Genomic DNA, 121,896 nt, shown 5'->3' on the forward strand with positions numbered 1-121,896 from the left:
GGCTTTTCGATAGGTTTGAATGGAATGCACCCTGTTAACTTGTCCGATAAAGCTTAGTTTCCTTGTGAACTACCATTCCCTTAAGCATAGGTTTGGATTTGTGTATTTTTATTAACTTTTGGTACAGTTCTGTTTCATGAGCATGGATGGTCTGTTTGGAAAATGTCATAGTTTTGGTCAACTTCAGTTACTTTCAGCTATTGTCAAACCTGCTTAATCCAGTGCAGTCTAAGGCGGCTGGATCTTATCCTAGCAGCATGAGGTGCAAGGCAGGAACCAATCATTAAATGGGTACCTAACATTGCAGAGTGTGTAGTCTCACATTAGGCCATTTTAGGGTCAATAATTAACCTAATGTGTGTTTTGCTATAAGTGGAGGAGATCCAGATTACTCGAAGAAACATCTGCATAGACACAGGATTTGCAAGACAGTGACTGGGATTTAAACCCAGCCTCCCTCTCTAATGAAACTACTTGCATCCATCCATTTATCTTTCTTATGTTGTTCAGGGTTGTGAGGGGGCTGGAGCCCAATCTGGCATTATAAGGCACAAGGGAGGAAATAACATACAGGGTACAATGCCAGTCTGGGGTTTCCCATTCACTTAACACACACATCGTTGGGATGTGGAAAATAAAACCAGAGCAGACAGAGAGGAAATGTGTTGCTTCTACCTTGGCACCAATGCTAATCAGTGCACCACCATGTCACCATCATTAATTAACATAACATAAGCTGTACATGTGACAATGATGACATTATATGCAGGACCCTAGCCCCTCAGCATCAGGTGTAAAGTAAAAACCATTCCTGGATGGAGCACCAAGCCACCACTGGGCACACCTACCGTCAGAACGTGAGCCCAGGCCTTCTCTCTCATTCTCTCGGCTCCATTGCTCTCCATAATAATGTGCGGGGGCAATTCAAGAAGTCTGGGGGTTGCCAGATTCGGTCATGAGCTGCACTTAATAGTTTTCATTCCAATCCATCTGTCGGGTCTTAATTAAAATGACATCTATTCGCTGATTTCTTTCTTCTGGTCTTGACCTCTAGGGACAAGTAAATTTGTGAATGTCTCTAACTTTTATAGGAACCTTAGGCAGTGCTCACTGCTTTTCTCCACTCCCTTGCCTCATTTTCAGTCTCTTTGCTAAGAATCCATCCCGTTATCCATTTTAAAATATTTTTTAAAAGTGGAAGGAAAATATGGGCAATGGTACAAATGACAACATATTTGGAGCCCCCACATGGAACTGATCAGTGAGTGGCAACCTAAAGAACAACATCTCAAAAACAAACTTCAAATAAATACTTTTATAAAATGGAATAAATGCAACTAGCAGTCTCTGGATTGACACAATAAATGGAAAAATAGGAGAACAAAATGTTTAGAGAGGTGGCCTGTTAAAGGGCAGAACTGGCCTGCAATTAACACCCTAGTTAAGATCAAAAGTAACAGCCATTGTATCCTTGAAGACCAAATGTGGGGGTCTCATTATTAGAGTTAACCCTTTGTGCCCTTGTGCTGCCACCTCTTCTGTGTCAATCACCATCACTTTTGCCCCACATCATTTTCCAAGACTGAATGATAACTCCTGCTGTTTGTTTTTAAGTTCTAGTTACTTCATTAGCAGTGGGCCTTGTGTCTCAAAATAACGTCCTGCCAAATATCTATGTCAACAAAATGGAAAAAATCACAACATTCACAAACTAATTCAGCCGAGGGTTGTATTAGCAGGAGGTAGCCTTGGTCAGAGGACCCCCCAGTCACATCCAAAATGAAGGACACATATTTATAAATAACATCTGCATATGGAAGGAGCTGCTGTTCATTGGGCCACTAAGGCTTTTAAGTAATGACTTGAGGTATTAATAAAATGAGCTGTCAATTTACAGTATTATTAGGCAGCAGTTTGTTTTTTTTTTCTTCCTTTTCATATCTTTTATATGAAATTGACTGTACTTCTCTCACTACTGGATACTTTCTGATGTCCTTTTACTTTTAAATGAATTGTGACTCCATCAAATTAGCAAGATCTGCCTGATAAATGAAGGCTGCTTTTAATGCAGGCCAAGCTAAGATTCTCTGCTCTTTACTGGAGTCAAAGGTTCCCAAGATGCATTAAGGAAAGTAAGAGAATGAAATGCAAAGCAGTCCTTAATTGAGCCGTTTTAAATCACTGCAGCTCTCTTAGAAATGCGATAAACTAAAACACAAAGCTTGTGTCAGCAGCTGGTGCAGTGCTGTTTAGAGTGCCCTCTAGTGGTAGTCAGCGGGCAGTTCAACCTGCTCAGCAATTTGAACAGAGCACAAACTAATACTGGGTAATAAAGGTTTAAAAACTGACTACAAATGCTTTAAAATGCTGTCCAAAAATGTTTCAAGTTTGATTTAAACTGAACTTGACACATGCCCTCATAATACTGATGTGAAAATAAAAAAGAAATAAAAACACCACACGTGCTGTTGCATGAAGCAATGACTTTAGTTTCTTTAGAATCTTTACAGCATCAAAATTCTCAAAAGTGGCTCTATTCAGTTTAGTGTAGGAGTGGAGCTGGAGCTATTCCTGTCCTCAGTGGGCACAAGGCGAGATATTACTCTGGACTGGCAGCAGGGTTCACTCACATGGGCGCAATCTGGAATCAGAAGTTAACCTAACATGCACATCTTTGAGACGTGACAGGAGACTTGTGGAGAATGGACAGACTTCACATAGACAGCAGCCAAACACAGGTTTCAAACTGAAGACTCTGAATGTGTGAAACAGGAGCACTAATCAGCAATCCATCCTGCACTAACCAGAAAAACAGAACCCACAAGCACTAGTGCTGTTGTTGGCCGTGTGACCTTTACATGTTGTCAGGTGAAGGTCCCATTATGTTGAATAGGAAGGCTCTCATGGATTACTTTAAAATAAATGTTTCAGAGATACACTGCAAAGTGTTTGATATATGAATCTGTAATGGATCCAATAGATCTATTACAGTAGAGATTGGCAAGTGAACTGTCTATTCTACTTTCACCACTCTGACTGAACAAACAGACTCTAGGTTCCTAGGCTTATACAGATAGATAAGAAAGACAGTTAAAAAGAAGCATAAACTTAAAGTACACAGTTTTTAACTTGGCCAAACCTACAGCGTGCTTTAGGTAAGGTTAAAGAAATCCTTTGTTCTATATATACACATATATATATATATATATATATATATATATATATATATATATATATATATATATATATATATTATATAAATAAATGTGACGGGGTGGGGAATGTCGGTTCTGGAAGGTCGAGGCAGCTGCAGATTTTCGTTCCAACCCAATTGCTTCATTAGAAACCAATCCTTGCCAATCTCAGACCTTATATTAATTTTATGGCTTGTTAGTCTGCAATGTGAAGTTCTTACATCGTTGTGACAGTCAGCAGGGTCTTTGCCTGGCTGGGAGGCTGATACATTGGAAGGAGCGGGGGAGCAGATGTGCACAGGACACTGCCTCCCCTGGAGTGCTAGATGGCTGCCCCCCGGGTTACAGCAGCACCTCAGATTCCTGCAGGGCTCCGTAGGTTTTGCAGTTTGGCACAGTCCTATTGGGTTCCATGGGGGCCGCCAGGGGGAGCTGCACACACCTGGGAGTACTTCCAGTTAATGCTGATGACCACCTGAAGTGCTCCCAGGTAAAGCATTAAAGGAGTCGCCTCTCTTCACCTGGGGAGTCAGAGTTTGGAGGAGTACAGGCAGAAAGAAGGGTTGTGTATTGGTGCTTGGACTGTTATTGAACTATGCTTATGTGGAGAGTGAGGCAAAAGTGCTTTCCCACTTCAATAAACGTGTGTTGCAGAGATTTGTGATTGGAGTCTGTCTGTGTCGGTGTTTGGGCAGCTGGAGCGCCCACATGTGGTCACATCGTATAACGGATAATTGTCAGTCTGTCACATTTTTCTGTTAAGTGTTTTATTACACCAAATAGTGCATTCTGAATATACACAGATGCAAATGGAAACAAGTTAGATGGAGAAATGCTGGCTCCTTTGCCACTTGTATCATATTTGTAATAAGGAGCCATTAAAAACAGTGAATGCAGCTGTTTAAGATTGAAATAAACAATTAAGGGTGGGGAACCTCAACAAGTGAGACCCCAAAAATAAAGCAGCAAAATGTCACTTGAGCAATAAGTGCTTCATCAGCAATAATTGACTTCTCATTAAAAATCTGGGTTGAAACAAAAACCTGCAGTCACTGCGGCCCTCCAGGACCAACATTGCCCACACCCGATATATAAAATGTATACATGAAAGATATAGTAAGAATATACCTGAGAAATTATATACTGTTTTATATATATATAGTAAGAAAGGCGCTATATTGCGCCTGACCCTACACAGATTAGACACGGGAGGCATGTATAAAAATAAATAAACTTTTATTTTCTTCAGTTGGAGGGCACGTCTTCCCCGTAATCGCCCCAGCCACAACACAGTCCCAAGCACAAATCATCACACGAAAACACTTCTCTCTTCTCACCACCACTCCTCCCAGGCAACCTTGTCCTCCTCCACCCGACTCTGGCCGCTGAGTGGTGGTCACTGGCTCCTTTTATTGGGCACCCAAAAGTGCTCCAAGTGCTTGATTGCCGACATCCAGCTGCACTTCGGGTGTGGCGAAACCAGTGCCCAAAAGGGGCCAGCAGTTCCTGCTGCAGCACCTCCTGGCAGCGCCTGCGGAACCCAACAGAGCTGCACCAAACTCCAACCCCCATGAGGCCCTGCGGGAGTCCGAGGCACCGCTGCAACCAAGGGAGGCTGCCATCTAGCGTCCAGGGGAAGATACTGGGTTTCCCATCCCCCTGGTATATATGTTGCAGGGGCGTCCCGGCCAGGCATGGGCCACGGCCATCTGTCACAATATACACACACACATTATATATATATATATATTTATACACAGAGAGAGAGAGATACATGGTATATATAGATAGAAAGATATAAAACATATATAAAAAAAAACAAAAAAATGATTTCCTCCATAAGGCTCACTCACATTCATGAGACAAGTGGCTTTTTTTACTTCTGCCTGCGAGTCCATGACATTCACTCTTTGTAGAAATTACCAGACTTTAAATTATTTTCGCCAGAACGTAAAGGGTTTTTGGTTTTGAGAAATGTCTCCTTCAGGGTTGTTTCTTTTAATTGCTACACTTGGTTGCATGCACTGTGTGCAGCAATTTTAAAGTTCCTTAAACTTCCAACTATATTTTGTTTTTACCGTACCATAGAATGTATTGATTAAGAATATATTAGAATGAGAAGTAAATGACAATATAGCAAATATCAGAGATTCATGAATAATACTAAGAACATTACAAGCTCATTGGTGGCCCATACATTTGAAACATTGTCTCTTTAAAGCAAATTTTCAAATCATTGTCTTTAATCCAGGAGCATGTTGCTACAAGAAGGGTTGCACCCTTTTACAGACAATTGTCTAATATATTAAAAAAAAAAAAAAAAAGGTTCTCTCTCTCCTTCTTGTTCTGACAGATGTTTGGGGCTGGGGGTGTGCTGTCATTATCTGTGGAGTTCTGACGCGGAGCCCATTTGATGTCTCATGCACTTTAAAGATGAGGTTGAAATTAAAGGATTGGGTACAGCACAAGAGTCAAAACTAAAGACATAAACTTCAAATTGTTTCCCAGTGTGTTTTAAATTTGCATCCGTTTTCAGACGAGTGTTGTTTGGACTTTGTTTATAACAGCTCTGTAATTAGGGGGGCTCCTAGCCAACTGAGGACCACACAAAGACCTGCAGTCAGGCTGATTAAAAGTAAAGCGTTTATTAGCTAGTGCCTGCCACAATAAGTCTGAGACTCCCCATTATTATTATTATTATTACTACTACTATTTGTCTGCCTTGCATTAAACTATAATTACGCCCTCATTAAAATATCAAAGGTGAGAAAGATGATCAAATTATTTTCTTGTACATTTTGTCGTTTTACTATTTAATGCCAAACTTCAACAGCAGTGTAGTTCATTTAATTTTTATGACACCATGCAATTATTAATTTAGGGAGGGACAGTTTTTATAAGCAAATTACGCCGTGCTTTAAACAGAAATGTTCTTTTATTCTTTTCTTATAAAACACAGACGTTATTAGACTTGAATGTTCAGTTTTCTTTTTTCTGTGTAGTCCACACAGCACACCTCCACTAATGCACATTTGTTGAATTTATATCTGGAATGATGCATCCATTACAACTGTTTACATGCATATTTAATAAATAACATATACTTTTTTGTACTTTAGTGCTATCGTAATCATGTACGTGTTCAGAGTGTTTACTCAGTAAAGGTCATTATATAAAGTACATTTATTATAATAAAATAATAAGGCAAAACGTGAGCAAACCCTCACAAGTGTGTGCTGCACATTCAAATGTATTTGCACGGGTTCTGTGTAGAATTTTCAACTGAAGCCTAAGTACTTTGTGAAAGGCATTCTATATGATGAAGTTTGAATGTGTTCATCTTTTCTTTTCAGCTATACATAACAATATCTCCTGAGCTCTTTTTTCCACCACTTGTGAGTTTATGTAAACTCGTACACAACACAAAGACCAGCTGAGCACTTAGTGGTTATTCTAATATGGTGTCTTGTCTAAATCTTTAGCTATTGTGTATGTAATAAGTGTGTGTAGTAAATGTGAACTTCTTTATTTGACACATATGCAACTGCCACTTAAATGAAACTACTGCATTATACTTGCAGGAACAGCTTCTAAAATAAGAGCAAGGAGACGAGTTTCCGAGCTGGGGAAGGATTTGCTAAGTGATCCTTTTCTTGGATTTGTTTCCAAGGCAGATACTACAAGTGTTTCAGTCATGCATCGCCTTACCTGCGTCCCTGCCCACCTTTCCCAGCCCCCTTCACTTCACTAGTAGAGCGTCACATCATTACTCAGGGTGTAGAGTTAAAGCAAACTTTCTCAGAAATCAGGCTCTCATTCAGACGCAGAACTGAGAGATAAGCCACCTCATTACACCGCTAATTAAAGGACCAGCTCTTCAAATGGACTGAAGCTCCCAGACAGCACACCATCACAGTGAGTACTCAGAAGAAAGTTCTCCATTTCCTAATTTATCCTTTAATTTGCTCTTACTGGAGCTTTATTGTGCTTTTTTTTCCAGTGGGCCCATCACTTGAATCTCCTATAAACTGAATTTGCTAACAAAAATACAGCAAGCTATTTAAATAGACAAGAGAGGACCACTTCATTAATTCTGAAATGGTCAGATCTGAGGAGTGAGTATCAGGGGGTTCCTGTAGACATTAACAGTACTGGGGGTCAGAATCATTTTTATATCTGGATGGTAAGAGGTAAGAGAGAAAGTCAGAGATAAGAAGAGCACTACCTGACAGGTAGAGAGATGTGCACCATATATGAGAGAGGGAGATGAAAAATGTTTTATATAAAAGATGGATAGACTGTATTTGAAAATGATGAGATTTGATTTCAAAGGGAAAGCCACTTGTTTAGTTGTTTTAGTGTGATGTGATGGGCTGCTAAAATCTCAAACTTTGAACGGAAATCACTCTTACATTTTCCCTGCGCACAAAGGCTTCCCCCACATGGATTTGATATTCTGGACATTGTGTTAATCACAAAGGGAGAGAAGGACATTTGATACAATGTGATTCTGAAGCTTGATACATGTACTTTTATTTTAGAACATTTAGCAACTGACACTAAAGATATCTTCAAGCAGGCACTGTTCAAATATATAACTTCCTAATGTATTGTTACATCAGTGCTCTGCAAATATACCGGCCACATCCATTAGAAGTGAAGTGCCCAGAAAAGATTTGAGGCATTTGTTTCAAAAAAATCCCCAGATGAAACGTTGCGCTACACCATTTGTGAAACCTGCACACACGTACACACATGTGGACTTGTTAACTCCGTCATTTCTCAGAAGACTTCTTCCCTGAATTTCAGTTATAATATTACTTGCAAAGAAGCCTCTCTTTATTTCTCTTCACAGGAAAGTAATTTAATGAATGAATGAGTGAGATTGTTTCAGTTTCCTATTACTGAGATTGGAGCCAGAACAGCCTGGCCCTTTATTTAAAATGATTACCCTACCAAGATGCATTGGCTAAAGTAGATGAGAGAACAAAAAAAAACTATAAAACTATAAAAAGAAATACTTTGCTAGTTCATTACACTCTGCTGCATGGTAAAGAAATCATAACTCTGTCCCTCCGTTTCCAATTTTAAAAGCCATGTGCTGTATGTGAGGCAGGCTGGAGATCAGACACAATCTGGTCGAGGGAAATGCTGAGAAATCAACTGCAAGGTAGAACAATATTTATTTCACGCACTTTTAAATCTTAGTCAATTATAATTGTCCTGCACAAACGGTCTCTGCACATAGCTATAAGAATTTTACATAACAAAAAACGGGTATGATTGACTAAAAGATTTACTAAAAAATACAAAAAACAAATCATGCTACATGGTGAAAGAACTCCCCTAAAGATACACTTCATTCAATCCTGACTCTCTTTAACTCCGTGGCCGTTTATGACAGACTCTGCTCATTTTATTAACTTATGGTTGCTCCAACACACTTCCTATATTTTTTTTTTTGCTAATGTTGAACCGGGAATGAAGCTTGAACAGAACATTACAACTAGACACCACTCAAGCACACTTTGCACAGCTGTACTGCCTGCCTGTCTCTCTTCAACTCTATTAATTCTAACTTTTTGCTAAGGCAATGCTTGAATGTCCTACTTGGTTTGTTTCCAGATGCCATTGAGATCGACTTGCTGTACGGTGTTACGGATCGTTGGCACAACTGTTTTCGCCTTAGCCGTCTTATTGTCTATCCTCTCCGCCTATATCACTGGGTACCAGTTCATTCACACTGAGAAGCATTACCTCTCTTTTGGACTGTATGGAGCCCTTCTTTTCCTTCACCTTTTCTGCCAAAGTTTGTTTGCCTACCTGGAACATCGACGGATGAGGAAGGAACCCAAGCCAGAGACTTACAACAAAAGAGTGGCCCTCTGCATTGCTGCCTATCAGGAGGACCCGGATTACCTAAAAAAATGCCTGCAGTCCATCAAGAGAATTTCCTTCCCTAATCTCAAGGTGGTCATGGTAGTAGATGGCAATAAACAAGATGATGAGTACATGATGGAGATTTTTAATGAGATCATGGGCTTTGAACAGACTGGCACCTTCATCTGGAGTGGCAACTATCATACGCTTACAGAAAAGAGCAGAAAGCAGACCTTGACGGAGGAGTGCAGTCTGGTGAGAGACATTATCAGGAACTGCAACTACTCATGCATCATGCAGGAATGGGGAGGCAAGCGTGAAGTCATGTACACTGCCTTCAAAGCCCTGGGGGACACTGTGGATTACATCCAGGTAAGTAAACACCTCATCCCCCAAATCCTCTTAACATAGCAAAGGGCATCCATAAGGCCTGCCTTTGAATAGCTGAACACTCCTCTGATCTAAGACTGGAAGGAGCAGCAAATCAAAACTGGCTAGCTGGGCAGTCCACTGCATCCATCCATTTCCAGAACCCACTTAGTGCAGAAAGCTGTAGAATTTGGAGAAATGTAGGAGACGGCCCTGGAGAGGGTGCTAGTCCTTCCATCACTTAATCACAGACAGTCAACAAATGAGCTGATTTTTGAGGTATGACAGAAAGTCACAGTATGTGAATAACACAAGGAGAACATGTGAAATCCACACCAACAGGGATTAGAGTTCAGTCTCCTAGAGAGTGAAGTACTAACCAGTGCACCACCATGCCATTTTACTTTCCCAGAAATTTAATGATTTGAAATTGACTTCAGTCTCACCTAGAGCCTGAATCATGAAAACAGTGGGAACTACAGCCCATAGTTTTATCAAATCATGATTATATTTCTGCATACAAGCATGTCTGTCTGTCTCTACCACTGATAGCTCTGGTACCTGACAATACCGGACAAGCCACTTCAGATCTGTTTTGGTCAGGTGGTCTCTTATGTTCACATAGAAGCCAGATGAGCACTGACAGTTACTTCCTTTCCTTTAGCTGCCATAGGAGTTGACTGGAGTTGGAAGCAAAAATGTACGTTTTCTATCCATTTGTAGTAAAACACACGTAACAGACAAGAACGACTTGTTGGTAAGGAACGTAAAAGATGGTAAAAGTGCTACCATTATGCAAAAGATGTCTTTTTTTTTTCGTCTCCACCATTAAAAAATAATTCACAGTTGCATATATTTCCATTCTGTGACTTTTAAGTCTGTTAGAAGGAAATCTTTTTCTGCTTCAGACTGAATTAAACAGGGCAGTCTGGTGAAATTTTATTTGAGTTGTAGGAGCAGCGATCACTTTATTTAGCCCTGTTGTGCACAAACGTCAGCACTAGCATTTTCATCAATACATTTAGAAATAAAATCAACTAGCTCCTTTAGCTGCTTGACTCTGGATACCTCTTATAAGGTTAAGACATAAATAAAGCTGTACAACCGGTGATGTGGAATAGCTTTTAAAAATACGCAGCATCATGAAGGTTAAAAAGGTTAAAAATAAATAGCAAGTTTGCCTTTCATTCATTACTCCCCGAGTAAAGTGACAGGGCTCTGATTTACTGATCGGGTGGAGAGTCAAGTGGCGCATTCAATTGTTATTTAGCATACACAAAACCACAGGATTGATTTATCTCACATTCATATTTGTATGTTTCTTATGAATCATTTAATAATAAACACCAACAGCATATTTACACTCACAGCAGTGGTGAGCAACACATTAACACAGCCACATCCCTCATATTGAATGTGTTAACAGCAGCACAAGTTATCTAAAAAGTGTTAAACAGCACAGAATAGGAGTTGTGGTGTAGGGGCTACAGTTCCTACCTCTCAGCTGCCAGTCCAGTCTGAAGGCTGCATGTCTCTAAGAGAGGGTGCCCTGCAAGTACAGGATCGCTTCCAAATTTGTTCACGATGCCACTGGATTCGACTAAGTGACTCTGGGAATGTTCAATAAGACAAAAGATGGAGCACTGGGTTAGCAGCTCAGGTTACTCGCCTGGAGCACACAAGGGTCTTGTAGCCAGAAATGATTTCAAGAAACAAAGACAAGGTAGGTTCAAAGACAATCATAGACATAAAGAAGTTTAAGATTCAGTAGAGCAGTGATTTCTGAAATATAACAAATCCTCTTACAAGCAGTGGCAATGTTTTACAATATTCAAAGAACCTTAAATATGATTGCAAGTTTTTTTGCTTCATTTACTTTTATGGTGTATCCCAGGAATATCATGGAAAGATCACATGCAAACTAAAGTCGGGGTTATGATTCTGGTAATTTCCCAAGTAAAGGCCTACATCTCTGTATGATTCCCAGTTATCTATTATTTCTGTTTATGCATAAGCAAAATAATAAAATGACCGTGTTATGCATGCAAGACATCATAAGAGCCTTACACAGGTCACTTTGCTTAACAAATTCTAAGAGAGTAATAAAGATAAATAATTACATTTCCCTAGTGCTTTTCTAACCTACTTAAAGATATTGGAGAAACACTTCATCCACAACAAATGTGCAGCAGTCACCTGAATGAAAAGACGGCAGCTATTTTTGCACCAGTATGCTCACCACACATTGCCTGTTAGATGGTGAAGGGGTGAGAGAGTGACAGCTAAACAATAGCAGACAGGGGATTACCAGGGGGGGTTGAATGGCCAGGTCATGGTGGGTAATTTAGCCAGGACATTAGGATATATTGTACTCTTTTTCAAAGGATGCCCAGGGATCATTTATGACCACAGAGAGTCAGAAGCACAGTTTTATGTCTGAAGAATGGCTCCATTTTTACATCACAGTGTCCCTGTCACTGCACTGCGGCATTGGGATCCCCACACAGACCACAGGTTAAACACCCCCTGATGGCCTCACCATAACCTGTTTCAGCAGCAACCCAAGTTTTTCCTAGATGGTGTCCCATCCAACATAATAAAAGTTCCAATCAATTTTTTGAGCAGAAATAACGACCCGTTATGCGTCTTTCCACTTGCAATTACTACAATCATCATTTTTGTGTCTTACCTGTAGAATTATAATTTACATTATTCTATGCACCATATTTTTTGAGCTTCTTTAATCAATCAGCTGGAGGAAGACGGGACTGATCTCAGTAAAAATTCTGTCTGTTTGAAGTTTTCATATTCTCCCCATTTCAATGTTATTTTTTTTCCTCTGTTCCATATTTATTTTGAGATTGAAAAACATATGTACTAGATGGATCGGTGACACTAAATTTGCCCAATATTTGTGCGTGGGCCCTGTGACAGACTGCCCACCCCGTCCTAGGTTTCCGAATTGCATATGATGCTCCCCAAATAGGCATCATGGCGCTCTAATTAGTGTGGCTGCCGGAAGGAATTGCAGGTCCACAAGGTGAAATGTTATTCCCGTTAAAAAGAAGCCAGTCATCAAACAAAATGTGTGCTTGATGGCACCAAATAAACAAAAAATGCTTCAGGAACCTTTCTTGGTTGATAAAGCCTCTCAGTTGTAGTGGGAAGTGATGTCTGTCTCGGTGAACTGCAGGATATGTAGCAGCGGGACCAGAGTCAATTGCCCTTGCTGGGTGTCTTCTTTGCACTATGAAGAGAACAAAAGATGATAAGGTTAGCTCCAGCACCCCCTCTCGACCAGGGGTGGAAATACATACATCAGGTGAATGTGTGACATAAGATTAAGCAGATTATGACCATGACTATGACCATGTAGCTTGTTAACAGTATGAGATTTCCCACTTACATGAAGAGGCTTCATGGTGAGCACTGCCTCCTCACAGCTCCAGAATCTTAATGTCAAATTCCAGTCTGGTCACTGTGTCAATGTAGTGTTTAAATGTTCTCATCTTGTGGGTTTTCTTATGTTACTCTGCTCCCAACTCCCAACCCCCCTTTCCCAATTATGTTTGGCTGACTAGTGACTCTATGTTGGCTTGGTATGAGATGAGTGAAAGTTGTTGGTTGCTAGTGTGCCCTATGATGGTCAGATATGCACTAACCGGGGACAGTAATAGCATTGCATGTGACACTGCTGGGATAGGCTGTGACCCACCACAACCATGGACTCTAGTAAGCTGTTTCAGAAAATGAATGACCTTTTTTATGATCTTTATACCAAAGTCAAAACCAGTCTTGGTCTTCATGACAGCTTATGCTTGGTGAGGGATTTCTACAACTTCTTTGTCCTTCTGTGGTTGTTTGCTTCAAAAATATTTGTCCATATCAGCACTTGGCTGGAATGCAGCAGTTCTTCTCTGCAGTTAGTGGTTTACCAAATGGTCATGCATTCCCAGTGCCACGTGACCAAACCAGTCCTAATGGTGCTGCATTGGGAGCCCTCTTATCTTTTACTAGCTTGCTTTACTGTCATCTTTTTGGGTTTGGCATGATGTCAGTTATGGCAGCAGGGATAGTGTGTTGATCATCAGAGCAGAACATGGTACTTTTAGATTTGTTTTTTTTATACTGTATGTTACATCATTTTTTCTATATTTGTCCTGTTGCTCTAGCATCATTCTAAATGACTTCAGCAAGTGATGCCCCTTCCAGGTTGTTTAACTTTGTTGGTTTTATTTCCAGCAGCTTATCACTATGCTACTCTACAGTAACCAACTTACTTACAAATAATCATGGTAGCACAGTGGTTATTCCTGCTGCCTCACAACCTCAGATGTTGTGTTAAATCCCAATCCCATCACTGCCTCTTTTGAATTTACACATTCTCCAAAACTGAATGGACACAGACAGCTGGAGACGTAATTGTGGACAGAGCAGGTGAACTCCTGTTTATAATATAATAGTGTGAGTGCGGCACTGTGCTGATGCACGTCATTAGAACATTAAAAAATATTTGTTGAGAACAGGCCATTCAGACCAACAAAGCTAACTAATCCTATCCACTTAATTCCTCCATTCCTTCATTTTATTTAAAATAGCCTTTCAAGGTACCCAGTACCTCTGTGCAACTATACACATAATATCAAACAGTCCAATATATAAACAAAATTAATGAGAACAACACAAGGCAATATTAAAAAGGTAGATTTTAAGTCTAGTTTTAAAAACAGAAAATGAGGTACAGATTTACTGCACAGAGCTCCAAAGGCAGGGCATTCCATAGCCATGGCCCTGATACACAAAATGCCCTGTCGCCCATTGTGCACAATCTGCACAGTGGATGGTTAATAGTAACGAGTCAGAAGACTAAAATGTATGTGATGGAGTATATGGATAGAATAAATAAGACAATTAAGGTGGGGCTAGACATTGAAGAGTCTTAAAAACTAAAAGGAGTTTATATTGAATATGAAAGGAAACCAATGTAATTTTAGAAGTGTAGTAGTTATATGCTCCCAGGGTTTTAAGTGGGTAGCCATTCTTGCCACTGAGTGTTGTACATATTGTACAGCAGGGATACCAAACAACACTGCATTGTAATAGTCCAGTTGTGAGGTTTAATTCTGAAGGTCATTAAAGTTATACTGTCTACCGTAGTACTTGGTAACTTACCCCATGAGTCTATGATTCTTTGTGTGAAGACAAACTTCCTAATGTTTGTGTGAAATTTACCCTTAACAAGTTTCCAACTGTGTCCCTGTGATCATGTTGATCTCTTTAAAATCTTGAATCCACTGTACTAATTCCTTTAACAATTTTGAACACTTCAGTCATGTTACCTCTTAATCTGCTTTTGCTTAAACTGAAAAGGCTCAGCTCTTTTAATCTTTCCTCATAATTCATCCCATGTAGTCCTAGGATCAGCCTACTTGTTCTTCATTGGACTTTTTCTAGCACTTCTATGTCTTTTTTGATTCCCGAAGACCAAAACTGCATACAAGAACTCCAGATGAGGCCTCACCAGTGCGTTATAAAGCTTAAGCATAAACTCCTTGGACTTGTACTCTACACATTGTGCTATATAACGTAACATTCTGTTTGCTTTCTTAATGGCTTCTGAACACTGTCTGGCAGTTGACAGCGTTGAGTCCACTATGACTCCTAAATCCTTCTCATAAGGTGTACTTTCAAGATTCAGACCACTCATTGTGTAATCAAACTTGAAGTATTACACATTGGAAGTAAAAATGTTATTACTAACTTATTTAATTTTATCTGCCACAAATCTTCCCAAACCTGTATGTTGTCCATGTCCCTCTGTAATGATTCAAAGGATTCTAGATTATCTGCCAATCCACCTATCTTGGTATCATCTGCACGTTTAACCATCTTACTTACTTCAACCAATTCTGACGGGGTTCCTCACACCACAACCCTCTGCTTCCTGTTTTTAGCCAATTCTGTGGCCAACTGCACAATACACCCTGAATTCCCACTTTCTTTTAGTATGTTGCCCAAGCTCTCATGTGGCACCTTATCAAATGCTTTCTGAAAGTTCAGATAAATAATATCATATGCACCACTCTGATTGCATCCTTTTGTTGCTTCCTCATAGAATTCCAGCATGTTAGTTAAACATGACCTCCCTCTTTCTGAACCCATGTTGACTGTTCAATAAAACTCTTTTTAATGAGAAGTGTTGCTCAACCTCATCCTTAATAATGTCTTGATGCACATTAAGCTTACTGGCCTACAGTTGCTTGGTTCTGCCTGATCACCCTCTTTTATAACAAGATATTTGCCATTTTTTATTCCCTCAGAACTTCCCCTGTGCGGAGTGAGTTCCTAAAAATGTGTGTCAAGGGTTTATATACAGTATGTACTTGCTAACCTTGAGGACAAATATTATCTGGTCCTGGTGATTTGTTTGATTTTAGCCTATTTAATCTAAGCAGTACTTCTCTTATTGCAATTTCCAAATCACTCAGAACCTCCTGAGTAGTCCTTGTTACTGCTGAGAGGATATCTACTTCCTCACATGGGAAAACCTCAGAAAAATGCGAGTTTAGAGCATCTGCTACTTCACTGTCTATACTTTTTAATTCCCCTTTATTATTACTGATGCACTTCACCTCCTACTTGACTTTTCTTTTACTACTAAAATACTAAAAGAATCTCCTTGGGTCGTCTTTCGCCTAATCTGCAATACAGTATTCCTCTCTAACTGCTTTTTAGCCTTCCAAATACCTTTCTTAATGTTTGCCCTTATGTTCTCAAACACCCTCCGATTCTCACTGGAGTTATTAATCTTATACACCATATACAGCTGTTTTTTTTTCCTTTGCAGCTTCTTTTCCAACTTATTATTAACCCACTGTAGAGTTTTTAAAATTTTCATACTAATTCCAAGTTTAGGTATGTACGTGTCCTGCATTACATGTGAAACATTTTTGAACTTGTTCCACTGCTCCTCAACTGTCTCCACAACTAAAAGCTTCCTCCTCAGACTTTACAGCATCTGTTCAAAATTTGCCCTACCAAAGTTAAACTTAACAGTTTTAGTGTTGTATCCACACTCTTCCAAAATACTGAGAATTGTATTATATTATGGTCTCTGAACCCTAGTGGTTCAATCACCTCTACATCTTCAATTTGATCGCGATTGTTCAAAAATACTAAATCCAGACCGACTTTCCCCTCTATTGCTGCTTTAACACAATGTGTTAAAAATAGTCTCTCAGTACATTTAAAAACTCCTTCTCTTATACTCTATTTGCAAAGTTAGCCCAGTTAATATTAGTCCCTCATGAATATAATATTCCCCTGGAAACTTGTGTTTTTAATATTATTTAAAAGATTCACATTGAAGTTTCTGTTTGCAATGGGCAGTCTATAACACACTCCTAAAATAAGGCCTCTATCTCTATCTAATGTTTCCAGCCAAAACCAGACTTCCTCACTAAGATGTGGCTCATCATCCACCTGAAGAAGTCATGCATTTAAATTCTGTTTAACATAAACACCGTCCCCCCCACCAACCTTTTCTGTTCTGTCTATCCTTTCTAAAAAATGTTTAGCCCTCTATGTTATACTCACTCCCATCTTTGTTATTGCTATAATATAATTATGCTTAGCTACAGACAACTCCAACTCACTTGTTTTATTTTTGAGACTCCTACCGTTCAGGCGAGATATTTTTAAAGGGTTAAATATTTTACTTTGAACTAGAATTCAAATTACTTTGCATATTTGTTTTTACACCACTGTTTGTCTCCTCATGTACAGTTCTAAATCTGGCCTGACCTAAACTTCCTGCCCTCCTGTTCCCTAGCTTAAATAATCTTTGACTAACCTAATCATATTCTTCCCCAACACTTGGTGTCTTTCTTGTTCCAAAAAAAAAAAAAAAGTAAAAAACACCTATAATGGTGGAAAAGGTCACACATAAACCTATACCCTTCTATCCTAAAACCAAGATATGAGCAACGCATTAAGTTTTGTAATCTTCTCAGTCTTATCTGGACTGGTGCATGGCACAGGCAAAACTTCAGAGAAGACTAACTTGTCAGTTCTGCTCCTTAGCTTAGCACCTAACTCTTTAAATTAGGATTTCAGAACTGACAGTCTCCCCTTATGCATGCCATTCTTTCAACTTGGATAACGAAAACTTGATGTAACAAAGCTCCAATCAAGGACCTATCAACCCTACCCAGAGTCTTCAGAGTAATGGTCTTACTCCACAAGGCTGTGAAAACTGTTTGACACTTCCAATTCTGGGGTTGATGCCCCCGGACAGTTTGCCTTGCCCCTACGTCTGACTGTAAATACCCCCCATAAATCTCTGTGTAGTTTGGAGTTTCCTCATGCGGCACCTTAGGGGATGCACTCCATTTCCATAAAAGACACCTGGGCCAGGTCCCTCAATTCTCTGCTACAAAGGGCCAGTCAATTACTTCTCCAGGTCAGCAACTCTGAGCTTGAGGTGCTGAATCAGCTGGCATATCCTGCAGACATAGCCTTCAAGGAAGACTGACTCATCCAAGTTATTCTACCAAAAGTCCAACATCAAACAGGACTTTCAATTTTACTTGCCTCATTTTAAAAATTTGGATCATTAAACTGCTCAACCTGTTTATGTTAAATTTATTTAATTTACGAATAATATCAGATTAAAGAACTACTGCAGTTATTTAACACCTGCTGGAACCTTAAGCTCCTGTAATCTTCTTCTTCTTTCCCGCTGCTCCCGTTAGTTGTTGCCACAGCAGATCATCTTTTTCCACATCTTCCTATCCTCTGCATCTTGCTCTGTTACTCTCCCCCAAATCGTTCCACGTACGCACACTACCTTTCTCTTTGAACACGTCCATGTAAAGGATGCCTGTCTATTGTAGGATATGCTCACTCACGTGTATCCACATTATGTAAGGTTTGTGGTTTTGGACAGTGGAAGGGAACTGGAAAATTACTAAAAAGGCCATTCAGACATGGCATTAACTTCACATGAATTTTCTGGAAACTGAATTCAAACCCCAGGACCTGTAAAACAGTATACCTAACCCACATCAGTGAACGTGGGGAGAAGATGAACTCAGAGGTATAAGACAGAACACCTAACACCCTGCAATACTGTGCTACCCAGCACTGAACACAGACACTGATCAACTGAGACAAAAAATAAAAACTAAAGAAAATAATCAGATCTCTACTTATTTTCTCCATAAATCCCCAGAGTAAAAAAACAAGTTTCTTAAAATTGGCAATTGTGGGGATGGACCAACTTGAAGTCTCAGAATGATATAACTGGCTATAGTACAAGTGCGACAAGAATAGCATGACTGAAAATATCATACCAACAAAAGGTTCCACAATAAATTAAGAATCAAAAAGGAAATATAAATTGTAAACAGAGCACATATGGCTTCCAGGTGAAAGCTGAGAAGACAGACAGCAGAAAAAAATGGCAGCCTAAGGCAAAGAAAATGTCATTTGAAGCTTACATCCTTTTTTTAGAAAAAATCCTACTGTTGTTTTGCCTGAAAGCAGATATTGATATTTTTATAAACGTGGAACAGGAACAGTTTATGTATAAGTTGTCATATTTCAATGGATGAAATTTACCACTTTACTGCTAGTGTTACAATATACTGAATAATAACACAGTAATGTTCTGATATTCCTTTAGCTGTCCAGTCTCTACACGTTTTATTATTTAACACTGATTTTACACAGGGACAACATTTTTTATCTGTCTAACCATTTTCTGAACTGGTTAGTTAAATAAAGGGCAGCAGAGTCCTAAGCACCATTCCATCACAGAGCACAATTGCTTACGCGCCAGGCCAGCTTTGAGTCAACCAACACATCTAACCCACAAGTGCTTACTGTAAATGGGGAATGCTGAGCTAGCTCAAGAAAAGCAAAGTACAAACTCCACATAGGCGGTGTTGAGGAAGAGATAATTACCAAGACACCAGTAATAACCAAATTGAATTTTTGAAAGTTTAGTCTTTTGCCTTGCTTCCAGAGATCTGTAAATACTACATTTTCCTTTTCCTCTGAGACTCATTATGTGTCTCTCGATCTGGTGTAGCTGTAACAACAGCTGAGCCCATGAGAAGAGTGCCTTCATTGTAAAGCTCCTTTTGCTTGAATGCTAAATCCATTTTACATTCATAATAGTCCCTCAAAATCAGACAAGTAAGCAATAAAGCATTTGGCACCAAAAATCCACAGTGTTTGCTGGCTTTACAGATACATTGAATGCCAATAAATTCTGAATTCATTCGGCTTTTGGCAAAAAGAATGGGAAGCTCGAATAAAATGCCACATTCAGATGTTCCCTTTGGCCACAACAGAGTACCAGTACAGTAAATCCGAAGACATTTCATTTTATTTAGTCCTTTCATTTGGGTGGCACAGTTTTTAGTTCTATAAGAAACAAACATCTGAATTCTCTAAACTTCTTCTCATAACCTCAAAAACATGCTGGTTACGTTAACCAGTGATTACAAATTGGTCCAGTGTCAGTGCAGGTATAGGTGTGTGAGTAGGAGCTATGATGGGCTGATGATGTTTCCTTCTTCATGTCCAAAGCTGCCGAGATAGACTCCATCCACCCTTGACATTGAATTAGATTAAGGGGTTTAAGCATGTTACATTATATTAGTGCCCCCCCATCAGTCTTCTAAATGCTATGAACTAGGAGTCCCAAACAGTTCAAAAAATTCCCACTAGGGGGGAATTTACTGTCAAACCCCAGCTAGATGAATGGCAAACCATTTCTTTATAAAATAAAAAGTTTAATTTCCCAGAAATGCACTGATGCACAAAAGAAAGCTCCTTGGAACACAAAAGTCAAAAGGAATTGCCTGTAACAATAAAGTCAATCTAATGTGAACAAAGTACTAATGTAAAATCCAAGGTGAAATCAAAAAACAGAGAAAAATGGTCAGAAATCCAGAAAATCAAACTAGAACAAGAAAATTCACAAAAAGCACCAGAACTCATCAATTCCTAGCACATCTGATATAAGCTGCCAGGAACTGTAGGAAACCCTTGCCTTTACAGAGCCGAAGGCTGTTCCTGGCAGTGATGGGCAGGTGTTCCACCCACAAAACACAAGGCACATAATACTGTATAGGCATGGCTACTGTGGTCTAGAGAGCAAAAACAAACCTAAAGTGATAAATCTTGGGGCGCCAACCCAGTTGCCCAGGTTTAATCGTGGTAAGCAGAAAACAAAACAAATGCTCTGTGGCATGGAAATTAAATCAAAGCATGCAAAAATAGGGAGCCAGTTAAGGGCTTATGGAATTGATTTCTTTGGTGAAGGCCACAGATAAGAGCTCTGTCCTGAGTTGTGCTCTGATCACAGAGTGACGCCTCTTTCTGGCAACCCCGTGATTTATAGGTGAGATTGGGAGATGTGGAGTCAGCTGCCCTCATTGGGCATCTTCTTGGCACTGTGAAGGGAATGGAAAAGGACTTGATTAGTGCCAGCGTCCTCTCTTATCCCAGAGTGGTATTATATTACCTCAGATGAGCCCAGAGAACGATCCCCTGACACTCACACGTGACAATGCATAGACAAAATCAAATGCAACGACCAATTTAAATAAACAAAAGAAGCAAAAATGAACGAATGAACAAATGAACAAGACAGAAAACAAAGATTTGAACCCCAGCCTATAGAGGAGCCCTGACATAACTTCATTTAAATTAGTTTAGTGTTATGTTTTAAGGGTCATAGGAGCCTGGAACCTATTCTGGCAGCAGCAGACACAAAGCAGCAACCAACCCCAGACAAGATGTAAGCCCAATATAACACACACACACAGCTAATTTAGTCACCCCATGCCAGGTTGTTGCCCATTTAGAGCTTCTCTACATATCTGCATGCGTTTTCTCCCCACATTCACAAAGATGTGGAGGTCACATTAACTGAGGTGGGCGTCTGTGTGAATGTGCTCTATGATGGCCTGTACCCTGTCCCTTGCTGTTTCCTACATTTTGCCCACTGCTGCTAGGATAGGGTCTTGCCTCCCACAACCTAAATTGGATTACGTGGGTTTGAAAATGTCTATGTGCAATGCAAAGACCCCAAAGGTACCCTTCTATTTTAATACTAGTTTTATCTATACAAATGTACCAGTGTTTTGTGTGTGATTATAAATCTACCTTAAAATTACATCATTTGAAAGTCCCCCCTTGTGTGCAGGACACCTTGTAAGAAAAACTGCAATGGATGCCTTCTATAAATGATTTCATAGCACCTAGATTTTAATCGCTGCTCTGCTTGATGTGCGCAGAACCATAATTTTAAAAAGTTATTTTCCCACGATAAACAAATCTCTTGAAATCAAGAACTCGCATCATCCTACACATAAATCTTTGATGACATATCAACAGTTGCAAGCATCTACAAGCACCAAGACTGTCCTGTAGGACTTAACATAATAAAGGTTGTATGTTTAACAAACTTATCAAAGCACACTGCCAACGTTTGCAGCAATGAGTTAAAACAGACTTGGCAAATTATTAATTTCTTTGCTGAACCCTCCTTCTCCTATTCAGTCGATGCAGAGAGCTGAAAAATATCTTGGAGCCAATGCAGAAGCAAATCCGTGGGCTCGGTAAGCCAGTCCACCTTAGAGCAATTTGACACACACACACACACACACAGGTCCAATTCAGAACTGTCACTTAACTTGAAATAAAACATCTGTTGGAATGTGGGAGAAAAGCAGAATAACCAAAGAAAGCTCACGCCTATATGAGCAGGACATGTGGCTACACACAGTGCATGAACCAAGATTTGGATCATAGACAGTGGAGATGAGATGTTAGGAATCAACCCATTGTATTACTTCATAATAATGTAATGATTTGTAACTTAATTAACACTAAAATATGACAATTAAAATAAGTCATTCCCATGCTAGTCAAACAGAACTAAATGCTTTAGAAAAAAAGGTGAAGAATATTCTAGCCCTTCACTCCATCTGATTTCTTAGGTTTAAAGTTGACTCAAAATAGCCTCATCATGCATGGCTGCACCCTGCACTGGATTTGAAGATGGATGCATTAACTTAATTGCACAGAAATATAAATCAGATGTAAAAATGAAAAGCAAAGTGCAACAACCTGCAGAGTGAAAGGTGCGTGATCTGCATTTAAGAGGTTAAATCAAGGAAACCTGCTGCCTCCAGTGCCTACCATCGAATGCTGTTCAGGAACTTGCTATCATCTCTTTGCAACAGTTGTACTTGCTTTTTTTCTTTGTCACATTCTATCACCACTTTTCCAATACCAATCATCACTGGCAGGAACTCTAAAAAGAAAAAAAATCAAAAGGTGTTACTTGTTCACTTATTACATCAAAATGTATGCAACCAGATATTTCTAGACTTGCACACATCACACATGAAAGATATGGAAGAAGTGGCTGCTCTTTTTGGCACTCTTAATCATTCTCAATTTTTTAATTGGCAAGACATTGCACTTCCTTCCCACTTTTTTGATATTTGCAAATAAGCAACTGAAGTCATCTCTTCCTTGAGTGTTCGCACTCCGTCTGCACTCTAATGTCATTGTAGCTGATGGAAACCTAACCACGTGTTTAAAAATGGCACCAGAGAGAAACACCTGCTTAATGGCAGTCTGAGAGAGTGTGTCTGTGCGTCAGTCCTAATACTGGGGCCTGCTGATGGGTTCCAGCCCAAGCACCTTTAACCTGACATAAAGCATTAATGTTTTCCTTGTAATAAAAATGTCTCAGTGGAGTCCCAATTGAAAAGTGGTTTAAGCTGGCTTCATGGACAGATTCAGGTATAGATGTCTGTAGCTTCATACTAAATACTTTTCCTTCTCATAGTAATAACTGAGTCATTTTCTGAATGACCATTGCTATCATGAGCTGGGAAAAATTTACAGGTGTGGCGGGAATTAAAACCGAGTAGAAATAATTGTTATACTTGTCAGGAACAAGAATGGATGATGGATTAGGCGAGGTTGTGATACGAGCAGGCTACAACTGGCAAGACTTCAGGGTGAAGGCCTGGCTGAAAAGTATAGCCTAACCGGCTGCTGTTAATTACTTTTCAAAACTCAAGGGCTTATGCCAGATTGTTTTCAAAAGGATCTAAAGCTTGCCAAGTAATTTCAATTAGTCACCACTGTATTGTAACAAAATCTACTTTTTTCTTATTTTATAGTATACTAGCAAAATACCCGCGCTTCGCAGCGGAGAAGTAGTGTGTTAAAGAGGTTATGAAAAAAAAAGGAAACATTTTAAAAATAACGTAACATGATTGTCAATGTAATTGTGTTGTCATTGTTATGAGTGTTGCTGTGTTTTATATATATAAAATACACACACACACACACACACATATAAACATATATATACATATACACATATATATACATATCTACATATATATATATATATATATATATACATATACACATCCACATATCAACATATATATATACACATATATACACACACACACGCTTTGTGGGTGATGATTGTTTTAGTCTTTTTATCTTTATTTTATTTTATTGTAGAATCAACTCCTATCTGCGCACAGCAGGGCAGCCGTGGGCGGATGCGTATGGTGTATTCACTCCATGTTATCGTGCATTGCGCTGTCAGTGTTATTTTGATAAAAGAATTTGAACAACATATAAGAAGCGTATAAATTATTAAACAGTAAAACATTAACATTTAAGAAGTAAAGTTACATTAAGTACTACTGCAGTGCCTTCGGGTATACCTCATTTTTTGTTTGCCCATTACATGCTTAAATGTATACATTTTTTGGTGCACCTACCCGAGAACACGCGACATATAACCGAGCGTGGGAGAAGCATGGATTTTAAACACGCGTTGAGTTCATCTGCTGGTCTCCCTCGTGGAATAACTGGTAATGTTTGACTAAAATCTACAGCGAGTAAAACGACATTACCTCCTATTTTTTTTTTACGATCTCTGAGATCTTGCTTTTTTCGGTTCAAGGCTTCATAAGCTCTTTTATGTTGTATGGTGTACTTATCCCAAACCATCATGTTTGAATGTTGCAAGACTTTCGCCTTGTATGTAGATCGGGGTAATTACATTCATTGCATTCCTAGTCTGAATCACAATCTGATTGTATGGGTGGTTACCTGGCACTGTAGGGTTGCCACCCGTCCTTTAAAATACGGAATCGTGCCGCGTTTGAGAATGAAATTGCGCGTCCCGTTTTGAATCAATACTGGACGGGATTTATCCCGTATTTTTTTTATCATTTTTTTTTTAAAGCAGCGTCTCATGCAAATCATCCCACACGCATTTTATGAAGATGCCTCCTTTCCTACTTTTGATTGGGTAATACTTAGATAGATAGATAGATAGATAGATAGATAGATAGATAGATAGATAGATAGATAGATAGATAGATAGATAGATAGATAGATAGATAGATAGATAGATAGATAGATAGATAGATAGATAGATAGATAGATACTTGATGTCATCGTTAGTTTGATTGGTGTTTTTAACTGTCCAGTGAGGAGGGCGTGTCTTTTAAGTAGAGTGTGCAAAGTGTTGGCACTGAGATGTGGCGTCAGCGCCATAGTTGAAGCCCCTAACGTTGCGGTCAGCAAGTTGGCTAACATCCGCCATGTGCCGTCTTTCAGTTGCGAGAAGCAGATCATAGAATGGTTGAAACTGTTGCCCCTAACGTTGCGCCACGGCGTGTGGTTCGTTTATACCTTGTGTCTTCTCATTAAACTTTTATCTCGCGAATATGTTATTGCAATCCGCAGCGGGAGCGTTTCTATAAACTTAATTTAAACTTACGTTTTACACCGTGCTTTGTTTCCCTTATGAACATGCTTGTATGCTTAACTCTTCCCCTACTTCGTTCTTTTATCTCGCGAATATGTTATTGCAATCCTTAACGGGAGCGTTTCAATAAACTGATTGAAAATAGTTTTGCATTTACCTTTTTAGTAAAAGGCGAGCTTTTAAGCCTGAGAAATCACCCCGTAAATGCACACGTTTAATTGGACATGTGTTAATATGTATGGTTACACAGTATTAAAAGACAGTGAACAACGTCAGTTACCTTTGTTCCCGCGTTTGATAAAAGGTGAGCTTTTAAGCCTGAGAAATCACCCCGTAAATGCACACGTTTAATTGCACATGTGTTAATATGTATGCTTACACAGTATTAAAAGACAGTCAAAAATTAACGTCATTTACCTTCGTTCCCGCGTGTGACTCGTGCTGTAAATCTCTTCCTTGTTTTTAGTTCACGTGATTACGTAGGAGGCGTGATGACGCGATACGTGACTCCGCCTCCTCCATTACAGTGTATGGACAAAAAATATGTTCCAGTTATGACCATTACGCTTTGAATTTCGAAATGAAACCTGCCTAACTTTTGTAAGTAAGCTGTAAGGAATGAGCCTGCCAAATTTCAGCCTTCCACCTACACGGGAAGTTGGAGAATTAGTGATGAGTGAGTCAGTCAGTCAGTGAGTGAGTGAGTGAGTCAGTCAGTCAGTGAGGGCTTTGCCTTTTATTATTATAGATTCCATGTTTGCTGATGGCGTTCAGAAACAACCACATTTAACATACTAATCAGACACAAAACACAAGTAATTCCAAAACAGAGAACACACTGCTGAATATTTTTTGATAGAAAGGAGGTTAACAATGCTGTCTAAACTTTAGAGACCTGGGGTTTAAACACTGGCTTATGACTGCTTGTGTGAAGCCTGTTCATTGTCTTTATGTCGGCGTGCTTTTCCTTCAAGGTACTCGGGTTTAGTCTTATAGCCCACACACAAGTATGTTAGATTCATGTGCCACTGTAAAATGATCCACTGTGTGTGTGTACCCTATGATTGACTAAAATCACATGAAGGGTGGGCTACTTCTGCTAGGAATGTTTGTAATGATTTGGGGGTGGGGGGGTTGTTATTGATTTTGCACATTATGGCATCTATACTAACATTTTTCATGTTATTTTATGTTTACTTTATTATTGTTTTAGTTTCCCATCACCATTTTGTTACGCGCAACCGCCTCCATTGTGTTTTCATTTAGTTTACAGCGGCTATGTTGTAGTTTACAATGCATCTCCATTGAGACCACGCGATTCCCAGTGATCGAGCATCGTGACATCAGCATCCCATGGGTATATAAGATGGTGGCACACTTCTCTTGAAGTCTAAAGTTTTAGATTACAAATAAAACTTACATGGTACTAGTGAGTGTGTCTTAAGAGGGCAAAGACTCAACAATGATTTTGGTTTATTGGTTTTTCAGGCTTTTGACCGCTGCCTTTTAAAAGGTTTCTAAAGCCCAGTTCCTACCAAGTAAAATGGACGGTCTTTCTCCACTACAGCAGCATAAGATATTAAAGCGTAGGGAATAAATGAATGAAAAAATTAGGTCAGGTGACCAGAAGTGTATTTTTTTTTCTCTTTTTAGCAATGTGTTGAAAGAAACAGCATTGGGAATAACAGTGAAGAAAGCATCCACCATTTCTGAACACCTGTTGGCGGTTGATCCATTCTCCTCTCACTACTTTTTCACCTCATATCAAAACAACTTCATCGTAATTGTCAACTTTGGCCCATACTGGTTTGCCATTTTTAGAATGGGCTAATCTGGTATTTAGTTTCAGCTAAAGCCTTTAGATATGTCCTGCATTTACATGTCACGTAATTTCATTCTGTATGAAACTGTGTGTTTTAACCACTCAGTTATCGTAGTTCATGTGTCTTTTGACCAGGTGTGTGATTCAGATACGGTCCTCGATCCAGCCTGCACCATGGAAATGATTAGAATCCTGGAGACGGACCCCAAAGTAGGTGGAGTTGGTGGAGATGTTCAGGTGAGTGACAGCTGGTATAACCTACACATAGAATACTCAGCTGGTATTTAGGCATATCAGAATCAGACATCACTTTGTTGGCCAAGTACACTAACAAATATCTTGATAATATTATTGCAACGTACAAGGACAACACAGAGTACAAAGAGATAAATATAAAATGATAAAATATCATAGGGCAATACAAAAAACGAAGAGACAAAGTACGATTAAAATGTCCAGGTAGTCTGGTGTGAAGGTATACACAGATACTGAGTAGAAGCTCAGACCTGATTAGTCAGAATAACTGCATAAGGGAAAAGAAAAACGTTTGGGTGATGTGTTGTTTTAACTTTTACTGCACAAAGGCAGTCTTTTGAATATGTGATGCCCTGTGCGAGTCAGATCAGCAATGATCTTTGCAGCCCACTTCCTTACCCTGGACTCATAAAGGACTCATAAAGGACTCATAAAGGAGTGTGAGGTAAGTTACAAGCTACGATCTTTTCACGGGCTCTGATGATGGCATTGCAGATTGATCTTTGCCTGAACAGAGGCAGCACCAAACCATACAGTTATAGGTCAGAATGAAATTGACGGCTGTGCAGAACTTGACCAATATTGCTTGAGGGAGATTGAATTTCCTCAGCTTACGCAAAGAAAAAAACATTCTCCAATGGACTTTCTTAATAAAACATGTGATGGTATTGCCCACTTAAGGTTCTGTGACAGCACAGTGCCCAGAAACTCAAAAGACCCTGTAATCTCAATGACTGAGCCATTTATAGTGATAGATGAGCAAGTAAAATCTATAATCATCTCTTGAGTTTTCTGAAAGTTAAGGTCAAAATTATTCTGGCTGCACCACAATGATGTCTGTATATGGACTTATTGCTTGAAATGAGGCCTAATAGTGTTATGTCATCTGCAAATGTAAGAAGTTTGACAGATGAATCGCCTGAAGGAACACTCGTATGTATAAAGTGAGAAGAGTAGTGGGGAAAGGACACATTCCTGCAGTGCACCATGACTAAGTGCTGATGGGTCAGACGTGTGTGCCCAACCTCACATTCTGTTTCCTATTTGTAAGATACTGTAGTTTGCAATCCAATGGCAGATTGAACTGGCCAAGTTGATCTGGATGAGTTTCTTACCTAGGAGTTCTTGGATAGTTGTATTGAATGCACAGCTAAACTCCACAAACAAGATCCTCATAAATGCTCCTAACTTATCAAGGTGTTGGTAAATAAAGCTCAGATCTAATTTTATTGTATCATCCACAGACTGGTTGGCTTTGTATGCAAACTGAAATGGGTCCAGGGCGTCTTTTGTGGCATTTTTGAGGTAGCTCAAAATAACCACAGAATTACCGCAGAGGTTAAAGCGACTGGTCTGTAGTTGTTTTGGCCTGTGACCTTTTTTTTTTTTTTGCTAGTGTGAAAAGATGGTGGAGGTCTTGAGGCAGGCAGGAATAGTGCAAAAAACCAGAGATTGGTTGAAAATGTGTGCAAATGCTGTAGGTAACTGGTCTGCACTATGCCTGAGTGTGAAAGGGGAAATAAGGTTTGGGCCTGCAGACTTGTTAATGTTTTTTTGGTTTGAATAAGCTGCACACATCTTTTGCAGTGATGACAGGAGGGGGAAGCAGAGAAGAGGAATGTAGAATAGCAACAATTACACCATCAGGTAGATTTATGTCGCATTGTCTTTCAAAGCAACCATAAAACTGATGTTACTGATTAAAAAGACAGACACAAGATGGAGCACCAAATTACCATGTCTGTCATCCTGGGTGCCAGCATCAAAAGCATATGGCTACTTTGAGATTAGAACTATCAAAAATGATAGGGCAGTTTTAAAAATAAGAGTACAGATGTTCAAAAAACAGAAAGTTATGCTGTGCAATACGTTATAATCGCTACAGCAAGCATTGCAGGTGTAAATATAATGGAGAGTTGTCAAGTGAGGCTGGGATTCCCTTGAGACACCTACACCCACCTGGGACAAGGCCACATGGACCCTGAGAGCTAAGTAATAGGAATTAACTGAATGATAGCCTTACCTTTGAGACGTTATGGCTTGGAAAATTGATCTGACTATTGTAGCTCCTCTTTATTGAAGGATCATAGAAAAAAATATATTTTGTTCACTTTACTGCCTCGAAGTGACTTCAATGTTCAGCTTTACTTAATACAGAAAACAGATTAAATTCAGGTCAGTTATTTTGAAGTTGTACAAAAGGATCATTTGTTAAGAAACTAGTTTAACAAAAATAATTTTATTTACAACAGCTTTTGTATTAAGTTTCTAAGCAGTAATTAAAGCAGTATTCAATTTTTGCTGTTGCCATGTCATATAGAAGCAGTTGTTCAGAAAACACTAGTTTTTCTAGCAAGGTTTTATTTCCTGACATAATACATTTTTAAGTTTTTATTTCATATTCTCAGTATATCCTATTTTTTCAAAACAATGACACATTTATTCATCATTTTTTAAACTTGCTTAGTTCAATACAAGGCCACAGGGAGCCAAAGCCCATCTCCACACTAATAGGCACAAGACAGGATCCAGTCCTGGATAAAGCACCAGTTAGCCTGATATATGATGCCTAAAACAATGAGGCACAATTAAAATTATTCAGTATACCTTAAAAACACACATATGATAGATAGATAGATAGATAGATAGATAGATAGATAGATAGATAGATAGATAGATAGATAGATAGATAGATAGATAGATAGATAGATAGATAGATAGATAGATAGATAGATAAAGTTGACTGGACTGGCTAATCCCATTTAGTTTAGGATGGTACAGTTAGGGCAGTAGGCATCTACTCAAAAAGAACATTTCGAGATATCAATATTTAGTTATAAAACCCCTCACTACAACAGAAAAACTAATTAGAAACATTAACATTAACAATAACATTATAGAAAAAAAAATGAAGTCGAACAGTGTTTTTTATTTGTCAATATTTAATATTAAGCTAACTTACATGCTATGCGCACATTTATATTTACATGTGTGTCATGCTTTCAGGGAAGCCCCATTCCACACAGCAGTGAAACTGTTTCCATCAGTTCTTGAAGTGGGCCTGTACTTCTCAATTTTTTCCTTTTAATTACTGGCACTCTTAGATGCATACCAGCATTTTTTCTTGGTGTTCTGGCTTTCATCATGGTTATCCATTCTGCTGCATCCACCTCCAGCCTCCAGGCGCAGCGCTGGTAACTTAAAAGTGGAACCCACAGGGCGTAAATCACTGCAATATTGTACTTCAGGAAAAGACAAACATATGAAAACTGTAAACATCTAATAATAATAACAATAATATATACTCAAAAATTTCTTATTTTTCTGATTGCCCATTTTAATTCAAAGAAATGCAATTTCCTGCAAACTTACATTTACCTTAATGGGAATGAAGGGGTTAGAGAGAGAGTGAAAAGGGGCAATTTCGCCAGAATATTGGGATACACCCTACTCTTTTCAAAGGATGCCCAGGGATCTTTAATGACCATAGATAGTCAGGACTTCGATTTTACGTCTGAAGGAATTTATGATTCTTACGACACAGTGTGCCCGTTACTACACTGTGGCTTTGGGATCTACACACCACAGGGTAAACACCCCCGATGGCCTCACAAGCACCTCTTCGAACATTAACCAAAGCTTTTCGAAAATGGTCTTCCATCCAAGTACTGGCCGGGCCCATACATACTTAGCTTCAGGTGGATAACCTTTTCTGAAGTGCAGGTGATATGTTTGCTGGAAAGGTGAAGTAACGCCAGGGGTGTAGAATTCTGCGACTAGCTCAAGAGTATCCACAAGCTGGTACAAACCTTTTTTGCTAGTTTTACAAAGCCAGACAAAGTATGGACCAAGGAGGTACCTGTTGTTCATTGTTCAGAAAATGAAAAAGACATGGCCATGTACAACCAAATAATAAAATTCCTGAATTCACATCATGTAGTACATCATTGAGAGAGATAATGCACCACTATTATGTTATTACAGTCGGTTGTTCAATTTTGTCATACTTTTTTGGAGGGAAAACATTAACTTTGGATTTTATTTTGTGAAAAATACAAAGATATCCATTATTTGCTTTGGTATTATTTTGGTGTAAAAGCTGGTATCGATACTGAAGTCAAAATTTTAGTATCAGTATAATACTATATTAGATGGTAAGGTAAATTGTTAATTTGTGCAAAATAACTGAGTGGTAAACATTTAAAGACTAACAGGTTTTGTTTTTCTTTATTCTAGATTTTAAACAAGTATGATTCCTGGATTTCTTTCTTAAGCAGTGTGCGTTACTGGATGGCTTTTAACATTGAGCGAGCCTGCCAGTCTTACTTTGGCTGTGTTCAGTGCATCAGTGGACCCTTAGGGATGTACCGTAACTCACTCCTCCAGCAGTTCCTCGAAAAATGGTACAATCAGACATTCCTCGGAAGTAAATGCAGCTTTGGAGATGACCGTCATCTCACAAACAGAATCCTCAGTTTGGGCTACAAGACCAAATTCACAGCCAGGTCCAAGTGTCAGACAGAGACACCTACCAAATATCTGAGGTGGCTAAACCAACAGACTCGATGGAGTAAGTCCTACTTCCGCGAATGGCTTTACAATGCCTTGTGGTTTCATAAGCACAACCTGTGGATGACCTACGAGTCTGTGGTTATTGGTTTTTTCCCATTTTTCCTGATTTTCACTGTGATCAGTTTATTCTACAGTGGTCGCATTTGGAATATTTTGCTTTTCTTGCTCACTGTGCAGATTGTTGGCATGATCAAGGCCACATATGCTTGCTTTCTTCGTGGAAATATCATAATGATTTTTATGTCTCTTTATTCACTCCTTTACATGACCAGCCTTCTCCCAGCTAAAATTTTTGCTCTTGTTACCATCAACAAAGCCAGCTGGGGCACATCTGGTCGCAGAAAAATTGTGGTCAACTTCATTGGACTCATCCCGGTCTCTATTTGGGCTGCTATCTTACTAGGGGGACTGGCCTACACCATTTATTGGGAAACTCAAGATCCATTCAGTGAAACTGAACAAATTTTCCTTATAGCAGGAGCCATCCTGTATGCCTGCTACTGGATTATGCTTTTAATCCTCTACTTTGCAATTGTAGCAAAACATTGCAATAAGAAAGAAGAGCAGTACAACCTGCCATATGCTGAAACGTAAATAATTGGTGCTATTTGTGACAAGATCTCAATCTTTTTTGGACAATGCAATAAACTCTTCTCAGTCTAAAGCACATACTGTATTAAGGAAGGGAGAAACAACTTGGCCTTAATTCATAAACAGAGGGTACTGCTGCAAAATACATGTGAGCAATTTCAAGAGTATAGTGCACAGCACACATGAAGTCCTATGAATTGTAATTAAGAATTAATATAATATTCTCAGCTGATTCTAGCAGAACTGAGAACAAGACACGAACCAACCCTAGGCAGGGCACCCATCTGTGGCAGTAGAAATGTAACATTCAATATTTGAACTTCTTGACGGTGCCTAATTAGTCCTTTCAGAGGCAGTAAACTATAATGATAATTACACTTTTCTCTGAACTGTGTGTTCATCAATGACATCAGATTGCCCTTTTATGAAACAGATAGGAAATCACTTCAGAGCGCTTAAACATATTTGATTAACAAATTACTATAGAACGGAAGAGTCATCTTCTGGCACCAAACATTGGTTTTTAAATTCTAAAAACAGCATGCATCTTTCAGTCTTTCCAGACATTTTTATCAACTATTCATAAAATGCTGAATGACACCTGACCTCTATAGTTTCACTAACTGCTTGAAACTTCAGCTGATTAACTGTCCACGCCATTCAGATGTTTGCAAATTCTCCATTCATCCACAAAAGTCATCCTAGATCAAATACCAATTTAACACAATACATATAAAAAACAAAGTTTGAAGTGGAACACCAATTACTAGTAAATCACTGGACTACACACGGGGGTCAATTCTCAACTCCTCCTTTTCGTGTACAGTTTCACAGGGATTCTAGCATATCCTAGATGCATCAGGCACAACTAACAATGAACATGATACCAAACCATCTTAGGGAATGAACTTAAAAAGCTCATCTCCTTCAAGTCAATTTATCCATCCATTTTCTTGGTTATAAGGAACCAAAGCATGTCCTGGACGTTTTTGGCATAAGGAGAAGCAGCCAAAATTTTTAAACCAAAATTAACTGACAATACACATCTCTGGAAGATTTTTGCCTGTGTTTGGGTGGGTGATGCTTCCTCCATGAAAATATACAAACTGCAATAGTGGTTTACCAGTGCAGTGCCACTGTGTTGCTTGAGTTCATGATTAATTCAGTTAAGTGAACTACAGCATTACAGGCCCAATACAAACTTAATTCATTAATTTTCTGATGCTTCTTTGTCCGTTGTGTTGCCATGGTGGGCCAGTTTTTGCTGGTAGCATTGAGAGCAAGACATATTTGAGCCCTGGATTGGATGCCAGTGCATTGTAGGACTCACAAAATAACCAGAATGGTAAATGAGCCAAGAACTGTGAGGAAGTGGTACTAACCACTGTGTCGCCTCAAGAAAAAGAGAGAATATTTTAAAATACAACCATTTGCATACAATTGTACAAGCCATGACTATTTTGTATTATACTAAGTTTTAGTGAAATTACATCAGTTTTCAGAAGAACAGAAGTTCTGAGTCTAAGGCGTGCAATATCTCTTGCAATTTCCCAGTGGAGAAGTGCAGTATAATTGATTGAAATCTGAATGGTGCCCTTTCTTTTTCCAGTAATGCCCCAAGTGTAACTGCATCAGCCCATTAAGTGACAGAAACTGTTGAACTCTTTTAACATTATTATACATATTTTACTTATTTCATAAGTGTTTGTTAATAACTATGTTGCATTTTTGTATTTTCTATGCTGATATTTTGTATTTATTTTTTTGATGAAACCATCTTGAGAATTATCTTGCTAATTGAGCCTTTACTATTTAGCTACACGGACCACACTTGTAGTCATTTTACCAGGCTTTGGAACATCGTAGCCACAACGGTATCTCAGGACTCAATCAGGATTTTAAAACAGTAACCTCATCACAAGTGATCTTTGCCTTTATATTACTTTTTGAATACTGTATTATATAGCCAGTGTAAAGTCAGTAAATAGTCAGTGTGACATTTTAGAAAAGAAAAAAAAAACAGATTTTTAAGATACCCAACCTAAATGCTGACCTGTTGCTAAATGCTAACCAGAAGAATGTGGCACATTCGACTGGTTACATGCAAACTGGTGACAAATTTCTAAATGTATTGTCTGATTGTGTATAAATAACATTGGTAAAGTGTGTTAGAAACTAGCATCAAACTGTTTAAGACAAATACTTGAGGACAAAACTTCAGCCAGCTAAAATAAAAAAATGTATAATGTGAAAAAAGTAAAAAATTACATGAATGCATGCAAATTAAAGGGAACCCATTTAACACAGCCTTCTGGGAAGTTAAACGAACTATTGAAAAGCCAAAGTTTCAATTGTTTTAATTTCTGTGCACTGGGGCTACAGCAACATCAAGCACTAAACAAGGATCTAAGAGAAAATGCTGCTAATTAGGAGTCACTATGGTGAGAACAGTGTTTATATTTCTGACTGTGTTATTCTGGGTCAGCAAGTGAGGCTGCGTGTGTGAGAATGTATGAGTTTGTGTGTAAACATGCATTTCTTTCTTTTAGATTAATGGACATGCATGTTTTGTATTTTACTTAGAAGTATCTTAACACGTACAAAAGGGATAAAACAGGTCGCAAGCACTGTACATTGTCCTTTTGTCTAATGTATACCATGTCAGATGACTAATTTGCATGGTCAGTGGGAGCAGTATGTTTTTAACAATGTCTAAATATGTTTGCTAATATGCCTTGTACCATTCTTTTCTGACTAAAGTGAATGGTGCTATAAAATTATGGAAGCCAGCAACGTTTCTATTTACAAAATAAATATTTTTTACTAAACATGTTTTTTTCTTCTTCTTATTTCACATTTCATGAAAGAGGTATTCCTACCAATTTTTCTGAACCCACTTTTTCCATTACATGGCCATGAGGAACAGAAAAGTAACCTTACAGCACAATACAAGGACAAACCCAGGCCATTGCAGGGTGCAGCAATGCTCACATGCTTTTACTATGCCAATATTCATCCTTACATGCACGTCGTCTTGGATGCAGAAGGACACTGAAAAAAAAAAAATAAAAATCAACATAGATAATGCTTGAGTTGAATATCAAACCTGGTGAACTGTAGCCATCTGGCAGCCACACTGTCGACACTGCACCATCAAGTGAAGTCAAGTTGGGGAGCATGCACCGGTACAGTGCATTGCCATACCCACTACACAACGAAACAACTCGGGATTCCGGTTTGCAACCCCCCCAGGCAGACACGCGGTCCAGTCCCACCCTCCGGAAATTACCCTCTATCTGCCGCAGCCAGGTGTTACGTGGGCGACCTCTTGGTCTGGTCCAGCCACTCGGGTCCTCAACAATGAGGATCTTACGAGCTGGATCACCCTTGGGGAAACGCGCCACATGGCCACAGTGCCACTGACGCTCTCTCACAATGCAGGGAATGTGCCTCATTCGGGACTCCATGAGCAACCACTCATTCGACACAAAGTCAAACCAACAGTACCCAAGGATTTTCCGGAGAGACACAGTACCAAAGGAGTCCAGTCTTCGTCTCTGGTTACTGGACAGCGTCCATGTCTAGCAACCACATAGCAAGACAGGAAGCACCAGGACTCGAATGACTTGGGCCTTCGTCCTTTTGCATAGATATCCGGAGCACCAAACACCCCTTTCCAGCGACCTCATGACCCCCCATGCCCTCCCAATCCGTCTACTGACTTCATAGGAAGAGTCACCAGAGACTTGAATGTCACTGCCAAGGTAAGTAAACCTCTCAACAAGCTCAACACTCTCTCCACAAACAGACACACTGCTGATGGCTGTGCCCAAGAGGTCACTAAAGGTCTGGATCTTGGTTTTTATCCAGGACACTCACAAGCCCAGACACTCAGACTCCTCGCTCAGTCTCTCAAGTGCCCCGATCAGAGCCTCGATTGACTCCGCGAAGATCACAGCATCGTCAGCAAAGTCAAGATCTGTGAATCTTTCTTCACCAACAGATGTCCCACAGCCTCTAGACCCCACGCCCTTGCCCAACACCCAGTCCATACAAGCATTGAACAGAGTAGGAGCAAGAACACACCCCTGACGAACCCCAGAATCAACTCCAGTCGCTGGCAGGTGAGCAAAGTGATCACAGATCCTATTGAGGATGACCCTAGCAAGGACCTTACCCGGCACTGAGAGCAGTGTTATCACTCTTCCCTTTCCAGATAGGGACGACAAATCCCGTTTTCCAGTTAGTTGGGATGATGCCAGTCTCCCAAATGGAAGCAAAGATTGCTTGCAATGCCAGGAAGACAGCCTTACCACCAGCCTGGAGAAGTTCACCCAGGATACCACAGATCCCTGCAGCCTTTCCCCCCCTCAGCTGGTTCACCACCTGTGCAATCTCAGTGAGATTGGGTGGCTCACAGCTAATTGGAGGATCAGCCTCAAGAACCGTGGACCCAGAGATATCCAACGTCCTAGCCGGAGAATCAGCTTCGAACAACTGCTCAAAGTAGCCAGCCCAGCAGGTCACAACTGCAGTGTCATCTGTAAGGACCGTTCCATCAGCTGCCCTGACTTTGACTCTCCGAGGAACAGATTCAGATGTACGTAACATGACTCCTCTCGATGATATCCAGGGTGCCCTGCGAGATGAAACACCTCCTTCTGGGAACACCGGTAACACCAGCACCATGTATTCTACTCAACCATCTACAACTTTTCTGTTCTTGCTTGTGCAGTTTTAGAGACATAGGGACTTACCTTGGAGTTCTGGGTCTAAAGCAAGAACAAACCCTGGATGGGGTGGGCTCTCTGTTGCACATCACACTCATTCTTTAACGGGCCAATCTGGAAATGTCAAATAATCTAACACTGTGAATCTTGAAGATCAGGAGGAAACTGGAGTACCCGGAAAAAAGCTAAAAAAGTATAATCTTCACAGAGACAGAAAGCAAGCCAGGTCTGTACAACATTATTCACTGTGCCACCATGCCCATACTTTATTTTAATTACTTGCTATGACAAACAAATGACACCATTTAACTGATTTAACATATACCAGAAATTAAAAATTGTCACCCAAGGTAGTGAATGCTGAAAAGTATTAAAAAAATGGTGCTTGTATTCTCAGAGTAGTAAACTTTAGACATGGTCAAGAATATAGGTTTGAGGGAATGGGTTCGAGTTCCAGTATTTCAATATCAAGAAAGGACTTCATAACTTAGTAAAATCTAATAGTTTTTTTTTTTTTTTTTTTTTTTAGTTTACAGGTCACTTTCGCAATGATTTTCAAAACTAATGGTATCACTTCCTATCTTGACTCGTCTTCCATGATGCACCGTCATTCTGGCCCAGACAACCAACCAGAAAGGTTCTCCTCCTGAAAGGAGGTCTTATTTAAAAGGCTCTGAAAAGAGTATACGTCACTAGTGCATCTTATGATTGTTTTCTACTTTTCTTCATTTTTCTAACCAGACATTAATTGGGATCACCTTTGGTGCCCCAACCCTTTATCTGCTTCTTTGTTTCATTTCACAATACAGTCACACACATTAACTTACTGTATATATTTATTATGTACACAAATAAATGTAGAGTAAAATGAACAGGACATTGAACCAAGTGAACAATTTAAAGAACATTTAATTTGAAACTAAACACATTGGGTCAAATGAAGATAGAAAAGCTGTATAGATAGACTGGTACAGTGGCTTAATGCCTCTGTCCACATTGACCTTTACAAATCTATTGCAGTTATAAGCACCACTAATTCATATTTATTGGTGGTGCGCATTACACAGACACACGTCCATAACATATCCTACATTAGTGTGACATCCATATACATCGAGCCTACCATGTTCTTTCTCCCTGATTTTTAAACCTTATTGCAATAAAAAGCACTTTTCTGAGCTTACTCTTTACTTGGATAATTTTTGCCTGAATGTATGCTTTCTGCAGTACCATTTGGATCTATCTGAATTGGCCCGATTAAAATAAAATTTAGCCTCATGACAGACTTATTCACATTATCATCCTTTTTGACCTGCTATTGTTAGACCTCAGCGTTAATGCAATGCATGTGCCTCTTTTATATGCCATTTGGTATAGTCATCGTAAAAGTAGTGTTAATATTTGTAATGTACGGAAGATTAGTCATGCCAAATTGAAATGCCATATGAATGTGTTAACTATGATGAAATGAAATGAAAGTGGGACATTTAAATTTGGTACATTTTTATTGTGTCACAATTAAAAGCATATCAATCAAATGACTTATTGTTTTTCACTGTGGCATGTAAATTTCACGTCACTTTAAATTGCTATACAAAAGTGTATTGAATTTTAATTAATGTCCATTGATTGCTTGTCATAACTAAAAGCAAAGCAGGCATATTGCATTTGGAATCTAGACCATGTTTTAATTGTGTCAAAACGAAAAGTAATCAAATAACCAATCAACGTCAAAGGGTGGAGCAAGGGGCGTCAACAGTTGGGGAAAGAGGTGTTCCATTCAGGAGTGCATTGTACTTGGAAAGAAATCAAGCAGAGAGTTGATAAGGCAGGGAATCCTAGGTGGAAGCTGGTGATCTAAATGACAATTTTATTCTCTTGTGTATTGACTGAAGAGAAAACTATATAATATCTGTTTATCACAGACCCTATGAATAAAAAGTATGAAAAAATTATGCTCAGTGACACTAACAAAAGTTTCACTTTGTTCAGTATTTAGTTAAAATCACTAACAACTCACACCTTGAAAATTTAACTGCACTGCTTAATTTAACATATATAAAAAGAAAACAACTTTAGACAACTTAACATAAGAGAAAACCTTTTAGTGAGACCTAAAACATACTTTTCAACGTTTCAATTAACCACACTACATTCAATATTAACTAAACTTATGCTCGCCATCAGATCAAAAATGCGTTTAAAAGTAGAATGCCTCTTTCCCCAACTGTTGAAGCCACTTTTAACACTGAATGGTGATTTGGTTACATTTAGTCTTGGCACGATTAGAGAGTGGTCTCAAATCAAAATGCAATACACACGGTGCTACTGCGTCTACTTTGCTTTTAGTTATGACACATGATCTAAAAACATGAATTAAAAAGGTTTTGTATTGCATTTTAAAGTGACAATAAAATCGTCTGCCATAATGAAAAGCAATCGATGGTTTGGTTAATGTTTTTTTTTTAAATTATAACACAATAAAACCATGCCAAAATGAAATGTTCCACTTGAATAGGTATTGCATTACAACATAGTTAATATGTTGGATTGCATTTAATCTTGGCACAAATAATTTTCCATAAGTGATGTGCCATCTATTGGAATGACAAATACAACAGTATTCCCTGATGGCAATGGCCTCTTTCAGCAGGATAATGTGCTCTGCCAAACTGCAAAAATGTTTCAGGAATGGATTGAGGAAGATGATACAAATTTCAAGGATTTGACTTGGCATCCAAATTCCCTGGATCACAAACCGATTGAGCATCTGTGGGATGTGCTGGAAAAACAAGTCTGATCCATGGATGCCCCTTTTCAAAACTTACAGGAATTGAAGGATCTGCTGCTAATGTTTTGGTTCCAGATACCAGAGTAAACCTTCAGAGGGTCTTGCGGAGTCTATGCCTCAAAGGGTTAGAGCAGTTTTGGTGGCACAACAGGGTCCTAAACAATATTAGGTAGGTGGTTTAAATGTGTACCTTCAGTAGAAATTTTAGTAAACAGTCTTTTTGCACAGGTCTTCACCAGCTTGACACTATTAAGACATTGCAATTGATGCATATTCTTTCTTGCCAAATTTTTCAGGCTCCCTCTTGGATTTGAAGCAAATCTTCACAGACTGTGAGGCAAAGGGGCTAACTAAAACACCACCAAGATTCCCAGTACCCCAAAAATTCTTTCTTGGGTCAGAGCAGTTGAAGATCGTGTTACCACAAGCAACACATTTAAAGTTGAGTATTATCAGATACAGCTGGTTAACAAACTTTATGAATCTATCTCCATGTAATAGGATGAGGGTTATGAAATATTATGCTCTTTGCTTCAGCATTAGAATGGAAACAGATTTAGCACCAAAAATTTTATCACTGTTACACTTCAAAAAGGGTATCATTTACCTTACCCAAGAATAATGTCCCACAGACATACCTAATAATCATTACATAAACTATACATGTATATGTATACAAAACCATAAACAATGTGTTACTTTCAATTTCAAAACATAAATACTGTAACAGCCTCTTAGTTCTCTATACTATTTAAACATTTTAAAGCTAGTTAGCAACTCTAATTGAAAACCTGAGTCATTGCATTATAGAGAAAACCACCACAATAAATGTCCTCTTTCTTACTGGTAAATATAACCATCTTGTGGAACTTCACTCATGGGTTTAGATAACAAACTTGTTTGCCATCACCACTGCATCAACTATAACTTACTCTGTCGCATGCAAATGCAACTCTTTGGTTTCATCAAGAAAAGATCTTATTGGATTTATATGTCAGTCTGCAAAGAAGAGTGAATATACAGTGCACACAACTTTCGCTAGCTGCTTTCTCTCCTTGGTAAATAATTGTGATGCATACGGTCAAATGAAGCACTGCATGATTAGATTTGAATTTAAGGTTCTTACGATATACTCAAACACCTTCTTAGAGATTTTAATTGCCTTAAGTATTACAATGCTGCCTGCGGTGGGTTGGCAGCCTGCCGGGATTGGTTCCCTGCCTTGTGCCCTGTGTTGGCTGGGATTGGCTCCAGCAGACCCCCGTGACCCTGTGTTCGGATTCAGCGGGTTGGAAAATGGATGGATGGATGAATTACAATGCTGCATTCAACATAAAACTAAATCCTGCATAGCTGCTTACATGAATTATTATCTTCCATCTTGTATTTAACACTATCATCCCTTATCCTGCTCATAGTATTTAAGTCACATTTTCCAAATGTTCACACAATTTCAAAATTTGTCCAGATTTTTATAAATTACTATTGATACCTATTTGGTATTTGTTTTCCCTACAATTTTGGTGTAATCTGCAAATTTTACAAATTTTCTCACTATGTCAGTTTCTACAGTATGTTAATATAAATTAAATGGTACTGGGAAATAGTCCCAACAGAAAATATTAATGACATCACCTCAATTGCAATTATTTTTAAAAGGGAACATGCATAAACTGCTAGTTTGGTTTACTTTTATGCTGCATTTTTTTTACTTACCTGCCATATATGACACAATAAAACCCTCTAAGCTCATCATCCAGCTCAAGGACCTATGTCTGAATACTTCACTATGCAGCTGAGATTTTACCTTTGACAGGCAGACTCCAGGTTGTTTAAGTGAGCGGACACACTTCATCAATCCCTCACACTCACATCAGGGCTCCACAGGGCTATCCGAGTCCTCTGCTATACTCCTTCTATACATATGACTTCAACGCCATTGTCAGGTTTGATGATACAGCTGTGGTAAGCCTGATGTCTAACAACAATGAGCAGGCTTACCTGGATGAAGTGGAAAGTATGTCACACTAGCACAGTACAACAGTATTCTCCTGAATGTAAGCAAGACAAAGGAGCTGATTGTAGACTTTTGGAGAGAACAACTGAGGCACTACAACCCCTCCAGTACAGAGGGTGGACAGTTTCAGATACCTCAGTGACCATGTCAAAAAAAAAGACCTGACTTGGTCCAAACATGAGACCCTGGTGAAGAACAGGCAAGTGTGTTCAGAAGTATATCTTCAAAAGCTCAAATTTGCTTAAATACGCTTCACTTTCATTCACTGCTCTTGTTTTCAAGAAGTATGCCATTAAAACTCTTTTAGAAGTTGGTATTTGACAGTGTAAGAGCCAGTCTTAGAAAGTTAATACTTAAAGTTAAATTCATATAGTGTTTGCTTGACACCTATAGAAGAATAGCTATTAGAATATGGCATAGTCTTTTGCCCCCTGAAAGATAATATGAGATAGAAGTTTCTTGCTATATCTGCAATACAGTGCATTAATTGAGCCAGTTGTTTAGAATAGGTCCCAGTGCTAGCAGGGACTGACAGACCCATTTAAATGGGATAAGCATACAGTTTTCTGACCGTTTAGAAATGGTTCAACTGTAAGAAAACTTAAAGAATGAAACAAGATGTATAAGCTTTAAACAGAACATTTCTTAAATAAGAACTTTTGATTTCCTTGCTTTATCAATTTTTTCTCTATTTTTGTGTGAACTGTTTTATTTTGAAATGTTTACTAAAATTTTTAAAACAAAGATATTTTGTCTATGGAATCATTTCAGTGCATCAAGCTTTTGCCAGAATCTCATGAAGCATACTGAAGCTGCAGAACTATGGTAATTTTGGGTAAATGCAACCACAGACAGGATAACTGGGATGTAGATGATGTAACATGAGTAAATTGAGATTTTCTTCATGGCCATTTTAAAACAGTACTGTTTGCTGTTGTTAGGCATTTGCCCATTTGAAGTCCAATATATTAGACACTTTGCTGTCTCCATTCAAAATTAAAAAACATGAGATTAAACATTTTTCTTGGCCATTGCTGCAAATAACATAGAAGAAGGAACATAAAAATATTTCTTATTTTTGGGTAAAGTATCCCTTTAAGTGCAGAGGAATGTACATGCACATTTTACTTAGAATTAAACATTTTATCCTATTTTTGATACTATGTTCAAATTCATTTAAGTACTTTCAGGTGTATTAAAGTGATACTGATATTGATCAGAGTCGTCGTCTTCTTCTTCCATATCTTCCTGTCCTCTACATCTTGCTCAGTCACACCCATTACCTGCATGTCTTCTCTGACCACATCCATAAACCTTCTCTCAGGCCTTCCTTTTTTCCTCTTTCCTGGCAGCTCTATCCTTAGCATACTTTTCCCAATATACCCAGCATCTCTCCTCTGCATATGTCCAAACTAACGCAATCTCGCCTCTCTAACTTTGTCTCCCAACCATCCAACCTGAGCCGACCCTCTAATGTACCCATTTCTCACCCTGTCCATCCTTGTCACACCCAATGCAAATCTTAGCATCTTTAACTCTGCCACCTCCAGCTCTGTCTCCTGAATTCTGGTCAGGGCCATCGTCTCCAACCCATATAACAAAGCTGGTCTCACTACCATCCTGTAGACCTTCCTTTTCACTCTGGCTGATAACAGTCTGTCACAAATTACTCCTGTCACTCTTCTCCACCCATTCCACCCCGCCTGTACTCTCTTTATCACCTCTCTTCCACAATCCCCATTACTCTGCACTGTAGATCGCAAATATTTAAACTCATCCACCTTTGCCATCTCTACTCCCTGCATCCTCACCATTCCACTGACCTCCCTCTCATTTACACACATGTATTCTGTCTTGTTCCTACTGACCTTCATTCCTCTCCTCTCTAGAGCAGGGGTCCTCAATCACAGTCCTGGAGGGCCGCAGTGGCTGCAGGTTTTTGTTCTAACCTGGTTGCTTAATTAGAAAGCAATTCTTGCAATAATTTAATTTCATGGCTTGTCAGTGCTTTAACTCTGCTATGTCAGATAATTCTTATATCCTGGATTTCCTTTCCCTTTCTAAGGATATCATCCAAATGATTTGAAGGCTAAAATGGATGAGTAATTCTCAGTCCTTCACTTTTTCCTCTTCAATTTCCTTCCAAGTATTTAATTTAACCCAACAATGCATGATTACACACAGGTGTAAATGGTAACAAGCTAAATGGAGAAATCCTGGTTTCTTTTGTCATTTGCATGTTATTGCTAATTAGGAGCAATTAAAAACCAAGAATACGGCTGTTTAAGACTAAAATAAGCAATAAGGGTTCAAAATCTTAACGAGCGAGACAACTAAAGTGAAACAGAAGTGTCACTTGAGCAATAAGTGCTTCTTATTAAGCAATTGGGTTGGAGCAAAAACCTGCAGCCACTGCAGCCCTCCAGGACTGTGATTGAGGACCCCTGCTCTAGAGCAGGGGTCCCCAACCCCCGGTCCGCGGCCCACTACCGGTCCGCAGCCGTCTGACAGCCGAGCCACGAGAGAATTGCCGGCAACGGCGACTCACTCAGACTTTTCAGAACGCTTGGCGGGCAGGGCTTTGCAGCGGTGCAGAGAGACCGAGGTGAGAGACTATTACAACAAAGTATTTTTATGGTCCCGACAGTTTCCCCATATGACACGAGTCTATAGAAATCGCGTTACTACGAAGTACATTCAACAGATGCTTTCATTACAGCGAAGTGACCTTGAAATGCTTGAACGAATCATCCACAGAGCAGTTAGATCTGTGGTCGCAGCTCAGTTGTGCACGTTTGCACAACGATCCCCAAACAGAAACATTGTAAAAAAATCTATTTCTTCGAACTTTCCTCGTACTGTTTTTTTTTTTGCTGTTTTTGTTTTCTGTGGTTTTTATTGATTCCTTTTGCTTATTGCTTGTCAACATTTCAAAAACATCCATTGGAATTTAACTCATTGTCACCCTCCTATAGAAACGGCAGACACGAAAAAAAGATAGCAGTGTTAATGTTTGTGATGTGCAATCTGTTGGATTGGCAAATGCAAAGCATATGTCTTTGTTATATGCAAAAAAAGAAGAAAAATGTCAGATTGCAAATGTATGCGAACTGCTTAATAACTTTAATAATAATAGAAATGTTATGTAAATTGTGTATAAAACTGCCCCCCCCCCAACCGGTCCGTGGAAAAATTTGCATCTAATAAAGAGGTCCTTGCTGTCAAAAAGGTTGGGGACCACTGCTCTAGAGCAGGGGTAGGCAACGTCGGTCCTGGAGTGCCACAGTATGTGCAGGCTTTTGTTCCAACCCAGTTCCTTAACGAGAACTCAATTATTGCTGATGAAGCACATATTGCTTAAGTGACATTTTAATGCTTCATTTTAGTGGTCTCGCTTGTTAAGGTTCTCCAACCTTAATTGCTTATTTCAATCTTAAACTGCTGCATTCAGTGTTTTAATTGCTCCTTATTAGCAATAAGATGTAAAAGACAAAGCAGCCAGCAGTTCTCCAGCTGGTTTTTTTCCAATTACATCTGTGTGTGTTCATCATGCACGGTTTGATTTAATAAAACACTTAATAGAAAAATGTGACAGACTGAAAATGATCTGTTTTAGGCTTCAAATCATTTGGATGATATCCTTGGAAAGGAAAAAAATCTATGATATAAAAGCCTTACATTGCACAGACTAACAAGCCATAAAATTAAATAAGGTCTGAGATTGGCAATGATTGGTTTCTAATTAAGCAATTGGGTTGAATGAAAACCTGTAGCCACTGCGGCTCACCAGGACCGACATTGCCTACCCCTGTTTTACATCTTATTTGTAAATGGCCAAACGAAAAATTTCCGACTTTTTCTCAATGCCCACTCATCCAAATCCTGCCTTGTCTACTTCTGAACGAACCGAAGATAATTCAGTCAGTGGGTTATCTGAGGTACAGCCATCAGCGTCCGGAAATGTACAGTTATTAAGGGATGACAACTCCGTCCCGTTAGCAAAGTCTTCTGCGCCAGCGGCTCTGACGCCTGGAAGACAGGAGTGAGAGGGCTGCAAGTAGCCACACAGTCATAACCTTCCAAAATGTTAAATTGAAAGGCTCCCAAAATCAGGCCACATTCAGAAGTGATCTAAAGGCCGCAATTGAAAAAACAGTTGACATTACTGTTAAAGAATTGGAGATCAGGTTTGCAAACATGATGTCAAGTGTTACACAGCACGGACATTCAAAGGGATCAGAAATCATCAAGTCATTTTCAGTGTTTTGTCATGATGCATGGCCAGAGGACATTGATAGCTATGGCAAGTGTGAGATAGACACACTTGTTAAATGGTACAGGGAGCTCTTATCAAACAATGACTGCGATGTCACAGCTGTGCAGAAGGAATGGCTAATGTTGAAAATATTAGTGAAGGGTCAGTTTATGGATAAGACTTACAGTGACCTATGGACAGTGATGCTGAGCAAGGAGCCGTTCTGTACAGATTTTAAAAATCTGCTTCACTTAGTTGAAATAATGCTGGTGCTTCCGATATCTGCAGCTCAGTGCGAGTGAGGATTTTCAGCACAAAACAGAATAAAATCAAAAGTGCGGAACTCCCTAAGTGTAGAAACACTAGAAGACTTGGTAAGGATTAGTACAGAGGGCCCTACACTTGAACTTTTTGACCCAGAGCCCAGTGTAAAGCGCTGGTTGTCAGCCAGCAAAAAAAAGCACAGACCAAAGTATACTGGCTGGCCTAATGATGCTGACATTGTAATGGTTAGTAACAGTGAACTTGAAGAGTAATTAATTTCTTTATATTTGTACACTCATTGCGAAATGATTATTTCAGAAATTATTGTTTATAATGTTTGTTATTGTGTTAATTCTTGTGTTATTATGTGTAAGACATTTTCAGTGTTTGTATTTGTAGTATTCCTTACACATGTTGTGTATAAGACTCTGGACTTGAAGTATTGCTTATTAGTAGACATTTGCACTGTTCACATTTATGTGTCATTTATTCTTCTGTTATTATTATTATCTATAAGACCTTGCAGAGGACACTAGTAGGCAGGTCAAATAGCTCAGATAGGAGAAAGGAAAGGCAGTGTGAGGTAGACCGAAGAAACAAATAACCAATACAAGTAAATATTATTTGTTTATTTCACATTTGGCATGCGGTAGTGATTATGGCTCCCAAAAAGAGCATTTGGCTCCTAAATATTTTGGGTTTAGGAGCCAATGGCTCCCAAATTTTTTTTTCTGTCTGCAGCCCTGTATCGCTACAGATCACAATGTCATCAGCAAACATCATAGTCCACGAGGACTCCTGTTTAATCTCATCTGTCAATCTGTCCCTCACCATTGAAAATAAGAAAGGGCTCAGAGCCGATCCCTGATGTAATCCCACCTCCACATTGAATGCATCCATCACTCCTACCACAGACCTCACCACTGTCACACTTCCCTCATACATATCCCATAAAACTCTTACATACTTCTCTGCCACTCCCGACTTCCTCATACAATACCACAACTCCTCTCAAGGCACCCTGTGATATGCTTTCTCTAGGTCCACAAAGACACAATGCAACTCCTTCTAATGGATAGTATTAACATTTTGTATAATTGACAGGTGTGAAGTCCAAACATGTTCTCAGGTTCTGCCTTACAGTGATTTACAACCAAAAACTGCTTTATAGAGAAACAGCAAGGCAAGTAAGAATAACTACCTAAGCTCTAGGGAAAGTTTCTTTTTTTAGTAAGCAAGAGACAATTTAAGACATGCAAGCAGCTAAACATGACAGACAAATGAACAGGTAAGGAAAACTATTGCAGATAAATACTGAGTCAAAATCTCAAAATACTACTTAAAGATTAATAATTTGATATTTTTGCATTATTTTAGTTAATTACATACTACATTAAGTGTAAAAAATATGACAGAAATTATACCTCATCACAATTTTATTCACTTATTCTTACACAAGTGCCTGTAAAAAGTCACAGTTAAAAAAGTGAATACTGTTTAAATACAAAGTAAGAAACTGTTTCTTGAGTTGCTTCTAAAACAGAACACACAATTTTAAATAATTGTGCAAAAATGCATATTTTACATTGTGAACTAAGTTACCTAAACAATGAAAAATTACTAGTATTAGTCATCATTCAACTCTGTCATTGAAATTTAATGTACAAAATAATGATTAATGTTACTGCTATACTTTCTTTGGCACATTAGTGATGATTGGCTTGGGACGCGTTTTAAATATTATCTTTTTCTTAATGAATGCAGTAACATGGTAAAATGTGGAATGTTTTTCTTCATCAGTTTCCATGGCATTTTCATTAATTTTCTGTTGCTGTGATTGCTTGACAAGCACAGCAAAAGGTTTCTCCAGTTTGACAACTTTTCCATACAGTATATGATGGCCTATGATTAAGACAGGAACACCCTAAAATGAAAGAGAAAAGCATGAGGTAGTATCACCATATTTTTTTGTAAAACGTATAAACTGAAAATGATCAATATATAAATTGTGTTATGAAATACTTTCTCTACTAAATATTTGGCATGAGACAAAATTTAATTGTACTGAATGTTGCAATACAAAATACTATGTATCAGTGGTGGGCAGTATACTGCTATGACTGTGAATACAGGTGTGACATTGTGCTATGATTTGAATTTTACAGTATTGCAGGTAACTGGATAAGGCTAGAAATGTGAACTACAAATTACCTTTTCAAATCAAAAAGTTGAACTTACAGAAATCCTCTAAATGCAACAAATATATATCTCACATCACACAACACTCACTCCACTCTTGCTGGTGTAGAACTGCACAAGATCCATAAGCAAAAAGAGAGTGAGTTTGGTGATTGCATGACGCATGAACACCAATAATACACTGAAAGATTGGAGAGCAAAATTGTATTGACAAAAGATGAATACAAAATACATAACCGAAGTGCCTCGGTAAAAGTAAATAATTTTACAAACTTCTGTACAGCAGCTGTCCCTCCTCCCAAACCCAAACACTCATAACTCAATGAGCTAATTATAAATATATTATGTCTTTAAAAAAACTACCTCTATATCATATCCTTTCCTTTTCATAGATTCAAACTGTTTAAAATGGTTGGGAAGCAAACCCGTTAATAAATATACAAAAGCATTCTGTATATATTAGTGAGAAAAGCACTATATAAAAAACTATTATTAACAGTGTCCACTGGGGTGTCTTCTTTGGTAACGCTGTTACGACTTTAACATTTTCTGTCATCATTTTCTCTTTTTTTCCCGCTCCTACTCCTGACATACTGGTGTGCACAGCTGCAGTAGCCCCAGCCCTACTTGTATATACCAATCAATATTCAATATACTGTATCTTATGTTAATACTTAAGATTTTATTTTAACAAAATAAAAAACTAACAAAATCTTACATTAAAACTTGTTTATTTGTACACAGCTTTGAATTTATTTTGCAGTGTTTTGATTTAACAATGCCTACTAATATGTAAGACAAAATTTTCAGTACATTCTTTTATGAAATTTCATATTGTGAGAATATTGTAACATGAAGACTGAACTGCAATATGAATTGTATTATGAGTTAAGCGTATTGTCTCATACCTACTAAATATATGTGTATATACAGGTACAATATATACAGTATCTATACACAAACATGACTTCATAGTTTATATCTCCTATGTTAAACCTTAAATAATAGATGTACCTCTTTTGTAAAATGCAGATCACCGATTACACTTCCTCCAAGACTAGTATTATGACGAGATTCAATCTCACCCTGAAGCTCCATCAACATCCAATCCCCAGGTTTCTCATTTTCTGGGCTAAAAAAAATAGATTGAAATTTTGTCCATGGGCTTTCACAACACACATAGCCACAAATATTAAATGAGTTTTAGGCAGCCATAAACTCTGCTTTATAATAAAAATCATACAAAGAAAAAATTTACTTCATCCTTATAATGTGTAATCACCATGCATGCTTTGATTTTTGTTCAGAGTGTTAGAAATTGTATTTCACAAAACCACAGCAGACTTTTGAAAGTGTGTAATGATGGATATGTATTGGGAGAATATTTGTTAGGTTCTGTTAACAGTATATCTTTAACTTAACGCTGCATAGGTAATCCTGAACTCTGTCTTCATTCAGTTAAAAAGAGAGAAAAAATAAACATTTTCACTGTTAATAAATACAATATTTTCCTTAAAATAAGCTTTTAGATAAATCAATGTACATGATAGCAGATAACAATGAACATTTATTTTCAAATGTCTCACCACTGGATGGATTTAATTTGTAATTCTTTAGTCATAATGGTGTCCCACAGAGCAATTTTATAGTATGTATGCAAGGACCTTATCATCAAGAATACACGTTTAACCATTTAAAATAACCAACTCTAGAGAACTTTTAAAAGTGAATGGATGTACTTATGAAAATATATTTTATACAACTTTCCAATGTTTTGAACTATCTTTATAAAATATCACATAAAGACTTAAGTTCAAATTTACATAACTTATTTAATTGCTGCTCCCACTGTGACAAAAGAAGATGCTCTCAAAATGTAAGCAGTGATATTACAGAATTGCATTGAATAAAATACGGTATGGTAGTAATGTCAGTAAAATAATACTGATCTGCACATGGAATAATGCAATATACTGTTTGTATTTCCACAATATTAATTTACTTTCTAGACGTCAGTATTCCAGAATTATCAAAATTAAAATGGTGGGGCCAAAAACTGGTCCAATGTACATTAAAAATTTTTTGAATTATTTCATGTGATTTTTATATGCTGTTAGGCACCAACTTAAGAAATTAACCATTTTTTCCATCACATAATATTTTTTCATAAAATATACAGTAGCTGTCACAGTTTTTGTTATAATTAAAAGTTGATATTTTACTTAAAAAAAACAAACTTATTTAATTTCCTCCCACAAAGACAAACAAAAAAAGTTTTACTTTACCGGTGATCATTTAGCAATGATAGTACATGAAGACTACTTGAAATGCGCCATGTAATTACATGAAGAGGTAAACAGTTGTAGCAATATGGGTCTGTTTTAAAGAATTTATATGATACATCATTTAACGTAACTCTTTATTAAAATGAAGACGTATTTAAGAAAAAAAATTTGTCTACTTTTGCTTACCTTGAAATGAGTATTTGAACCATTTTAAGGATTCCAACATGTAAGTTCGGACGAAGCTAAAAGAGTGTTAAATTCAAAATAAAAAATGATAACTTTATTCCTGTTTAAAATATTATAACACCGTGATAAAGTGGCCAACAGCATAGCAATTTCCTTTAATCAGTAAAAACATAACACATCATACTCTGCTTCCTGCACATTCACGTTTGCAGGGAGAATAACGTGTTCTGGCAGTATTGGGTTCAAGAAACGAACCCACGTTTCCCCCTTCGTTATAAATATTTAGTGACAAACAAATCTCACAGATCTGAAATTGTAGTAAAAATGGCAATGTAATTGAAAAATACTTATACTGAGCAACTCTCTAATAAAGACATTGTGCTGTTGTAATTAAAACTTTGTATCAACAAAATGCGCAGCTTTTGTCACGAATTTACGCATTTTCAAGTGGAAAATAAATCTCAATTATATATAATTAGACAGCGAAATAATGTAACTATTCATAATTTACAACAAAAGAAATTCTCTAATTAAGGCTCGGACGGACTGCTGTATTGCTAAAATAACCTGACATTACACCAAGAAAATAAATATTGATACTTTTCAATAACCAGACCTGTCTATGACTCTTTATTACCAGTTACAAAACCTGTACAAACAACAAACGTCACCTTTACTTCAGCTGTTTAAACAGCAGAAATAAGGCTTAGAAACTGCACTTATAGCGTACCTCAAAAATATTAAAACTGCTCCTTACCAAATTCAATTAATGAAAGAATAAAACATATTACGGTCATACGCAAAAATTACCACGGCTGACAGCACATTACTAGTTACTAACACAAACTTCCCGCGCGTGTTCCACCTACTTCCGTTGACGTCAGTGCTGTGCTCGTTTTCACGTCCGGTTCGGAGGGCTTCAACGTGGTTCTTTAGAGTGTGTGGGATCTTTCTGTTCAATGTGAGACTTTTTGTAAAAATTTGATTTGACTAGGCTGGTAAGTGGTGTAAATTCTCTTATTATTGTATGTGCAAAAGGGTTATGTAGAATACGTTTATGATGTTGTACCTCCATCATGTTTTTGCGCGAATTTCTTTTTTTGTGACACCCGCATGGTCGCGTGTAATATGATTTAGGTCAGATTTCTTGGGTGATGGTCGCGAAATACGAATTTATATTATTGAAAAAACGTAAACAGTGCAGTATGAAAAGAACTGTGTCTATATCGGCCAGCGTTCCATTTGAAAACGCGTGTACGTACCGTATTTACATTTATTTGATGAGGTGGTGCTTTTTTCCAAATCCAGTTAAAGGATCTCAACAAGACGAAGGCAAAGTACAAAGACGACCAAACCACTTCTAACTTTTAATGAAACAAGTGTGTCTTAACATAAGCTACAGAGGCATTAAGTGAAATGCAAAGTTTAAACTCGCAAAGTGAGTGACTATTGTAGGAGTTTGTTGGAACGAATATCTTACAAGTACAGTACTTGATTAAATTGACAGGAATACAGTAGTCACAATGACTATAATAGAGGTGTAAATAAAGTGAAAACTGGATGTAGGTTTTATCCATCTGCTTATGCTTGGTAAGTTGTTCAACGACAGTAGCTCAAGTTCTGAGAAGCAGTTTTTCAATATGCTGCTTCGTATCAGCAGCGACACTAACAGATGTATTATAAAGGCGGAGTAAAAAGCCTAAGTTATAGGTATTTTTTGGACAAGCATTAAGAATTTTATATCTGATATTTATGATCTGATTAAATTGGTTACATTGTTCCAAGTTTTGAACATGTGAAATAGTCTGCACTGTCTTCACCGTTTTGCACTTTCATGTGCGACCAATATCTATCTGTCGATCGATCGCCTCATACTTTATGTTTGCGGCATAAATTAATTGGTTGAATTACGTCTTTTTCAGTGGTAGTTGTATGGAAACTTATGGCCAGTCAATTTTTATTTTTGGATGGAGCTTCTGGTATTCACGTGTTTAGTCCTCAAACTGATGACACTAGTGAGTTAGTAACTCCTTTAAATGTAGAATCGGATGAATTGTTAACAGAGAGAATAGGATAATGCACAGGCTTATACAGATTTGTGACAGTTGATTTTTAGTTATAAGGTAAAACAAGTTGGATGAAAAAAATAGGTTTGAATGCGCAGTGGGATGGTAGAAACTTGAAAGTACACCTCAAGAGAAGGAAACTGGAGTCAGTGGACTCATCACTATCAACTTTCAGACAGTGTACAGAAGTGTGCTAAAGTACTGTATATATCAGGCTGTGTAGAGTAAATGGAAAGTAGGCTATGCCTAATCTGTAAAACTCACTAATGAAACATTCCCTGGACTACTACTGTGTACTGCAGGGCTATTCAATTACAAATTCAGTTGGGCTAGACATTTTCAATGGCCAGTAAGCACCGGGTAATGACAAATTGTAAACCAATACAAATTAATATTTTGAAAAACAAGTAGTGTTTATTCATTGTTCCCTTGTAAATTTAGTCACATCTGACACAGGCACATCAACAGCACATAAAACAATTAAAAAGAGCTATAAACTGAACAGAATCAGTTAGTAGCAATACGTTTTTTCCACCTTTTGTTCATATCTGACCTAGGCACATCTGAAAGTGCATAAAAACAAAATAGTGCCAGTATTAACAATACCATTTGTTTCCCTTTTGAAATAAAATAAATATTTTGGTCATATGACCCAGGCACATCACAAAGTGCATTTAACAGGTTCATTTTAAATCACCACATGTGTGATTAGTAGTACCTTTTTTTTTTTTTTGTGAACAAAAAGGTGGCAGTATACATACGTTGCATTTGGATCAAGTTTGAGGTACTGTGAAAGTATATAGAGGCTGAGAGTCCTAGCGTTACATGTTTTGTTAATTTGGTACAAAAATCGTAACGTTTAAAATTTGAAATTGACAAATAGTCAAGTATAATAATAGTAATTCTTTACATTTATATATTGCTTTACCCACTGCTCAAAGAATTTCACAAACTCCATGCAGGGAGGACCCAGACACAAATCCATGATCTCCTTCTTGTGAGGCAGCTGCTCCATTATTGTGTCGGCATACCATACTACAAAATATTGTGTTTGATAGTTTAAAATTACAAACACATAATTTTAGAAATTGAAGAATACTGACCACAGATTAATAATGAGCTGTACATTCTACAAAAAAGTTATGTAGTCCCACAAAGCAATCAATATTTAAATTCATTTAGTTGTAAATAAAATTACAAACTTTTTTCATGGTTTTCATCAAATGCAGTTTTCCTAATTCATTCTTTGCTTTGAGTGTCAATGGCTTGATCATTGTCCTTGTAACAGTCATGAATCCGCAGGATTGAAGTGTGTGAGTGAAGGGACAAGCAATCCTATGAAGAGAAGTGTGGAGTCACTGCTTGTCAGTAACAAGGCTGCCATTGGAGTAAAAATTAGATTCATTTGCAAAAACCCATTTTCTCACTCGATGAAATTACAATACAGCCAAGACTCCACACACATTGATTATGGAATTACCAGTAATGGCACACTGCATGATAATGTGCAGTGAATACACTTGACTTGGGCATTCATAGTTTTCATATTCTTTCTCTGTACGTTTAGTTTTCATTTGCTCGGAGGTTGATATGCTTGCTTCTTCCTGAGCAGCTGCTCTTTTCTGCACCCTAGTGGCCCGCTTCTCTTCTTTCGTTGGCATCTTTTTGCATTAAAACTGATTAAGTCAGTGTTTGTTTTGCAATTACTTGGAATGTTTTCCATAATTTTTCACTTAAGCTGGAACTGAAGTCTTCAATCTGCTTCAAGAATGATTTAAGATATGAAGTGGTGGGGAAGTGACGGCAAAGGTGTTAGGGAATGAAAATGGCGCCCGTATGCATGCGCCACACGGCTGCCCTGCTGGCCGCTGCTGAGAATTGATTCTACAAAAAAATAAAAAGAGCGTATAGTAGATGTCACGTAGTATGTGTACCAAATTTCAGGTCAGTAGTTCAAACGGTTTGCAAGCTACAGGTGATTTTAAAATCCTGGACAGATAGACGGACTGCCATGGTAGTGTATTTATATAAGAAGATTTAATATGTAGTCAGTGCCACAACCAGAGATGTGGCCGAGGTGCAGGTACAACGTACCGGTGAATAACATCATTTAAAAAAAAAAAAAATATATCACTATCATAGACTACTACCACCACTTCCAGATACACAACAAAGTGCTGCATTGTGGGTTCAGTTGAATGTTGCTATGCTATTCACAGTGTTGTATTCATGGTCTGTACTACTGTGGGGATTAACGCAGGAATTTCTGAAGGCTTGCAAAATGTTTCTTTTTTTTTCTCATGAGTGATTTGGTTGTCATTATAATAAATACCACAATGGTCTTAGTATTAAAATCAAGCTGCTAGATTTTTTTAGACTTGGTGAACTTGCATTTTAGTGATTATGCCAGTACCATGGACGATCCATGTACAATACTGATCCATCATTGATGTTTGTCTCATGCTGAATTGCTAAAGTATGTAAGGAAATGCTGCAACACTAGTTGCTTAAGCACAGAAAAAATGTATGTAGACTGTTTATCCCCCTTTTCTCTGATGTGAGAGCTGCTGTTCTTTACAGTGTATTTCTAATATTTCTTTTAATTATTAATATTTAGTGCTTCAAAAATGTAATCATATACTGTAAATTGTATGTGTATAATCTTTTTTTACTTTCTCATATAGGGAAAGTATTGTAATCGTCTAAAGATTTGAAGTCAAGATTTTGATGAATCTCGACATCTTAGACCTCCCTGACTCTGAAAATACCATTTTTGGATTTATGTATGTGTGCATGTAAACACGATAATTTGAGTACGCTTTCACTTAAGTGAACCAAATATTGAATACAAGTATTAGGTACAAAACATAGATTTCTGTCAACTTTTGGGCTATTTCCATTATTTGGAAATGGTACTTAACCTCTATTTATGAAGCTGCAGAGTCTAATTTATTCAACTTTACTTTTATAACAGTTGTTCAAAATATTATTCATTTGATTTGATTTGTAGTTGATGGGTTTTTTACTGTACATAATATAAAAATATAATCATTGTCTTGTGGTTTACTCCTCAAATATCCATCCCTATATCTGAGTATATGAGAAAAGTCTAGGGGAGACCACTCCAGATTTTTTTGCAAATTTCAATGTAAATATTGCTTGCATTTTTATACTAAACTATACTAAATTACTATCCTCTGTGAAGCATGATAAGCTTGTAAATGGATGTAGAACAAATAAAAATTAATCAAATCATGTGTTTGCAACATTTCAGGGTTGGTAATTCAGTCTTTTTTTCCTGCTACAAGTCCATTTGTTCTGGTATAGTAGAGTCTTCAATTATCTAAGTCCCTCCTCACTCTTGATGTACTGATTCAGTTTATTCCTTTCCAAACTATATTTGAGTACATACATATATAATATTAATATATAAGTATAAAGTTTTTATTGTTTGTAAGATCAAGGATTAGAGGGAAGAAAAATTCAAGCTGATGGATCCTCAGACTTACTATTGAAAGTCAAAGTATAACAGACCAATGTTGGCTTCCTTAAACATTTCTATGTAATGTTGCACATTATGAGAATGTCATAAACAAAAATGAATGTGAATATCTTACTCAACACAAAACACAAAATATTTTTCATGAAGATCTGTTCTCCTGACTATCCATGAATAGTAGATGGTATGAGATGTTTACAGTTTTAATGCAGGCTTAATCTTCACAATATTTCGATTTTTGAAAATCCGTTTTTATATTTACTAGTGCGTCAGAAGCAATTTAAAGTGGTGGGATAATCTGTTTTTCTATTCAGAATGCCTAATTTTAGAATTCTAATGTTTTTATTACATCTTTTATTTTTAGGTGAAGAATGGGAGAGTTCAAAGTACATAGAGTCAAATTTTTTAATTACATGCCTTCTGGAATTCGATGTATGGCCTATAACAGCAGCACGGATAAACTGGCTCTGGCACGTTTGGATGGGTCTATAGAAATATTTAACATTTCAAACAACTACTTCCAGGAAAAGGTAATTCAGCAAGTTGCTATGCTACTCAGTATAATCCAGATTGTGAAACCATCTGTTGTATAGCCATTGTTATACAAATAAAGAAAAACTTTGTTGTCAGTGAGTATTAAGATGGCGTTGTATATTAATTTTCCATTTTAAACTTAGTTGATACGTGAAATATCTATGCACTTGCATAATTCAACTTAAAGAGCTTCATCCTAGACTATGCTTAATTTGCTTTTTTACATTTTAGATTGTTCTGTTTTTCCTCTAAAAATACCAATCAAATATAAATGTCATTCTGAAATGTTTAGCAGTAAAAATCTAAACAACTAATCACATGAAATTATCTCAGTTTAACTTTGAACGTAAACTGTATAGTTTTGGAGACCCAAGAATGTTTGCTTGTTTCAATATCTAAGTATTATCTTGCAACGCTTCAAGCCAAATGGTAAATTCCTATTTACTTTATAATGCAATTTTCAGAAGAAGCATATTTTTGGCAGAAGTTTTCTGATAAACCTTGCAGTATAGATTTTCTCATCATTCTGATCTTGTTGAGTTTTATTCTGTCTTCTTCCAAATAAGTCAAAAACAAAGGTGAATGCTGTTCTTGTTAGTGAGCTATATTTAAAATAAAACTAGACCACACTGTGAAATGTATTTAGAATATTTTAATTACTTATGAGAAGGAAAAATGTCTTAGATGAGATTTAGAAATTCTTGGTAACGTTCATCATGGTATAGTTGAAGTGGGCAAAGGGATTTAGGGAGAGCATCACTTTTAATGTTGATTTTTGTTTGTGATTCACTGTTTATTAAATTATGCTAGTGTCACTAACTTATTCACAGTCCACAAAAGGATAAAATTCAATATTAAATTCACATAGCTTTCAGTTATTTTTGCTATCTTGCATTCAAGCTTTTTTTGATGCAGGTATTTGATGCCACTCTTTTTTTTTCCAAAGGTTATCCCAGGCAATGATTCAAGATCAATCGAGGCTATTTGTTGGGTTGGGCATGATCGTCTTTTCACTGCCAGCCTCAGTGGAGAAATTATGGAAGTTGATCTTCAAAAACTTTGCCCCAAGTACAAACTGCATGCTTTTGGAGGACCAATCTGGTCCATGTCCTGTAATGCTGAAGAGTCTCACTTGGCGGTACGTCCATTTGTATTAGGACAGTGTTATGGTGAAAACATAGCTCATGAGAAGAACCCGCTGTGAGATGCCACTATATGTCCTTATCATTTTCTAGAAAAGGACTGTGGGCAAGTTTTAGGGTTGATTGAGGTGGACATAACCTTGGTAACCGCAACTAAAATTCATGCCTTGAAACTTTTTTTTTTTTTTTTTTTTTTTTTTTAAAATTAAACTGGTAGGGAAAAAGGTTGTGCTGTTGCATTAGCTAAGAGGTCTATCATCCTCTTATTGAAGAGGGGCTCTGGGCAAGTATTTATGCTAAAAAGATCCTGTCTGAATACTGTGATCTAATAGAACTAAACATTTCCTGTTTTTGTGTATACGTGTACTAACTATTTAGGGAGACCTTCACAAAGATGCAGTGCCCTCCATAATGTTTGGGACAAAGACGTATTTCTTCTTGATTTACCCCTCTGTTCCACAGTTTAAAATTACAAATCAAGCAATTCAGACATGATTAAATGACACGTTTCAGACTTTAATTTAAGTACATTTGCATACATTTCAGTCACACCATGTAGAAATGGCAGCACTTTTTGAACATGGTCCTCCATTTCTTGAGCAGTTCCTTTTTATCTCAAGACTTTGCTCTTGCCATCACACTGATACAGGTTAGTCTTTGTGATGTCTGTCCTCCAGACCTTTTTTCCTGAATTCTACAAAGTACTTTTTCACAAATTGTAATCTGGCCATCCGGTTGATGTGGCTAACTTGTGGTTTACATGTTGCAGTTTGGCCTCTGTATTTCTGTTCATGAAGTGTTCTGCAGATAGTAGTATCTGTTACATACAGTACACATCTGCCTCCTGAACACTGCTTCTGAGCTGTCAGATAGGTTTTTGGGGCTTTTTCTTTACCATAGTGAGGATTCTTGTGTCATAGGCAGTGGAGGTCTTCCTTTGCCTACCAGTCCCTTTGTGATTACTGAGGTCAACAGTACGATCCTTCTTCTTAATGATATTCCAGAGAGTTGTTTTAGGTAATCAATAGGTTTTACTGATGTCTCTAATGGATTTATTTTTGGTTTGCAGCCTCATGATGGCATCTTTGCCTTCCAGTGGCACAGCTCTTGTCCTGTGTTGAACAATGGCAACTACAGATTCTGTATGTAGTTAGTAGGTAGAATCAAGTCTAGGTTTCTTATGCCTGCACTAACAAAGCAATGAAACACACCTGTGATGCCAACTGTCCCAAACATAATGATGTCCTGAAATGGAGTGACCATTTATACAGTGTTTTAATTTCTACATGCTGTGACCTAAATGTATGCAAATTCCCTTAAAATCTGCAGTGTGCACTTTAATCACGTCTGAATTGTATGTTTTGTAATTTTAAACAGAGGAGTAGAAAGTAAATCAAGGGAAAATGTGTCTTTATCCCTAACATTATAGAGTCAGTTGTTGTGTTAATTGTGGTCTTACTGGTAGCAGAGCACTATGTGGAAATTTAATCTGATTTGATGTTTTTTGCTCTGGACAGACTCTGAAGGAAGCAAAATGATGAATTAGGTTGCTGAAGCATACATTTGAGAGACTCTGGAGACCTAAACAAGTCCTGAAGTGTGTTAGCAGATGATTCTATTCAGGATGAGTTGCTCTAAGATTTTTTTTCCTTCATTCTTCAACTAGGGAGAGGCACATGAAATATGAATTTACCATATTAAACATTCCATTAATGTTGGTAGCTGCTAAGATGCAGTGAAATAAAGGTGGTAAGTTCAGTGTGTCTCACTCTGGAGAGCTGCCAAGTTAAAACATTTCAGTGCAGTGTATATGTTATAATGAAGATCTTGAGATATAACTAAGCGGTACATGCAGGCTTTCATTTAGAACAGTTCTTTCAAGCAGTTTGAAAATTTACAAGGAAACATTGGCATGTAATGTTGTGTAGAATTACCTTATCTTGGTATGCTCTCTGGGAAAACCCATTAAATTGATGAAAAAATAACTTATCAGAAGGAGCAGTGCTGAAAGCATTTAGTGACATTAGCCCAATTACTGTAGCTAAGGTCACTGGGGTTTTTGAGGAACATGGGCATGACTATAAATGGGTCTAATCTGAATGCTGAAAGCAGTGGCAATTTGATCATCACTAAAATGTGAATTCTTTAATTTTTTGCTATTAATATGCAGTCAGCTTGGAAGTTGTGAATTCCTTGTTAATGTTTATACAGCTTCATATGCTGTGGGAGTTTCTTTTGGTTTGTTCTTTTTAAATTATTGATCCCCTGTTGCTCCAGATTTTTATTCTGGTTTCACTTTCAGTGCTCATTCTTAATTTTGGTTGGTAGCATTGGTTTACCATTGTTTAGTGAAGTCTTTTTATTCTCTTAAGAAATTCTAAAATATTGCAAAAGCTTAATGTTTAAATCTCCTTTGCTATTTTGTGTTTCAGTTCACACTTTTTTTTTTACTGAGTTTTTCCTGTTAATTGTATCAAAATTATGACAATGCTGAATCCCAGAGGGGACCAGTTTTTCTTCAGTGTCATAATAATTGTTCTGGTCATTTGTAAGAAATGTTTCTTAGTGAGAAGACAAATGAAAATGTCAGTGAAGCGGTTGCTCTGTTGTGCATTCATTGTTGTTGTTTGCACCTGTGACTTCATCAATCTTTGCTAATCATTAGCATTTCTATGTTCTATTTCTTATGTTTTATTATTATCAGGTTGGTTGCGAAGATGGGTCTGTAAAAGTGTTTGAACTTCTTCCAGGGAAAATACAGTTTGAACGGAATCTAGATAGACAGAAAGGTAATTTACAGTCTGTATTTTAACTTTGAATTTTGGTAGTTTTAACAATCTAACACAGATGCTTTTTTTAGGTCGCATCCTTTCTATTTCCTGGCATAAATCTGGAGCATTGATTGCTGCAGGAACAATAGATATGATTCGGATTTTTGATGTGAAATCAGGTAAGTGTAATATTTTAGAAGTAAATCTTATCAGTAATCTAGTATGGGATTCCACACCTCGCATTGCCCCCAATTAAAGGTAATTTTCAGCTAATAAGATAAAGTTAGAGTGAGACGTTTGTGTTTGAGCTGTTTGGTTTCCTGTATAGTTCATTATCATCTTTTTTGTTCTTTATTTATTATACAATATTATACAATTTCTTATATTAGGAATTTGTTAGTTTTCGCATACCCCTTGGTGTCATAGCGCACGGTCAGCCCTGGAGCAATTAAAGGTTAAGGGCCATGCTCAAGGACCCAGCAGAGTAGGATCTCTTTTGGCAGTGATGGGGATTCGAACTGGCAACCTTCGGGATACCAGCGCAGATCCTTAGCCTCAGAGCCACCACTCCGCATCTTATTGCAGACTATGATATTTGCCAGTTTTCCTGGCTATTTTCTAAATATCCTTCAGTATGCTCGTGAGAATGTGACATTGAGTGTTGTCTTTTGGTTAATTTTACCTGAATATTGTTTTCTGGAGTACTCCCTGAATTTGCCCAATTAACTTGGCGCATTAGCTAGTATAATTTCCATTCTGGCATATTTTGAGACGGATGGAGTAGTTTTAGGTTGACAGAATACTTTTTTTTTTTTTTTTTTTTGCCTGGAGTTATTGAGAGTGAAAACTGTCTTGTACCTCATACTCATTTTTAGCGAAAGGCATTGTAATGCGGTGCTTATTGCTCCTGTTTCATGGATCCATCACCCTGGATTCAAATGTAATTGCTGTCCTTATGGAATTTGTATATTCACCATTTGTGTGTCTTTTTTTAAATTACAATACATTTTATCTTGTTTAAAGTGCTTTTTGGATTTGGTGTGCTTGAATCATAGTGTACAGTGTTTTTGTTGATCTGCCTTGGCATTGATTCGTAGTTCACTCGCAGTATTCACATTGAAATGTCAGATATTTGACAGAACATATCGTTTTCACTTTGTAAATCATTGCTTTATTTACTATAGGTTATTCTGAATATTATCTTTATTTAATTTATCTAAAATTTCTCCAGTTTTGTGGGCTCTCTCTGTGTAGTGCATTGTAAATTTGAAATTGTAAACTTTAAAATATAATTTGAGAGACTATAGTATTTTTAAGTATTAGTTTGATCAGCTACTTAACTTCAGGATCACCTAAGAACCGTGAAAGGGAAAGTGGTAGATGCAAATAATAAGACCACCCTAATTTGACAAATATAAATTTAACCAGTTTATAGTAGCCCCATGTGTCTGAGCCTGTGTTCCTGGTGGGGTAATGGAGCTTGATGAGCAGCAAAAATCATGCAAGACATCCAGTAACAAGCAAAAGGGAAGTCAAACACAAATTGCAGATTAGCTAAATGATTTAAAACTAATATCAGAGTACAGGCAGTCCCCAGGTTACGTACGAGATAGGGACTGTAGGTTTGTTCTTAAGTTGAATTTGTATGTAAGTCGGAACAGGTACATTATTTTAATAAATGCTGTTGTTGACCGACTGTAACCAAGTGCTCTGCCAATGAATGATGGAGTTTCACCTCTTTCTGAACTTTTTATTATTTCTACTTTATTTTCCATGGTGATGGTTTTTCTCTTATTTATTGTATCACCAGCACTTGCATCAGGTTTGTGTTTCAGAGACATTGCTGAAGGGTGAAGACAAAAGGTTAAGATGAGCTCTTCTGCACAGCACTGTACACGCTATCACAGCAGGAAGGCACCCCTCGTCAGCACATGTGGTGTACTGACGAGAGACAACTTCCTGCTGTGTACGTAATGGTACAAGCAGGCTTGCTATTATGAATGAATGGGAGCGGCGAGGGGCGATTCACCATTTGCCCACCACATAGTCACCTCCACTTGCATACAGTATGCTGCCTGCAGCGTCTGCCCACCAAGAACGAACAGGGTATGGCCAAAGGCGGGTAGTGAATCACCCACCACCGCCCCCATTCCACAGGCAGCCACCCGAGGCACACTGCAATGCTGCCCCCTGCCGCCCCATTCACCCTCTGTGACCTCTGTTCAGCCACAACAGGGTCACTGCTTGTAGCATCACCAGCTGCCCACTGAGAACAAACGGGGCACTGCAAGGCTGTGTGGTGGGCAAGCAGTGAAACTCTCCCCTCTGCCCCATCCAGCCTCCGTCCAGTCAGGATCAGTAGCTGCAGCAGCATGGTGGGCGGGCGACGAACCGCCCCATCAAGCCTCCATCCTGCACACAAGTGGTAGCTGTGGCCCCGGCAACTATGGACCCCATGTCACCACTTGCCGCGCACCCAGCCGCCTACTGAGAATGAACATCAGCCGGACCGCCAGAGGGACACTAAACTGTGCAAGCAGCAAAATTGCCCTCTCCCGCCACCGCTTGCAGCGTCCCCAGGCCGAAGATGACGGAGCGGCAGTTACTGAGGAGCCTGTGTCGCGTCCCCCAGACAGATGAAGGAGAAGCTGTGGCCCCGTTCTTAAGTCGTATGTTGGATGTCCATAACTTGGGGACTACCTGTACTGTGAAATGCCAGGCTGAAAGCACTCCTATCAATCTTTAAAACTAATGACATATCATTTGTAACGCACCTGTTATTTCTGAAATAATTTGAAATTAGGGTTTTGAAAATTGGTGATTATTCCGCAAAGTTTACTTAACAGTGAGGAGAGACTAATTTCACTTTTAAAACGTGGATTGTAGAATTTTATTAATATTGTGTGCTGTACATGAAAACAATAAGGGTTTTAAATTTAATGAATATGGGTTTTCTCCATTTCACAAACAACTGTTTTATGAAAATTTACCATGTGAAAACAGAGACTTTCAATAATCTATGGTATCTTACAAACTACAACAGTGCTGAAATTTTTCCAACATGCAACATGATAGCTAACAACTCTTCACAGTTGCTCCAAGCACACTTTGCTGCATTCTGATGACTTAGGCAGAGCTAGATCTGTAGATTACTCTCTCTAAAATCCTTTACAAGTCTTGGTGCCTCTTTATAAAAACTATGTCCCTGCTGCTCACCCCTGCAGGTTTTCCCACTCTACAGAGATGTCCATTGACAAGTGCAGTCAATTTTCACATAGGCTTACACTCCAGCCACCTCGGCTGGTCAAAACTGTGATATCCTAAGCCCAACTCATGTCCCTTGCTGCCAGCTCTTCGTATCTGCAGGGACTCCATAAGCCCTGCACCAATTCCTACTGCTGCCATCCATCACGTGGCTTCCAGCAGGAGCATACTTGGATTGGTTGGTCACTCCTGCTCCCTAACTGCTCAGAAGGAGAAACCCTGCACCTCCAGTGCCACCTGCACTTGGGACTACTCCATCATTACTTGCCTGGACGGTCTTGCACCAGCTTTTCCCAGTCCTCACTCTCCTTTAATTTTTCTTTCCATTAACCTCTGTTTCTCTTTCTCAATGGCTGCCACACATATCCGCAAGTAGCTGAATGGCCAACCAATTTCACCATCATCACTCCAGAGCCACCTATGTGTTTTATTGTGTTTTTTATTTAATAAAAATTGCGTATCACCACAGACCTTTTTTTTTTTTTTTTTTCTTCTCCATACAATAGTTGGAAAAGCCCAAGTAAGATGAAAAGAATATTCCTTTGAATGTGAAAGTTGAAGTGATAAAGTGTAGGTAGACAACTTTTATTAAAGTTTTTAATGAATGGCAGTACAGTAAAACCTTGATCATCTGTCACTCGATTAAGTGTCAGGGCACCTACCTATTACTGTGCTACTATTGCCATGCGGTACGCTGCAAGTTATGCACATTGGAACAACTCTGCCTTGTGCTAGCACGTAGTGTTCTTCCCCAGCACCAAGTGATATGCCGCATTTTGAAATCGCAGTGTCTGTTATGTACCTTTGGTTTTAATAGTGTTTCATGGCTTTTCTCTTTTGTTATAATTAAACTACTATACATTGTTATGGCCAATAAACGTACTGTATGTGTTTGGAATTGTCACAAAAAATGTAATTATTAAACATCTACAAAATGGCAGAAGTACAGCAGTAAATTATGTAAAGCGTGATGCTGACAAAATTGAAAAAAACATGTTGAAAATAGAAACCAGTGATGGTACAGTAATGTTATTCTGTATTAATGTTAATGTTCTTTTTTTATTGTAATTTTCTTTTAAATTCTGTTATGTTAATAAATTGTGACATGCAGGCAGATTGTGATGTGCTGTGCAGGAGCAGAAAGAGTGTAATGAGTGCTGTAAGTGATGGGACTGGGTGAAGAGCTTCTGTTCTGTAAGGGTTGGACATGTCTTCTTAGCATATGAGTAACAGGAGAAGTTAGGAGAAAAAGGATGGTGTGGCGGAAGGAAGTTTTTGAGTAGGGAGTCAAGAGACAATAAGCAGGAGTGTTTGTGGTATAGAGAAAAAGAGAACCTGAGTGACAGAAGATAAACTGATTGGTAGGGAAAGTTTATTACTTTGGAGGTATGCTCTGTAACCCAGATAACGGAGTATAAGACAGGGCACTGTTTGTTATGGATCGAAGACTCCCAAATAAAACGGAAAACTCCAGTGCCTCTGAGTTGTATTTGCTTATTACACAAGTTGTTACAATCTTATATGAATTAATTAATCGTGTTAATACTATGTTTTGTTAATTTAGTTTTGTAACTAAGCTTAGCAAATTGTCAAATTTATCTACTGTATATCATTTTTAAAGCAGCTGTTCTCTCTTATCCGTCATGGCCCTCTGTCCCGACCCCTAGTTTTACTGTTTTTTTTTTTTTTTCTTTTTTCTTTTCCCCCTCATGACTAATGTTATTCCTAAACTAATGCTTTCAATTTGTTTGTATTTTGGTGTTATTTCAGCAAAAATGTACGCTAGTTTTGAGGCGGAGAACTTTTAAAATGTTTTTATTTAAATGAGTGGCAATTAGGTGTTCATAATACAAAAATTCACTTTACGAAAGGAATTTTGAGATGTAGATTAGCTTCATAAAGCATGTAAAGTCTGTTTTTCCCTTTTAGATTATTTCTTTATTGTTGTGATACCAAAAAACCAGTACAGTGGAACCTCGGTTCACGAGCGTCTCGGTACACGTACAACTTGGTTTACGACCAAAAAGTTTGCCAAACTTTTGCCTCGGTTCATGACCACACGCTCGGTATACGAACAAGCCAGTTTTGCTTTCGGTTTGTGCGCGCCGATGATTTCTGCATGTGTTGCATTGTTCTTGGTCAGACGTGCGTGCTTTCGCTGTGAACTGTTTGTGATCTATTTCATTTCCCTTCCGGTTCGTACGCGCCGATTACTGTATTTAAGCACATGTTCAGCCTCTCCCTGTTCATTGTTCTCAGTTAGACGTGCGTGCTTTACCTGTTAACTCTTTGTGCTCTACAGTATTTCGTGTGCTTTTGCAGTTAACCATGGCTTCTAAGCAAGTGAAAAGTGGTGAGAAGAAAGTGTTGCAACGTTACTTTTCTCTTTTTTCAAATGTTCCTTTTTCCCTGTGCTTAAAACTCATTTAAAAAAACTGTTTATACAGCGATCGAGTTGTAAAGCTATAGCGCAAACTGCAATGTTACAGAGAGAGAGGGGGCTCGCATGCTGCTGCTGGGAGAGAGAGAGAGAGAGATATCACGTGCAGCTGAGCAGGGAGCCTGGGTGTCAGTGTTGTTCAATGTTTTTACATTAGTTTACTATTACACTGTGCATTGTATGGTGTAATTAACTATATTTGTGCTTAAAAATCTTTAAAAAATATATTTACAGTGCATCTGGAAAGTATTCACAGTGCATCACTTTTTCCACATTTTGTTATGTTACAGCCTTATTCCAAAATGGATTAAATTCATTTTTTTCCTCAGAATTCTACACACAACACCCCATAATGACAACGTGAAAAAAGTTTACTTGAGGTTTTTGCAAATTTATTAAAAATAAAAAAATTGAGAAAGCACATGTACATAAGTACTCACAGCCTTTGCAATGAAGCTCAAAATTGAGCTCAGGTGCATCCTGTTTCCCCTGATCATCCTTGAGATGTTTCTGCAGCTTAATTGGAGTCCACCTGTGGTAAATTCAGTTGATTGGACATGATTTGGAAAGGCACACACCTGTCTATATAAGGTCCCACAGTTGACAGTTCATGTCAGAGCACAAACCAAGCATGAAGTCAAAGGAATTGTCTGTAGACCTCCGAGACAGGATTGTCTAGAGGCACAAATCTGGGGAAGGTTACAGAAAAATTTCTGCTACTTTGAAGATTCCAGTGAGCACAGTGACCTCCATCATCCGTAAGTGGAAGAAGTTCGAAACCACCAGGACTCTTTCTAGAGCTGGCCGGCCATCTAAACTGAGTGATTGGGGGAGAAGGGCATAAGTCAGGGAGGTGACCAAGAACCCGATGGTCACTCTGTCAGAGCTCCAGAGGTCCTCTGTGGAGAGAGGAGAACCTTCCAGAAGGACAACAATCTCTGCAGCAATCCACCAATCACAGAGAGAGTTAAAGAGTTACAATCAGGCCTGTATGGTAGAGTGGCCAGACGGAAGCCACTCCTTAGTAAAAGGCACATGGCAGCCTGCCTGGAGTTTGCCAAAAGGCACCTGAAGGACTTCCAGACTATGAGAGAGAAAATTCTCTGGTCTGATGAGTGAACTCTTTGGTGTGAATGCCAGGGGTCACGTTTGGAGGAAACCAGGCACCGCTCATCACCAGGTCAATACCATCCCTACTGTGAAGCATGGTTGTGGCAGCATCATGCTGTGGGGATGTTTTTCAGTGGCAGGGACTGGGAGACTAGTCAGGATAAAGGGAAAGATGACTGCAACAATGTACAGAGACATCCTGGATGAAAACCTGCTCCAGAGTGATCTTGACCTCAGATTGGGGCGACGGTTCATCTTTCAGCAGGACAACGACCCTAAGCATGCAGCCAAGATATCAAAAGAGTGGCTTCAGGACAACTCTGTGAATGTCCTTGAGTGGCCCAACCAGAGCCCAGACTTGAATCCGATTGAACATCTCTAGAGAGATCTTAAAATGGAGCAAAGGCTGTGAATACTTATGTACATGAGATTTCTCAGTTTTTTTATTTTTAATAAATTTGCAAAAACCTCAAGTAAACTTTTTTCACGTTGTCATTATGGGGTGTTGTGTGTAGAATTCTGAGGAAAAAAATGAATTTAATCCATTTTGGAATAAGGCTGTAACATAACAAAAGGTGGAAAGAGTGATGCACTGTGAATACTTTCCGGATGCACTGTACATACAGTTCGTGCGGTCTGGAATGGATTAATTGTATTTACATACAATCCTATTGGGGAAATTGCTTCGGTTCACGACCAAATCGGTTTACGACCAGAGGTTTGGAACGAATTATGGTCGTTAACCGAGGTTCCACTGTACTGACAAAGTTCGGTTACTCATTCAGACAAAATGTTTTACGTAATTGCAGAAGTTGGCTGTGGTAATTCTGGGTATTCTTATGCAAAGCTAGACATTTGTTAAGATAAAAGCAACTTGACTCATTGTGATGCTTACCTGTCTACTGTAGATAGGGACCATTGGAGTAATCATGATTTAAAGATATATGGGTTTCAGTTTAGGAGTTGCTTTGCTTTTCCACCTCTACTGTTTGCTTGGTATTATTTAACATTTATAAGCCTAAACATTAGCTTATCCTTATAAATTAATGTGATTTGCATATTTAGGAATAGAAAAACATTTCAAAGTGTGACATTTTGTCTGAATGTTCTTCCCCCACCCTTTACAGGGCATGCAGTTCAGAGGATTTTGGTAGACCGTGGAGCAGCTGCTTGCCGTAATTGGGAGTGTGTTGTTTGGAGTATTGCTTATTTATCAGATGACATGGTGGTTAGTGCAGACTCCGCAGGCAAGGTTCAATTTTGGGATACAGAAAAAGGAACTTTAATTAAATCCTATTTAATATCCAAATGTGATGTATTGTCACTCTCTGTATCTGAGGTAAGTCGTGTTGAAATTATTTTTATTTTGTTGTTTAAAATAATACTTGAGAATGTTTTAAGTTTTTTCCGTAATCCATCTGTCTCTCTCTCAACAGTACAGATTAAAAAGCTTGTACAAGAGAAAAAATAAAATGAATAACATTATTCCAATTACTCAAAGCAATATCATATCCTAAGAGTTTTGTTTATTTAGTAATTAGAAATTATTTTATATTTAAATCTTCACAGGAAGAGGACAGCATTCTTGCTGGAACATCTGAGGGAACAGTTGTTCAGTTTCAGTTGCTGCCTACAACAATTGAAAGTGGAGATTACCAGTGGGTTAGAACAAGAACATTTAAACACCATACGCATGATGTCAGAGCTGTAGTTGAAACAAGGACTGCTTTAATATCAGGTGGTAAGTAATAATTGCTGCCAATTTTTGGTTTATTGTAAATTGAGCATAATACTTTTTAACAATACTAAGCATACAATTAAATTACAAGAACTCATAGTATTTCTTCCTTATACTAAAGTATACTTAATATAAACTACTATGTAAGTAAGAAAATAACATTCTTTTATCATGCTTAGTCCTGAAGTTTTTATTACTGGAAGAAAGTTTTCTTAACAGAATGATGTTAAGGTTACTAGTTAAAGAGCCATGTTCTGTAGAGGTTCCTGCAGAAATTAAGAAAGTCTATTTGGTTATTCTAAAGTACAATTTTTTTGTCTCTGTGTTCACTGTGGATGCCAATAGAACTCTAGTTTTCTCCAGAGAACATCTCTCAGTCAGCATAACAGGCAGAAATGAAGGAACTATGCCACACTGTGGACTGGTGAATTCTTCATGTAGAAATGAGTTCAAAATGAGCTAAACAGTTAAGCTCCACATTCCCTTTTTGCATTTTTTAAATACAAGATATTGTATATGCAGTTTTGGGATTTAAATCATTTACAAAATTTATTTTCCACCATGTCTAAGACTAACAGGATAATTCTCAGAAAATATATCTTATCATTTCCCACATTAAATCCCATAAATTATTTCAATAGTTACATAGATTAGTAGAAATTATATTGAAGCACATCTATTATGTCCTCTCAACGTTTACTCTTAAAAGCTAAACGGTTTCTTTATACATATCCCAGCTATTTTTCTTTAAGCTAATATTTTACTAATTAAACTGACACACGTATTTCTTCCTATGGCTTCACAATTTTAACAAAGTGTCTGGAATGTTTCATATTATAGGGAATAAAGCTAAACCTTCTAACATTCTTTTTCACATTTAAAAAATTCAAATTACTTATGAACAAGGAGTGATGGAAAAAGAAATCAACATCTCACATTATCAAATGCCTTATCATTTAAAATCTATTTGTATTTTAAATGTTTTCAGGATAGTTAGTGCATCACACCATTGCATACAGTACTTTAAAGAAAATATTCTAATATATAAAACTGAACTTTGCTTAATAATATAAATTTCTTTTACCCTGAACTTCCTGTTAAGACTAGTTGTTCATGCACAGTTTTTCGTTAATTATCCTCTGAGATGTATAATGCTTGTTTTCCAGAGTGTTAATTCTGTAGTGAAAATTGCAGTCTACCATTTTTGTTAGTTAACCTTCATTTTGTACAGCATATTTTAGTATGGAACACTACCTACCCCTGAGCCAATGCTCGTCACCAGCTTCTTTGCTGTCTTAGATAACAAAAAGAACTTTCTTCCATTTGAGTATGGCCAGTACTCAAAAGAAAAGAGCACACACATTTATACTAAATGTGGAAACATTCTATTGAACCTATTCATATTCATAAGTTTAAATTCAAAACATACAGTATAAATTTATGTGCATCTTTATTCAATTGTTTCATCATTTCAAACAACATCATATATTTTCGCACATTGTCTTTAACAAAACATAATCCCAAACTCTCTTAAATTCCTTGAAATGCTCTTCAGTCACAGAGATCACTTTCACATACTGCACAACATGCTAAAAATTATTATTTAGCACCTGCTATTTAAAGCATTTAAACACACTCTACTCTTGCTTACATTTATTTCACTCTACACATAGAACTTAAAAGACTGAACCTTTACTTCCTGTTCCCAGGCAGCAGAGCGAACCACTGCGTCACCATATTGCACTTCTTTAATAATAGTTTTTCGACTTACCCATGTTCATTACACATGCACATCCTCACACTCACACACATACCAATAGCAATGTTATTCTTGAAATAAATTGTCTCCTCACATCTTATTATCAAAAGAACATTTTTCCCTGAAACTTGATCACAGTCTGAAGGAAAGATGTTTTACTCATTTCTAAACATTGTTATAAGCAAAGTGGAGATGTAATAAATATTACACGTATAGTATTCAAGTCTCATTTTAACATAGGTTTATACAGAGCTGTGGGATATTTGTCAGATTTTTCAAAATTTGTGTACATAATATATTATCAAACACTTCGAAAATTCAGTTTAATGCTAGAACCTTTAGGACAATAGTCCCATTCACACGTCATTTCTTAGTCACAGAACAACATTTTGAAACATATGGAGCATTCTTTCAAGATGGTCTAATCACTTGTAACATGTTTCCCCCAACATGTCACCTTATAATAAAGCGTCATTTTTCACCTTTCATGCATCCTCTTGATCTCTCTTACAACCCCCAGTCACTCGCTTGCTCTATTTCCTCACTTGTGCAACTTAACAGTAAATCTGGTTCTTTTTATTTTAGCCAATCCCCTCATTATAGTGTGTTAATAATATCTTGAATCTTGCCATAGTTCCTACTTCACTATCACTTAAACTGTTGCTATTGATAATACCACAACATCTTTGCTTCCTGGACCTTCTTTCAGCCACCGGATATTACTGTGATTATACCACTTAAATGCATTCCTTCCCAAATTTAAGATCTGTCTTCTGCTCTGCACATTTCTTACACTTTTTACAGACCTGCAACCTCAATTTACACATGTAATTTCTCAGTCATAATAGTCACACATTTATTTTCTTTTAATTTTCTGCATGTTTGAAATCTATGTACTTACCGGTACACACTATGCTTGACACAAAAGAAAACAAACAAAAAAAAAAAGCTCCAGAGAAGAGTAAGTTAACTTCCTTTATTTTTATTATTTAATTCTTACTCTGCTTGTTAAAACAAACAAACAAATAGCCAATTGAAGTCAATCACTGATCGTTGCTATGACTTCAAAAACACAAGCTGCGGTGTCTACTGTACTTAGCCACAATGAAAACACACAATCACTACACAGAAAACATAAACCTTAAAATGTATAACAATAACAATATTTCCTTTTAAGCTAAGCTCAATTCTTTTTCTTGGAAAACCTGTACAAGTACAAAGAGGACATATAGTTTTATTTTCTCTAAACCCACACACTTTCTCTCTGGACCCCTGCATTAATTGTCCTTTAAACACAGAGTTATACTGTAACCTTTTTTTTTTTTTTTTAAACAACTAAATCTACACTCCTCCTTTGAGTGACCTATTAATTCTGCCCTCCCTAATTGAATGCTTCCTTAAAATTTTTGGCACCAAAGCAGACTTTTGCTACAGACATTCAACGCTCCTTCTGGAGCCTGCCATGGATAACTTCACCAAAGTGAGTTTTTAGTTTCCTTTGTAGTAAGCATTTAACCCTAGGTGGGTATCCGCTATCCCGAGATGACCTTGCCTTGTAGTAAGCATTCAATCCTGGGTTGCTTTCCTCCAGAAGGAACGCTTACTGGGGTAATCCTATTAATCCAATAGCCATTACCAAGATAAATACTTTTCACCCAGAGGACAAAATACTTTTCACCCAGAGGACAACGGAGTTCTTTCTTAGTAATCTATTATTACAATAGCCCTTACCAAAGGAACCTAAAGACATCAGACCTTCACATCAGAGCAGTATTCAGTAGGTTTTTCACCTGCTTTCCATTCACTCCAGTGGAGCTGCCTAGTGTAATTCACAAAGGCTTCTCTCATCAGCCAACTCTGGGCCTTTTCAAACTGATTAGCTCAATAATACCTTACAACTATGAACTGATGATCCAAGTAACCCACTGGAGCAGGATTAAACAGGATTTTTTTGCCTCTAATTCAGCCCCTCACTAGGTTAACTGGAAAAATAAGCCCACAATAAAGCAGTACTCAAGTACTTTCGCCTACTTACTTACACTTCTTCTATATTGGGCAGTAGCATACGGACCTATAAATACACTATAGGCTTTCCCTTATTTACAGATTTACTTACAATAATCCTTCAGTTTGAACCCTCTGTTCTACACCTTCAGTTTTCTTTCAGCAGTTTTTAGTTCAAGGGCTCTTACTGTGTCTCCTTTAGCAGGACAAAATCCTTGTAAAACTGACAGAAAAACAATTTAATAGCAAAAATGCTTACCTTTAAAGGGCCGCACGTTTGTGTCAGTTCTCAGAGCATTGTCTTGCTATCTAGAAACTCAAGCCTCTTCTTTCTCCTACCTGGCTCACCAAATTATGTTGTGGAAAAAACTTTCCTCAGTTTTCAAAGAAGTCATTCATGGTGACCAGATGAAAATGCAGAATGATTCTTTATTTGCACATAGATATGCAGAAATGTCTCAATCCATGGAGTAAGCAATCAGTATTACAATTCATCACATCATCTGACTCTTAATATGCAGAATTCTATTATCAGCCACCAGTAACTTTGTATGCATTTGATTCTTCCATTATTCTATACATCGTTTTGTTAGTAGGGGTGTCCTACGGTTTTCCAGTTGAACATATCACCACTTCATAGTAGGGGTGTTTGGGCTTTCACACTAGTTTCTCCTTGTGTTTTTAAGATGTGTTAGTAATTATTTTAGTAGTTCCCCTAATATGAGGCAACCCCCACATACTCGAGCTTTAATCCAGGTTTACTTAATCCTTAGTTACCGTCAGTCCTTTTCCTTATGCTTTTAATAATACATTGTTACACACTTCATTTAAATATGTACTTGTATTAAATTTTAAACATTATCATGTATTGATTGAAATATTTGATTAAAATTATATACACTTTACTAGTCTTCACATAACTTATTTATTTATTTTTAAATCAGGTCTGGACACACACCTTGTTTTCGACCCCTCTTGGATAAAGTGGAAGAAAAGTCATATGACACTGCCTTAAGAAAAGTGACATTTCCACATGTAAGAATGTGTAGTTTTTAGACATTTTTCTTTTGGAGCCAATTTATTTTTTTAATTTACCTCTGGAATCTTTAGAGAAATGTTGGTGTTTTGTCACTGTTTTGTAATTATTATTTAAATTCTTCCAACCCATTTCATGAAAAACTCTCGTATGTAGTTTGTGAACGAGGCAAAAGTCTGTCATAGAGCACACTAACTCCGACTGGGTCAGTTTAGTTGGAGAAAAATGGAATATCCAGATAAAATCAATGTAGACATGGAGAGCTCATGCAAATTCAAAATCGACAGTGCCTAGACTTTACTGTGAACTTTGAACTCTAGATCCTGTATGCCAGCAGAACACTGGCCTTATTTAAATTAAAAAATGCATGAATTAGATAATTTGCATATATTAAATGCAGAGATTTAAACAGGTCCACATACTACCTTGGGTAGTTTAATGTCTGGTGGTGTTGCATAACTCTAAATGTGCTAGTTCCTAAAATCTAATATAATATGCAAGAAGAAATATTTGTATATTACTGTTTGGTGTGAGGTAAGTAACTTTTTAGGCTTGACACTGCAGCGTTGTTATACTAATACAGTATTCGTGATAGAACTGTTTATACTCTGAATAGTAAATAATGCTGTAAATGAATAATGCATCTTTAAGTACCAAACTGAGCAATGAGGTATAGGTTACTGTGCTAAATACCTGTAAGTTTCACTTTCTCAGAAAAGATAAATTGCTTTCATTTAATTCAAGAAGGTGTAATTTTATTTATAGTCAACGTGTTCAAACTAGTATCTAAAGGCAAAATATTTTGGAACATTTTACTAGAGTGGAAATGCATTTATTTTTGGCAGTCTGTATTTTTATAAAGTGACTTATGAATTATCAGCTAATAAAGATATTGTGTGTGTGCGTGTGCGTGTGCGTGTGTGTGTGTATATACATGTAAATCCCCAATGTATTTAGAATATTTCAAAGACTATAAGACAAGTCATGTCAATCCTTTTCATAAATAATGAAACTTTTTAATTTTGGTTATAATAAAAATCACAAACATTCAGTGTGTGTGTGTGTTTGCTAATATATGTGTACTGTTTATAATGAGAATAATAGCTTGGTTCAGGTTTAACCAGTAACATTCCCAATTATGTACAAAAGGAAATTGACATCATTTGAAAAGTTTCTGATTAGCCCCGAATTAAATTGGATGTTTCTGTAGGAATTCCCTGAAAGATTCGCAGTTGCATAGGGCAGACTATAGTCCACAAGAGGCCAACAAACGGATTAAATTTTTTATTGCAGGCAGCTCCTGGGGGAGGCCGTTTAGGCCAATTGTGACCATAAAAGGAGCTGTAGCAGTTTAGGGCAGTGATTGTCCACCTCCTGCATATTATTGCCATTTTATGTATGGGATAGTTTACTGAGAATTGAGGGTTTTTTCCCTCCTAACAAAACTGGAAAATCCAGTCCTATACGAAAGTTAAGAGAACACACATTCAATCATGTAGAAACTTGTGGAAAGTTTCTTATGGTCTGGTATAAACAAGGTATTTTTTTTTTTTTTTGGCTTAAGTTCCAAGACGTGTTTAGTACAAAGTCAGAATGATAATGAAATGAATTGCTTCATATGTGAAGATTTTTGATGTTAGGCCTTCAGGTATTTACCATAAAGCTGTAGCTTCTTCTTCTTTCGGCTGCTCCTGTCAGGCTACAAAAGATTTTTTTTTGTCTTTCATTGTGACAGTGATCCAAAAAAACACAGCCATCTCAACCAAAGAATGGTTTTTCAAAAGGAAGACCATTTTCCTCGGGTGACCTAGACAGACCAAGGACCTTAGTTTTATAGAAAATCTGTGGACTTGCATAAAAAGGACTGCATAGAATGTATTTGAACTGTTCTGCAAAAATGAGGATACAAAGCAGAATCCAGGGGCCTCATGTATAAACGGTGCGTACGCACAGAAATGTTGCGTACTCCCGTTTCCACGCTCAAATCGCGATGTATCAAACCTAAACTTGGCGTAAAGCCACGCACATTTCCACGGTAACTCGTACCTTGCCGTACGCAATTTCTCTGATCGGTTTTGCAGACTGGCAGCACCCAGCATCAAAGCAGTGCTACTGTTCCTGTGTGAGCACCTTTCTTTCTTAGATCCATATTCCTGACGCTGCTTTATAAATGCACTGAAACTAACTGCATATTGTTTACTAGTGTAATGCATCTGATTGTAATTAACCTGCAGCAATATAATGGTCCAGGGAATAGCCATAGTATTCCAAATACCATAACTGCTTTAGCGTTGTAACTCTCACTGCATCTTCTTCTTCTTTCAGCTGCTCCCGTTAAGGGTTGCCACAGCAGATCATCTTTTTCCATATTACTCTCGCTGCACCACTCGGAGTATTTATATCACTGTATCTGAGTGGGGAATCACAGCAGCAGCTGATCGGAAAGAGAAATATCGGTATACAGCATGAAGCAGACGCTGCCTGAGCCACGGCAAAACGCTTTAGAGACTTCCCAGTACGGACTTCGCGGTTTAGAAAAGGTTTCATCCCAAGAACTCTAAACGCACTCTATCAGTCCATCAAGTGCTCCTTGTAGAATTGTTTACTTATAAGTACAATTACCTCACTGTAAACTTGCACTACAGTTATAATATTGCACAACCTGCGCCACTTTATAAAGCGCGTATTTACATACAGTGGTGTGAAAAACTATTTGCCCCCTTCCTGATTTCTTATTCTTTTGCATGTTTGTCACACAAAATGTTTCTGATCATCAAACACATTTAACCATTAGTCAAATATAACACAAGTAAACACAAAATGCAGTTTGTAAATGGTGGTTTTTATTATTTAGGGAGGAAAAAAAATCTACCTACATGGCCCTGTGTGAAAAAGTAATTGCCCCCTGAACCTAATAACTGGTTGGGCCACCCTTAGCAGCAATAACTGCAATCAAGCGTTTGCGATAACTTGCAATGAGTCTTTTACAGCGCTCTGGAGGAATTTTGGCCCACTCATCTTTGCAAAATTGTTGTAATTCAGCTTTATTTGAGGGTTTTCTAGCATGAACCGCCTTTTTAAGGTCATGCCATAGCATCTCAATTGGATTCAGGTCAGGACTTTGACTAGGCCACTCCAAAGTCTTCATTTTGTTTTTCTTCAGCCATTCAGAGGTGGATTTGCTGGTGTGTTTTGGGTCATTGTCCTGTTGCAGCACCAAGATCGCTTCAGCTTGAGTTGACGAACAGATGGCCGGACATTCTCCTTCGGGATTTTTTGGTAGACAGTAGAATTCATGGTTCCATCTATCACAGCAAGCCTTCCAGGTCCTGAAGCAGCAAAACAACCCCAGACCATCACACTACCACCACCATATTTTACTGTTGGTATGATGTTCTTTTTCTGAAATGCTGTGTTTCCTTTTACGCCAGATGTAACGGGACATTTGCCTTCCAAAAAGTTCAACTTTTGACTCATCAGTCCACAAGGTATTTTCCCAAAAGTCTTGGCAATCATTGAGATGTTTCTTAGCAAAATTGAGACGAGCCCTAATGTTCTTTGTGCTTAACAGTGGTTTGCGTCTTGGAAATCTGCCATGCAGGCCGTTTTTGCCCAGTCTCTTTTCTTATGGTGGAGTCGTGAACACTGACCTTAATTGAGGCAAGTGAGGCCTGCAGTTCTTTAGACGTTGTCCTGGGGTCTTTTGTGACCTCTCGGATGAGTCGTCTCTGCGCTCTTGGGGTAATTTTTGGTCGGCCGGCCACTCCTGGGAAGGTTCACCACTGTTCCATGTTTTTGCCATTTGTGGATAATGGCTCTCACTGTGGTTCGCTGGAGTCCCAAAGCTTTAGAAATGGCTTTATAACCTTTACCAGACTGATAGATCTCAATTACTTCTGTTCTCATTTGTTCCTGAATTTCTTTTGGATCTTGGCATGATGTCTAGCTTTTGAGGTGCTTTTGGTCTACTTCTCTGTGTCAGGCAGCTCCTATTGAAGTGATTTCTTGATTGAAACAGGTGTGACAGTAATCAGGCCTGGGGGTGGCTACGGAAATTGAACTCAGGTGTGATACACCACAGTTAGGTTATTTTTTGACAAGGGGGCAATTACTTTTTCACACAAGGGCCATGTAGGTTTGGATTTTTTTTCTCCTAAATAATAAAAACCATCATTTAAAAACTGCATTTTGTGTTTACTTGTGTTATATTTGACTAATGGTTAAATGTGTTTGATGATCAGAAGCATTTTGTGTGACAAACATGCAAAAGAATAAGAAATCAGGAAGGGGGCAAATAGTTTTTCACACCACTGCATGATGACGGTATTCATTTTTAAGATGAAATGCAGCAAAATTATGTTGATTATATTATACAGATAAAACTTTAACTTCATTACAATAATCTGTATTGTTAATAATTAAACATGTGAGGACACGGTGCCGCAGTACTAGCTAGTTCAGGGATTGTTCCTGCATTGCGTTGTATTCTTGCGCTGATGCGACACTGGAAAGATAGACGGATAGAATAATTAAACATGTACTACGAAGATATTTCAATGTTCCTTAAAAGTTTTGAAGAATCGCCGTTCTAAGCTTACAGATGGCTTAACGTCTATTACAGAGCTGATTGTGTGGCAATTGGGCATTTGGAGAAAGAAAAGTAAGGACAGGAATTGGAGGTTAGTACGTTTGAAAGAGACAGTACTTCTGTAATAAATTATTTCATCGAAGGTCGCACATGGCGCAGCAAGCCTCTTGCGTGAGATATGAACAATCACTACGCCACCGTGTTTCCCATGTTTAATAACATGCTTTCATTCCTATCATCATGAAAATGATTTCACGTATACATCTCAGTATTTTAATTATTCAGAGAGCTGTAATATCACGAATGTAATGGATTCTGTGTCCTGGCGGAGAAAGAGAAAGAACGGAAGCACGTAGTGATTCACACACACAGAGCACATAGAAGATCAAATACAGAACAAAGCATTTAACGTGCTACTTGAGAAACTAGTAAAATAAATGATTTTAAGATGAAGTTTATGATGTTCTACTTTAATGGCAAAATAAACTACGTGATTAAAGTGGAAATTTCGAGATTAAAGTTGACATTCGTGCTTTTTTCCCACTGTGTGCCTATTTGTTTTGTCTGTACCCTAATAAGCTTTCATATGACACTCAGACGGTGGGCTACGACTCGCCTTTTCACGGCGACTTTGATATGTGATTTCTTTTTTATTTCGGGCACTGTGCGACTTTGTGAACTTGGATCTTTCGAGTTTCTCCAACACTCTGTCACTCGATCAACTTTCTTTTATTGATTATACCACTGTTTAAACCAACAAATAGTACGTTTTTACTTTGCCTCCACTTGGTATTCGCTGAAATTCTTATTTTCCCCTGTGCTTTTCCCATTGTCTTTTCACAGAAGGCTATTTATATTGATTTGCATATTCAAATAGGCGTAATTCTGGGAGGAGTTGGGGCAGGACAGAAGGCGCGTGCACGTGCGTTACTTTTCACGCTGATCGGGATTTATGTAGTGGAAGAACGTGAAAGTTTGCGTGCGCACAGATTCCTGCATCTGGATTTTTCTGTGCGTACGCACAATCCCTCTTTTGTGCTTACACCATGTTATAGTGTGAGTTCTACGCACGCCGTTATACATGAGGCCAGAGGTGTGATAAGTTGGTAGATGTAATCAAAGTGAAAGTGGCATCCTCCAAGCATAAGTTAAAATAAGTTTGAAATTTATTTTCAAAGACATTGAATGTCTTTATTTTTCTTTTTTATTTTCTTAAATCATATTAAAAATTTTAAAAGAACTAACTGTATTGGTCTTGACTGAAGGCTTTAACAGAACAGAAACAACAGAAACTAAAGTTTTATTTGGGTGTATAAACATTTAATATCTACTTATTTTCTTTGCGTTTGTATGTTAGTATGTCAGTTTAAACATGGATTATAGTCACATTTTGACTGGATTTTTGTTTTACTATCTAACAGTGTGTTATAGATTAAATATATATCTTGATTTATTTTAAACACATTTTGGCACAGTACATTTATCATGTACAGGTCCCATTCCTGCCAAAAAGAAAAGTGAGGGGGGAAAAAAGGAGGATAAGTGTAGAAATCAGTAAAATGGCTAGAAGGTGCACAAGTATTAAATATGTTCAACTACTAGTTAGAGAACATGGTTAAAATTGGTGTTTACAAAGAGCTTCTGTACTCTGAGGAATTTCTAAATAGTTCTTCATTGACTACTTTTTTTTCCTCCATTTCAGTGCTTTCCATTCCCATTGTGCAGTATTCAGTAATTTGAGTAAAATAACACTGCCAGTTCATAGTAATGTCAAAGTTGCTGTGACAGTGCTGGATTGCACAGTCCTGCTTGTATTCCTCTGAAAAAGTCAGTTTTTGGGTAAAAATATAGGATAACCCGAATTTTAATGTTTTCCTTTTGTTGGTTAACTTTGAATGACTGTTTATGTGCCAGCTGCTTATATGTGAAAATCTGATATTTTATATGGCTTCTTACAGCTGCTATGAAAAAATAAAAACTACCAGAGATGGTTCAATGCATGCATCAGGATTTTTATGATAGTGTATATAAACTGTTTTTAATATATTTTATAGAGAAAATTAGTATGCTGTGCAAAGAAACACAATCTCCTGATGTTTCAGTATCCTGATCAATTGGAAGTGTGGAAGCTGGGAGGCACAGATGTCAAGAGTAAGTAATCCATGAATTCACGTTTCAGTCTTGTACAGTATTGATTGATTAATGATTTTTTCAGCTCAATGTTGAATGACCCGAGTGACAGATATTAGTCAATGTTATTGTTACTCACTATTCCGATTTTACTTTCACCCAGTTTAATGTTAGGCTGGAAAATGGAAGGAAGGATTGTTCTGCCATTAATTAAAACAAACAATGGCTTCGAAGATTTAACCTTCTGTCAGGAGCCATTTAACTAGGTACTGCTCATTATTGTGTGGCTGATTGTTTCCTGTTGTTCCTGGCTGAACTTAAAATCATGACTATATGGTGATAAAATATAGTCTGGTCAAGGTGAATTAATTACAGATCCATGTATAAGACAGCATGGTCAAAAGTGATTTTGAGTTTTTAAGTATAAACTCAGCAAATTTAATTTAGACCAAATTTAGAAATTCAGTTCCGCAGTGGATAAACAGTGGGGGAGCGCTTTTCCCTTCGCTTCCCACAGTAACACAGTACAAATCACCAAACACTAATAGCTAGTCTTGACTTCTCTCTTTTTCTCTCTCTTTCTGCCTCCACTTCTCCACTGGCAAACTTCATCCTTCTTTTTCCCGACTCTGGCTTCTCAAATGGAGTGGGGCAGCTCCTTTTAAGCAGGAGCTAGGAGTGCTCCAGGTGGTTTATCACCATTACCTGGAATCACTCCCAGATGTGGTGGTAGTCAACTGTAGTGCTCTGCAGCCCTCCTTGGCGGCCCACATGCAACCCAAAGTGCTGTACCAAACTACAACTCCCAGCATGCCCTGTGGGAATCTGTGGTACCACAGCCGCCCAGGAGGGCTGCCCTGTAGTGTCCTGGGGAAGGTTGTGCCCTGTGGATACTCTCTCCTTTGGTCCTTCCATGTAGTTGGTATCCTGGTCGGGTAATGGCCATGACTACCCATCACAACATGTATAACCACTTGACTCATTTTACAGAATTGTAAAGATTGGAAGCTAACAAAAGTTATCCCATTATATAAACTGGTGATCAGGCAAAAGCTGAACATGCGTCTTGAGTAAATTAATGGAATTATGATGGAAAAGGCTGAGCAACATGTGACAAGAACAGGTATATTAGTTAGTAGTGATGATTGAACAATGTGGAGTTTGCTTCGCCGTGAGTTTTGCAAAATCACAGAAATGTTTAGAACATTGAAGTCAATGGACAAGGAGGAACTGAACTGGTTTTGAGGTGATTGTAGTGGTTCAGTGGTCTTTTAAGTGCCTCATAGGACTAGGGCAGCATCTGCCAACTATGCTAGACTGATTATGGTGGACAAAAATGTTACCTGAGCTGTGACTCAGTCGAGCCAATCACTTTGGCACAAGGCCTCAAACACCAATAAACTCAGACAGCTAATCGCAAAGTACAACAAATGGACACATACTGTACTATATATTTGTGTGCATGTGTTTGTGTGCAAAGTCTGTTAATGAGTAGTCAGCATGACTTTAGACAGGGAATGTTGTGTTTTACCAATAGGCTGATGCCTATGAGATAGCGAAAAAAGCACTTGATACAGTTTTTCTGAAAACCTTTGGTAAGTATACCACATTAAAGATTAGGAATCAAACTAATAGATAGAAGTGGGAAGTCAGAGCACAGTATGTGGATGGGTGCATAATTGTCTTAAATGATACTGATAAGAATATAAATGATAAGGTGATTAATTTTGCAGGTGATACTAAACTTGGTGAGTGGAATACAATATAATGTAGAATCTATTGTAGTGAAAACTAGACAGAATGGAGATTTGCTAAATGTTTCTTGTTATCATCAAAGAGTTAAAAAAAAACAAAAAAAAAAAACAAGACAGGCAGATGACAATTGCTTGCAGTAGATACTCATAATAGCTTTCAACAAAGCCTCCTTGTCAAATTTGCAGGTCGTTTTTATACATCAGATTTGCACAATTAAGTCAAATCAAATGTTACAACAAAGCAACCTCTGACAGACCAGGTTAGTACGAGTATTGGAATCTGTCCTCGCTAGCGAATATCAAGTGGAGGCAAGAAAAAATGCACTTATTGGAATCTGTCCTCGCTAGCGAATATCAAGTGGAGGCAAGGAAAAATGCACTATTTGTTGGTTTAAACAGTGGTATAAACAACAAAAGGAAGTTGATCGAGTGACATAGAGTGTCGGAGAAACTCGAAAGCTCAAGTTCACAAAGTCACACAGTGCCCAAAATAAAAAAGAAATTGTCAGATATCAGAGTCACAGTAAGGAGGCGAGTCGTAGCCCACCGTCTTGAGTGTCATATGAAAGCTTATGGTACAGAGAAAAGGAAAAAAAATAGGGAGACAATTGGGGAAAAAAAGCTCGAAATGTCAACTTTAATCTCGAAATTTCCACTTTAATCATGTAGTTTATTTTGTCATTAAAGAAGAACATCATAAACTTCATCTTAAAATCGTTTAATTTACTAGTCTCTCAAATCCCATCGTAACTAAAGTAGCACGTTAAATGTTTTGGTTTGTATGTGTTCTTCTATGTGTATGAGTCACTACGTGTTATTTATTTTTTAATTTTATTGATTTTATTGTAATCATTCCATATAAATAGATACATTTTTACGAAAATAGGATTGAAAACAAATCAACCCCCACCCCAACTATGTGCTTCTTAAACTGGCTTTCTCTTCATCTGACAGGACACAGAATCAATTACATTCATGATATTACAGCTCTGAATAATTTAAATACTGAAATGTATACTTTGTATCATTTTCATGATGATAGGAATTAAAGCATGTATTAAACATGGGAACACAGTGACACAGTGATTGTTCATGCCTCATGCAAGATGCTTGCTGCGCCATGCGCGACCTTCGATGAAATAATATATTGCAGCAGTACTGTCTCTTTCAAACATACTCCAAATACCCAATCCCAATTTTCTTTCTCCAAATGCCCAATCGCCAGACAATCAACTCTGTAATAGACGTTACGCCATCTATAACCTGAGAAAGACGATTCTTCAGAACTTTTAAGGAACATTGAAATATCTTCGTAGTACATGTTTAATTATTCTATCCATCTATCCATCCATCCAGGGTCACGCCAGCCCCAGCAAGAATACTGCGCGAGGCAGGAACAATCCGTGAGCGGAGCACCAGCTCCTTGCTAGCGCTGCGACACAGTGTCCTCACATGTTTACTTATTAACAATATAGATCATTTAAATTAAGTTAAAGTTTTATCTGTATAATATAATCAACATATTTTGCTGCATTTCATATTAAAAATGATATCGTCATCCTATGTAAATACACGCTTTATAAAGTGGCTCAGGTTGTGCAATATCTAATATTATAACTGTATTGCAAGTTTACAGTGAGGTAATTGTACTTATAAGTACAAACAGTTCTACAAGGAGCATTTGATGGACTGATTGATTGTGTTTATAGTTCTTGGGATGAAACTGTTTCTGAGCCGCGAGGTCAGTACAGGAAAGGCTCTGAAGCGTTTGTCGCATGAGAGCAGTTCAAATAGCTAGCATGGCTGAGGGCAGTGTGTGCTAGATGCTGTATACCAATAATTCTCTTTCCAATCAGCTGCTCTAGAGCTGTGATTCCCCACTCAGATACAGTGATATAAATACTCCGAGTAATACAGTGAGAGTAATATGGAAAAAAATGATCCGCTGTGGCAACCCCTAATGGGAGCAGCTGAAAGAAGAAGCTGCAGTGAGAGTAGCAACGCTACAGCAGCTATTGTATTTGGAATATGGTTATTCCGTGGACCATTATGTTGTACCGGGTTAATTACAATCAGATGCCTTAAACTAATAAACAATATGTGATTAATTTTCAGTGTATATGATAAAGCTGCATCAGGGATGTGGATCTAAAGAAAGGGAAACCACAATGGAACAAAAGCTCTGCTTTGATGCTGGGTGCCGCTAGTTTGCAAAACCGAGCGGAGAACTTGCATACGCTAGGGTTTGAGCTAGCATGAAAATGTGCATGGCGATGTGTTATACATCGCGATTTGAGCATGGAAACGGGAGTACACAACATTTTTGTGTGTACACACTGTTTATACATGAGGCCCCAGGTGTCCTTTGCCTGCCTAGAAGAGACCTAACCACAATGGCTTAAACTGTAAGGGCCGGTTTATGCTTCACGCTCAGAGCACGTACGCGCACACAACATGGCTGTCACGCGTTCCCAGCATTCTTTTGACGCGTCCTCTGAGCACATCCTCATAAATTAAAGAGATGCTTGCATGATTTGCAATACCAACAAAAAATCGGGGGATGGGTGCAGCGTGTTCAAGTTGGAACGTGACATCAGAGTCTTTGTTTAATATCAACATGTGACAGCAAGCCGCTTTGCAAATGGACCAATCTGCATGCTTCGATATTTGATGAATGGTTCGATGTGGTGAAGCAATCATCAAACTTAAATGCCGACATACACATGTATTCATGATGCTTTTCTTCATCTGTTTCTTGTATAGGCAATAAAAGCATTGCACGTTCATGTTTAACATTTGCATTGTGACAAATGGTTTCTCTTCTTTACCATTACCCACAGTTTTTGTAATTCCTTTTTATGAAATTGTGTTTTCATTCCCAAATAATAAACCTTGTATTACAGGACTATTCATGGTTTTTTTTTTTGGTTTTTTTTTCCTGTAGAATAACTTTGGAACGATAAATGTTTTGTAACTATAGTGCTTCCTTAAATGGATCACTTGTTGATGATTTGTTGTACTCTGTATTATGTAAATAGGTCTTATCTAGTTGTATAGACTGCGGTGGGTTGGCACCCTGCCTGGGATTGGTTCCTGCCTTGTGCCCTGTGTTGGCAGGGATTGGCTCCAGCAGACCCCCGTGACCCTGTGTTCGGATTCAGCGGGTTGGAAAATGGATGGGTGGATAGTTGTATAGAGTGTCACTCCATACACTGCTCTGGTTCTTTTTTTTTTTACTTCATCCCCTTTTTCATGTGTAAAAATGAAATGGCTCAAAAACAAAGGAAAAATTGGCAAAATTGACTCTATGTGACAAGCTATTTTATAACCCATTGTGAGAGGCAGCAGTTGGGGGCAAGAAAGAGAAAAAGGCATCCTAATAGCAAATGGTGAGAATAGATAGATAGATAGATAGATAGATAGATAGATAGATAGATAGATAGATAGATAGATAGATAGATAGATAGATAGATAGATAGATAGATAGAATACATTCTGCACAAACCTTACCTCCAATCGTACATACCAACCACATACGTTAGCACAAAAATAATTGCATTCAGCCTTCAATGTAGACATTTGCAAATTTTCTCATTCATTTTATAAAACATTTACTAAATTTCCTGGATTTTAACATCTTTGATCGCCAACCCCTTTCCCCCCACCAAGCTTAATGTGCCATTGTGAAAAGGGAGGCCAAACTCACCCCAAGGAGATGTGGCCACTCCTCCAAAACCCCTCTTAAACGATGATTCAATGGGAAACAAATGTTTTTTTTTTGTTTTTTTTTTCCCCCTCCTCTTTGCTTGATCAGCAGCTGATTTGCTGCTTCTGCCGTGCTGCATGATTTGTACTTCGCTCGTCTACTCCTTCTCTCCCCCCTCCCCTGCCAGCGATATGTGCCGTTTTGAATTGGGGGGTTGAATGCACCCCAAGGAGACACGGTTGCTCCTCCAAAACACCACTTTTAACGGTGATACAATGGGAATCAGATAACTTTTTTTTTTTTTTTATAACCTCCTCTTTGATCAATCAATGGCAAACGTTTTAAAGTCATTGCCTGTCTCTCTTCTCCCTAGACATCTTCAAACACTATTCAATCTCTTTTCTCTGTTCTGTTATTTCCCCAAATAATATTTTCTGTTTGCGCTAATATAATCTTTACTCTCATTTTTTTGAGACTTTCGAATTTTCCTACTTCCATTATCTCTAACCTGCTCTGCATACTGTATGTATCATGGGACTTGCTTCCAAAGGTTGTAAGTATAACATGACTTGCCCGTCTTGCGGGATGTGAAAGTGTCTCTCTTCAAAAGATCACGTCTCATCGCAGAAAAAATGTCTCGTCCCAAGTTTTTTTTTTTTTTTTTTATTTATAATAGATACATATAATATAAAATATACTATGATTTATCTACTTTTTTTTGCAGCATTGGCCAAAGAAACAGCTGTTTTCATGGATGTTAGGTATCTGGTGTCCCAAACACATGGGTTTTAGCTAATATATTGTGTGTTGTATCCCGGAAAATGTTTTTGTGAGGTTTACTCCCAGTTTCATTCTTTATTAAAATTATTTTAATTTTGCATGTTTTATCAATTTTTTTTTTTTACTATTCTTTCTTATGCAGTTATTCATTTTTTTCATGTTTTATCATTCTTTATAAAGGTATTCAAGAGGACAAACTGCCAGTTACAAGAAAACCTGAAAAGTTACTTCAGTTAAAAAGAAAGGTACAACATAGTTTGGCTTTGCCTTTTTTCAAATAATTGCTTGTATTAATTGTGGACAACAGTGCAAATTAAGCATAAGTGAATTCAAGACAAATGTGAAAGCAATTTTTCACACAAAGTATCTTAGGAATCAGAAATTAATTACAGAATTGTATAGTTGAGGTAGAACTAATCGTAGCTTATAAATTGTATTGCATATAAATAAGTATTAATATGTTTATAGTTATACTGAAAAGCTGAATGATCATAGTAGAGTAGTAAGTGGACACACAAAACAATCAGTAATGTCAGGTTGCCTAAAGTCAAGTAGCCATTAACAACTTTAGACATCTTTCTTTAAGTGAAATAGTAAATCGCTGGTATGAGGAATACAAGGAGTGAAAGCAAGAAGTTAATGCACATGAAATTTGCAGAAATATTGATCTTTAGGTGTTCCCACTTGAAAACCCTTGTGGCTTTTTTTCTACAGAGCGAGGCTTTAGCAGATAACAGTTTGACTGTTGATTGGTTTATTTTTGATAACTGTTTCAATGTTGATAACTCTTGAGTATTTATTTTATTCCATTTGTGTTTGTTTAAGTTAATCAGAGTAGAAAGAGGTAACTCCAAGTAGCAATTTAGCAGTTAAAAACAGAGAATTTTTCAGTTTTCATTTTGTCATTTGTACTGAACAACAAAGATATTCTGTACAGGTAGTTGTCGACTTACGACAATGTTTGATTCCGACAGACCGGAGTAAGCCAATCTGGACATATATTCAAACCTGATTTTATGTATTGTACTGTATAATAAGTCCCTTAAGTCATATTGTTTTATCCTTTTTTATCATCATTCTTAGCACATTGTATACATTTCTATTTTTTTTGTTAATTATTTTGTTTTATTATGACTGTTGCTTGTATGGGTGCCAAATTTTTAACAGCTTCAGAAATCCTTTCTTTGTCTGTGTTATGTTAAATCATCAGGGTGAGCATCTCCCAGTGTTAATTGTTTTAATTGAGAAAGGAGGAATTGTATTAGCAGAGTTTGAGCCTCATATGTTTTCTCTGTTTTAATATTTAAGCCTGATAATAAACATTTAACAGAAAAAGGAGTTCAGTGTGGTTTCATTACCCCTTTGTGGCAATTTGCACAAAGTAACAAATCATGAGTCACAATGCAGACAGTTCAGAAATTAACTGGATTCAAAGCCAGAGCGCAGTACAGCTTGTGCGGTGAGCACTGGTTACAGTGGAATAACTTAAGTAATACTCTGTCACATTTTCTTTCTATCCTCCCTCATACTGCTTGATCTCCTTTTGTGTCGAGCTCAATTGCCCTTTTTTCCTGTAATTGTAAGACAACTGTAACTGAACATAGTCAACCTCTGCAGGTAATACACTGAGATTGAGATGAGTGAATCGCGGCATATGGAGCTGGCGTGGTGAGAGCTGTCATTTGCCCATGAGATGCAGTAGCAGTCATAAGTTGAATGGTCATAAGACACATAGGTTGTAAGTTGATGACTACCTGTATTCAGAGTTTGTTTTGGCATTGGCAGTTAAGACACTGATGTAGGCAGTGTTTTGTGATTGTACTTTCTTTTGTTTCAACACAGTGAAACAATTAGCTGAAAAATAAAACCACAGCATCTAGCAGAATGTTAATTAGTAACATTGTACAAGTAAAAAAAAAAAAAGGATTACCATAAAATAATAGTACTTTTTTGTAGTTTCCGTCAAAAAAACAATGTTTACATGCAGCCTTACTTGAGCACATCTGTTTGAGGCCTGTTCATGTAAGTTTACCCTCCCATTGGTAGGTTAAGCACTCACAAATTATCTAATGTTTTGCCAGATTTGTTTAGGTAGAATCTACTCTGTGCTCTTGTATAGATGAGTAAGATGCCCAAACAACTTAAAATACATCTCAGTGACACATTATTGGTATGAGACAGAAATCCTGTTGTATTTTAACAGCTTTTCAATTTTTCCCTTTTTGATTCATTACATTAGCGTTTAGTCACAGTATGGTGACCAAGTAATTTGCATGGTTATATCACAGTTTCAGGTACATGGGTTTAAATTCCCTCCCAGACACTCTCGGTAAGGAGTTTACATGTTCTCCCAGTGTCAACGTAATGAGGAGTCAAGCAAAATGACACCTTTTATTGGCTAACGAAAAAGATTAATTTTTCCTCTAAGTAGTCTGTTTATTTTTATTTTCACTCAGTGAACTGAGTGTTTGACTAATTGGTGATTTGGCTTTCTGGGGGTTTGTGCATGAGTGTTCTGTCCAGGTATGGTTCCTGCCTATAGATTAGTACTATTGAGATCTGTGTTCTTTCTGTGTGATCCTGGACTCAATAAGCAGGGTAGAAAATGTTGTACACATGCATTTGTTTAAAAAAAAAAAAAAAAAAATTTCTGTGGCTTCAGTTATTTTTCTTTCTGAAAATAAGTTAATTATTTGAGAAGTTGAATTGAAATAAATACTGTTATGTTGTACAGTAACTCTGAAGAAAACTGGACTCCCTTATCGTGTGGTTTATTTTATGTAGTTTATTTTATGTACCGTAGTGTTGTCTTTGTATCAAGAATTGTGGTGCAAATTGTTTATGCCAATAATGTTTGCTTAACCTGTGAGGTTTATTTTTAATCCTTTGTTGATTTTTTTTATTTTTAGGGAAGTGATCACATTTGTTGTAGCGCCATATCTCAGTGTGGAAATTGGATTGCTTATTCCACAGTTTCCTCAATACGGTTGTATCAACTACAGTATGACAGCAACAGAGTAAATATTAAAAAGGTAAGCTATTTGTACAGAAGAAACAGCAGGTGTTGATATGGCTTGGAAATTAGTTTTGCAATGTGCCACAATATGTTTTTTGTGTAATATTAACTGTCGTAATATATTCTCCCCAGAAATTTTTTCTAGCCGGGTGGGGCGGGATGGGGAAATTTGGTGGTGGGGAAAATTAAATGTGCACTATTTTTATTAGTTAATTATTATTAATTATTTTCCATTGCTCAATATGACTTCCTTTTTTAAGGTTTGACACTTGCGCCAGAATATTTTTATTAAATTTAAGAAGTATCCAATTCAGGATCCTGCAACCCTAACAAAAATTTTAAATAACAATTGTTATGACATAAACCAAGGGGCACAAGTATTATCGCTGTCGGGAAGAAAAGTGAAAACAATGAAAAACAAAGTATGGGAAACCTAATGAAGAAAAATTTTAAAATATTCTTCAAAGCCAACTTGCATATGTAGAAGAGATCTTCAGTTAAATGCTTATTCTTCTTTTCTTCCTAGAGGCCCAGTTGTGTGCAGCTTTTCCATAATCAAAGTCCCCAGGATCTGGGCCCTCCAAGGAGATCAGTATGAGATTATTTAGCATGCTTTGATTCATGCGATTTCTCAAACATGTCTTGATCCTTTTAAGGGCAGAAAACCCCCTTTCACATTCATCTGTGCTCACTGGGATCACTAGCCCAATATGAGCTGGTTTGGCTAAATTTGGAAATGACTCTTTGAGCTCTGATGTTGTTGCCATTTTTAGTAAAATCTGTTTTGGACTGAAGTCTTTGTATGATTGACTTCTGATCATTTTTGACGCAACTGTCCATTCTTGCCTGCTACTTTCATATTTTAAAATTGAAGGGCTGCCATTTTTGGAGTAATGATTGAATAGAATGTGGTATAGCGGGTCTGCGGCTTCAAAAAAACAAAAAGGCCACTTTTAAATCCATAGAGCCGTGTCACTCTCCGTGGGTGCGATTACACGACCGCGGGGAGTAGGGAATCCATTCCCGGGCCAGGATTCCCAGATGTTTCCCATTCCCAGATTCCCAGGAATTAAACTGCTGGAATTCCCGGCTGAACGGGAACGGCCAAGCTCGCATAAATACCGTGTAAAAGTGTAAAAATCGATCAAGAAATAACAGTTATAGTTAAGGTGGCGCCATTGCTGCAGCTTGCACTTCATCAAACAGCTTTGAACAGCAACTTGAAATTGCAATGCATCAGTCTGTTGCATCCGCATTATCTGTGCCAAGAAACTTGCCATCACAGAATGATGACAAGAAACTGGATGCATCAGTAAAAGATGAAACAGCGGTGTTTCAGAGCAATGGCGCGGGCGTTGTTTAGAACAAGTATATCAGTATCTGATGACTGTGCCATCTACTTCAGTGGAGGCAGAGCGTGCTTTCTCAGTGGCTGGCGTGCTCTGCATGAAGGTGCGCTCTCGCCTGGAAGACCGCACGCTCGACACGTTGTGCTTTCTACGCTCTTATTACTGCAACTAACTAGATACATGAACTCATATGACAGCACGAACTGCTTGTAGTTAAGGTTAGTCTTTTATTGGTGTCAACATATTGCAGTAGTTTTATTAAAAATAAGTGTCACTCGCTCTAAAACTGCTCACATGCGAGATGCCCGTGCACTGTGTCAATCCCGGGAGCCTGGGATTCCTGGGAATGACATGCAGGATTCCTGAATTCCCGGGAAAGGATTCCCTAGCGGGGAGTTAATGAGGTAGTTGGGGCGAGTCGTACCTGCACGTGATGCCTGGAGGCAGCCAAGATGGAGGACGGCCGAAAAGAGCTCATGGCTGCTGAGTCTCCGCTGGCAGCGTGAGCAATGGGTGAACCGGAGAGAAAGAGAAGGAGGTGGGCTGAGATCAGGAGGAGTTAAACTGCATTTTAACCACAGATTTTTTAATGGAGTTATTTATTGATTTTTATTCCCACTTTTTATTGGATTTTTTTATGGATTTATATATGTACTTTTTTTGGGGGTTTTACTTTTTTTATGGACCAGCAAGCTTTCTTTACGAATTCTTGTGCATGGCGTGTTTATCCAAGGTAACTCCCTCCTTGGGGGGTGTTTGTTTGAATATTTCATGCACAATGAGCACCACATACCATTTTCTTTGATCATTGGCCAATCAAACTCTTTAAACCATTGTTGGTTGATGCCGGATAAGCAGTGCTTAGATTTATCAATTGGCACAGTGTGTGCTGAAGAGATTTCCCCTGATGGACCAGCCTCTGTGATGTACAGTACTGTGCAAAAGTTTTAGGCAGGTGTGAAAAAATGCTGTAAACAAAGAATGCTTTCAGAAATATAAATAATGATTGTTTATTGTTACCAATTTACAAAATGCAAAGTGAGCGAACAAAAGAAAAATCTAAACAAAATCAATATTTGGTGTTACTACCTTTGTCTTCAAACCAGCATCAATTCTTATAGGTACACTTGCACAAAGTCAGGGATTTTGTCGGATTATAGTCAGGTGTATGATCAACCAATTATACCAAACAGGTGCTAATGATCATCAATGTCACACGTAGGTTGAAACACAGTCATTAACTGAAACAGAAACAGCTGTGTAGGAGGCTTCAAACTGGGTGAGGAACAGCCAAACTCTGCTACCAAGGTGAGGTTGTGGAAGACAGTTTCATGTCATGGCAAGATTGAGCACAGCAGCAAGACACAAGGTAGTTATACTGCATCAGCAAGGTCTCTCTCAGGCAAAGATTTCAAAGCAGACTGGGGTTTCAAGGTGTGCTGTTCAAGCTCTTTTGAAGAAGCACAAAGAAACGGGCAACGTTGAGGATCGTAGACGCAGTGGTCGGCCAAGGAAACTTAGTGCAGCAGATGAAAGACACATCAAGCTTATTACCCTTCGAAATCAGAAGATGTCCAGCAATGCCATCAGCTCAGAACTGGCAGATACCAGTGGGACCCAGGTACACCCATCTACTGTCCGGAGAAGTCTGGCCAGAAGTGGTCTTCATGGAAGAGTTGCAGCCAAAAAGCCATACCTCCGACGTGGAAACAAGGCCAAGCGACTCAAGTATGCACGAAAACATAGGAACTGGTGTGCAGAAAAATAGCAGCAGGTGCTCTGGACTGATGAGTCAAAATTTGAAATATTTGGCTGTAGCAGAAGGCAGTTTGTTCGTCGAAGGGCTGGAGAGCGGTACAATAATGAGTGTCTGCAGGCAACAGTGAAGCATGGTGGAGGTTACTTGAACATTTGGGGCTGCATTTCTGCAAATGGAGTTGGAGATTTGGTCAGGATTAATGGTGTTCTCAATGCTGAGAAATACAGGCAGATACTTATGCATCACGCAATACCATCAGGGAGGCATATGATTGGCCCAAATTTATTCTGCAGCAGGACAACGACCCCAAACATACAGCCAAAGTCATTAAGAACTATCTTCAGCGTAAGGAAGAACAAGAAGTCCTGGAAGTGATGGTATGGCCCCCACAGAGCCGTGATGTCAACATCATCGAGTGTGCCTGGGATTACATGAAGAGACGGAAGGATGTGAGGAAGCCTACATCCACAGAAGATCTGTGGTTAGTTCTCCAAGATGTTTGGAACAACCTACCATCAGAGTTCCTTCAAAAACTGTGTGCAAGTGTACCTAGAAGAATTGATGCTGTTTTGAAGGCAAAGGGTGGTCACACCAAATATTGATTTGATTTAGATTTCTCTCTTGTTCATTCACTGCATTTTGTTGATTGATGAAAATAAATGATTAACACTTTCATTTTTGAAAGCATTCTTTGTTTACAGCATTTTTTCACACCTTCCTAAAACTTTTGCACAATACTGTATTTGTCTGAAATTGCCACATCAGGAGTTAGTTTGTGGAGTCTCTTTTCTGAAAAAAACTGAGCAGTGTTGTTTTCTGAACACTTTTTTTACTCATGTTGGTAAAATGTTTGGAAAAAATTAATAGTACATAGGAATAAGACTTTTGACTGGGAAAGTGGGAGCCTATTGGATATTCGATGCACACTTGCACTACGGCAGGGCAAGATATGAACAAAAAAAGGAATGGCAGATGGGTCACTTTAACAAAACCCTCATTAAGTGACAAAACTTTTGCTCAGGACACAGTGTGTGCTGCAAGGGTTTCTGCACACTTTATGCAATATGGACGCAGGTCCAAATATGAGCAAATATAAAAACAGCAGAGGGAGTCACTTTAATAGGAACCACAGTGAGTGGTACAAGGATTTTTTCACACAGAACACACCTAATGCTTAAACAACTGTGTGTGTGTGTGTATGTATATATGTATATAATAGATAGATAGATCTATCTATATCTATATCTATATATATATATATATATATATATATATATATATATATATATATATACAGTAATCCCTCCTCCCTCGCGGGGGTTGCGTTCCAGAGCCACCCGCGAAATAAGTAAATCCGCGAAGTAGAAACCATATGTTTATATGGTTATTTTTATATTGTCATGCTTGGGTCACAGATTTGCGCAGAAACACAGGAGGTTGTAGAGAGACAGGAACGTTATTCAAACACTGCAAACAAACATTTGTCTCTTTTTCAAAAGTTTAAACTGTGCTCCATGACAAGACAGAGATGACAGTTCTGTCTCACAATTAAAAGAATGCAAACATATCTTACTCTTCAAAGGAGTGCGCGTCAGAGAGGAAAGCAAACAAATCAATAGGGCTGTTTGGCTTTTAAGTATACGAAGCACTGCCAGTACAAAGCTGTTGAAGGCGGCAGCTCACACCCCCTCCGTCAGGAGCAGGGAGAGAGAGAGAGAGAGAGAGAGACAGACACAGAGAAAAACAAACAGTGAAAAATCAATACGTGCCCTTTGAGCTTTTAAGTATGCGAAGCACCGTGCAGCATGTCGCTTCACGAAGCAGCTGCACACAGAAGGTAGCAACGTGAAGATAATCTTTCAGCATTTTTAGACGAGCGTCCGTATTGTCTAGGTGTGCGAACAGCCCCCCTGCTCACACCCCCTACGTCAGGATCAGAGAAAGTCAGCGCAAGAGAGAGACAGAAAAGTAAGTTGGGTAGCTTCTCAGCCATCTGCCAGTAGCGTCCCTTGTATGAAATCAACTGGGCAAACCAACTGAGGAAGCATGTACCAGAAATTAAAAGACCCATTGTCCTCAGAAATCCGTGAACCAGCAAAAAATCCGCGCTATATATTTAAATATGTTTACATATAAAATCCGCGATAGAGTGAAGCCGCGAAAGGCGATGCGCGATATAGCGAGGGATCACTATGTGTGTATATATATATATATATATATATATATATATATACATACATATACATACAGTGTGGGCACCCTTATTCTAGCCCCATCAAAGGCAATATGGGGTAAGTGTTCTACCTTATTTGAAGATACAGACTATATTTCCACTTTAGGTAATGGAAAGCATTGTATATATTATTCTGTAAACTGGACTAAAGGGTGATATGAACAGATAAAGGTAACTAAACCATTTTTAGAATACATTTTTCATTTTTTTTATTTACATTATTGTTCTCTGTGAAAAGCCCTCAAAATATGATTGATCATACTTGATTGTGAAGCTGTTCAGAATTTACAGGAATTCGGTAGTGTTCTGTCTAGATTGCTATAAAATGAGTGGGGTCGTCATGGCACAGAGAGCGACACTAAACTTTAAAGTATGAGGAATACAAGATGGCTTACTAATTTCATAAAAGGCAGCTTTCTTATGGAAACATATGAAAATTGCGCCGTCTTTTAAGGGTACAAATGAAGAATTTCTGTGTATTTTCTTCTTAGGTACAGAATCTTCCAAAGATTTTATACTCCGCCCACCAGCTTCAGTTTTCAGCTGACTCTTCAAAGCTTTTTATAGCCTCTCCTCAAGCAGCTGTTCATGTTCTTAGTATTTTTGAAACAGAGTGCAAGCATCTCCACACATTCCATCCAAAGTCTGGTAAGTCTGTATTGTGGAAGCTCATTTTTGGTTATCTTTAAACACTTTTTGCAGTTTTCATATTGTTAGTTTTTAAATTGTGCATTAATCATATGACGTATACTAGTTCAGTGTTCTCAACCTTTTTGGTGTCACAACCCACTTTTTCCTGTGTAACGGTCCTCACAACCCAGTAAGATTGGAGGGGTCCCCCTCGGTGAATCAAGTATGATTGTTGTCCTTCTAGGGGTGGATGTATTATTGCTCTATTTTGTGAATCCAGTGTGATCACCAGAAAGGGGGGGGGGGGGGAGGTGTCGGTGGGGTGGATGGATTGAGCAGAATCATCACAGTTGGGACCCATAGCGACTGTTACCTTTATAAACAACTAGGGGGCTTCGCCCCCTGCTCGCTTCGCTCGCCAACCCCCGTGTTTGGTTTTCCGGATACACACTTTTAAGATTTTTTTTCTTTGAATTGCTGCTATTTCATTAGTTTCAGTTTTATTTCAGAACTTCTGTAAAAACAATATTTGTAATCTTGCGAGTCCCAATATGCTGAATCTTTTTAATGAGGTCAGGACAGGTTACTCTGTTTGGAATTTCAGCACAGACAAAACGATCTACATCATCAGCAGTTAATAATTTTTTTTTACAAAGTAAAAATGTATGTAGAGTTCTGCATTGGTCTCCTGTCTGTAAAGTCATGCTATTTTCCTCTCACACTTCCAAAAGTACATGGGGTTACCAAGGTGATACCCCAGCTTTTGTCTAGGTTTTTGTACAAGGGCTAGACAAAACATTTTTGACTCCTGGGGTAAATGTAGTGTTATAAATAAGCAGACCGATATATATATATATATATATATATATATATATATATATATATATATATAATACATATATATATATATATATATACATATATATACATGAACAAAGTAACCAATAAATGCATGTGCGGTAAACTCCGTTTTTGAAATTCTCAAGATTCTTTATTTGTCACATGCGTAGTTACACAGGACAACACGCAGTGAAATGCATCCTGATCCGCTTATCAAAAACTGTGCAAAGTTAGAAGAATATCAGTTAAATTAACAAAAAGTCATAGATTGAAAGATAACAGTATAGTAGAACATAATAAATAAGTACAATTATGTGAATAAAGTAGAATTAAGTGTTAAGGTGCAATAGTGTAGTAATTATTGTGCAAAACCAAAGTTAGACTGGTGCATAGTTAAATGAGGCAGTTTGTTTGTTTGCGCTACTGTGATCTTTACTTGTTTTTATATTTTCTAATTTTCCTACTTTCATATCCTTTAACTTTTTTTTTTGTTTTTTTGGTTTTTTTTTGGAGCCTTTCTAATTTCACTGGTTTCATAATCTCTAACCTGCTCTGCATGTGTTTAGCGGCAACGTGTGTAAACATCATTATGAAGTTCTACTTTGTCATTTTACTCATTGTCTTTTAATTCTGAGTCGTACAGTACAATACATAGAACAGAATAAATCCTCAATACAGTATAAAAATAAAAATTCTAGAAGTATGGAGTAGAATTTCACATTAGATGATATCACATAATATGATTTGGATTTGTTTTAAGTCCTGGAGACCTCATTCATCAAGCTGCCTCCCCCATTTTGCCTTTCCACATCTGAAATAGCTCTAATCCAATGAAAGGACCCCTCATTCCCACGTCCCCATTCATCAGGGATGACTTTACCTTAGGCAGGCAACCTACAATTTAAAGAGGATTGTTATTTTCTAGTGAATTGTTACATATGCATTATTTTCATTTTTACTTTAAAAACTTTTGTAAAAACAATACTTGTTTATTTATTTCCTGCCCCGCGCGAGGATACATCTCTTTCTTCCCGGACGTATAATACTGCTCGTGTTGTGAAGTGTGTTGTGGCTGAACGTACGCTAAGGATATGCCTTTGGATCATTTGCTGTCTTTTTGCTGCTTGCTAGCTGCCTCTTCTTCCTGTCACATGTTTTTGTTTTAAGAGCTCTGAGCACACGATGCTTGCCTGCCAAAAGCAATCCAACAACTGCTAGCATAGAGGTCTGTTGACTTGTTTTAAATGCTGGCTCACTGCCTGGTCTCGCGTGATGTTGTAAAAGCAATACCTATCTTTTATTTCTGGCCACAGGAATGGTTGAATTCTTTCTTGCAGGATGTATAATGCTGCTCGCGTTCAGTTGGGGTAGCTGCTGTCGCAGCTTTCTCCACATGTGTATAGTGACTTTTTTTTTTTTTTTTTTTTTTGAGCCTTTCTAATTTCCCTGGTTTCGTAGTCTCTAACTTGCTCTGTATGTGTTTAGTGTCAACGTTTGTGAACGTCTTTATGAAGTTCCATTTTCTTTTACTCATTGTCTTTTAATTCTGAGCTGGATTGGACGTGCTTTTTTTCTCAATTCCACTTGTTCCGGGCTGATAATTACTTTCCTTATTTTCTGAATTTGCACCTCAATTAATCTTTTTTGCTCTTTTTTCTGTCCAACGCATTTGAGTCTCTATTCTCTATTTTCTAAATTTGCACCTAGATTATTGTTTTTCATTTTAGCATTTTTTTCTCTCCATCGCTTTTGGGTCTCTGTTCTCCGCGCTTTTCTTTCTTCTACGTTTAATCGTCATCGTTTTATTTCTACCCTATTCATTTCATTTCTACCGTATTGACCTTATACACTTTATATGCACTGAGAGCCCTGGAGCTGTGTGTGCTGCGTGACTGCCTTTACACTACTGATTTGTTTTTTTTTGATATTACTTGTAAGTAGGGTGTGTCTTGCAAGACTCTCGTTCTATGTTCCCGTGAGATGCACCGTGGCAGGTCTCTTTCGTCTCGCGGGTCTTTAAATTATCTTTCGAGAAGATCACGTATCGTAGACTATCAGGACAGGGGACAGGATTTCTTTTTATAATAGAGAGATAGCAACTCGTGACCCACTGGCAAAAACGTGTGACACTGAAGTGGGTTGTTACCCAATGCTTGAGAAACTAGATGATTTACTTGTTTAATTGGCCATGTAAACCTAGAGACTGGCCCCTGCCCGTCCAAGACAAACTGATGGGTTATCCACATCTGTACTGAATTTTAGTCTTGGATATCACCATCATCCTTGGTTTGAATAAAAACTTTAGAATCTATAATTTGTTACTGTTTGTCTCCTACCTATATAAAGTGCATGTTTCAAGGAACTATAAAAGAGCCTCAAGTACAAAAAAACAACTAAACTAAATAAAAACACTTTGTATATGAACACAAAATGAACAGAATACTGATTTCCATGTACTGCAATTTCTACTTATTTTCTGAACTTCATTTAGTTTACTCCTCCTCCATTTTATTTCATTGTGAAGAAAATTAAACTTATTTATTATCTTAATTACGTTTAAATAATTACGTCATTTATATTGACTTCTTATTAATGATTGTTTACTATTTTTTATTTTGACTGTTGACATGTTTTTTTTTTGTTTCTTGTTGCCCTTTCACATAGATGTCTCTGAACCATTATATTTACTATCAGCAAGTGCTAATGGGCGGTGGCTTGCTGCTGCAAGTCACAACTGTGAAATTAATATATATGATTTAAAAAAATTAAAGGTAGGGCAATTAATTTTCAGTTTTTATGTAAAAATGTCTATTCAGTTGGTTTTAAAATTTTTCTAACAGTTTTATCTATTTCATTATTCATTCATTTCAGTGATGCTAACTTTCATTTTACTTAAGTTATTTGGGTGAACTGGGGGAAATAAAACCAAACCTATTCATTAAATTTTATCTGTTTATATCATGTGCACATCAACTCTGCTTAAAGTGTAGTTGATGAAAAGCTTTCATCTTATTGGGTGATTTTTTTTTTCTGAAGTGTATACTCCTTCATTATGACTTTGTTGCCATTTTTATTTATTTTTTTAAATAACTAAGTTATTTGGCGTTATCTACTTTTAATATAAATTTTAGTATCAAATTATGAAAATAAAAATTCTGTTAGAATGTTATCAGACATATTGCTTTATTCTAAGTGGCAAACACAGAAGAAGTCCGGGCATGTTGAAGGTTTTTATGTTTTTATTTGTGTTCACTGTGTGTTTAAATAATAGTATACTATCTTTAAACCTTATGGTACACATTAGTTATGCTAAACTGTAGTGTGCAGTTGCTGTTTTTTATTTATTGTAAAAAAAGTAAGATTTTTTCATGTTTACACATGGCAGTTCTGCTACTACTGTTTCTAATGTATGGACTGTTATAAACTCTTCATGTTGCTGAGCTCTGTTTGTTTGTATTATAACAATATCAAATGTAACATGCAGTGTGCAGAATTGATTGGAAAGTTAATATTTCATTTTCATAATTTTATATATTCTTCCAGAAGAAGATGGCATAGACAAGTACACAGCAGTGGCTTGATTATGGTACTAGCAAATAGTATAATGTAGTAGTATAGCAACAGGTATAACCATTATTAAAATCCCATTTATTATTTATTTTTTTATGTTTAATCCCCACAGCACCATTGTGGTGTTCCTGTTTACAGTGCAAACCCCAGTGCAATGGAAATACATCCAGAGACAGACGACCTGCTTATTGTCTACTCAGATCGTCAAGTATGTTGCATTTTTGGACATATTCCTACTCTGCCTGTTAGTTTGCTTATTTATAATATGGATAATTTTAAACTCATTTTCTTGTAGATATTTGAGTTTAGTATTACAGAGAAACAGTACACAGACTGGAGCAGAAAAGTACAAAAAGAAGGATTGCACAGCCTTTGGTTTGAAAGAGATACTCCTGTTACACATGTGGCATTTAACCCAAGGAAACCATCTCAGATAATGCTTCATGACATGTATATGCTATGCATCATTGACAAAAGCCTAGTAAGTATGATGATTAACAAAGTTTTACTCCTTGTCTTCTACCCTGCAGGGATAACAATAGAGGAATCTGAAGTATAAAGTGGTTTTAAACTACTTTTGAAAAGGTGTTTGTGTGTGTTTCCTATTAATTAGTGTGTAAAAGTTCCTGTTATCCTTTGGCATGTAGCCATTGAAAAAATTGTACCAGGTAACTGTAACTGGGATAGTAAAAGTATTTGCTGTAGGCAGCAAAAATCTGTGAATCAGGTGGTGTTGTATCATGTTATCAGATCACCTATGACATGCATGTAGCACGAAAGGTCCCGACTAATCCTCCTAGATATCTTCCTATTCCCATTAAGAAAACCATGTCAAACCAGCTATATAACTGTTATCTGTAATCTCAAATCTGTCTTACTGTCCATATTGTACCTCATGTACTCAACCCTGGGGATTTCTGTACCGGGCTACTTGCTGACTGGGGCTGTCATTACTTCAACCCAGTTTTACCATCATCAGAGGGCTTCACAAGAATGTTCTCTTGTGCCCTTAAGAGACAACAGCTAGATAAGGAACAAACAACTAGCTGCTTGGCTACACTGACAACAGTCGGACAAAAAGACAGTGGCCTTCACTTAAAAAGTTTTTATTTACATCAAATTCAACAGCAGCAAATATAAGCAATGCAAAACATTATACAGCCTGGGTGGATTTGTGTAGTCTTCATTCAGTCTCTGATGACTTTTTTTTTTTACCTGTAGTTGCAAATTATATATTCTTAATTGAAAATGAAAAAGATTTCTTGTCAAAGACAGATCTCCTTTGAAAGAGTTTAGGAGCTTAGCAGCAGCAAGATCGAGGGGGGAAAATATATATATGTATGTGTGTGTGTATATATATATATATATATATATATATATATATATATATATATATTATATATATATATAATAATATACATGCAGTGGAATCTCGGAACACGTACAAATCGGTTTATGATCAAAAAGTTCGCCAAACTTTTGCACCTGTTCACGACCACACACTTGGTATACGAACAAGCCAGTTTCGGTTTGTACGTGTTCAGTCTCTCCCTGTGCATTTCCTGTGCAGTGAGCAAGAGAGAGAGAGAGAGAGAGAGCACCACACACACACACACACACACACGAGAGAGAGAGAGACACACAGGCAGCGCAAGAGAGAGGGCTGGACGCATAAGTTAGGAAGGCAGTTAAAGAATGCAATGGGCTTGTTTTTGTTTTCACTTCTGTTTACAGCGATCGGTTCGTAGTGTGCATTGTTGCAATGTTACTTTTCTTGGTGGTTTAGTAAATTATGGATTTTTTCCAATGGTCATTTTTTCCCCTGTGCTTAAAACTCATTAAAAAAAAAAGTGTTTTTAGCCAGCGGTTGGTAGCGCTATAGCGCGAACTATTGCATTGTTAGTTTTCTCAGTTGTTCAAGGTTTTGTCAGTGTTATTCAATGTTTTTACATTTAGTTTACTATTACGCTGTGCATTCTATGGTTTAATTAACTATATTTGTGCTTAAAAACTTTAAAAAATATATATATTTACATACAGTTCATATGGTCTGGAACGGATTAATTGTATTTACATACAATCCTATGTATGCGTCACTCTCTCGCTTCTTGTTGTTTCGCTGCCTTCTCAATTGTGTAATGAATGTTTTCTTCAGCGCTCTTTGGGGCTCTTCCTTGTTTTCTACGTACTGCGTTCACAGTCAGTTCACGTGATTACGTGGGAGGTGTGATGATGCGATACGCAACCCCGCCTCCCACGGCCAGCGAGCTGCAGTCCATTACAGTATATGGACAAAAAAGAGGTTCCAGTTATGACCGTTACGCTTTGAATTTCGAAATGAAACCTGCCTAACTTTTGTAAGTAAGCTGTAAGGAATGAGCCTGCCAAATTTCAGCCTTCCACCTACACTGGAAGTTGGAGAATTAGTGATGAGTGAGTGAGTCAGTGAGGGCTTTGCCTTTTATTAGTATATATATATATATATATATATATATATATATATATATATATATATATATATATATATATATATATATATATATATATATATATATATATATATATATATATATACATTATATTATAATAATATAAGACTTGCCAGGCGTCAGTAATTTAGCAGAACATAAAATCACTACTGAACCCAGTGTCCGGGTACAGATGCGGCCGTTTCGAATCCCGGAAGCACGAAGAAATATTGTGCGCGAAGAAGTCAAGAAGATGCTGGAGCTAGGTGTAATTCGAGAAAGTAAAAGTGACTGGTGTAGTCCGGTCGTGTTAGTTCTCAAGCAAGATGGTTCGGTTCGCTTCTGTATTGATTTTAGGCGCATGAATAAAGTCTCTAAATTTGATGCTTACCCAATGCCCCGAGTAGACAAGCTGTTGGAAAAACTGGGTCAGACGACCTATATCTCCACGCTAGACCTCACAAAGGGTTATTGGCAGGGACCTCTAGAGGCTGACAGTTGTGAGAAAACAGCATTTGCGACTCCTGATGGACTTTATGAATTTACAAGACTCCCGTTTGTTCTTCATGGGGCCCCTCTAACGTTTCAGCATATGATGGATCAGATACTGCCTCCACATTCTGAATATTCTGGGGCATATCTTGATGATGTGGTGATTTTCAGCAATGATTGTCATTCGCATTTAGAATGTCTCCAGGCTGTCCTTGATAGCCTGAAACAAGCTGGATTGACTGCTAACCCTAAGAAATGTAAACTGGGTATGTGTGAGACTCATTATCTAGGTTACTCCATGGGCAGGGGTTTACTTCGTCCACAATTAAGAAAAATAGAAGAGGTGCTCGCTTACCCACATCCTAAAACGCAGAAACAGGTACGCGCTTTTCTGGGGCTAGCGGGTTACTACAGAAGATTCATCCCTGACTTTGCAAATAGGGCTGCTCCTCTCTTAGAGCTTACTAAAGGAAGAAAAAAACGCCCTATTGTATGGACAGAACGTTGCAAATGTTCCTTTTCAGATTTCAAAACTGCTTTGTCTTCTTATCCAGTGTTGCGAAATCCCGATTTCTCTAAAGATTTTATACTACAGACAGACGCAAGTGCATTCGGAGTAGGTGCAGTCCTGTCCCAGATTTTTGATGGGGAAGAACACCCTATCACATACTTGAGTAGGAAATTACTCCCCAGAGAACGCAATTATTCAACTATTGAGAAAGAATGTTTGGCGATTAAATGGGCTGTAGAAGCGCTACGGTATTACTTATAGGGACGAAATCTCACATTAGTAACTGGTCATGCTCCACTTCAGTGGTTATACCGTCAAAAAGATACAAACTCCCGTCTCATGAGATGGTTCTTGGGCTTACAACCTTACAGTTTTATAGTCCGGCATCTACCTGGCTCTGAGCATATTAATGCTGATGTCCTGTCACGTCTGTTTGAACCTGGTCTGGAGGATCGCTTGATTCACGGAAACGTGAATAAAGTTGAGGGAGGGGGTGTGAGCCGCGGAGCTGATCGCACCTCCAGAGAATACAGACACCCCTGGGAAAACCCCTAAAACACATTGACAGACTACCTTCACATTCCTCCTTTCCCTTCTGGCCGACTCTTGTCGCGTAATATGCCTCTCGCGCAGTGCTCCGCCTTCTTAAAAAGCCTGTACAGGCTTCTTTCAGTTTGTTAAATTGGTTATTTGCTTCTCCTTCTCTCTCTCAGACATTCTCTGCTCCTGGCGGAACTGTCATCTCTGACTTGTCATGGAGCATGTTTAAACTTTTGAAAAGAGACAAATGTTTGTTTGCAGTGCTTTGAATAAAGTTCCTTTTTTTTCTACAACCTCCTGTGTCTCTGTGCAAATCTGTGACCCAAGCGTGACAATATACATATACATACAGTATATATATACACACACACACACACACACACACACACATATATATATATATATATATATATATATATATATATATATATAATGTGTGTGTATATATATATGTATATGTAAGGGGGTGGGGGCTGAACGCACGGTGAGGAGATGCAGTCTGATCACCTGCTGTCTTTCTGCTGCTGAACTGCGTGTTCTGCTTGTCACACTGCGCGTCGATCATTTAAAAGCCTGTACAGTAGCTCTCCTTTTGTCTCACTGCCTTGTCTCATGTGACGTTAAAAGTGTCTCTTGTAGGATGTCAGATTGTCTTCTGAGAAGATCACATATCGTCTCCTTCCAAGCCTTCCAAGATTTTTTTTATAATATATAAAATCTCGTTATGACAAGAATAAAGTCGACATTTCTACTTTATTCTCGCCGTTTGTCGAGATTAAAGTCGACTTGTTGATTTTATTCTCGTAATTTGTTATTGAAGTAGAACATCGTAAACTAAACTTCATCTTAAAATGAATAATTTACTAGATCCTCTCAAACCCCGTCATAAGTTATGTAGCACATTAAATGCTTTGTGTTGTGTTTCCCAGAGCCATGTTAATCGCTACGTGCTTCTTAAACTGACTTCCTCTTGCACTAAGAGGAGGTGCAGACAGCAGACAGAATATATTAATTTCATGATATTCCTGCTCCCTGAACATTTAGAATGCTAAGATAAATACTTGATATAATTTTCATGATGAAATGCATTAAAGCATGTATTAATCATGTGGGGGCACGGTGGCGTGGAGGTTGCACTGCTGCCTTGTAGCAAGGTGGTCCCGGGTGTTCCCTGCTTTGAATTTGCATGTTTTTTCTGGTGGGTTTACTCGGCATGCTTCAGTTTCCTTTCAAAATCATGTAGGATGTGGGGTTTTGTTATGCTATATTAACCTTGCTAGTGTGTGTATTGTTTGTTTTCACCCTGCGATGTGCTGGCGCCACGTTCAGGATTTCCTCCTGCCTTGCCCACAATGCTTGCTGCGATGGGTGCAACCCTGAATGGATGGCATAATTAAACATGTATAACGAAGATTTTTTTTTTAAAGTTCTGAACACTCCGTGGTCTAAGTTTATAATTAGTTTTAATTTCACAAGGACGTTTATCATGTGGCAATTGGTTATGTGGAAAAAGGAAGGATAGGAACTGGAGGTTTGGTACGTCAGAAAGAGACATCACGCATGCAATAAAAAAAGCCCGCTTAGAAGAACATTCATTGAATTCTGTGTTCGTGTCTTCGACCACCAGATCACAAACCCAACATTTACACAATATTTAAGTTAAACCTGTGCGATACCCATTCATACATCCAGTTTTTTGGAACCTCGTCACACCTGCCGTAAAGTTCTCTATAGTGAACGTACACCTGGGGAGCTCTTACTGCAAGGGAGCTGCACTACCGCCACACTACCGTGCATGTTTAATACCAGTTTTAATGCATTTCATCATGAAAAATTATCTTAGCATTCTACATTTTCAGAGAGCAGGAATATCATGAGGTGAATGTATTCTGTGCAGCAATCACTGCCACAGTTTAAGGAGAGCGTAGCAGTTAACAACTGGGTCAGGGAACACTTAACACAAAGCATTTAATGTGCTACATAACTTATGACGGGGTTTGAGAAAATCTAGTGAATTAAACACCGCTTTTAGAATGAAGTTTAGTTTGCGACATTCTACTTTAATGACAAAATAAACTACGAGAATAAAGTGGAAATGACGACTTTAATCTCAGTAGTTTTTTTTTTTTCTTCTTCACTGTGGCCCTAATACGCTTCAGTAGGGCTATACCACAAATAGCATTATAAATGCAAGTTGTAGTTTTATTATTTATGTATATAGCTTAGCTTGAAGCAAGGTTCATATTAATGCAGTTTACCTTAATTATGGTTCAGTTGGTAAAGATGTAATCACCAAGTTGCACTTGTTTTATTTTATTTCATTTTAATTTGGTGAATTCTGTGTAATGCACCTGGGCTTTGAAGTCTTGGAAGTAATAGTATTATTACTGGAAGTTGCACTGTTATTTATTTTATTGTTATTATTTATTAGTTTAAATATTATGCAGTTTATTGATGGTAAAGTTGTTTAAAAAGTCACTTTAAGTCGCATGTTCAGTGCAATACAACTTTTGACAAGCACCTCTGGATATTTTACTAAGTCTAAATGACTCTTTAGATGGTTGAAAATATGTTGTCAAAATTTTAGTTTAAGTTGTTTCCAAGCATTGTTCAGTAAAAAAGGTTCTATATTTTGACTGCATCTGTCATGCAGTGTGATTCCTTCTCTTCATTAGTGCCGCCCCCTTGAAAACTGTCACTTTATGGGGCCATGCAAACCTGTATTAATACTTGTGTGCACATTAAAATGTTTTTTTGTACAATGTACAATTCTCATGACAGTGGAATAGGTTATTCGTAGCCAGCAATTGCAGTGGAAAATGTGGTTAACATCCACTGAGCACGGGGAAAAAAAATCGTATAAATGAAACCGGTATAATTTTGAAAAATACCATGATACAGAATTTTGGTCTGTATGAATGAATGAATGATCTATCTAATCTAACAAAAGTGAGTACACCCCTCACATTTTTGTAAATATTTTATTATATCTTTTCATGGGACAACACTGAAGATATGACACTTTGATACAATGTAAAGTAGTCCATGTACAACTTGTATAACAATGTAAATTTGCTGTCCTCTCAAAATAACTCAACACACAGCCATTAATGTCTAAAACTCTGGCAACAAAAGTGAGTACAGTAATCCTTCCTCCATCGTGGGGGTTGCGTTCCAGAGACCCCCGCGAAAGGTGAAAATCCACGAAGTAGAAACCATATGTTCATATGGTTCTTTTTATATATTTTAAGCCCTTATAAACTCTCCCACACTATTATAAATATTTCCCGCACAATTATACAGCATAAACCCTTTTTATTCTCTTAGATATTAGGTAAGATTCGTTGAAATTATGTATGTAAACACAGTTTATATACAGTAAAACCTAAATATTATTTTAAAGATATCGAGCGTCTTCGATATCACATATGTTACAGCCATTATGACAGACAGGCCACCAGCAATAAATACGTACAATGCAAGAAAAATTGTATACAATAAAATGTGTGTACAGTGACACTAAACTATGTACATGTAATAAGTACTGTACATAGATAATTAATTATGGTTACTCAGCAACAATGACACGACGACTTGTCCGATAATGATGAGTTTAATTTTACTGCACAACAAAGGAGAGCGTTACAGCTCTTCTAAAGGATCCTCTTCAGGCGACTGTGTAGCACCGCCGTTGTTCTCCTTCCGGCAGTCTTCAATCCAAATCCCTAAAGCAGATTCCATCCAGACTACTGCCTTATTACGTCCACTTGCAACTCGTTTTGCGCCCTGGTTAAAGGACACTGTGGCCGTAGATCTTATATGCTTTTCCTCCTTTTTATATAAAAAGAATCGTGGACTCATTGATGCCGTAATGGTGTCCTGCAGCGGTATAGCTGTTCCCTTCCTTCTGCATATCCAAAACTTTTACCTTTTCTGCAATCATTTGCATCTTCTGTTGCCGCTTGGACACGGCCCCTGAAGCAGTAGCAGGAGCACGTTAATGCTGAATGAGTGAGATGAGACTTCCTGGTTAATGCAGCATCCGTCGCTGAGCCAATCAGCACACAGGAACTTAACTGTGTGCTCTGATTAGGTAGCTTCTCAGTCATCCGCCAATAGCGTCCCTTGTATGAAATCAACTGGGCAAACCAACTGAGGAAGCATGTACCAGAAGTAAAAAGACCCAATGTCCGCAGAAACCCGTGAAGCAGCGAAAAATCCGCGTTATATATTTAGATATGCTTATATATAAAATCCGCGATAGAGTGAAGCCGCGAAAGTCGAAGCGCGATATAGCGAGGGATTACTGTACACCCCTAAGTGAAAAATGTCCAAATTGTGCCCAAAGTGTCAATATCTTGTGTGGCCACCATTATTTTCCAGCACTGCCTTAACTCTCTTGGGCGTGGAGTTCACTAGAGCTTCACAGGTTGCCATTGGAATCCTCTTCCACTCCTCCATGATGACATCACGGAGCTGGTGGATGTTGGATACCTTGCGCTCCTCCACCTTCCGTTTGAGGATGCCCCACAGATGCTCTGTAGGGTTTAGGTGTGGAGACATGCTTGCCAGTCCAGCACCTTTACCCTCAATTTCTTTAGCAAGGCAGTGGTCGTCTCTGAGGTGTGTTTGGGGTCGTTATCATGTTGGAATACTGCCCTGCAGCCCAGTTTCCGTCTGTATGTCACAGTACATGTTGGCATTCATAGTTCCTTCAATGAACTGTAGCTCCCCAGTGCCGGCAGCACTCATGCAGCCCCCATGACACTCCCACCACCATGCTTGACTGTAGGCTAGACACACTTGGCTTTGTACTCCTCAACTGGTTGCCGCCACACACGCTTGACACCATCTGAACCAAATAAGTTTATCTTGGTCTCATCAAACCACAGGACATGGTTCCAAAAATCCATGTCCTTAGTCTGCTTGTCTTCAGCAGAATGTTTTCGGTCTTTTTTGTGCATCATCTTTAGAAGAGGCTTCCTTCTGGGACGAGAGCCATGCAGACCAATTTGATGCAGTGTGCGGCGTATGGTCTGAGCACTGACAGGCAAACCCCCCCCCCCCCCTTCAACCACTGCAGCAATGCTGGCAGCAGTCATATGTCTATTTTCAAAAGACAACCTCTGGATACGATACTGAGCACATGCACTCAACTTCTTTGGTCGACCATGGCGAGGCCTGTTCTGAGTGGAACCTGTCCTGTTAAACCACTGTATGGTCTTGGCCACGATGATGCAGCTCAGTTTCAGGGTGTTGGCAATCTTCTTATAGCCTAGGCCATCTTTTGTAGAGCAGCAATTCTTTATTTCAGATCTTCAGAGTTCTTTGCCATGAGGTGCCATGTTGAACTTCCAGTGACCAGTATGAGAGAGTGTGAGAGCGATAACACCATATTTAACACACCTGCTCCCCATTCACACCTGAGACCTTGTAACACTAACGAGTCACATGACACCAGGGAGGGAAAATGGCTAACTGTGCTCAATTTGGACATTTTTCACTTAGGGGTGTACTCACTTTTGTTGCCAGTGGTTTAGACATTAATGGCTGTGTGTTGAGTTATTTTGAGGGGGCAGCAAATTTACACTGTTATACAAGCTGTACACTGACTACATTGTATCAAAGTGTCATATCTTCAGTGTTGTCCCATGAAAAGATAGAATAAAATATTTACAAAAATGTGAGGGGTGTACTCATTTTTGTGAGATACTGTATGTATGTCTGCATATATATGTGTGTGTGTGTGTATATAATTTATATATATATATATATATATATATATATATATATATATATATATATGGTTGAAATAGTTTACTGTCAAATAAATGCAAAGAGTACGCGACACGTGTTTCGCCCTCATTCTGGGCTCATCAGGCGTACACACTCCACCGCACTCCCTCTCGGGAATCGAACCTTGGACGTCAGCGCCAGAGGCGATGCCCCTAACGTTGCGCCATGGCGTGTGGTTCAGTTATTTGACAGCATGTAGATCGGGGTAATTACATTCACGGCATTCGAAGTCTGTGTCACAATCTGATTGTATAGGTGGTTACCTACCAGGTAACACTTGTGGTTGGCCAGCAATCTGCTAACATCCGCCACGGTGTTATATATACAGTAATGTGCAAAAGTTTTAGGCAGGTGTGAAAAAATGCTGTAAACAAAGAATGCTTTCAGAAATATAAGTAATGATTGTTTATTGTTATCAATTTATAAAATGCAAAGTGAGTGAACAAAAAAAAAAATCTAAATCAAATCAATATTTGGTGTTACTACCTTTTGCCTTCAAACCTTCAAATGATCATCAATGTCACACGTAGGTTGAAACACAGTCACAGTTTCATGTCATGGTAAGATTGAGCAAAGCAACATAACACAAGGTAGTTATACTGCATCAGCAAGGTCTCTCCCAGACAAAAATTTCAAAGCAGACTGGGGTTTCAAGATGTGCTGTTCAAGCTCTTTTGAAGAAGCACAAAGAAACGGGCAACGTTGAGGATCGTAGACGCAGTGGTCGGCCAAGGAAACTTAGTGCAGCAGATGAAAGACACATCAAGCTTATTACCCTTCGAAATCAGAAGATGTCCAGCAGTGCCATCAGCTCAGAACTGGCAGAAACCAGTGGGACCCAGGTACACCTATCTACTGTCCAGAGAAGTCTGGCCAGAAGTGGTCTTCATGGAAGAGTTGCAGCCAAAAAGCCATGGAAACAAGGCCAAGCGACTCAAGTATGCACGAAAACATAGGAACTGGGGTGCAGAAAAATGGCAGCAGGTGCTCTGGACTGATGAGTCAAAATTTGAAATATTTGGCTGTAGCAGTGGACAGTTTGTTCGTTGAAGGGCTGGAGAGTGGTACAACAACGAGTGTCTGCAGGCAACAGTGAAGCATGGTGGAGGTTCCTTGAATGTTTGGGGCTGCATTTCTGCAAATGGAGTTGGAGATTTGGTCAGGATTAATGGTGTTCTCAATGCTGAGAAATACAGGCAGATACTTATCCATCATGCAATACCATCAGAGAGGCGTATGATTGGCCCCAAATTTATTCTGCAGCAAGACAACGACCCCAAACATACAGCCAAAGTCATTAAGAACTATCTTCAGCGTAAAGAAGAACAAGAAGTCCTGGAAGTGATGGTATGGCCCCCACAGAGCCCTGATCTCAACATCATCGAGTGTGTCTGGGATTACATGAAGAGACAGAAGGATGTGAGGAAGCCTACATCCACAGAAGAATGTGGTTAGTTCTCCAAGATTTTTGGAACAACCTACCAGCCAAGTTCCTTCAAAAACTGTGTGCAAGTGTACCTAGAAGAATTGATGCTGTTTTGAAGGCAAAGGGTGGTCACACCAAATATTGATTTGATTTAGATTTCTCTTTTGTTCATTGACTGCATTTTGTTGATTGATGAAAATAAATGATTAACACTTCCATTTTTGAAAGCATTCTTTGTTTACATCATTTTTTCACACCTGCCTAAAACTTTCGCACAGTACTGTGTGTATATACATATACATACATATATATATATATATAATGTATGTATGTGTGTGTATGTAATAAAAGGCAGCTACTCTACCCTTCCTTTGCTTACTTGTTTTTTTATCTGTAAGCTGAGCATGTCACAACACTTTTCAGTTTCTCAGAACACAAAAAATAGTATTGAATTAATTTTCCCATGGGAATCAAAAGCTGCGCCATCTAACTTTGCAAAATACTCTAAGTACTGCTTTGCATTTCTGCATTACCAGAATACACTGTAATAATGTGTTTATATTTTTTTTAGAAGTAACTTAAAATGTGGTTGTTTTTCATGAATTATATTTTCACAGCCTCTTCCAGACAGGAAAATGCCATTATATAACCAGTTGATTCTGAAAAACCTGCCAGATGATGAACGAAAAAGACAAAGCCATGCTTTTAAAATTTGCAAAAACTATCAGGTATATGTTTTATCCATACCTTGTGACTGTTGCCTTAGAGAGAACAAACTCTATAAAGTCCAAGCCAGTCTTTGTAGTCATGACATTAACTTAGAAGTCTTCACCAGTAAAACTACAAGGCCTTCAGTTAATTTAAAAGTGTAATTATTGTCACATTTCAAACGCATACAAGATTTAAAATAACTTTTTTACATTATACTTTCTCTCAATAAGGATTGAGTCTTCATTATGTCCGTCTGTATGTATGTTTGTTCAGTCTTTTCATTGATCAAATTCATTTAGTTGACTCTTTGGTTTAGTTGGAGGTCGGATATAATTTGGAACACTTTGTTAAAGACACAAGAAAAATTAATGTGAAGTGAATGTTAGAACAATTTACTTGTATCCATGTTTTGTCAGTAAGCTAATAGGACAACATAATAAACTAAATAAAACTCACAAAATACTTTTTTTATGACACAAGGTGCAGAGGCAAAAAAAAATACTTTATTAATTCATTAATGTTAAAATATTACTAACAGTGCATTAAAACTTGGCACTGTTAAGAGTTTATGATATCAAAGCTTTAAGGATTACGTTCAGTGTTGTCTGGACTAGTGCGTCATGCTGTAAGTTCAGTTAAAGATCTTTTGTCTGCGGTGGACTGTACTTGTTACCTTGTTTGCTTGAACACTAATATATTCTCTAGGATAGCTGAGAATTTCTTACATTGAAGAACAAATGAAGAAAGAGAGCTTCAGCGAAAGACTCCAGTGCTAAAAGCATTGGTGCAATAGTCATGTTATGCCTATGCTGGCATATCATTAGACAGGTTTGTTTACTGTATGAGATTGAATGATGCTAGCATCTAGTTATATAGACATTGTATAATCATAAAGGGTTGATTGGAACAATAAAATAGAAAACAAACTTGTACCAGTGTACCTTAGTTGTTAGTAGTGATAGGCAGAACCAAACAGTATTTGTTGTTAACCTTAGCAAGGCCTGACCTGAGGCTCATGAGGAATAAGGTACTGATTGCTCTACAAAATGGCCTGCAAGAGTCATCATCACTTTTCTGGCACTACAAAGCTGAAGCCACCCCCAACACCGACTTGCTCCAAATAAAATATCAAGACCAATAACAATAAATGAAAACCTAAAAGGACAGGCAGGAAGAGAACAAGGAAACGGTGACCACCAGGAAAAACAATTTCTAGAGAGCTCAGGCAAAAGGCAGAGAAACAGCTTGAAGGAAATATTCCATTTATATATTAATTTCTGCAGTGTCATACACCAAGCACAGGGCATCCCCTATGTGCACAGATTCATACAGCATGCACGCATTCCATGCAGCAGATACAGTCTCAACAATCATTATGGTAACACTACAGGAAATAGTAAAGGCAGCAGGCAAGTTGTACAGTGCACTTTGAACAATATGAACTCAAATGGACAGTACTGAGCGAGCTTTTAAATACACAAATGATACATACAGAGAGCATTCATACTTGGCTATGGTTATTGTTATAAATTTCAAAGTCTTAAGTATGTTTGACCCTAATTATGCCAGAGTGGCAGCTCTACTGTAAACCCAAGGCTACAGGAAGAAAAGATTGACAGGATAAAGCTCCAAAACTGGAAACACCAAGAAAATAGCAATTAATACAATTATTTTTGTGTTCATCAGGTCACGAAAAAATATCTGTAGTATTGCATTCTTTATGTGAAATTTCTTTTTATGTCATTGCAGCACCTCTTGTATGCAGACTTGCTTGATGAAGAGTGGATGGTTGTCATAGAGCGCCCAATAATTGAAATCATTTCACAGCTGCCTGCTCCAGTCAGACAGAAGAAGTTTGGAACATAACAAGCTAATTTCAGTGGACTGTTCATTCGACTTCATCTGCTTTGTAGCCTAAAATACTAAAAATAAATACTTATTTTGCTTTTAGAATTTCTCTTTTTTTGATCACTTGTCCCATTCACATTCAGCTGCTGAATGTTTATTGGAATATTTTGTACAATAAGAGCAGAACAAATATATTGCACATAATATAACTGCCTCACAGCAATTGTATTCCAACTGGGATCTACCCCGGGGCAACCAGTTTCTTTTTTCTAAATGGCTACAATACAGGTATGTAAAATTTTAAGGGTCTCTTTGTGTATCCTATACAAACAGTTATCCTAGAAGACCTATGACAGTATGTCCAGGCCAATTAATTTATCTGTCATTGAAGGCTTTTGCTGCTTGCAGTTGTGAATGAGGTAAGGTTTTTTTCTAGTAGTTTTAAATGTTCTTATTTAATATTTAAAATTTGTTGTTGATGTTTTTGTTGTTATTATCGATAATTTCTGAGGTGGATAATAGCTCAGAGCCCAAGAAATCAAAAGAAGTAAACCTGGAATAATCAAAAAGTGCAAATGTATCATATCACTCCGGTAATGAAACCACTACAGTAATCCCTCCTCCATCGTGGGGGTTGCGTTCCAGAGCCACCCGCGAAATAAGAAAATCCGCGAAGTAGAAACCATATGTTTATATGGTTATTTTTATATTGTCATGCTTGGGTCACAGATTTGTGCAGAAACACGGGAGGTTGTAGAGAGACAGGAGCTTTATTCAAACACTGCAAACAAACATTTGTCTCTTTTTTTCAAAAGTTTAAACTGTGCTCCATGACAAGACAGAGATGACAGTTCCGTCTCACAATTAAAAGAATGCAAACATATCTTCCTCTTCAAAGGCGTGCGCGTCAGAGAGAGAGAGAGGAAAGCAAACAAATCAATAGGGCTGTTTGGCTTTTAAGTATGCGAAGCACCGCAGCACAAAGCTGTTGAAGGCGGCAGCTCACACCCCCTCCGTCTGGAGCAGAGAGAAGAGAGACAGAGAAAAACAAGCAGTCAAAAATCAGTATGTGCCATTCTAGCGTTTTAAGTATGCGAAGCACTGTGCAGCATGTCGCTTCACGAAGCAGCTGCACAGAAGGTAGCAACGGGAAGATAATCTTTCAGCATATTTAGACGAGCGTCCGTATCGTCTAGGTGTGCGAACAGCCCCCCTGCTCACACCCCCTACGTCAGGATCAGAGAAAGTCAGCGCAAGAGAGAGAGAGAGAGAGAGAAAGAAGTAAGTTGGGTAGCTTCTCGGCCATCTGCCAATAGCGTCCCTTGTATGAAATCAACTGGGCAAACCAACTGAGGAAGCATGTACCAGAAATTAAAAGACCCATTGTCTGCAGAAATCCGTGAACCAGCAAAAAATCCGCGATATATATTTAAATATGCTTACATATAAAATCCGCGATAGAGTGAAGCCGCGAAAGGCGAAGCGCGATATAGCGAGGGATTACTGTACTTGAAAAACACCTCAGAAAAATTGATTCTGCACCTACTACATAATTCCATAGCGAGACAGAAAATCTTTTGAGTTGTCTCATCTACCATTACCCAATTTGATATGTTCTTGATTACCAGTTTTTTTTTTTCTCAGATCCCTAGTAGACATTAGTCAGTACTTCAGTGGAGGCCCTCGCATGCAAGCCACTGGTACACTAGTTCATGTCTCCTGCTGCTTATATATATATATATATATATATATATATATATATATATATATATATAAGGTTTTCTGTATAAGCATAGAGTGAACAAATATGCACATTACATTAAAAACAACTTCACAATAGGGTTGTGGATATTATTATTGTAAAGAGCAGATATTATTAATCTGCTGCTAAAAGGAGTTGGAACTAGTTAATTACACAGGAAAGGTGCTGCTCCTTTAATATATATCTAGGATTTGTTTAGAAATAGAACAGCAGTTGATATGCTGGCAGAAGATCGGACTCATAGGGCATGCAACAAGCATTTCGGTGTGGTGTTCAGCTTCTGTGGTGCCCAAAGAGGCTGTTGTGTTGCAAACAGCAGGGACTGAGCAAACCTACTTGCACTGTGCCTGAAAAGTTGGCTTAGCAGTCAAATATACAATAAAGGCTAAATTGTGGTTAGGGTTTATCTGTGCATGAAGAGACATTTTTGCTTCTGTGCATCTTGAGACTGAAATTACAATCTTTAAGATATTTTAAGAAAGATAATTTTAAAGATTTTTTTTAAACTAATTAATAGCTAGATGTGCAAATTTAATGCAACTGCTTTTCTCCATTCAAGGAGTAGTATTGATTTTAATATTATGCTGGTGTTGGCCAATTTACATTTATAGTTTTATTTCTTTTGGTAATTTCACTTTACTGCATATATGTTGGCATTTAGTGGGTAACAGAATGGTGTATTATTACTATAGTTGAGAAAGAGGGCATTGTATTTGCTGCACTAAATACTTGTTTGGTGTGGTTATTGGGGGATTTTATTTTTGGGATTCCTTTTGTTGTTAAAAAGGTATAATGCAATATTTATCAGCAAATCTCCAGGGGCCTCATGTATAAACGATGCATATGCACAAAAATGTTGCGTATGCTCGTTTCCATGCTCACCTCGTGATGTATGAAAACTAAATTTGCCGTAAAGCCTTGCACATTCTCACGCCAGATCAAATCATTATGTGCGCTCGTTTTCGGCTCAGTTTTGCAAACTGGCGGCACCCAGCGTCAAAGCAGTGCTTCTGTTCCTATGTGGTTTCCCTTTATTTATTTGATTCATATCCCTGATGCGGCTTTATGAAATACACTGAAATTAACCGCATAGTTTAAGGCATCTGATTGTAATCAACCTGTAACAATATAATGATGCACGGAAAGGCAAAACAATTCCAAATACCATAGTTGCTTTAGCGTTGGTACTGTGTCAGTATTTTAACCCATTGTATCTGAGTGGGGAATCACTGCTATATAGCAGCTGATCGGAAAGATCTACGGCAGATTGTGTCAAGAGCAGAGAGAATTATCGGGGTACAGCATCTAGCACACGCTGCCTCAGCCATGGACACAAACTGCTTGAACTTCTCCCAATCGGCAAATGCTGCAAAGCCTTTCCTGCACGAACTTCGTGGTTCAGAAGCAGTTTCATCCCAAGAGCTCTAAACTTACTCATTCAGTCCATCAAGTGCTCCCTGTAGAACTGTTTGTACTTATAAGTGCAATTACTTCACTGTAAACTTGCATTACAGTTATAATATTGCACAACCTGAGTCACTTACGCTTTCATAGTGTATATTTTTCATTTTTTTATCTTATTGTTGTTGTTATTTTACCATTTTGTAGGAAAGTAAGTCTATGGAGGATTTGCATATTGAATCTCATTGTACCATACAATAACAATAAAGGAATTCAATTCAGTTCAACAGAAGAGAGCGCGTATTTACAGATGATGATGACTGGCTTCTAAATCAATTTAGATTTCCAGGCGCTATCTTCTTGGAGCTCTTGACATCATTTTTAAGATGGAAAACAGTAAAGTATATATATTAAATTATACAGATACATTTTTAACTTCATTTAAATAATGTATACTGTTTAGTAAACGTGCGGACACAGTGGAAAGCAATAGCGATGAACTGGCGCCCCATGCAGGGATTGTTCCTGCCTCTCGCTGTATGCTTGCTGAGACTGGCGTGACCCTGGATGGATAGATGGCTGGAAAAATTAAACATGTAATGCGAAGATATTTCCTTAAAATTTTTGAAGAATCTGCGTTCTAAGCTTACAAATAGCTTAACTTTTATTAAAGAGCTGTTTGCGTGGCGATTGGTTAGAGAAAGAAAAGGAAGGACAGGAATTGGGGGTTAGAATGTTTGAAAGAGACAGTACTGCTGCAATAAATTATTTCATCCAGGGTCATGCACAGCGCAGCAAGCATCTTGCGGGAGGCAGGAACAATCTCTGGATGCCCCGGGGCGCCAGCTCAGCACTGCTCCTGCACCACTGTGGCCCCATGTTTAATACATGCTTTAATTCATTTCATCATGAAAATGATATCAAGCATACATCTTAGTGTTTAAATTGTTCAAAGAGCTATAATATCATGAATGTAATGTATTCCTTGTCCTGTTGGTGTAAGAGAAAGCCCATTTAAGAAGCAAGTAGTGATTCACACACACAGAGTAAATAGAAGAACACATACAATACGGCATTTAACATGCTACTTTAGTTACGATGGGATTTGAGAAACTAGTAAATTAAAAGATTTTAAGATGAAGTTTATGACATTCTACTTTAATGACAAAATAAACTGTGATTAAAGTGGAAATTTCAAGATTAAAGTTAACATTTTGAGCTTTCTTTTCCACTGTGTCCCTATTTTCTTTTCTCTGTACCCTAATACGCTTCCATATGATACTTAGACAGTGGACTACGACTCGCTTTTTCACGGTGGCTTTGATAATTGACAACTTTTTTTATTTTGGACACTGTGTGACTTTCTGAACTTGGAACTTTGATTAACTTACTTTTGTTGTTTAAACAACTGCTTAAATCAACAAATAGTACGTTTTTAATTACCTCCACTTGGCATTTGCTGAAATTATTCATTTTCCCCGTGCTTTTGCCATTGTCTTTTCACAGAATGCTTTACTTAAAGGAATATTTATATTGATTTGCATATTCAAAGAGGCGTAATTCTGGGAGGAGATGGGGTGGGGCGGCAGGCGCGCATGAGCGTTGCATTTCACACTGAACGGGATTTATGTAGCATAAGCGCGTGGAAGATGGCTTTCACACTGTTTTGTGCATCTGAATTTTTTTGTGCGTACGCATACTGCAACTTTTGCTCGTACACCATGTTTTAGTGTGAATTCTACGCACGCCATTCTTAGTTTGAAGCAACCAACAAATTTGTCTTGAGACATCAACAGAGATTTTAATTCTCAATTGGGTATTTATTAAAAAAAAAACAAAAAAAAAACCTTAGCACATCACTGAATGTCATTTTTAAATCATTTGAATTGGACTTGGCTGTCTGTGACAGCTGTTCAGCCAGCATAACCCTATTTGAGTTGCATTTTTAAACACAAATTTGTAAAGTGCTGTTAAAAAGCAACAGCATTCATTCATATAGCACATTTTCATACAAACAATATAGCTCAAAGTACTCTACAAGATTTCAAAGAGAAAGTTACAAGAAAATCAAAACAATAATATTAAAGAAGAAAAGAGAAAAAGAATCTAAACAATCCTAAAAACAAATAAATATGAAGTAGAAAAGTAGTATCCTTTGTGGGATATGGCCGGCCATTCATCCCGGCCAATACCCCCAGGCCGCCAGGTGGAGACCTCCCTGTAGTGTGGAAGTGCCCTGAATGCCAGCAGGGAATTATGGACACTGGTCTTCTATTCACAGCCCTGCTGGATACCATGGGGGCCTCCAGAGGACGCTGCAGGGAGGAGTAAGGAATATTTTCCCTACACCCCGGTAGTGCGTCCCAGTCACGTGGACAGAAAAAATGACGTGCTTCCGGGATGAAAAAGAAGAGTTTTTGATCTGACCCGGAAGTGATAGTCACATGGACTGAGGGACAGAAACACTTCCAGGTCATGGACTATAAAAGGATTATGGGGAAACCACAGAAGACGAGCTGAGCTGGGTGGAAGGGTGGCAATGCGTCTGGGAGAGTGGAGGATTGTTTGATTAGAGATTATTGTAGTGTTTATTGAGTATTGTGGAGTGTAGGTGCTTTGTGCATGTATTTATTATAATAAAACCAATATTTTGGACTTTTATCTGGTGTCTGGCGTGGTGTTCAAGGGAGCGAGAGCGCCCCGTATCTGTCACACCTTATATACTCATATGCGTTCGGTGAGGTCAGATGGCCAGGAGGACAGGAAAACAAAACAAAAAAAAAATCAGTTCCAAGGTCAAAAGACTGCCTAGCCCCCACTGGGTATTCTACCAAACATAAATGTTCATAATCCATTCCTCTTTGTTTTCATGTACATGAGATAGGATTTGATGAAGTTGGTCTCGTGGGCAGCTGGGGAGCCCGTCTTCATTCCATCAAAGGTGGCTGCATGGTGCCTTGATTAGCTGGAGTTGGTGCAGATGGCCACCACAGAGGAACCAGAGAAATTGCAGAGAAAAGTAGAGATTAGTAAATATATGCAGATCCCTGGAAAATATAATAGTCTATTAGGAATACAACTAAAATGTAGGTACAAAAAAGCCAAGTTAAAAGTTAACCCTGGCGAATTTCTATTGGTAAAGTATTCCAGATTTTAGGTGCATAACAGCAAAAGGCCACCTCACCACTTCTTTTAAGCTTGACTATTGGAATTATAAGCAGACCACCATTAGAAAATATCAGTTTATGGTTTGGAGTGTAGTGGAGCAGGTATTCTATTCAGGACAGAGCAAGACTTTTTAAAGGTTTATACACCATTAATAATATTTTAAAGTCAATTCTGAATGACATGGGTAACCACTATAATGATACTAAAGTTAGTGGATGTGCTCAGATTTTCTTTTTCTGGTTAAGATTCTGACTGCTGCATTCTGCACTAATTGCATTTGATTGATGTCTTTCTTAGATAGTCCTGTTAAGAGTGCATTACAGTAATCTCGTCAACTAAAAACAAAAGTGTGAACTAATTTTTCAGCATCTTGTAAAGTTATGAGAGGTCTAAATTTTGCTATATTCATTAAGTGAAAAAATGTAGCCCTAGTAATCTGACCTAAACTTCAAATCACATATTAACCAGAGTCAGTGATTACCCCTAAATTGTTTACCTCCTCCTTGACTTTTAACCCTAAGGGATCAAGTTTATTTCTAATACTGTTGCTTTTTCCATATGTGCCAGTCACTAAGACTTAAGTTTCTTCCTTATTTAGTTTGAGAAAGTTACTACTTGTCCAATTAGAAATACTGCTAAGACTTTGGATCAGAGAGCCGAGAACATCAAGGTCATAGGATGCTATCGATTTTTTATTTATTTATTTATTTTAATTTTATTTTTTTTTAAACTGTGTGTCATCTGCATAGCTGTGGCGGCTCACCTTCTGTTTTGAGATAATCTGGCCTTTTGGAAGCATGTATGTTGAAA

At 38.0% G+C, this 121,896-nt stretch overlaps 3 protein-coding genes across 4 annotated transcripts; 2 read left to right on the top strand and 1 right to left on the bottom strand.

The window, feature by feature from the left end:
* The first annotated feature begins 6,957 nt into the window (after positions 1–6,957).
* Positions 6,958–35,346, top strand: has3 (hyaluronan synthase 3). The gene is made up of 4 exons (XM_028810123.2): positions 6,958–7,109; positions 8,820–9,446; positions 27,236–27,337; positions 31,592–35,346. The coding sequence occupies exons 2-4, from the start codon at positions 8,820–8,822 to the stop codon at positions 32,519–32,521; spliced, it is 1,659 nt and encodes a 552-aa protein (XP_028665956.2). The 5' UTR covers positions 6,958–7,109; the 3' UTR covers positions 32,522–35,346.
* A 12,647-nt stretch (positions 35,347–47,993) lies between these two features.
* chtf8 (CTF8, chromosome transmission fidelity factor 8 homolog (S. cerevisiae)) lies at positions 47,994–52,182 on the bottom strand. Of its 2 annotated transcripts, none has more exons than XM_028810126.2 (4): positions 52,115–52,182; positions 51,246–51,301; positions 49,789–49,906; positions 47,994–48,499 (listed from the first exon to the last, which is right to left on the bottom strand). In XM_028810126.2, the coding sequence occupies exons 2-4, from the start codon at positions 51,266–51,268 to the stop codon at positions 48,263–48,265; spliced, it is 378 nt and encodes a 125-aa protein (XP_028665959.2). In that variant the 5' UTR covers positions 51,269–51,301; positions 52,115–52,182; the 3' UTR covers positions 47,994–48,262. The 2 variants fall into 2 exon arrangements, with proteins under 2 accessions (XP_028665959.2, XP_028665958.2); XM_028810125.2 differs by lacking the exon at positions 52,115–52,182 and adding an exon at positions 52,003–52,108.
* utp4 (UTP4 small subunit processome component) lies at positions 52,144–114,868 on the top strand. Its single transcript, XM_028810124.2, is given in 18 exon segments — positions 52,144–52,243; positions 57,175–57,340; positions 58,291–58,482; positions 61,191–61,275; positions 61,347–61,436; positions 69,199–69,410; positions 69,641–69,812; positions 74,517–74,534; positions 74,537–74,607; positions 81,251–81,347; positions 87,747–87,811; positions 90,476–90,598; positions 96,415–96,571; positions 100,058–100,164; positions 101,076–101,171; positions 101,259–101,444; positions 112,814–112,924; positions 114,657–114,868. Coding segments are annotated over 17 exon segments (2,058 nt in total). The 5' UTR covers positions 52,144–52,243; positions 57,175–57,181; the 3' UTR covers positions 114,774–114,868.
* The last annotated feature ends 7,028 nt before the right edge of the window (positions 114,869–121,896 follow it).

The sequence above is a fragment of the Erpetoichthys calabaricus genome, chromosome 9 (genome assembly GCF_900747795.2).
Source record: "Erpetoichthys calabaricus chromosome 9, fErpCal1.3, whole genome shotgun sequence".
Lineage (NCBI taxonomy): Eukaryota > Metazoa > Chordata > Cladistia > Polypteriformes > Polypteridae > Erpetoichthys > Erpetoichthys calabaricus.

Bases quoted from the DNA above. Each gene is read 5' to 3' on its own strand.
- has3 (XM_028810123.2), top strand. From the start codon at position 8,820: ATGCCATTGAGATCGACTTGCTGTACGGTGTTACGGATCGTTGGCACA. The intron at 9,447-27,235 runs GTAAGTAAACAC...TCTTTTGACCAG, and splicing joins ACACTGTGGATTACATCCAG to GTGTGTGATTCAGATACGGT. The intron at 27,338-31,591 runs GTGAGTGACAGC...TCTTTATTCTAG, and splicing joins GAGTTGGTGGAGATGTTCAG to ATTTTAAACAAGTATGATTC.
- chtf8 (XM_028810126.2), bottom strand. From the start codon at position 51,268: ATGGTTCAAATACTCATTTCAAG. The intron at 49,907-51,245 runs GTAAGCAAAAGT...TATTTTTTTTAG, and splicing joins GTTCAAATACTCATTTCAAG to CCCAGAAAATGAGAAACCTG. The intron at 48,500-49,788 runs GTACATCTATTA...CTTTCATTTTAG, and splicing joins ATCTGCATTTTACAAAAGAG to GGTGTTCCTGTCTTAATCAT.